A 144,179-nucleotide genomic window follows, 5' to 3' on the forward strand; every position below is an offset into this window, starting at 1 on the left:
GAGAAGGAGAGCCACAAGATAGCTGCCCACTGACTTTGGGGTACCTGCTGTACTTTGCAAGCTCTCTCCAAAGCAGTTATCCATTTGTGGATGTCATCCCCACACTTGTAGGGAGGGACAATCTTGCTCAGGTTTCTATTATCATAGTGCCTGTCTCTATCTCTAGGAATGTTGCTGCCACCAGTGGGTTCTAACCCACTTAACTTTTGTTCTCTAGCCAGAGCAAGCTTCTCTTTGGCAAGGGCAAGTTCTTCCCTCTGAATCCTCAGATTAGCCTCCCTCATTCTGGCTGCATGCTCCTTTCTCTCAGGTGAAGTCATTCCCCTGTGAGAGGAAGCATTAGAGGTGTTAGAGACATGGGAGTGGATGGATTCCCTTGAAGGGGATCTGTCCCTCCTGCTTCTCTGTGAATGTCTACTTGTGGGTCTGTATGGGGGGACCCCATGCAAACTCCCATGTAAACTTAAGTTAGCCTGGCTAAGTCTCCTTACTTGGCTCTGGCTGTCTACCTCCCCATCTGAAGGCCCATCTGACTCCTCTGTGGTGGGTAGACCCTCCTCTGCGCCTAGGGCACCTTCCTGTGATGCCCTCTGAGCATCATACTCCTCTAGGAGTTGTCTTAACTGAAGGAGGGTAGGGTTTGCACCCTGTTTTATTCCTCTGGAGGTACACAATTGTCTCATCTCCTGGAATGTTAAGGTATCATACCTAGAGGGGGTCTTCTGCAGACCTGCCCCTCCTGAGAGAGCATCTACTTGATCTCCTCCCAGAGGCATGATCTAGTGAGGGTGTGGTGTGTGCACCTACCTACACTAGTTGTATCTACTAAACCTTTCTAGTAGTTGTAGTCAGGGTGTGTTATTCCCTTCAACCTACAACTACAAAGTCCAGTAGGACTTAAGTATAATAATCTATGTTATATGTACCTAGACAATATCTGTGTGATCTTTCAATTTAGTATCTCAAGATTACAATGGTATTACAACAGCAAGCTCAGATCCCAACCGCTGCTCACCAATGTGAGAAGTTGGCCTGATGTATGATGTCACTAGTTATAGTGTACACCTTATATCAGTCCAAATACCCTTATGGTGATTGGTTGTAAAGTCAACCTTATAGACCAGCTATCCTAGTGGTAGCATGGACAAGAGCAGTCTTAGGCTAAACTCTGAATGGCATGTGAAGCCAGCTGTGATACCATATATAATCCCTTGAATACCAAATGAAAGGACACCACAACAGATATATATATATAAAATAAAGTGTATTTATTCTAAGCAAACCCTCAGCACTCTTTATGAGTTTAGAGGTAAGTACAACACAGTCTTATTAATGCATACAGTAAGTCACACAGGTAAGTAATACAGTTAGGCCCTAGGGGCCACGCAAACCATATACTAAATAAGTGGTATAAGAACCACTGTCGCGGAAATAGAATAGGCCTAGGCCTAGGGAATCGCTGGGGCTACACTACACTAGCGTTAGTTAGGGAGTGGGAGGCCCACGGGATTCGTGTGCAGAGTGGAAACACTCACGCGTAATGCGTAAAAGTCAATAGCAATGTTACAGTTTAGAAATAGATAGATTTAGGACACTTCCGGAGTAGCTAGGAAGTTGAGACTTGAAAACTAGACACTAGGATAGTCACTATCCTGATGAGCACCGGAGTACCCAAGTTACCTAGCCCACAGGCTGCGGGTGCATAGGGGTGAAGATGCGTCGTTTTCGTCGTCGACTCCTATGGATGCCTGAAGAAAGATGCTGACAGGCAGTCAGGGGAGAGTGTCCGGTGGATCCCAAGCCTGGGATCAAGAAGAGAAGAAACCTGCAAGCAGAGGGGACAGAGTCAAGGTCACTAGCCAGTGACCACGTGGAACCAGGAAGGAACCAGGCGATGTCGTGAAGAGTTGCAGGGGAAGGTGAAGCTTGTCGCTGGAGCCAGGAGGACCAGGAAGCGTCGAGGACGACCAGGACCAGGAGGCGAGCTGTCCCACGAAGGCTCTTGCTGTCGGCGGCGTCGAAGTTGGACTAGGACTCACCAAGCCTTGGCAAGCGGAACCCACGAAGAACAAGGGACTTGCTTCTGGTGCAGACCAGGAAGGTCTGGGGTGCTTCTTCTTTGCAGAGAAGCGGGAGCCAGTCTGGAGGAGCCAAACCAGCGCAGAAGATTTTAGGGAGCGTCGTCACAAAGGCCACTAGCCAGCGGGCAAGCAACCGGACAGACGCGGCAAGCAGGAAAATGCTGAAGGGCCCCACGCAGGACTCGTGGAGTGTGGGGGGCTGGTCTTCGGTGCAGATGGTGCTTGGGGTTGGGGCTTCTCAATCCCCGGTGCACAACTTCGAGGGTACCTCAGAAGCTGCGCTGTAAGTTACTAGCCACTTTTCCCAGGTAGCCGGTCCCACGTCGCTCGTCGCCTCCACGGATCTCAGCTCTGCTGCAGATGTGGATGAGGGTCGGAGAAGTCTGGAAATCAAGGCTCTGGTCGGGCTCTGCAGTCGGTTCCTCGTCGAACGTTTCACAAAGCAAAGGGTAGTCACTTGATGGTGCCTGTTTGCACAGGGTAGCCACTCCTTGGCTACAAGGGAGATTCTTCAGTCTTCTTCTTTCGTCGAATGTCGAAGGTCCAGAGTTTCTGTTCAGTTTTGCAGGTTCAGGATAATCTAAAGTCTTGAGGCCCAACTCCCACTCTTATACTAATCTGGGGGGCTGGGATACCTGCTAGGTCACGCCTTATGGGTGGGACCTGGGAGGGGGTGGTTACACCCACTTCCCTTTGTCCAGTTTCGCGCCAGAGCTGGGGCTGGAGTGCCCCAGCGCCGGTTTGAACTGGACTATGCAAGGAACACCTTGTGTGCCCCAGGCATGTCTCATTCCTTTCAGCCCACCCTGCCCCAATACACTAAAGGCTGTCTGGGGAGGTGCTAGCACCTCCCCAAGCAGGAAACCTATTGTCCAGGCCTCCCTGGCTGGGATCCCTCCCAGCAGCAGGAGGTCAGACTTGTGTCGTGGCAGCAGCATCCATTTTGTGATGCTGAGGCTTTGGTCAGAGGCTAACAGTTGAAGTATGATTTTAACATGTCTTTCCCTCTAGAAGGGGGGAATAATATTCTCATGTCCAGAAATGGCATGGGGGTATTATTCCCGAGTGTTAGACACCTTACACGACATGCTTTGATAAAGCCAAACCATAGTTACCATAACCGTCTAAGATTATAAGGCACTTTAAGAGTATATGGTAGGCTATATCATAGAACAGCTATAAGGACATGGTTCCGAAAGCTGCAGACAGGCTCAGCTCATGCTAGAGCACCATCTCACATGTTACCAAGCACTCTGCCTCCAGGATTGTCAAGGCCTGCCATAGGAGTGACTGATAGGTACACATGTGTCTATATGTAAGTTAGGTATAGGAATACTACACCTAAGCAAGGGGTGATTACACGACCTTGCCCCAGCTGAGTGATCAGCCAGTTGTGTCAAAATGGAAGGCCAGGCCAGGGGTGGCACAATACATGCTGCAGCCCCTGGTAGGCCTAGGGTACACCTATGCCCTGGGTACCTAGGGTACACTGTACAGGGGCCAATAAGGTGATCCTATCCAAATGGGTTATGCACCTAAAGTACATAGTAGTAATTTAGAGAGAGAACAGCAGGGCTGTGGGTCTGATTAGCAGGCCCACAGCCACATCTAAGTCGTAAACCAGTAAAGCAAAAGCAAAAAGTGGGGGTGAACATAGAAAGCAGACCCTACTCTCCTACAACCTGGAATAGGCTTTATACTATGGGAAGACACATAAGGGAAAGTCAGTGTGCTTTACTGTTTTCACTGACTGAACACTCCATTATTCTATGAAGATGGGGGACCACGTGAGGTAGTTTAGCTTCCATAGGGCCTACAAAATTCCAGACCAGCACCAAAGTACATTGTAAGTTGTGTGAAAATAAGTATTCTACTGAGTCCAAAGCCATATCTGTACTGCTTAGAGGTCATCCAGAAAGGTCATTCCTCTGACACTGCTCATAACCGGAGCCTGGCTGGGTGTAACCCTGCCAGGCTGGATTAATGACCTTTCTCCCCAAGCTGTAGCATTAGAAGCATAGCCCTTCACTGCAAGCATTCCAAGGGAGAAGGTCTCCTCTCGAAAAGGGAGAGATGGTGGGTGGAGCTGCAGGTTATCCATCAGCAGCTGTCATCTGGTGCCAGGCACCAAGCTGCTCTGGAGAGAAGGCAGCAAGGGGGCTTTTCAGAGACCATGTGGCATGAGACCCCTGGACAACGGCATTTTGAACTATCCCAGAGGCCTGTGCAGAAAGGAGGGAGCAGGGCAGAGAGGTGATGTGGTGCTTCAGGTTAGAGTGCATGAAAATTCTGTTAAAAGGTCTTGCACAGGAAGAGGAGCTCTCTGGGGTGTGGTCTGCTGAGGAAGACTAGGACTTGGGCCTGGCGCCATGGGCAGTTGGAAGGAAGAACCCCCTGACTGTCCCAGGCCCTGGATTGCGCCAGAAGAGGAGTCCAGTACCATTGAGCAGAAGCCTGGGCCACTGTGCAAGAAGAGAAGCCCAGGAGGAAAGCCAGGTGAAAGGGTGGCGCAGAGAGCCAGTGAAGGAAGCTTCCTGCTGGATTCACCCTCCTTGAGACCAGGAGGGCGGCAGAAAGTGCTCCCAGTGGCTGGGACGCACCACCAGAAGCAGGAAGAGGTCAAGGTGGCCCCCTGGGGGCTGAGATATGCCCCCCAGAATGTATTCAACCTTTGACCTCTTGCCTGACCGACGACAAAGCGCGTGGGGCTCCGCTGCCGGTCTTGCATGGGCCCCCGGGGTGAGTCAGGTCCCGGGGGCCCATGCAAGACATTGGAGGAGGGGGGAGTGCAGTCGCCCCCCCCCCCCACACACAGAGTGCTCTGGGGACCCCATTTTCATGCCCTGCCAAAAATAATCCGAGGAGCGTCGTCGCGCTCCCCGTGAAGGCCTGTGGGGCCCAGGACCCCCAACTCCAGGCCCCGGTGACTGTGGTAAGGGGTGGGCTGTCACGCATTTCCCACCCCCTCGCTGCAGAAGACGTGAAGAATGTGTGGGGGCCAGGGACCACAACTCCGGGCCCCAGCGGGATGCAGGGAGGGGGGGCGCTGTGCTCCCCGTAGCAGTGTGAAGGAGGGGGGGCAGGAGCAGACAGACCACAATGGACACGTCAGCTCCCGCGGCTGCACACAAAGAGGAGGGCCGGGAGGAGCGGCCGGGGTGGGCTCCCCAAGCTGCTAGAAGTTTACCTGGGGATGCACAGGGCCCGGGTGAGACCGGGTCCCCAACAATGGACAGATGCGGCATGGTACCACCCGAGATGGCAGCGCGCCTCTCCGTGGAGCAGCGGGAGAGCCGCTGCTCTGATATGCAGGGGTTGTGCATGAAGCGCCCCATAATGCCTTGCAAGGCATGGGGAAAGCTCCTTGTTTTAGTGCCTGGTGGCCCCCGAAGGAGGAAGTCCCCACCATTTGCTGGAGGGGGTTGTAGGGAAGGGTGGCAAGAGCACACAGACTCCCCCCAACTGGAAGTCCCTACCCTATGTCTCCGGGAACTTAACAGATATAACCCCTCAAGGGCTCAGCCATGTTCCACCCGGTGGCTGGAACTTTTGTTCTTCAGCTGGAGGTGTGTTTGAGGACTGCACCATTGTGTGAAGGGCTGAACTGGGGATGTATGGAGAAGGGCATCCCCTAGAGGTGAAGAGGTAATTGCACGAGAGGTTGATTTATTTAATGTTATTTCTTTTGAGGGACTAACTGTCATGTGTAAAGTGAAGATGTAAGCAGAGTGGGGTCAAGTTACTGGACATTCCTGCTAGGGTGTCTGGCTGTATATTATATTGGCTCTATATTGTAGATCATAATTGTGACGCCTTTTAGGGGCTATAATTCTAATGCATCATAATTATCAGCTATGATACGTAGTGTCATTTTAAGGGATGCTTAAACATGTATTCTTGCTGCTGCATTAGGTGAGGAACAACCCAGACTGTTAGCCACTAAGATGAAAAGGTGTATACTGCAGTGGCGGCTGGTGATATTTGAAAGTGGTGAGGCGGAAAGTTATCGTGGTACTGCACTGAGGCGAGCGAGCCCGAAAAACCTACCGGGGTTTAAAAAAAGAAAAAAAAAAAAAGAGTGGATAAATGGAGCATTTTCAAGCAAATTTGAGAAAGCAGGAAGGTTGATAAAGCACTTGCGAAAGTGTTATGAAATCAATAGTAGAGATATAACCTAGGTAGCCAGCCGCTTGTTCAGTATAATCAGAGAACTTCACTTTTCAACCCCCAAAAACAGCACAAAATTTCAAAGTCCAACATTAATCAACCCCCAAAAACACAACGCACTAACTCACTTGTAAGCACTGTATTTTCCTTTACAATTGCCTTCTCAATATTTTGGCAACTGTGTACCTCCTTCACACACAGTTGCACAGAATCAGTCGCAACTTAAATAAGTGACCTTTGCTGTGATTGTTCAGCAGAGAGGCCAGGGGTTGGAAGGCTAAGTTTTCTGAACACCTTTTTGACCCACTGACCGGCACTGTGAGAAATTGACACAACCTTCAGCCTTTGCTCTAAAGCTCTCAATGTTGGCCCATTAAAAATGCCTGAATGCAACTCAGTTCAAAGTATGCACTGTACAAGAAATATGCTACACAACAAAATACAGAAATACAGCATCATGGAAATAGTGGGCACTCTTAAGGAATGCAAGATTAAGTAAAACATGTGAAACAAACAAAAACTATATCACTGACATGGAATACCTTAATGTTTTATGCATTCATTGCTCAGAAATCAGTTATTTCCCAGTTGTGGATTGGTGGTGGAGGCATGCATGCAATGTATTAGAATGTTGTTCCATCTATAACACCATAGGGTGCATGCAGGGGCCACAGGACAACTGACCTCTTTCTAGGGTCACTAATAGCTTCATCATCAGGGCCAGGATATCTCATGAATGTCTCCAAGTTCATCTTTAGAAGCTATCACTTCCAATTGTCACTAAAGTGAACAGTTCCAATGTTTTAAAGAAACACATTTTAAGTGCCTCTCATATTGCATACGGCGTTTGTTGCATAATTTACATGCCAAATACATTGAGGACTTGGCTCGTGTTTTGACTCTTACAGCCAACCCTTACCCTTGGCTCTGTTCTTAATTTGATGGCTTCCCTACCTCTTGTCTAGGGGCCTAAGGTTATTGAATATTTACTGCTCACTGCCTCCTTTGCACTGCACACTCCTGCCTCACTGGGCTGCTCCTACGTGCCCGCCCGTTCAGACCTGCTGTAATATCGGGTTTTCATAAACAGCCGCTGCTGCAATATTCCCAGGCCTGATCAGCAGGTGTAACCGTACACGACCCTCTGCCCCACGGAGCCGCGTTCTCAGCAGTACTCTCGGCCCTCCCCAGGATGTGTCCTATTAGAGCGGTATTTCCTCGACTAGCGCGGTATTCATTTTGGACAATTCCAATTGTGCTCAGCAGTATTTGCACCACCCCCCCCCCCCAAATCCGCCACTTCCCTAATCAGAGCCGGTCACGTCAACAAAATTCAGAGGTCTGGTTACAGGCTTTTCCATAAACCAGTACTTTAATCATATTCATGTTTCAGCCGCACTTCGAGGTCTAGCCAGGTGTCACTGTAAGCGCAACCCAGTGCTGTTAATGGCTGCGGTTATTCGGCACTTCCCAGACAGCATGTCTCCCTCTTCCGTTGGTAACTGGCTCGACTAAAGAAGGACGATGACGCATCTATCTAGTATCTTATTCTGCGGGCCAATTGAGAGAGAAAAGGCTGCCAGTCCAAGCACCCGTTGGAAATTAAATATTAATTTTAAAAAACTGATTCAGTTTACTTAAGTTTAGAAACGCCGAGGGAGCTAAGGGCGGGGGGGGGGGGGCTACGCCCCCAATGGACGCACAGCCACTGGTAAACTGTATGGTCAGCATGAGATGCTCAGTCAGGGTTATGTGTCACCATGGCAGGTGTGCCCATTTTAAATGCTTGAGATAATGAGTTGTCACTGGGATGGTGCCAGTGGGCATGGCCCGTACTCCAGGTTATGTTCAACCCACAGCATTAGGGGGCAAGATAATGTGAATTACATGGGAGTGGTGGTACTAGACCCCACCCCTCCAGCGGGAGCAGTGGAAATGTTATGCAATGTCACGAAGTAAATCCAACAGTCTTATCCAGTGCCAAGTTGCTGTGTCAGTGCAGGGCGTAAAAGTCTCAAACGGATATGAAGGTGTTGAAAATTTACAGAACCCACAACTGCCAAGACACATCTTCATTGCAAATGTGAGGTCTAATGATGAGGACCTACCTCTAGCTCAACCATGCACCACTTAATTAAGCAAACCCTGAACAATTCATACACAGAAACCCAAAAAGAGGAACATTCGATTGCATACCTGTCCTTGCAAGCATCAGGGGGTTGGCGGGGGGAGTGACTCAGGGCATTGCCTATCAACTAGGTGCAATATACAAAAGAAAACCTGAACCAAACGACAACTGCACTTCCACATTCAACTGCACTTCCACATTCAACTGCACTTTCGAAAGTTACATCTATTAATATTGACAGGCTTCCCATTCAGAGAATAATAGTATGAAAAAGATGCATAGGAACGGTTGTAGAACACACGCTACAACTCTACCACTAGGGATTTGGTACACTTGTGTTCACACAACACCACAATGGCTTTCAGCTTAGATGCCCTCCTGATGAAGGCAATTCAGAGAGAAGCAATGCAGACTACAAGCACAGCCTTGTGCAAGAAGAACATGAGCACTCAAGTAATCAACAAGGCAAATGAGTGCCCATTTAACTGCTCGGCTCAAAAGACACAATTTTAAAAGATTAACTTGCACAAAATAAAATTTAAGTTTATTTTAATTAAAGAAACTCATGAGATTTGCCTACATCACATTTAAATGCTTAACAAATATTAGATAGATTTATTTACATTTTATGTATCCTTATAAAGCAATCTAAATGCTCAAAATGCTTTACACAAAAATACAAGAAAATACATATAAAGGACAAGACAGGACTGACGAGAAAAATAAAAGTGGTGATTCACCAAAGGTTACAAGTGTAATCCCGAAACAAAGCAGGAACTTCTCTCCATGGGAGCATTTTAATTAGTTCTTGATCTGATTGGCTGGAAGATTGGATTTGTCCAGGTCATCAAAGTATGGGTGGTTCAGGGCCTCTTTTGCTGCAATTCTCTTTGCAGGATCATAGATCAAGGTTTTCTGTAGAACAAGAGTTAAAATGAGTGATTAATGCATAGTTTAATGCGCCATTTTTTTTATCATATTTAACGAATTGTTCATCTTCAAGTCTTGAGCCATCTGGCAAGAAGCCAAGGCAAAACAAATACACTCCAGTAGGCAGTAAAATTAATACATTTGCTTTTCATCTATGTCGGGAAGATCCCATACTGAAGGAAAGTTACAATCTACAGGTAAATTCAGCTCATTGGCACAAGTTACCTTTCCTACTTACCTGTGAAATCATGCAGGACTTTTTTTTTAATGAAATGTATGTTAGATTTAGGGGATATGAGCAAATTGGATTGATTTGGGTAAATACGTGGGGTGTAACATTGTTAATCCAAATAACCAAATTAAATACTCAGGTTTATAGGATGGCCAGATAGTAAGAACTTACCAAAATTGTAAGAAATAGGAAGGATTGTGGAAACAGTTATACAATACTTGATGTTTCAGATCTGTGGGTACATTAGGCTTGCTGTGGAAAATAGCATGCTGTGAACAGACCGGATTATAACCCTCCTGTGTAGCGCCCTAAAAAGATGTGAGCCTGACATTGTGGTAGCAACTTATCAAAATGGTAAGGAACTTGACTATGTACGGTGAGAGTTTTGGGGTGGAAGTTGCAAATTAACTAGGTTCCCAGCACACCAGGTCAAGAAAGTATCTGAAATAATCAGTAGTATCGTCAATATTCGCCAAAGAGAAAGTCAGCAATGTGTGGTTGAGGCATACCATAAGAATTCTGTAGATTCTCCAGATAACTTGGTGGACTGTATGGTATTGATTGAAAGCCTTATAATTTGAGAAATAATCACATAAGGAATATGTTACTTACCAGTATGCGTCTGTTCTTGGCATGTAGAGCTGCAGACATGCACACTATGCATAGATCGCCACCTGGTGTTGGGCCTGGATGTTTGCACTTGTTTTTGTCTTGGAAAGTCTTTGGAAGTCACTAGGTATACGACTCCTCCTTTGGATCATAGTGCGCATGGCATAGGCTCCATCCTCAGATTGTTATTCGCCAGCAGGGAAATGATGGAGCTTTGTAAGAAACAGGAAGGATGCCCATGAATGGTGTATCTAAGTAAGATAATACTGGAACAGATAATGGTAGCCGGGGAGGCGGGTGGGTATGTGTAGATCTGCAGCTCTACATGCCAAGAACAGATGCATACTGGTAAGTAGCATATTCCGTTCGAGGCATACGAGCTGCAGATTACACACCATGCATAGATTATATAGCAGTATCCCCTCCTAGCGGCGACCACCAGTATCTGTTGCAGTAGTTTGAAATAGTGTTTGGAGTACAGCCTGGCCCATGCTAGCTTGTTGTTTAGTTTGCACATCGACACAATAGTTTTTTGTGAATGTGTGCGGTGTAGACCATGTAGCTGCACTGCAGATATCGTCTAAGGGAATGTTCCCTAAAAATGCCATTGAAGCCCCTATCTTTCGTGTAGAGTGGGCTTTAGGAGGAATAATGTACGTTTTGCTTTGTGGTAACAAATTTGAATGCATTTGACAATCCACCCAGCTATACCAGATTTTGATATGGGGTTGCCCTTGTGTGGGGGGTGAGAAAGACAAATAATTGTTTGGCGTTACGAAAAGGTTGTGTTCTCTCTATGTAGTACAGCAGTGCTCTTGACATCCAAGGTGTGAAGAGCTCTTTCTGCAACTGTTTGTGGCTGCGAGAAGAATACAGGCAGCTCCACAGATTGAGGTGGAAGGGAGAAATGACTTTAGGGAGGAATTTAGGATTAGAGAAGTAATAGCTACTAGGAAAGCAGTTTTCCATGTTAAGAATTGTAGCTCACATTTATGTAAAGGTTCAAATGGCGGCCCCATTAGCCTTGTGAGAACGATGTTTCAATTCCACACAGGTAAAAGTGGTACTCTGGGTGGAATTATTCTTTTGGGTCCTTCCATAAAAGCCTTTATGGCAGGTACTCTGAAAAGTGATAGATGTCTATTTTGTAGATATGCTGCTATGGCAGCAAGATGCAGTCTGATAGACGTGTAGGCTAAGTTGCATCTTTGGAGGTGTAGTAAGTAGCCTATGATGTGTTGGATAGACACATCTAGGGGGATCAGTGTTATTATGGCAGTATATTACAAATCTTTTCCACTTGGCTGCATAGCAGGCTCTAGTGGTAGGCCGTCTAGCTTCTTTGATGACGTTCATACAGTCAGGAGGAAGGTTGTTGTAACCAAATTCTAGGACTTCAGGAGCCAGATCGCTAGGTTGAGCTGGGTCTGGGTGTTGATTCTCTCCATGGTTCTGGGTTAGGAGGTGTGGAGAGGTGTAATTTTTGGTGCGGAACTACGGAGAGTTCCAGCAATGTGGTGTACCATGGTTGTCTGGCCCAAGTTTGAGCAACTAGGATGAGCGTTAAGGAGTGTTGCTGTAGTTTGCGCACCACAAGTGGAATGAGTGGGAGAGGCGGAAAAGCGTACACAAATCTGCTTGACCAGTTCATCCATATCGCATTGCCTTTGGACAATGGGTGAGGATACCTGGCGGCGAAGTTTGGGCATTTGGCGTTTGTGGGTGGCGAAGAGGTCTATCTGTGGTTGCCCCCACATGTGAAAAAATGGTTGAAGAACTTGTGGATGAAGTTCCCACTCGTGGATTTGTTGTGTTTGACGGCTCAACAGATCAGCTATTGTGTTTGTTCTCCTAGCCCAACATGTCCCAGGAGTCAATGTTCTGAGGTATAGCCCACCTCCATATTGCTCTGTGCGAGCTGTGTGTCCCGCCTTGTTTTTGTATATAATACATGGCTGTCATGTTGTCAGTGCGGACTAAGACCGCTTTGCCTGAAATGCGTTTTTGGAATGCTTTCAAGGATAGGAATATGGCTAGTAGCTCCAGGTGGTTGATGTGGAGTAACTTTTGCTGAGGTGTCCACCTGCCCTGCATGGTGTGATGAAGTAGGTGAGCTCCCCAGCCGGAGAGCGATGCGTCCGTTGTCATGACTATTTGAGGAACCGGCTCGAGGAACGGTCGCCCTTTGGAAAGGTTCTTGGTGTTCCATCACTGCAGTGCGATGGGTACGACCGTCTACCAACACCAGATCTGTTAGCGGACCTTGAGCCTGGTTCCACTGGCGTGCTAAGCACTCTTGGAGAGGACGCATCTGGAGTCTTGCATGAGGCACTATGAATATGCAAGAGGCCATCATCCCTATGAGTTGCATGAACACTCGAGCTGGAAGTGTTGCGGTTGGAATCTGGTGAGAACAACATGTATGCTCGCTATCCTGGCGGGACTGGGATAGGCTAGTGCCCTTGAGGTGTCTATTGTGGCACCGAGGTATTGTGTGTGGGACGGTTGCAGCTGTGACTTGGAGTGGTTTATTGTGAATCCCAGGTCGTGAATTTGTTTAATAGTGGCGTGAGTGCGTTGTACACACTGATTGTCTGAGCTGGCTTATGAGCCAGTCGTCTAGATAAGGGAAGACATGGATGTGTTGACTTCTTGGGTGTAATGCCACAACCGCTAGGCACTTGGTAAACACTCTTGGTGCTGTGGTGACTCCGAATGGGAGTACTTTGAATTGATAGTGCTGACCGTCCACTACGAAGCAGAGATATTTTCTGTGAGCGCTGTGAATGGGAATGTGGAAATAGGCGTCCTTGAGGTCTAGAGAAGCTAGGAAGTCGCCCTGGAAAATCAGAGGGAGGACCTGCTGAAGTGTGACCATGTGAAAGTGGTCTGAGTATGTATAAGTTTAGGGGTCGGAGGTCTAAAATATGCCTTCGAGATCAGTCCTTCTTTGGGATGAGAAAATAGAGGGAGTAAACTCACTTGTTTTGTTGGTGCATGGGAACTGGTTCTATTGCACCTTTTTGTAGGAGGGAGATTACCTCCTGCTTTAGCAGTAACAGATGTTTTTGTGACATTGGACGGTGTTTGGGTGGTATGGTTGGGGGGGGGGGGTAGATGCTAGTTCGAGACAGTAGCCCAATTTAATTATTTGGTGCATCCACCTATCTGAAGTGATTTTTGCCCAGGCAGGGAGGAATTGGTGGAGTCTTCACCTGACTGGAGTGGAATGGTCTGGGGGGGAAGTCATGGGGTGAGGGTGGAGGAGGCAGAGCAGGAGTTGTTTTTGCCTCTGCCTTTGCTGTTCCCCCTCTCATCACCCCTTTGGTAACCTCTAGTAAAGGTGGATTGGGTGGGAGCCTTGTAAGAGGTGGAGGGGCTATCAGAGGAGTAGCCTCTATGGGTGCTTCTGAAGGATGAGCGACGAAAGGACCGTCTGGGAGCTCGCAACTGCAAGGCTCACATAGATTTGGCCGTATCTGTATCCTTTTTCATTTTCTCAAGGGATACGTCCACATTGGGGCCAAATAGGTGTTGCTCATCAAAAGGCTGATTGAGTATAGAACTCTGGATTTCGGGTTTAAAACCCGAGCTGCGTAACGAGGCATGCCTGCACAAAAGGACACTAGTGTTAATTGCCCTTGAGGCGGTATCTGCTACATCTAGGGCACACCGGATGGAGGTGTTAGTGATGGTTTTACCCTACTGGATGAGTTCATTGGCACCGTTTTTATATTTGTCAGGGAGGTGCTGCATTATGGACTCAAGCTCATCATAATGTGCCCCGTCATACCTGGCGAGCAGTGCTTGGGTATTAGCAATGTGCCAAATGTTTGCTGCCTGTGACGCTGTGCGTTTGCCAGAGGGGTCTAGGAGTTTTGATTCCGTATCTGGTGGTGGTGCGTCACTTGATATTTGGGAATTTGCTTTCTTCCTTGCATTAGAGACTACCAAGGAGTCTAGTGGTGGGGCCTTCAACGTATACTGGATCAGTAGGAGCAGCCTTATACTTTCCTATTCTCGGGTTGATGACTCGAACACTGACTGGGTCTTTAAAGATCTCTGGTGCATGCTTAATGACCCCCTTAAGCATGGGCAAAACTGAGGTGGACCTTTGTGTGGTATCAAAAGTGTCCATGAGAAAATCTTAGTCTACTGGGTCTGTATGAAAGGCAACCCCGTGGTATTGGGCAGCTCTGTGAAGGAGCTGGTTGAAGCAGATATTGTCCTCTGGAGGGGGAAGGCCTGGAGGGATAACCCTGTGGGGTGTAAGTAACGTCTGGGACACTAATCATCCCAGGGGTCCGAGGAGCCAGTTGGGGTAGGGTCCCCAAGGGGTTGATAGTCCGCACTTGCCCCGGCATCATCTGAGGTGTTATCATCTACTGGGGTAAGTGATTGTGTGGGAGAGCGGTGTGGTGGGGGGAGGAAGAGGAGAAGGGATCCTTAATGGAGAGGTAGCAAAGTCTCTTTTTTGGTGGTGGTGCAGGCATTTTCAGGGGTCTTTTCTTGATGCGAAGCATTAAATGAACAGTCGTAGGATCCTTCACCAGTCTTGAGTAGAATCTGGATGAAACAGTTCCTCTGTGGGTGGAAGATCCTACGGAGACTAGGGCTTCGGTGCCGTAAGCTTTTTCGGCTTCGACCCGGTAGCGGTTCTATGTTTGGAACCGTGTAGTTTTGTAGCGTGTTTGACCGATGGAACCTGTGGTTGTTTTTTCGGTTCCGAATTCTTTGGCTTCAAAGAATCGGGGCCTTTTGGTGGGCGCTTTACTCTGCTCCGAAGGGGTGGTCTGTGCCGAGGAACCAGTGCTAGCCTTCGACGCAGAGTACTTTGATGTCGAAGCAGCGGCCGGCGTGGATGAGGACGTAGTCTTCGGTGCCTGAGTAAGTTTATCGGCACAGAGGGTAGGTTGACTTAAGCCCGAGTCACCTAAAGGCTTAATAGGCTTCTTAACAGGGCCCGAAGGCGGGGCATGGGAAGCAGTGTCTGTGTGCACCTGGGCCCAAAGGTGAAGGTGGTACCGAAGCCTTTTTTGATCGTATGGAGGGGGGGGGGGGGGGGTTTGGGTCGGGGTCGACGTCTGTACTCACAGCCCTTTGAGCTGGAGTGATGTTTGAAGTCTGAATCATCTGCTTTGGAGGCGCTGATTGCTTCTTTGACCCGACCTTGCTCCGGAACAGACGCCCTCTTGGAAGATGTCGTCGGGGATCGAAGATGACTAGCGTGCCATTGTTATTCAAGCTAGTCGGTCCTGGATAGTCTTCTTGGAGCGTAAAGCAGGCGCAAGCTTGACAGCCTCTGGCCTCGTGCTCCGGTGAGAGGCAGTTGTTACACACCTCATTTAGGTCGGTGTGGGTAAACTTCGACCCAAATAGAGGACACTTTCTGAATGGCGTCCTTTCCATGAGCTGGAGATGAGGCCCAGGTAGGCCTGAAGGCCTTCGACGACGACCGGAATCGAAGACTTTGAAGTTGAAGGGTCGCGTGGATTGGGAAAACACGATCGAAACAATACCGTCGAGAAGGGAAGGCTTGTGCGTTGAAAGAGAAAACCGTTAACGGTTCCAAACTGGAACGCAAGAACACACCCGAGCCCGATGGCGGAAAAAAAAAAAAAACAATACGAGGATGGAGCCGATGCCCATGTGCACTATGATCCAAAGGAGGAGTCACATCCCTCGTGACTTCCAAAAAATTTCCAAGACAAAAACAAGTGCAAACATCCGGGCCCAACACCAGATGGCGATCCATGCATAGTGTGTAATCTGCAGATCATATGCCCCGAACATGACCGTTTCAAAGGGAGCCATCAATGTCTACTTGGATATTTAATAACTGCATTGAAATATAGCCGTATATTCATGTATGTGGCTCTACAAATCAATGACTGAAAATGGCAGTTCTGCCATCTGCGGTCAGGCACTTAAATAAACGTTGCGTACTCAGAAAACCACCTCCAACTATTAATTTTAAGCTCGGTCTGGCAACAAGTGGCAGTGTGAATAATAACACCACATCTAGACATACCAAAAAAAGAACAAATTCAGTACCGGACAAATGAGTAATGAATCCAAAAGTTTAGCAAAAGCAAGACAAAAATCGCCCATGTCCTGGCACAAGCCGCCTGAGGGAATCTATTACTAAGGATAGACAGAAAAGAGTTCTGAACAGCATGGGGAAAGTCGTCACGGCAGTAATGAACCTGCCAGAGTGTCATGCTCACTATTTTGAAGAACGCGCACCGGCCAGAGTAATTCCAGGGCTGCTAGTGCTGTACAGAGGATGCAGCTAAATAGAGGCCAAAGGTGCATGTAACGTGCATGCCAGAGAGGCATGGTTCCAGACTCTGAATTAAAGGTGCATCGCCCTGCACCATACATGGAGTGCTTCTTTGAAAAACAATGTCTGAATGGTATTAGTATTTAGTTTTGTAATCTTATAGTGAAAAATTACCCAGAATTGAAAAGCTAAATTTTTAAAGATATTTTCTAATACAGATTTGGAAATCAATATTTGCAAAAAATGAAGGAAATACTACTCCTTAGAAGGCATGAAAATAAGCACATGCTCATGAAAAAAATGTCAGTAGAGAAAATAATGTTTTGTCTGATGTGGTTCACCTAGTGGATGGGCTCTGGGTTGGTCTATAACTTTACTTAGGAATCAAAGCATTAGAAAATCTGTGGTGAAAGGATTAATCCATAACATGCAGTCAGGTGACTGAATACAATCACTTATACGCACTGTCATATGTCAGAATACATTAACAAAATTTAAGTGATGTCTGCCACATTTAAGTACTGTCAAAGAACATTTGTGTTTGAACCAAAGCCAAATGCTGGTTAAAGTTAGAGATTGGACCATTATAGCAATCACAAAAGATTAAAAAGATACAGCAAGCAGTGAATGAAAATAAAGTGTTGTTCGCATACACCTCATTAATACACTACAAATATACATCTAATAAGCATGAATTGGCTGTTAAAGAAAGAAAGCAAGAAGAACATTCTTACGACAGCACAGCAAAAATACGAAAATCACTGACAATAAGATTCCAGTAGTTTCAGAACAATGTACTGAAATGCAGATCAAAGCAGAGAATGCTTTTGGTCTGATAAGATTGGACAAAAATATGCCCCTCAAGAGCCGCTACTTGTCACTTGGGCAGGTTTACCATGGACAAGGAGACCATTCAACAATTAATATCACATCGAACTTACTGCAAGCAAATCAAGTCCATCTTGATTAATGTTTTTAACATGGTTTGCCAAACCTCCAGCTTTCCACTTAGGAAATGTGTTCTTATAATCTTGCAACGATTCCACTTCTGGCCAGATTTCGTTATTTGGAGTCCCTAAAGCTCTGGAGAGAGAAAGTCATCGTAAGACAAAAAGACAAAAACATCACAATTACAAACTTGGTTTGTGATAGATTTGCACAACTCATTTCCTCCATTGAGAAACTGCATGGAATTCTACATGCTAATCTGGAAACAGTATGCAGGATAATTAAATAAATTGAGCCCATTCTAAGTACAACGGAGCACAGAGATTAAAGTCAAAGCACCTACATTCAAACAATACAACCACAACATACAGAAGTACAAGTTCATGGGATACAAGTGGAATAATTGTTGCAGTTGAGCGTTTTACTTCAGGGAGAAAAAGGGGTGATGGGTCCCAATCCCTTAAGGGCTGTATTGAAATGAGCAAAATCAAGCTAGGGTGCTTGTCCTTAACAAGGGTAAACCCCTAACCCCTTAATCACAAGAGTTCCAAAACAGTTGTCAGGTCAAGTCAAAATAGTCTTATTATTCGGAAACAAATCCAGCACGCTGTGTTCATAGTGATGATTTTTTTTATCTAGAAGTGTTTTGACCCATTCCAAGGTTTGAGTCAAATTGCAAAACAATTAAAACAGCCAACACGTGTTTCGCCCCTTCACATGGCCATCCGGCCTGGGGCTTCTTCAGGGCTGTACATTTGAACATTACATTCGGGCAAGTGGGCCCAAAGCAAGAGACCACATCACTATGAACACAGCGTACTGGAATTTTTTTCAGAATACGACTACTTTGACTTGTCCTGAAATCTTTTGGAACTCAGTTGAGCGTTTTACCACGGACCTCAGGGGCCACTACTGCACTATAACCTAGCAAGTAAAGGAATCTATTTGGCTCTCCAGACTAGCAATTGCAGTCAAGGTTTATCTAGGAATTGTTCAAACCAGTGGTTCTTAACCTGTGGTCTGAAGACCAAAAAGGGGGGGGGGGGGGTAGGAGGGGACCATTTAGAAATTTAAATATTACGAGTAATAGAGTACAAGCAGCACAATTGCAAAAATGCAAACTATCTGTAAATGTGAAAGAATATCAAGGCTAAAAGTTTAGTTGGAATCCTAATCTTGATTCATTGGAGCAGCCCGAGTACAGCGAACAACGCATAGACAAAGTGTTGGCTCACATTAAGGGGAGACAAAGAGCATGCATTAACACAAAAGAACAAGTTACTTACCTTCGGTAACGCTTTTTCTGGTGGATACAGTATCTGCCTGTGGATTCCTCACCTTGTGAATATCCCCTGCGCCAGCAACATTCGGAAACTTTTGTAGCAGTCCACGCCGATGTGGTCGAAGACGACGTCACAGAGACACGGCTCCGCTCGCGACTCCGCTGATGTCACCGGCTCCATAAGAAGACCCCATCGGCGTGATGACGTCAGTTCCGCCCCTTTTTTCCGTGCCTTCAAGGCACACGGACGGACTGACAGCAATATGTACATAAACAGTATACACAGTACGCATATCAACACACACAGTGTGGAGAAGAAACACCAAAGCACTAGAAATAACATAATGCCCTTGACAGTCAAACACATTTGAAACCATCAATGAATTACAGTCATAGAACCACTGGTATAGAAGGATGGACAACGGGGAGGCGGGTGGGTCAGTGAGGAATCCACAGGCAGATACTGTATCCACCAGAAAAAGCGTTACCGAAGGTAAGTAACTTGTTCTTCTGATGCGATACATCTGCCAGTGGATTCCTCACCTTGTGAATAGATTCCACAGCAGTCCCCACTCCCAGAGGAGGGTGTCCATCCCCCTATACCAGAAAATCCTGAAGAACGGAACGAGCAAAATGTCCGTCCCTCCTCACCTCGGTGTCCAAACAATAATGTTTTGTGAAGGTGTGGAGGGAGGCCCAAGTTGCCGCCCTACAAATGTCCTCCACAGGAACACCCCTAGATAAAGCAGACGTAGAAGACTTTGCCCTGGTAGAATGAGCCCTCAAACCCTCCGGAGGCTCCTTACCAGCTAGGGAGTAGCTGATCTTGATGCATAGTACAATCCATCTGGAAAGGGTGCGCTTGTGCACCGCACGACCCTTTCTGCAGCCAGCAAAGCCCACAAAGAGCTGGTCATCAATCCTGTAGTCTTTTGTCCTGTCCAGGTAAAAGCTCACCGCCCTCTTAGGGTCCAAGCGGTGAAGTCTCTCTTCCTCCTTGGAAGGGTGTGGGGTGGGGGGGGGGGGGGGGGGGGGGAGGATAAAAGGAAGGGTAATGGATTGCCCCAGATGGAAGGGAGTTACCACTTTAGGCAAAAACGCAGCCCTGGTCCGGAGCACCATCCGTTCAGCATGCACAGTCAAGAATGGGGGCTTTGAACTAAGAGCTTGAAGCTCACTTACCCTCCTTGCCGAGGTGATTGCAATGAGGAAAACCGTTTTAAAAGACAACAACCTCAAGGGACACTTATGTAAGGGCTCGAAGGGAGAACCCATAAGATAAGTCAGTACAAGGTTTAAGTCCCATTGAGGTACAATAAAAGGAGTAGGAGGACATTTATTTGTGAGGCCCTTGAGAAACCTAAGCACAATAGGTGATTTAAACAAGGACGGCTGATCCGGCAGGCATAGGAAAGCCGACAAAGCCGATAAATATCCTTTAACTGTAGCCACAGCAAAGCCTTGCTGAGCACGAGAAAGGGCAAACTGCAAAATGTTAGACAAACGAGCCTTCAAGGGATCAATTGACCTCTCTCCACACCAGAGAACGAATTTAGACCATCTATAGGAGTATATGGATTTGGTGGAGTGTCGCCTGCCCGATAAAATAACATCCACCACATCCGGCGGGAGAGAGAAAGAATTCAGGTTGCCCCGTTCAATCTCCAGGCATGAAGGTGTAAGCTCTGGAGGTGGGGGTGTAGAACCTGCCCCTCCGACTGCGAGAGAAGGTCTGCCCTCAGAGGGAGACGGAGCGGAGGGCACGAGGAGAGGTGGAGAAGATCTGTGTACCACACCCTTCTTGGCCAATCCGGGGCAATCAATATAACTTTGGCCCGGTCTTGGCGAATCTTCCTCAGAACCCAAGGAATCAAGGGTATGGGAGGAAACGCGTAAAGGAGTCGTGAGCCCCAACTCAACTGAAACGCGTCCCCTAACGCTCCCTGCATCAGATACTGGAGACTGCAGAATGACGGGCAGTGAGCTTTCTCGTGAGTGGCGAACAGGTCCACCCGAGGAGTTCCCCACATCTGGAAGACGCGACGAACTACCTCCGGATGAAGCCTCCACTCGTGGTCGGCGGAGAACTGCCGACAGACTGTCCGCACGAACGTTCAGAACTCCGGCCAGATGATTTGCCATCAGACAAATCGGATGATCCTGAGCCCAGGACCATAGACGCAGGGCCTCTCTGCAGAGACAAAGAGACCCCACTCCTCCCCGTTTGTTTATATACCACATCGCGGTAGTGTTGTCTGTCAGGACTTGAATCGACTGACCGCGAAGGGAAGGGAGGAAGGCCTTGAGCGCCAAACGTATCGCCCGTAATTCCAGAAGGTTGGTCTCCGGAAGAAAGGTTGCTGCACATCAAAGGCCCTTTGTTGGAAATACTCCACTCCCACACCGGGAAGGGTTGGTGGTAACGGGGTCTTTCCAGAACATACAGTGGTAGCTTGGCTCGAGTGGTCAGGAATCAGGCACCGTGCTAAGCATACGTCATACCCATACAATAACCATGCGTGCATCCGTTCCAAAAACGACTCTACACCGTAAAAATTATGAAAATATTTCTCTTTATCTTCTTTTTCTCTTAGTTGCTGATTAGATAAATAATAACACAATCACAATATACAAGGCTTTTTAAATAGTGCAGGTCAAATAAATACTGTCTTAATGATTCAATAAATAGGGGTGATCATAAATAAGGAAGGCATAAATATACGTGCAATTCATACAGGCAATTAAATATTCTGAGGCAATAAATACTGCAAACCAATAAATATTGTGCGACAATAAATACTGTGGAACAATAAATACAGTGAAGCAATAAATAGGTTAAATACAATAAATACAGTGCCCTCAATAAATAATTAAAAGCTGACAGTGACACTTATAGAATCAGATCACATTTGAGATTACTATGGGCGGATTTGGCCCAGGCACAGCTTGTGGTGATGTGGAAGGCTTGAGGGTGTCTACTCCCTGGCTTGGACAAGGCTGAGGCCTAAACTGAGGTAGATAAAGGGGGAAATACTAGAGACCTGGCTCTCACTCTACACAACCCCTCTGGATTAGTCTCAGCTCACCCCTGGCACAGTCCAGCTGGTTCCAGCACCTCTCTAACCCCTAGAGTAGTCTCTTAGGATTCCACAGGGCCTTTGGCGCCCTCTATTCCACTTACTGCCCTTTTTCTGAAGCTCAGACGCCGCTGGAGTCGTGTCGACGCCGTGAGGCGGTTCCGGTTCGATGTCGGCGGCCTCGGCACAATGTGAGTTCTTGACGACGCCGGTAGGCGGTTCCGGTTCGATGTCGGCGGCCTCGGTTCGATCTCGACCTCCGATTCGATGGCGTCGGGCAGTCTTGACTCGATGTCGACTTCGGGCGGCTCCGGTCCGATGGCGACCTCAGGTTTGATGACGTCGGCCGGCCTGGACTCTATGTCGACTTCCGGCGGCTCCGGAGTGCGACCTCACTCCCGACCTCCGGCACGATTCTCTCAGGTTCCGGCGACTCCGGAGTGAGATCTCTACTCCCGACCTCCGGCACGCTTCACCTCTGTCTCCGGAGGGCAGACTTCACTCCCCCGTCGACGCCGCTCACTCGACCTCGGGTGACTTCCTCCTCGACCTCTGGTACTCTCTACGACCTCCGTCGGCGCCCTCTCTCGACCTCTGGCGGCTCCGGGTACGACGTCTGCTTTTCCAGTCAGCGCCGCTTCTCCACCTCGGGCTCCGGGTCTCAGGCTTCTCGACGTCTGACTCCAGGGAAACCAGTATCCAGGTCAGGATCTTGCTGTTCTTGGATTCTAAGGCCTGTTCCTGCTGTCCAGGTCCTTCAGATGGTTTTTCTTGCTTCTTCCCACACAGGGCTCCAGGCTGGGCTCAGTCAGTAGGGACTAGTATCAAGGGTGGGTTTATGGACCCCACTCCAGGAACAAGTTTCCACCCCTGCTGCCTCACTCCTTCCTCCTTCAGGTTTCTGCTGCTCTCCCTTCACCAGTCAGGTGCCAACTGCCAGCTCCAACTGCCAACTCTCTTTCTTAGCTTCCCAACATTCTAAACCGCCTCCAACTGTCACAGGGTTCTGGAATGTTCTGGCAGGTGCTAGTAAGTTCCAGTGGGTGCTGGTGATGTCACAGGTGGCCACCATTTTGTGCTCCAGGCCCTCAGACAGAAGTTCCAGGGGTAGCTAAAATGGCTCCCTGAATCGGCAGCAACACTAAAAAGTCTGGTGGTTCCCAAAAAGGAAAAATTCTAACAGGGTTTGAGGCAAAAGTGGGACAAAATAAATAATAAGGAGGGACCACCCAAAGGGCTGACAGGTCTAACACCCTTGATCTCCAGATACCCCAGATGAGCACCCCACCCTAGAGTGGATGCATCCGTAATCACTGTGGTCACCGATGGAGGTAGATGAAAAGGCTTTCCCTGAGACAGATTGCCCTCCACGCTCCACCAAGACAGATCCGCTGCAGCTTCTCTGGAGATCCTCACAGACTCCCTGAGATCTCCCTTGTGCTGATACCACTGCTTGCGGAGGCACCACTGGTGCGCCCTCATGTGCCAGCGTGCATGGTTGACCAACAGAATGCAGGAGGCGAACAGACCGAGCAGGCGAAGGACCTTCAGAACTGGAACGACCGCTCCGTTGAAAAATAAAGGAATCATCTCCTGAATGTCGAGAATCCTTTGAGGAGGAGGGAATGCCCGACACACAGTGTCCAGTACCGCACCTATGAACAGGTTGCGCTGAGAGGGCACCAGGTGAGATTTGGGCACATTGATCGAAAAACCCAATTTGTACAACAGCCGAGTTGTATCCTGCAGATGGAACAGCACCTTCTCCGACGACTCCGCCTTGATCAGCCAGTCGTCTAAATAAGGGAAAACCGAAATCCCCGACCTTCTGAGATGGGCTGCCACCACCGCCATCACCTTTGTGAAGACTCGAGGTGCCGAAGTAAGACCAAACGGGAGGACCGCAAACTGATAATGTTGCGACCCTACCGTAAACCGGAGATACTTCCTGTGCGACTTCAGAATGGGGATGTGAAAATACGCATCCTGCAAGTCGAGCGACACCATCCAGTCCTCCTTATTCAGCGCCTAAAGAACCTGCGCAAGGGTGAGCATCTTGAACTTTTCCTGTTTCAGGTAAAAGTTCAGGATTCTGAGGTCCAATATCGGACGCAATCTGCCGTCCTTTTTCGGAATCAGAAAATACCGGGAGTAGCATCCCTGACCCCTCTCCTGCTCCGGAACCACCTCCATCGCACCTTTCTGAAACAACTTCAGGACTTCCTCCTGCAGGAGAAGACGGTGGTCCTCCGAGCAAGCCCCTTGGCAAGGAGGATAATTGGGAGGGAATTCCCGAAAGGGAAGGGCGTACCCATTTTCTACAAGATCCAGAACACAGAGATCTGTAGTTACAGATTCCCAATCTTGTAGAAAATGGGTAAGCCGGCCCCCCACAGGACCAGCATGATCCGGAATGTCGAATCTAGGGCTGTTTTGCTGTGGTGGGAGGGGCTGAGGAAGAGTTGACGGCCACGTGAGCGACCTCTAAGTCTTCCTCTATATCCCTTGGACAGAGAGCCTTGCTGCTGCTGGGTTGGTCTGTAGGAACGAAAACTCGCCCTTCCAAAGCCTCTGTATCTTTTGAAAGTACCTCGCGGCTGGGATTGAAGGCCCAACGACCTAGCCGTAGCCTTACTCTTTGAAGCGCTCGAGAGCCGCATCAGCCTTCTTGCCAAACAACCCAGACCCATCAAAAGGTAAGTCCAATAAAGTTGACTGTACATCAGAAGAGAATTCGGAGGACTTAAGCCATGCACCCCTCCTGGTGGCAACTGAAGACCCCATGACCCTGGCAACTGAGTCTGCTGTATCCAGGCCACTCTGAATAACCTGGCGAGCAGCCGCCTGGGCATCCGATAGAACTTCATTGAAGCCCCCTCTATCCTCCTCAGACGCCAACTTTTTAGCCGAGTCCATAAGCGCATGAATATAGCGCCCCAACAGACAAGTCGCATTTGAAGACTTTAACGCCATACTGGCTGATGAGAAGACCTTTTTGGCAGATTGGTCCACCTTTTTGGCCTCCCTGTCTCCTGGAACTTGAGGAAATGCCCCTTTCGATCGTCCCGAACAAGCCGCCTGAACTACTAGGCTTTCAGGTGAAGGGTGTGATGATAAAAACTCAGGATCCCCTGGAGCCACCCTATACCTTCTTGCGACTACCTTGGAGACTGCAGGAGCTGTGAAAGGCTTGCGCCATACATCCAGCACAGGTTCCAAAATTGCTTCGTTGAAAGGCAACAGAGGCTCTGAGACCGCAGTCGGGGAATGCAACACTTCAGTTAAAATATTGGACTTGAATTCGGTGGATGGCAATTGAAGGTCCAACAACTCAGCTGCTTTTCTAATTACCGCATGATAGGGTGCTGCGTCTTTAGAGGGTTCGTCTGATGGCGGAGTGATCTCCCACTGGAGACAAATCTAGTCCACTTGCCTCCTTCAACTCGAACACCTCATCGGATTCGACTAATTCCCCCTCTTCAGCCTCTTCCATCAGAAAGCGTCTCTCCTCTAGCACTCTCTGCGCTTCCCTTCTCGAACGGATCCGCACCTGCGGCGACGGCGTGTTCGAATCAGACGGCAGCGGCGTCGAAAACGGATCAGCTGGAGCAGCCAGCGAACGAAGTCGAGTCGGCGCCGGAGAAGAGGGAAGCGGCGGCGATGTTCTCGGCACCGGCAGCTGCCAAGACGGCGTCGCTGGGAAGAACGGCATAAACGGTGCTTGAGGGTAAACCTGCGGCACTCCCAAATTGAAAGCCATCGGACCCAAAGGTGCACCCGAGGTATACATGGCCCGTGAAAACACCCCATACAATGCATTGAGATAATGCGAGGGGTCCTGACCTGGAGTAGGGAAAGCCGCATACTGGTCAGGTAACACCGCACTCGGGCCTGCCGGCGCCGACGGTGGAACTTGCGGCGTCACAGACTCACCCGGAGCCTGACGATCCTCATCCTGGCCCGGGGTCGGAGACGGAGCCAGAGGACTAGCTGGAGCCGGAGATGGAACCGGCGTCGGAGATGACACTGGCACCGGAGAACCAGCCGGAGAAGTCACCGGAGAAGAAGGCACCAGAGGCGAAGTCGGGACTGGAGAAGGAGACACTGACTCCCTACGACGTCGACAAGGCGACCTAGTCTTCGAAGTCGCTCCTTTATCGGAATGGTGATGTGAAGAGTGCCTCTTTTTCTTATGCTTCTTGCTCTTTGAAGCATGACCCGAAGTCGACTTGGAAGCAGACCTCGACCTGGAAACAGACCTTCTTCCTCTTTTCTCCTTTTTCTTCATCCGGGCGATAAAGAGCTTTGCTTCTCTTTCTTTAAGAGCCTTCGAGCTCATCTTCCTGCAACACGAACAACCTTCTACATCGTGGTCCGAGGACAAACACCAAACATAATCGTCGTGCGGGTCGGTGATACACATATGTTTGCCACATTCACGGCAAGGCTTAAAACCAGACTTCCTTGTCGACATTTTCGAAGAAAAACAGAATTCTCAGAATAAACACAAAGTAACAGGTAAAGCTACTAGTAACGATTTCCGAAATCCGTTGGCGTCATCGGCGCGGAAAAAAGGGAACTGACGTCATCACGCCGATGGGGTCTTCTTATGGAGCCGGTGACGTCAGCGGAGTCGCGAGCGGAGCAGTGTCTGACGTAGTCTTCGACCACATCGGCGTGGACTGCTACAAAAGTTTCCGAATGTTGCTGGCGTAGGGGATATTCACAAGGTGAGGAATCCACTGGCAGATGTATCCATCAGAAAAGTGGGATATTGTAAAGTTAAGCACATTGGTATTTAAGAATTAAAAAAACATGTTTAGAAAAGCTCAAATCTACCTATGAAAATTTAGCTTTTTCTAGATTTGATCGGTAGTCAGGTATTTCACATATACTGGTTTATGTATTTGTGTACCATTTTACAGTTCAAAATCGTAGAAATTGCACCAGAGATTACTGAAGAACTGTAAGGGCACCAAGGGGTACGCACTGCATTGATTTTTAAATAGGGCAGGAAAGAGAAGTCCCTCCATGTTTAAAAATCATTACAGATTAAACTTTAATCTGCAGTGTTTTTTTATTTTATTAAAAACAGACCGCTCCCTCTTGCAGCCGGTCTAAAAATCACTGCACAACAGTGCATGTCCCTCGGTGCCCTTACATACTCTGCAGTAATTACTGTAGAGTATGTAAGGGCACTGAGCACTACACACTGCGGAATGATATGCAGTGGTTTTTAAAGTTTAGAAACCTCAGTATACCACTCTGAAGATGCACCCTTACATACTCTGCAGTTTTCATTGCCAAGTATGTAAGGGCGCCGAGTGGTGCTTGGCTGCGCTATTTTTAGCGCAAAATGAATCCTACCATCCATTTTTGGACAAGAGTGAATTTTGCACTAAGACAATAGTGCCAAATGCCAATTCCACCCAGTCACGGAAACTTGCAGGAATTTCATGTTATTCTGTGAAATCAAACTTAACCTATTCCGCCTACCCCTGTTCGGCACTAGAACTTGATGTCCCAGACAAGCTGGTGCTAGATAAGGGAGAAAGGGGATACCAGACACCTCAGCAACGTGGAAGTCTCTAAAAACATCGCCTTTAAAAGTGAACACTAGATATAAATAATGTACCTCAAACGCCAACTCTTCAGTACACATCTAGACATGTGGAATACTCTTAAGGACTGCTGCACTGCAAGAAGGACTGCCACTCTACTGGGCCGCCCTCTTGCCTGGCTGAGAAACACTGGACCTGCATCTGCATCTTGAGCCTAGGACCACCAGAGTAACTGCAAAGACTAGTTGGCTGGCCTTCTGATCAGAGACAGAACAAGCTTCAACATTGAACCCCGCTCCTCGACTCTGCCAGTTGAGAGTTCTGCACTAAATTGCTGGCAACTCAGTCCTGGACCCCTGGAAGTGGGCCTGAAGGTGGTCTGCTAGCCCAGCTCATGTCCCAGTGAAACAGACACATTGCTTCCAAAAGCTCTGCACTTGTGGCAGCGTACAAGGCATGTTTAATGCAGGTCTTGCATCACAAAGTCCCACGACGACATCCAACAGGTAGACGCGGCATCAGAACGAGCAGATGCACAACACATCCTCAATTAAAGCCTTCGCCACACAAGTCCCTGGTAAACTGCATCCTCTACACCAGACTCTACGTTGCAAGCCTCGCAGCTCCTTTGGAACCAGCTACTGTGAGACGCATCTTTGACACAGGACTCCCCAACAAGGATTTAACGTACTCTTGTTCAGCAGGCCTAACTGGTCCCCTACAGCCGGCCAGCTCTCCATCTCAGTCAACCTGAACTTGTCACTTTGCTCCAGTACAGCACTACCACATAACCACAGTTGGCACAGACTGGATCTGGAAATTTTTCGCAAGCAGTATCCCCTATGCACTGGTAGGTGGACTCATTCACTTTCACGTGGCGTCATCGGTCAGGCAGGAAAGTGACATGCACGGTGCCTGTATAGGCACCACCCCAGCACGCTGACATCAGTTTTTCATGACTTCCACACCAGGAGTGCGGAGCCACAAAGACTACTTGTGGGGGGAAACTAGGGCCCTGAAAGGGAACAGCCCTGTCCCTAGAAATCAGTTCACAGAGCACTGAGAATGAGTGGGGCTGTAAGCAATCTGCAGCTAGACAGTCTCAAACAGAAAATGCGTTAAAGATAAGTTACCAGTTTGTCTGATAGAGACTTCTAGCTGCAGATTCCTTACCTTAGACTAGATACCCAAGCAATACCTGCAGTACTGCAGAGGACAATCAACGTGCCCATCCCAACAGACCTGACTGTGCAGGCATAATGCCTTGTGAATGTGTGTAGAAAAAGCCACATTGCTGCCTGGCAGATATCCAGGACCGGAATTGCGCTTGCTAATACTGTGGTAGCAATCTTAGCTCCGGTGTAATGAGCATGCAAACCCTCAGGGGGTTTCACCTAGGCCAATGCGTAGCAGATCTTAAAGCAGACCATGAGCCATCCAGACGTCCGTTTCTGCACGGTTCTTCACTTCTTCGCACCGAAATACCACATGAAGAGTTGGTCATCCATCCGTAACTCATGTGCGGTCAAGGCAGAACACCGCTCTTTTTGGGTCATTGGTGAAGTCGCTCCTCTTCCTCTTACAAAATGTGTAAAAGATAGGCAGAGTGATGGACTGGCCTACATGAAAAAGTGACAGTTTCGGCTGAAAGGAAGCTCTAGTGTGAAGACCCAGCTTGTCTGGATAGAAGTTCAGGTACAGAGGCTTGAATGACAGAGCCTGAAGCCAACAGACCCTCCAGGAAGAGACTATGGCCACTGGAAAGCAGCCTTGATGGTAAAGAGCCTGATGGAACAGTTGTGCAGTGGCCCAAAGGGAGTGCACATCAAAAACTCAAGTACTAGATGGAGGTCCCAGTGAGGCATGATGAAAGGCGAAGGTCGAAACCAGTGTTGTTAACCTTTCAACAACATTTTTACAGCTGTGGATTTTGAAAAGTGAAGGTCAATCTGGCAACCGCAGAAAGGCTCAGATGGCAGAAAGATAGCCCTTTAAGGTGCCCAAAGCAGAGCCCTACTGGGCAAGAGAAAGGATAAAGGGAAGGACCTGAAAGGGGAGTTGAAAGAGGGTCAACCAGTTTCTCTGCACACCATGCCACAAACTTGCCCTAACCTCAGGCATATACAGTCTTAGTCGAGGGACAACTGGCTGCCAAGAAAACCTTGCATACTTTGGGCAGGGAAGACTGAAAGCTGCCAACTGTCGCTACACATTCTCCAAGAATGAAGGCGGTGTGTGGACAAGTTGGGGTCGAGAATTCTCCCCTGCTGCTGCAACAGAAGATCCTCCCGAAGGGGCAGCCTGATCGAAGGACCGATGGCCTTTCTCAACGGATCGGGATACCAAACCTTCAGAGCCCAGTCCAGAGCCACAAGGATGAATTAGACCAGGCTGTTTCGGTTCTTGAGAACTCTGGGCAGAAGCGGTATGGGCAGAAAGGTGTGGAGGAGGCCTGACCGCTACTTTGGGAAAAGAGTCTTCGAGCAAGAGCAGCCTTGGAAACTCCAGCACGCAATACCATAGACATGGAGCGTTCTCGGCGGTGGCAAACAGATCTAACCAAGGCCCTCCCTACTACTGAAAGAGACCTTGCAACCCTGACTGATGGAGACTCCACTTGTGATCCGCTAGGCATCTTTGGCAGAGTTAGTCTGCCATGGTGTTGAAGGGGCCCGCAAGGGGATTAACTACTGCATGTTCCAACCATGTCCAGAGACAGAGCCTCTTGACAAAGGGTTAATGACCCCACACTGTTTGTTGCAGTACTACATGGGGGTGGTTGTGTCCGTGAACACCTGCACTAGCCTTCCCTTGATGGAGGCTAGAAAGCTTTAATGCCAGCCTGGAGCTCTAGTAGGTTGATGGAGACCAGAGCTTCTGATCTCCACCTCTGCCAGAGGGCTGTCCTATCCCAGAAGTTATGCATTGGTCACCACTGTCCGATCTGGTTGGAGAGGGTCAGCAGCCAACCCAATCGCAGTTCATTAACCATCACTGCAGATCTTTTCCAGTTCCCAACGAGATCTGGAGCATGGGGGAGGCACTCCTCTGATCCTGTGCCCACTAGAACTTCAGGTCAGTGTACAAGCCTGCAAGTGCCGGCAGGCATGCATCACATGCAGGGAAACACGAGACCAAACTGCCACAAAGTCAGTCTCGCTGAAATCCCAAGATGGAGCCTGAAACATCGGTATGAAAGCATGAATATCCTGGACTCACCGTTCTGGAGGATAGGCCGGAAACCGCACCGTGTCCAGAACAGCTTTGATGAAAGGGAGCGTCCGAGAGGGAGTTAGGTGTGACTTCAGCACATTGATAGTAAACCTGATGCGAATGCATAAGATGGGAGACGACAGCCTGGGAGGCTGCCTTTAATGATAACCAGTCATCAAGGTAAGGGAAGACTGGCATCCCAGATATCCCTAGCTGCAACCACTGTCATAAATTTGGTGAACGGAGGGCCAATGGTAAGGCCCAAAGGGAGCACGCTGAACTGAAAGTGCTCGTGGCCTACCATGAACTGCATGCAACTACTGTGGGCAGGCAGGACAGGAATGTAGAAGTATGCATCCTGAAAGTCCAAAGCTACTATCCAGTATTCTGGATCCAGAGCAAGTAGGACTTTGAGAGAGTGTGAGCCTTTTGAATTTCTCCTTTTTCAGGAAGAAGTGAGAGAGAGAAGGTCTAGGATAGGACAAAGGCTCTTCTCCCTTTTGGGCACCAGAAAGTAGCTGGAATAACAACCACAACCTACAGTTGGAGTCGGCATCCTCTCTATGGTCCCAAAGGGGAGGAAGTAGACCCTGTGGACAATCGTCAAGAACCCAGTGGGATGAGGTTATTGACCTCCATTAGGGCAGGTGATGGCATATCCTGCCTCACACTAGATGCCCATGATGGTAGGAGGGCAAACCAAAGGTGTTTGGAGAGTGTGGCTACCAGGGTAATAGGTGGGTAGACTGGACTGACCTCAGGTTGCCAGACTGACGGGGTTGGAGTACTGCATCCTCTGCCATGAAGAGGTGGGGAAGCTTGCGCACTGTGGTGGCTGGGTGGATGGAGGCAGCTGGAAGCCAATTCCTTGGCCACAAAAGAGACCAGCGGACTGGGGTTGGCAAGGGACTATGGAAAGGACCCAAGGACCTGGATGTAGCTCTGCTATCATTGAAGAGCTCCACCGCTGAGTCTGCCTCTTCACTAAAGTTACAGGACCTATCAAAGGGCATGTCCACAAAAGACTCTGAGTCCACGAATAAGCCAGTCATACTTGGGTAGGCTTGGTGCCGTAAGGCCACTGGCAAAGAAACCGCTCTGCGCCAAGTACAGCCCACATCATTGTGTACTTCACTGCATTTATCCAGTCTGAGATAGCTTAGGAGTATGGCCTGGACCACATGTGCAACAGAATCCCACAGCAAAGTGGATCTTAGCCTGTGGTCCGGGGAAACACAGGGGGTCCACGACTGCTTAGCAAATTTCATCATCTGCATATTTGTGCAATAAATGCTCATTTGTGTATTGTTTTGTGATTCAAATCATTTAAAATGCTTAGGTTGGGATCCCAGTCTTCCAGTGATGACAGTGGGGGTCCCCAGGTTTCAGCAATGATTAAGTGGGCGTCTACAAAGTCAAAAAGTTACGAACCAGTCATAGTACATGGAAGTACTTGCCCAAAATGCATACAACGTAGTGCTAGGCTAGTAGAAGTAAAATGTTTCTTGCCTAAGGTGTCCAGCCTCTTGGATTCCTTATCTGGAGGGGTGGTAGGGAATGCACCAGAATTTATTAGGGAAGTGGAGGCTTGGACCACCAAGCTCTCCGGGGTACGGTGTTGCATTAGGCAGTGGGCAATCTACCTGTGCTCAGGAGCCCCCTACTAACCACAATTCTACATTCGTATTACTAGCAATTCTCTACCACAGGAAGGCAATAGGAGGAAGTGGGGAGTGGAATATGGCCTTCCTGTGGTAGATGATTGCTAGTAATAAGAATATATATTTATGGGTATTAGGTAGCTTGGGCAAAGATTACAGGCATGTGATGAGGCAACAACTCCATCTCCAAGAAGGCATAGTTGTGCATTACAGAGAACAGTAGTGGATATTTCCTCCAACACAAAATTAGAGTGTTACTATAAGAAAGTTGACCCTCCCTCATCGATAGAAAAGGAGTAAATAAATATACAAGTAAGGAGTGAGTCTGGAGGCCGTATATGGGGTGCAGAATCACCTTATTATTATATGGATGCTGCGAGACCCAGTGGTGACCTATAATCATCTAGGAGAGTGGGCCAATATCAGGACTCATTAGGAGTCCATAGCTATATTCACCTATTACGTGTGCAGTGTGACCCTATGCACGGGTGTTTGGTGGAAGGCATAAACAAGAGGAAAGTGGTCTACGTAGATGTATACCAAGAAAAATAGCATAAAGCGGGGTTGTGATTTTCTCTGTTCTACACAGACACCCACCAATGATTTAGTCAGGCCGCGACTTCAGAATAAAGTACACATATGGTATGAATGGAAGTATGACGTGCGAGCAGGGATAATTCCCCACTGGTTTGACCCAGAAAAGATTATGCAATTCAGAGGGATCCTTGAAATGCTGGTCCTGGCAGAAGTCTTTTATGAAGGCATTAACATGTAGACCGCGAAAAAGGATACTAGAGTAATTAGAACCCATATAGTGTTTCTATTGGTTTTTAACACTGCCAAGGTAATATTCTGATAACGTTTTTGGAGGCATGACTTGGGTGGCCTTTTAACCATTTACTGCTAGGATCCCATGAAATATCTAAAAGTGCTCCTTGAAAGATCAGGTTGAAGCCTGCGGTGGAAGTATTCGACTAAATTGTGAACACTGTGACAACGCACAACAACTTCAGGATTTCATGAAGGGTGAGTTTTATGGTAAAAATCACTCATGGGCCGGTACCACCCAGATGGACAGGACTCGCATGAGACTCCTTGTTTTGATTTATATATGGCCATTTTAGGGAAGTTGAAGGAATCCCCACTGATCTCCTCTTCCTCCCTTTGATTATTTATAAAAATATTAAAAGTCACAGGAACAAACTTTGTTAGGACAGCAGTCCTAACGCGCAAGTCAATTATCCGCACATCCATCTAAATCACAATTTCAATCCAAGTAGGGCAAAGCTGAGAAGGGTGGGAGGAGTGACAAATTGTTGGATTATTTCAAGAACCACCCAAGTTTAATAACCATGCTTATTTTGTTTTTAATCAACTCTAAGGAGGCTATACCATAATAAGTCCGGAATTTGCTGAGCGAACCAGATAATGCTCCAGGTGTTTCTACTCTTAAGCAATCAAAGCTCCTCAGTCTTCCAATCCTCTTCCATGAAGGAGTGAGTGGACTTTCCTGTCTAAACACATACTTTGAATTTGTGTGTGACCCTCGGTCATGCAGGTAACTGAAGCTTTGGCGATTCCTGGCATATGGCCCTTTGGAAAAAGGCTCTCTACATGTATAGAGAGATCCCACATTCTCTCTGCCTTCCCCAATTAATCAGGTCATCCAGCAATACTGTGGCCAGACCACCATCCTGTTATACCACAGGTAGTCCCACTAGGTCAGGGGGACCACCTTTTTCTGTAAAAAGAGCTTACAGCTCAATAAAATCATACACAGCTACTAATATTAGTGTGGTAACGGGACACGTCAGAAGAATACACTTGTGGTTATCCCATGCAAAATTACAAGCAGTGATCAACTCACTGCATCAGGCAGGTTCACCAACAGCAACATAAAATAGACTGTCTTTTTGCAAAGCTTCCAAATGGTTAGTCATTTTTATTTTATGTATACTGAATCAGTACACCAGGCACCTTCTGTTAAAGAGTGGTCACACAGGAGAATCTGGGTCCAACTCATCTACAGGCTCTTCCTGAAACTCAGCAGGTTCACATTCTCTCGGAATTTGGCAGCTTATTCCATAGTTCAGCTGCCTTAACCTGAAAGGATTTTACACCCATTTTGATTTTTTTACATTTTGTTACACAGACCAGATTTGCAGAAGAGGATTTAAAGATCTTAGAGGTCTGTATTGGGAACATTTCACTTGTAATAGTCTTGGTCCAATTTCAAATCAAGGCTTTAAGGACAATGTACATTGCCTTAAAGGTGCATCTATCCTCAATAGGCATCCAAAGAAGCTCTTTTTAGGGTGCTTGAAGCAGAATCACATCTTGTTTTATTCAGTGCTAATTTTACAGTGACAGATTAAATACTCCTGGCACCAAGGTAATATCAAAAATTCTCCCCAGCTCTTTACGATTGATGTTTCAAAAATCCACTTTAAATACATTTTGGCAAGCCAACCTATTGTTTCCAGCCATCAGTTTACGTGTTCGGAAAAAGCAGGTATTTGTCTTAAATACTTCCTTTTCAAATGCTGGGATATGCATTTATCCAGTACAGCAAAAATGTCTAATTTAGTAGGTTAAGTTCCACACAGGAAAGCTACTTGGGTAGTTGAGATGTACCAGGAGCTCACAAGCTACTTGTTGGTAAAGCCTGCACTACACAGATCGAAGTTAAAATATGCAATCAAGCATCTCCAGCTATGTCTCCATGTGTACAGGGTGTGAACTTCTCAACTCTGAAAGTTGTACAACCACCGATGGTTACACCATTGGTGTAACCCCTAGGGATTAGCAGGAGCACTCTAGAGTGCTGATCCAGTTGTGTTTTCTGCAGCAACTGTTTAAGACCACTGTCAGCTAGATTCCACTAATGTTGTGGATACGATATTCCCTGGCTTGGCGTTCAGATCAGAAAGCAGAGTTAAAGGAGCAGTCAAGTAATTTTGCAACATTGAGTGGAAAGGGAGGGCAGAGTCCGCTAGGTTCAGGTTTCTGCCTCCCACAGCGAAAGTCTCAGAGTATGGGATAAATTGGGCACCGGTAGACACTGAGCAGTCTCAATCAGTGGCACTCCGGCAGAGAGCTACCATTCGAGTCTGCCCAACTTGGCCCCTCCAACAACTTGATCTTTAAGAATGTGTTTTGCTTCTACAAAGCATGCAAATCACATCCTGGCAGAGGTAACAACTGAAGCCTTTAAAATGGAAAACTTTAAGTGACTAGTAGCCACCAGTTAAAATATGCATAAAGAAATTACTGTTAACTTGTTTATTAGCCCTCCAGTACAAAACTTTTACACTGCACGAAATCATATCACAAAGAAATATTCTACATTTCCCGATGCTTATATTTTCTGAGTAGATACTACCTGAATATTCGGAATAGTTGATCGATTTCACTGTCTCCATGGAAAAGTGGCTTCTTAGTTGCCATTTCAGCAAATATTGTTCCAATGCTCCATACGTCCACAGGAGTGGAGTACCGAAGTGACCCAAGCAGCACTTCTGGAGCTCTGTACCACAGAGTCACAACCTAGACAAAAACAGGAAGTTCAGCCGCAGAGGTTTTGTTAGAAACCTAGTATATCCAATAGGCCATAAAACACAGTTCTAATAATGTCCATAAAAGAACACTGCAAAAACAACAATTGATGAACAGAATGCAGAATACTTACAAATCAAACAAATCTAAAATAATTACAACTACAATTTCAAAACCAAGATAGTAATTTGTTAGATTTAACAATTTACGATACATAACTCTACTGTGAGCAGCTCACTTATCCAACATTGGGACACCTACAGCCTGCCTCATGTTACCAGTAATAAGTTACAGGGTGCAAGAGCTTTGAATACCCATCCCGCCAAGTGGAGTAATCTATATAATTCAGTTTCTCAGGGAGACTAAATAATACAATTGAAAGGGTAAGGAGGTAGACAATAGATGTTTACATTTCCTTGGAAATGAACTGGCCTGCAACAAACTAAACGGATTGGCAAAACATTCGGATTTTTTTTTAGAATATGACCACATTTGAGGCATATGTAGGCCTTTATTAAGTGAATTAAAGGCAGGAGTACCTCCAAATAGAACTCCGTCTCAAAGAACTTTAGTTTGAGTGAAGGTTACTTCAAGATAATAGGTTACTCTCATTTTTTTCAGGAATGGCGATGAAGCTAGATCTTTCCTAGGAGATCAGTTATTAACCTGAAGATCTCCCTTTAAAGAACTTGCTGCAGGTAACCAGATCTCCAGGTGTCTGCTGCGCAGAGGTCAATATTGCGTGAAAAAAAAGCATAGGTAGCAGGCTCACATGATTGTGACCGCTACAAAGTTATAAAAGATCCAGGTAGTACTTTTGTCAATTTGGCAGCAACAAGACTCATTGGTAATCAAAAATTTGAACTTAGTCATGGAGGTCACAATCCATTCCAAAGAACTGGTTGCCTAGATGTATAAAGATGCCACTTTCAGGGACAAACCAATCTAGAACATATTTGCCGAGAAGCACTTGCTTTAAGAACACTGAAGGAATACCTTTGCATATTGTAGCAAATTGCTCAGTGCCGAAGCTATTGTTTTCCCCAGACAAGACAGCCCATGTATACACGGTTATCGTAATGTGGGGGTAAATTATCAGGTGGTAGCAAACTGGTCAGAATCCAAGCCAAAAAATTGAGGCCTCTGAGGAAGTCTGTTTTACAGGAAGAGTTTTGTTTGAGTTCAAACATAAAGGAACTGCGTGCTCTAGAATGGAGCCTTAGTGCGAGGATCGAGATCGATTCGGTTCAGGGTCTGACATCAGTCAGCAGGGGCTCTACCCCCACTGCAGGATGTCATTGAGAAGGAAGCGGAGCAAGTCTTGGTATCAGAGTGGTACCAGAAGTGAGCTTCAGGGGCACAGACAGCGCTGAGGGATGACCCCACCAGCAAGAATTTTACTGGGTTGCCATGCAGGTTCTTGGGGCCCAATCGAGCTGCAGGATTGCCAAAAATACACTGTGTGGCCTCATCAGATTCCTTAATAACCTGGGACATTTCTGGCACAACAGGGCCAGTTGTGGAAAAGGCTCCTTCGATCGGGAGAGGGAGATATTGGCACCTTAACATCCTCCCAACTTCTTTGGACAGAGTGGCAAATTGGACTTTGAAGGAGAAGGCTGCCTGTCGCAAGGGCAAACTCTAGAGGAAGAGCAGGTTTGTGCTCTCTGCTAGGAACAGGACTTACTGCACTAGGTTTGTGACCTTTCAGTATTTGGGGACATACAGCTTTGCTTCACTATCCTGAATAATCTTCGGGTGCAATAGGGCACATTGACATCTTGAACACCAGAGTCAGACCTTCAGGAGAGTCACCAACAACTGTTTGACAGTCCCTGCATGGTTTGAACCCTGTAGGTGTTGTAGAGGACATAGTTCCCTTGCACACTGAAGAACAAAATAAAAGAATCTGATCGGATTCGTCAATCATCCACGCAAAAAACAAGGGAAGCAGAGCTCCAGTTCAAAACTTCCCATTTAAATTCGGACTTTGATTTTTCTATAGATCCACATTTTGGTTAGAGGCTTAAATCGCAGATATACTTATGCAGGGGTCATTTGCTTCCATCAGACAACAGAAGTCAAAGGAGAAGAAGAAAGATCAGGCAATTTTAAGCACACACTATCCAACATAAACAGTTAAACAATCTAATCACCATGGTCACAGGACTGGGGGTAGACAACAGTTAAAAGAAATGAAAAAAAATCTGATTTCTACAGACTTTTGTATGAGAATATATGTAATGAAACTTTGAAGCACACCCTAGAAGTATTAAATGCTGTCTTACGTGAGGTCAGTCTAAGCTGGCATAACAAATTTGAGAACTGTACTTTCATTACTGAAAATGAAGTGGCTGAGGTGATAATGAAACTCTGCAATGCAAAGGCATAAAAAACACTTCTGCAGTTAGAATAACTGACAAGGTGACCAGACAAGAACGCCCCTTGTCTGTCATTTACATGTATTAAGCCCTTTGAAATATTATCGCAGTTCTGAATAAATACCCTCACAAAGAATTTGCTCATCAGATTATGTGAACGATGCAGTACTCATTAAGCTGAATTGACCCATCGATGTGAATTCTAGTATGGATTTTGCCTAATGTGGTCCCCAGCCATTTACCTTCTACATTTTTGGAGAGCAGCTTCACAAACATTTATGGGCAAATTGAAAATTGCAACTCCGCCTGCAGAGACTTAAAATGCCCATTTCAGAATGTGCGATGGGAATCCTTCATCTCAGTTGCATTTAGCTACATTCTTACTTCATTTTTTAAAACTTCATTCATTCAGAAAAACCTTAAGATAATGCACATACGAGATGAATTCTATTGCACTAGAAAATCTTACTAGTTTTATTCCAAGTCTTCATTTTCCTAAACTTATCCAGTTTAAAGGTTAAATAGACTTGGGTAAACATTGCTTGGCATTGAGTTTAAAAAAATATATATTTACATACATATACATACACACAACTATTACAAGACTGCATCTCAGAATTCTTCATTTTCTAGTACAAGTGGCACTCATTTGCTTTTTGTAAAGTGCAGGACTTTTGCCCATTAACTTCTTACATTATCCAATAGTTGAGCAGACTACGAAATCCTGTCTTTGGTTTTCATATTAACCTAGAAGATCTTTCCCAGTCTTCTGTCCTTATATTATACAAATTGTTGCGTACGTTCATAATTCAAGCTCTAGTAAAAGCTAGGTCTGGCAAATTGGCAAAGCTGGCTGCAGGAGCATCACACGAGTCAAGAAGCCCGTATTTTCCATAAATGGAAAGACGGATGTGGGTTTGAAATATTTCAATTGGAATGGCATAATCTACATGGGACCGGCAGGTACATGGCTTCATTTGTTCTAGTCCTGTGGGCAGTGAGCTACTTACTGGCATGAAATCTTGAACTTTCTTCTTCCCTTTACTCTCTCAGAACCAGTGATGATTGGGAATATTGACGAGCTGAATAACATGCATTTGTTAAGATGGTGTTTTTCCACCCCTTTAATGATGTTGAATGGCAGGTCAAAAGAACTGCTTTTGAAATATGACGAAATAAGCTTAGAGTTCTCTGTGGCGTTACGTAAGAAACGTCTTTAAAAAACGCTATAAACGATTGGCAAATGTATGATTGTTATGGACTACTAAATAAAATCGATTGGCTTAGGATCGGTGTTATTGAAAAAAAAAAAAATCATAATTAAACACCCCCCTTGCATCTTAAAATCATACATTTTCTTTAAAGAAAATGTAATTAAATACCAGGAGCTGAAAAGGTACAACTGGGATACAACAACGAGCAGAGTCTGCACGTGGGAATCTTGCATACACTCAGGTCTGACAAGATTCTTGCGGTCCCTTTCCCCATACCAGCCCAACATCCTATATTCAATTTAAAACAGGAGGAGAAAAGACAAAATAACTGTACGTAACAAGCTAAGAAACAAAACTGTTGTCTACATGGCCAGACATTAAATTACACAATATTAAACCAGAGTTTCATTGCAAAACGCAAAAGCCTTCAAATCATTCAAACTACAGGTCTAACACTTGAATGAGATGGGCCTCTGCCAAAACAATAGTAAAAAAAGCATTTAATTCAAATAAGCATGGATAAACAGCATGGGAAATAAAAAAAAGACTCACCTCATGGGTGTAAACTCGCACCGGTATGCCAAAAGCCCGTGCTAAACCAAAATCTGCTAATTTAATTACTCCTTTGTTGTCTATTAACAAATTCTGTGGTTTTAAGTCTCTGTGTAGGACTCTGCGTGTATGACAAAACACAATCCCTTGAAAGATTTGGTATAAGTAACTCTAGGGACAGAAAGGAAAAACAAACATTGTTAATCCAACATTACACCTTAAATAATGAACTAGCAGTATTTAAACTACTATAGAAAAATGTGACACTGGCTCAATTCATAAGAGAACAAACAAAGATTGAAATCTTGAACCTATTAAATTATTTTACACCAATGGCAACATCTGTTTATGAAGGGGTGTCTGTTGGATTAGGCCTGCCAATTCAAAAATGCAATGAATAAACATTTTGGTTCCCTGTCCTAATAGAATTGGGCAAGAAGTGTTGTAAAAAGGCTCCGAATATGAACACAGGCAATTTGACAGAAATCGTGACTACTTTGGAGTAGGAGCTAATTATTTTTGATCTCCCAAATGGCATACCGGTTCCCAAGGTCTCGCACCCAGTCTGCCACAGTCTCCACAGATGGTGGAATAATGCACAGCATAGTGAACCCAACACAGATTCACTCTGCAAAGGTGAAGAGCCGCTGAATGGATCCCTGGAGCAACCAGTGTCTGCGCAGTGGCATGGCCTGGCGGGACTAGCATCTGCAGGGAGTGGAGCCTACTGGAGAGAGGACTGACACTGAAGGAGGAGGGGGGGGGCAGGCTACCCCATATGGCATGGTGCCAAAGGCTTGCTTCCCCAAAAACCACCTGAAGACCGGTGCTGTATGGTGTGTAAATGAATCCAGCTAGAGACTTCACATCTTGAACGTCTAACTCTAATGGTCACAACAGAATGGACGGCAGTCCAAGTTACAAAGCCCTTTGTTGGAAAAACACACCCACTCTGGAAGGGTGGTGGTGGTCTTCCGGACACACTGTGGTAGCTTGGCTTGAGTGGTCAGGAATCAGGCTCCGTGCTAAGCATACGACATACCCAAACAATAACCATGCGTGCATCCGTTCCAAAAACTACTCTACACCGTAAAAATTATGAAAATATCTTTATCTTCTTTTTCTCTTAGTTGCTGATTGGATAAATAAATAACAATCACAATATACAAACTTTTTAAATAGTGCAGGTCAAATAAATACTGGCTTAATGATTCAATAAATAGGGGTGATCATAAATAATGAAGGCATAAATATAAGTGCAATACATACAGGCAATTAAATATTCTGAGGCAATAAATACTGTAAACCAATAAATATTGTGCATCAAATACTGTGGACCAATAAATACAGTGAAGCAATAAATAGGTTAAATACAATGAATACAGTGCCCCTAATAAATACTTAAAAGCTGACAGTGACACTCATAGAATCAGATCACTTTTGAATTCCTAAGGGCTGATTTGGCCCAGGCACAGCTTGTGGGGATGTGGAAGGCTTGAGGGTGTCTACTCCCTGGCTTGGACAAGGCTGAGACCTAAACTGAGGTAGATAAAGGGGGGAAATACCAGAGACCTGGCTCTCTTCCTCCACACAACCTCTCTAGATTAGTCCCAGCTCACCCCTGGCACAGTCAGGTTGGTTCCAGCACCTCCCTAGCCCCTTAGAGCAGTCTCTCAGGTCTCCACAGGGCCTTAGGCGCCCTCTACTCCACTTACTGCCCTTTTTCTGATGCTCCGACGCCGCTGGAGTCGTGTCGACGCCGTGAGGCGGTTCCGGTTCGATGTCGGCGGCCTCGGCACAATGTCAGTTCCTGACGACGCCGGTAGGCGGTTCCGGTTTCGATGTCGGCGGCCTCGGTTCGATCTCGACCTCCGATTCAATGGCGTCGGGCAGTCTTTACTCGATGTCGACTTCGGGCGGCTCCGGTCCGATGGCGACCTCGGCTTCGATGACGTCGGCCGGCCTTGGCTCGATGTCGACTTCCGGCGGCTCCGGAGTGCGACCTCCACTCCCGACCTCCGGCACGATTCTCACAGGTTCCGGCGACTCCGGAGTGCGATCCTCACTCCCGACCTCCGGCACGATTCTCACAGGTTCCGGCGACTCCGGAGTTCGATCCTCACTCCCGACCTCCGTTACACTTCACCTCGGTCTCCGACGACTCCGGAGGGCGGACTTCACTCCTCCGATGACGCCGCTCACTCGACCTCGGGTGACTTCCTCCTCGACCTCTGGTACTCCTCACGACCTCTGACGGCGCCCTCTCTCGACCTCTGGCGGCTCCGGGTACGACGTCTGCTTTTCCAGTCAGCGCCGCTTCTCCACCTCGGGCTCCAGGTCTCAGGCTACTCGACGTCGGACTCCAGGGAAACCAGTTTCCAGGTCAGGATCTTGCTGTTCTCTTGTTTCTAAGGCCTGTTCCTGCTGTCCAGGTCCTTAGGTTGGTTTTTCTGACTTCTTCCCACACAGGGCTCCAGGCTGGGCTCAGTCAGTAGGGACTAGTATCAAGGGTGGGTTTATGGACCCCACTCCAGGCACAAGTTTCCACCCCTGCTGCTTCACTCCTTCCTCCTTCAAGTTTCTGCTGCTCACTCTTCACCAGTCAGGTGCCAACTGCCAGCTCCAACTGCCAACTCTCTGTCTTAGCTTCCCAACATTCTAAACCGCCTCCAACTGTCACAGGGTTCTGGAATGTTCTGGAAGGTGCTAGTAAGTTCCAGTGGATGCTGGTGATGTCACAGGTGGCCACCATTTTGTGCTCCAGGCCCTCAGACAGAAGTTTCAGGGGTAGCTAAAATGGCTCCCTGAATCTGCAGCAACACTAAAAAGTCTGGTGGTTCCCAAAAAGGAAAAATTCAAACAGGGTTTGAGGCAAAAGTGGGACAAAATAAATAATGATGAGGGACCACCCAAAGGGCTGACAGGTCTAACACCCTTTGACTTGCAGAAGCCTGTGGCCCATTTCTTAGCCCACGCAGAAAAATGAAGCTTTATAAGCAAAGTTTCAAAATAGCACTCTTATGGGACGATAGCAGTCCTCCATTTCTAGTCTATTTGATAGGAATTTTATTTTTTGAAGAAAGTAGAGCTCTGGCAGCATCATATTTCACTTAATGTGCTGTAGAAAATCTGTGCCAGGGGAGCCTTACATGGCAGTGTAGGCTGAAGTCCCTGCACTGCTATAAGCGGGTCACAGAATATGGTGAATAGGCTGTGTGGGGTAGAAATTCTAAAATGGTAGGCGCGGTTAAAGTAATTTTAACATTTCCCAACTAGCATTACCAGTGCGGCCATCTTATGCTTGAATTATAGCTCAGATGCTGAAGCCACTACCTAGATCATAAAAGGCCAGCCTAGTACTAACACAAAAACGCTCAACTAGAACATCATGAAAGTTACCTTTCCTGCAGCTCCCAAAACTTTGGTCACGTACTTATCTGCTGCAATTATTCCCATTCAGGCTGGGAAACTTAAGCAGGGCATTACATAGATAGCAAACACCAGGTTAAGCATTGCACATTCTGCTGACTCAACCTCCAATCAATGAGGTGGAGAAGCATTTAGTACTATTCCCCACTCACTCACTTCCAAAATAAAAGCCACCAGATGCTCACGAAAAGTAAAGGAAGGATAAATCGCCTGTGAAACTATGAATGAAGTCCTACAGCAGCCCGACTTAACTTGCACGTAAAGCACTAGTGTTTCATGAAGCTACAGTTTTTCCATGTTGCAGCTTTGAAAAGGACTGAGCAGGATATCCACAAATACTTCAGAACTGTCCAAGCAGCTAGTTGAGCAGGAGGCAACCTTCCCTGAAGGTCTTAAACTTAAGGGAAAGTGTGTAGGCTGCCACTGCCAGCATACTGTGCTTTTCTTCAAGAGTCTGCCCTTTAATAATGTCCTACTGGCAAAACAATAGATCCAATTATGCATATTTTAGTTTAAATCAAATGTCCAGTGTTATGCTGCTTCAGCTGCTCTGGAAAATGGCGAAAAGGTATGTTAAATTATCTATTGCTTTTGGTGTAAAGACCCAGGCAATGTTATTTCGAAATGACCTTGGTTGCAAAATTACCCTGCTGAAACAGACTATAATTTCTGTAAAACATTGCCACTCTCCAAAAAAAGAAACAATAGATGCATTATCAACCAAAGGATTGCAATTAAAGCGTAACCAGGTTCAAAACGGGGTCTCAACAGTGCAAGCTTATTAAACTGATGATTCGTTCTACACAACCCTCTCAAATACTTGATTCTTTGTGACAAAATACACCAACCTCAGATTTTGCAAAACTGCCAACAGGCGATTTACGAGGAGAACGTATCTCAATCTGGAATAATCTAATGGAAAATAAAATTTTATGGCTCAATTGCAAATGAATCAGCTTCATGAACATGCTCACATGCAGAACCCCTTAAACTTCAGAGTATATTTCTTCATGTAGACACTTACCAGTAGTATTCAATGTTTTACAGTTTTCAGTAAAACTGAGCAATTCAAGTTTTTGGACCTCCACAGCCATGTTGTTACTGGAGTACACAACAGATTTTGTTGAATTGAAAGTACATCTGCCAACATGTTCCAGAGTACATTCACCAGACCTTATTCTTCTGATACACTGCATTTACAAGTTGTGCACACCAAGAAATTATAAAACACCCTTACTCTAACCCTTCCCTGACTTGCAGGACACCTCCACCTGATCTGCAAGGTTAGCATTTCATATGGTGAAAATAGTTTGCATTTCAAAGTGTCCCAGCACTGGACCACTTGTTTAACAGCCATTTGTAACACCAACTTGTCCCAGCAAAGGAACTGCAAGTTAAAGTAATACGGTTAATGTCTGAGGGCACAGCCAACTACAGAGCGACTTGAGACGCGCATGAAAATCTTGTGCCTGCTCATTTTGTAATGTAGAACATGTAATTAGCCATGCAAATTCATACCTCTGTATCCCTGTAGCAAGGAAGGTAGCGCCTGAGAGTTACTTCCACACCCCATAATGCCTAGATGTAGGGGATCCCTGAAGGAGAATTCCCACTCAGTGGCGAGGAAGAATAGATTTTTTTGTGAAAGTAACCTCTTACTCTTAAAAAGTGCTGTCTGTGTTCCACCATTCCAATGCCCAGAACATCCGGTGTGTGATCAACCTGGTCCTCCACACAGCCTATGAACTTAAGCCAATGGGCATCTCTCTTCTAGTATGCGGTACATTTCTAGAAAGCTTTGAGGAATGCACAATTCTATACATAGAAGATCCTTGAAATTGCAGAACGTATGCAGAGGTTAGGATTAGGTTTAGTCTCAATATCGGTAATTTTCTCTCTACATAGATATCATTTTATATCTTTTGAAATCTGGACCCCTTAAAGCACTAGTTGCTTCATTTGAAACACATTGAGGGTGAAGTCCAAATTTTGCTTAAGTTGCAGCATAGCATCAGTCATGCTGTTGACTTCTGTTGAAAGTGGGGGTTTAAGCTATCAGAAGTCTAATGTATGGATAAATTCATGTTCCGAATAGCCAGGACTGGTACATCGGAAGCTAGACATTTGTTAAAATTACAGGATACCACCAACTCTACCAGCTCACATTTCTTTCTGTCAACCGGTCCAGAGGAATAAACTTTATCTGGTAGTGTTGCTCGTTGGCCAAGCAGAGGTACTGACAATATTTTGGGTGGTGAGGAATATGCAAGTAAGCACCCTGCATATCTTGAATAAGAACATAGACATTATAAGGGACAACGATCAGACTGCCACTATGAAAACAGAACAGCAGGCCGACAAATAGATATGCCTGCCACTGTCAGTAGCTGGGCATATAGTGCTTGAAAAAAAAAAAAAATTGTAATAGTGCCAAAATACTATACCCATCTCGTTAAATGTAGCTTTTAATTAAAACCCTGCTTAATGCAACTGCCATGAGGACAAACAACCTACCTTAAAATGGGAAATACCCCCCTTACCCATTGACCAGGGAATATTAGCTGCACTAGACTGAGATTTAGTATTTAAGCACACAGGCCCAACACCTACACACTGGCAATTCCCCACGACTGCGTTTAGGCAACGCGTGATCCTGACACTTTGATCTGCGCTGACATCGTGTGACCCACTGAAGACACTGCTAAATGCATGGTATGGACTTGGCACAAACTGCAAAAACGAGTTACCCAACTGCCTTTATGCTCCCAGTATACCCCTCCCATTCGACCAAAGCATTTCAACACACTTGTGACCAACGTGTAGCTAGACAACAAAGACATCCCACTTAAATGCTTAGGGGAACTGTACAAGACCATAGTCAGTATTAATATTTAAACTGGGGGACCCACACTTGCCTGGAAACATTCCTATGCTATAGGATCACGGAGGCCTGCCGAAAACTACACACTAGTCTCTCCCCCCCCCCCGCCCCAACAGCCACTCCTGTTCGCCACATTTGAAAAGGTTTTGGAATCTCCCTCCAACAAATAAGGGGGGGGGGAGGAGAGAAGAGACACTCCCCAATACGGCATCCTTAAGCGGAGCTGAAATGGATGGCTGAGCTTCAAATCCAGATGTGCAATGTACTTCTGCTGCACGCAAACAGGTGAACTATCCACCCCAATTACAAGTGCCATTTAAAACACTATAACTTCCTTATACTACACTAGCTCTGCCAAAGGCTAAACAATATAGAACTCCGTCAGACAGAGCTGAAGAAAAACATGGCAGGTTTCCTTCATCTGGCCTGGCAGTGCCCAGACAAATGCATATTCGAACTCAATAGAGAAAATGACAGCAGACATCATGGCCCGCAACTAAAATTAAACAGGTTAATAGCACTGCGAGATGGGTGAATGATCATAGGAGGACATTAGCCTACAGTTCTTTTCTCAAGTAAAGGCCATTGATATCATGCGGCTATGGCACCATCTTTGAGAGCACGGACAATCTGTTGTAGTACTGTGAAGCTTTACAATGAAAGTGTGTCAATAAACTATAAATAACCAACACCAGATGATTCTAAAGAGAGGGAGAAGACCTTGTGCATCAGTGTGCCACCAATCGTTGCACATTGTAGCCACTGAATCTCCTAAAATTTGTCCATTGGTCTTTTGCTCCTTAACCTCTGTTGAGTCCTTCGATATTGAAGAGTGTACTGCAGGCTCCTTACTCCCAATAGGGTGGGGTGGCCATTTCATTCAATGGTAGCCTTCACTGAATGCCTGATCTAAAGGAATCTCTGCACAGCCAACCGTGGAGTCTCAGACTACTGCATTGGATAGCAGGCTGATGTAGTGGGCAAATCCAGACTATTCAGTTAAGTTTTGTTGGACTTATGTTAGGATTGCCTTGACCCACACCTTTTAGTTTTACAGAAGCTATTCCACAAACACCACAATATAACGCCACAGCTGCGACTAACTTGCCCAAACACAGACAAAACATTGTTGTGCTTACAAGTAACACCCATCTTCTTCATTCCAAAACGTGGGACATTGAAGAGTGGCTTCGATTTTTTTCCCCAATAATTTGGCAACATTGTCAATGGCCATAGATTTGTTCTTTTATGTATTCTAAAACCTACTCCACATTTGCTCTAACTTGTGGATTGGCTCGAATGTTTGTCATGGTTCATTAAAATACTTTTATTTCTCAATAATTGCCGTTGGAAGGGGGGGGGGGGGGGGGGGGGTCTTGGATAATGGCTTCTCTTGGAGGCTGTAGAAATTCCATCTGTCTGGCACAAGCCAACGGGAAGGGAGGAATAAATCTTTCATCTTGTGCTACACAGTCAATTGGTCTACAGTCAATATGTCTCCGACCATATCTTCCTCAATGGTGAGTCATCAAAAACTGATGGGCGCATGAACAGAGTTACAAGGAGCCAAAGTTTTACGGAAGGTGTTCTTGCACAGCTGCAGATCACAGTTTGTTGTGATCTAAACAGTTACAGTCACTGCAATTGCTAGTGAGACTGAAGGTTTGATCCCAGGAGCTGGCTGCAAACAAATCCACTGGAATTTCAACAGCAGCTGGTTCGGTGTTGCAGGAACCAAAACCAACATGTACAATTTAGAGGGGATAGAGAAATTGGAGTGGTTTAGGCGAGTGGTTCTTTATGTAAAGATGGGATACTCCAAGTACGGCCCAGGGACCTCATGTAGCCCGCTGGTGTATGGCAGCATTGGACTGCTTTTTACTTGACTCAGCACTGCCAGAAAAAAATGTTAAAGGGGAAATAATGCATTTAAAGTTTAACTGATGTAACTAGGGTGTCTGGCACTCCATAACTAACACGATTTTTAAAGACCTACTGTAGCAAATTTGTAAAAATTAGTCTATTCAAAAAGTATCTTATTTACACGCAGAACCATTTCATATCAGTACATCAGATTGTAAGTACGTTGAGAATTATTTAGGTGATTGTTTTCAAACATGAACTTGCATTTTTTCCCTCCCATTACAAGAAATTATATAGGTGTCTATCTCCACCTTCTTTGACCTCCATAGAAAAGGTTTCTGAACTCTATAGACATACTAAAACTATGTGGAGATCAACAAGTTCATTTACTAATCCCTATTGCAATTGAGGACATTCAAGGGGCCATTAAAAGCTCCCCAAATAGCAAAGCATGTGGTTGTGATGGATTTTCAGCCACATTTTATAAGGTATTTATGCCCCAACTCGTAGACATTTTAGCACAACTATTCAATGCAATTCTAGAAGGATGTCCAGTGCCCAAGTCCTTTACAGAAGTAGCAATGGTAAGCTTTGTTAAAAAGATAAACCATCTGATAATCCGGGATCATACTGCCCAATAAGTCTACTCAACTTCAAACTCCTTAAGGGAATAAGAAGACATTGCCTACGTTAGTTGTCTCAGACATGGCATTGGGCGCAGACCATTAATGCACTGTATCAACTAGGTTTTAAAAAGTGATTACTACCACTGAAGGTGCGACAGCCATGTCATGCAAATTAAATGTTTTCCAGGGTCACCCTTCCCAAGCAAAGGGATAAACTAGAATCCAACCGCTACATTTTAAAGACCAACTCAGTAACACACAGAGCCGGATTGTTGTCTTAAGATTTTACAGTGAATCAACTAATGCACTAAAGCACAACACTGAAGTTACTCATGATGCCTGGAGATAAAAATGATCAATTTACCTTGACAAGCATTGTATCCATATACTGGCCAGATGGGATGGTATCCAAATATTTCTTCAAATCCATGGAAAGGAACTCAAAAATGAGATAAAGTCTTGAATCTTGCATGAGTACATCCTGAAGACTGTAGACACAGAAATTGTTTAATACATTGGTATTATGAAGTATAGTTAAAGAACTGATAAATCTGCTCTATGCACACCCAAATTGCACTGGAAGAAGTTGCAAGAAACCAGCAACAATAATAAGTTACAGAATTGGCAGTGAATCATTGTTCTTAAAAAAGTTATGCTAAAAAAAAAAAAACTAATAAAAGTTGCAACATTATGGACCTTGCAATTCGTGAATCGCTTGCACAAACATGGATAAATGCCTTGCCAAAGGGTATTCTCATCTCCTGTAAACTACAGAGCGTTGTACCAAAATTGCAACCATCAATAGTAAACAGAGCAGGCCCATAATTGACAGACTGGATCAGCAGCTTTTAACCTATGTGCCTGGGACTCCCAGGGGTCTGCAACTGCTTAGAAAATTATGCACAACTAAAAGCGCATATAAAGTAAAATATAAAATGAAAAGTGTTAAAACGTTTTATATATGTATGCTGAGGGTTCACTAGGTATCAAATTGATTTGCGGGAGCAGTGCAAGTGCATTAAACACAATATAGTATGGACGATGGGTGGCCTCAATTGAATTTAGAAAAGCTACAACCTTTTGCCTAAAAATGTAAATGTTTTTGTTCAGTCCGTAGTGCAGGGTTATGTAAACTATTTACAAAGCCAACTGGGCCCTTTGAACAAACTATTTGTGTGGAGGAGATAGCCTTATTCAAATCCTTGTGTCAGAAGAAAAGGTCAGACTACCTCTAACGATTGGTCTATTGCCTGCATTTGCAGGACATTCCATTGAATTGACAGACTACTGAAAAAGGACAGGGGTCTTTGAATATACAAGTAATTATAATGGGTCCAAATGAACATTTCTAGAGAAGTACCCTATTCGCTTGTGCACTCCACATGATCTTAGACTGCAGACATAAGCCCACCTATAAACCGCCCGCTTACCACCCTGAGCCTCCACTTGCATATTGAAGCAGAAGGAGTAGTTTCTTTTCTGTAACTCCAGTTCTGTAGTAGGGGTATCTCTGTTTTAGTTATAATCTAGTGAATAGTCCCGCCCATGTGCGTGGACCCCGGAGCAATAAAAAATAATCTCTAAAGGTGACAAATCATGCAGACCTGCATACACCTTTAAGAGATAATTTAATTTAAAGACAGATAATGCAGCCTTTACCCACAGGCTACACTGTCCAGTACTTCAACTACAATTCCACCAACATCCACACACAGCACTGCCTGTCTAGTTTTTCTCCACATAGGAAAAAACCCTGCCTCTACCAGCAAAAGCCTCTGGAATGATAGTGAGGAAGGAGGGGACAGACAAGCCCCATAGGCTGCCATTATGTGGCTTAAAACAGGATACTGTGCCTTTAAGAAAACTTTCCAGATTTCCAGAACTTTCCCCAGTATCCCAGAATGCCCAGCAGGTCCCAATTACTTTCAGTTCTTTTTGAAGGCGCAGCACGCCAGACCTGTAGCATTCTTCATATGAAAAAATATTTCTCCACCGGGGAGGAGGGCGGGCGCTTATGACTATAACAGAGATACCCCTACTACAGAACTGGAGTTACAGAAAATAAACTACTCCTTCTGTAGTAGGGGATCTCTGTGTATAGTCATAATCTAGTGAATAGAATGGCAAGCCCATCCCCACACAACAGCAGCGGTGGAGAACAAACAAGACAAACCCACTACTGCGCGAACAAATTTCGCAGCGAAGCCTGCCCAACCTGCGCATCTGCCCTGGCATCCGAGTCCAGACAGTAATGCGCAGCCAAGGTATGGACCGACTACCAAGTGGCCGCCTTGCAAATTTCCGCAATCGGAACATTACGCAGCAAAGCCGTCGTGGCAGCTTTGCCCCTGGTGGAATGAGCCTTAGGTTTACCCCCTAAGGTCTTATTAGCCTTTTGATAACACAATTGTATGCAGGACAATCCACCGAGAAATGGACTGCTTGGAGGTCGCAAGACCCGTCCTGACTGATCCATAATTAACAAACAATTGGTCAGACCTACGAATATCCTTGGTCTTATCCAGATAAAATTTCAACACCCTCCGAACATCCAGGGAATGGAGAGACCTTTCCGCTGGCGAAGAGGGATTCTGAAAGAACGTAGGTAAAGTTATAGTCTGGTTGACATGAAAGTCAGAGATAACCTTAGGAAGAAATTTAGGGTGAGTACGCATCACAACCTTAGCAGCATGAAATACAGTATAAGGTTCTTGACAACACAATGCCTGAAGTTCACTCACCCTGCGGGCCGATGTAATGGCCACTAGGAACGCCGCCTTCCAGGATAGGTGCTGCAACGAAGCCTTGTGGATGGGTTCAAAAGGCTCCTTCATCAGTCTGGACAGCACCACATTCAAGTCCCAGGAAGGCGAGGGAAGTCTGACGGGAGGAAACACTTTCTTCAAGCCTTCCAAAAAATCCTTGACCACAGGAATCTGAAAGAAGGAAGTCTGTGAAGGGCATTTCCTGTAGGCAGCCAGATGAACCTTAATGGAATGGAAATTAAGGCCAGACTGCGCCAAATGTACAAGGTACGGAAGGATGACATCTTCCTTACATGTCGTCGGATCAAAGTTCTTGGACTTACACCAGATACAGAACCTCTTCCACTTGTAAGCATAGGATGTCCTAGTGGAAGGTCGTTTAGACTCCTTCAGTATGTCCATACAATCGTCTGGTAGATTCAGATGGCCATATTGCACTATTTCAGGAGCCATGCCGCCAAACTCAAAGACGAGAGGTTGGGGTGCACCATCCGCCCCCCGAACTTCGTGAGAAGGTCCGGCCTGCACGGCAACCGCATGTGAGGAAGGAGAGACCGGTGAAGCAGGTCCGTGAACCACCACTGTCTGGGCCACTCCGGGGCGATCAGGATCATCCGCGCCCTGGACTGGGACAGCTTGATGAGCACTGCCGGAAACAGGGGAATGGGTGGAAAAGCGTACAGAAAGCTGTTCGACCAATCGATCCATAGCGCATTCCCCAGCGTCCCCCGCTGGTAGTACCTGGATGCGAAGTCTCGGCATTTGCCGTTTTCGGCGGTGGCGAACAGATCTACGTCTGGAGTCCCCCACCTTGCGAAGACTTCTCCTAGTACTTCGTCGTTTATGACCCATTCGTGGTTTTCCTGAATCAGCCTGCTCAAGGCGTCCGCCTGAGCATTCTGCACTCCTGGCAGATGCGTGGCCGTAATAGTCAGTCCTCTGGCCAGCAGCCAGCGCCAGATCGCCTGCGCCTCCTGCGACAGAGTGCGCGATCTCGACCCCCCCTGCTTGTTGAGATAATACATCGTGGTTGTATTGTCCGTCTGTATCAGCAGCGAGTTGGTCTGGAAGGACGGAAGGAAGGCCTTCAGTGCCAGGAAGACAGATCTGAGTTCCAGGAAATTGATGTGGTACGTCGATTCCAAAGCAGACCACTTTCCCTGAAACACCACCACTTCAGAGACTGAAGAGCATGCAGCGACAGACGTATCTTGTCGTCCCAAGAGCCTGTCCTCTGATCCCACTGATCCTCCAAACACTCCTGCAGTGGTCTCATGTGTAGCCGAGCGTGAGGAAGATACAGGAGGCCATCGATCCCAGTAGAGAAGACACCTTCCTCACTGTCGTCGATGGAGCAGTCCTGAGGTCCTGAGCCTTCCGAAGGAGTGATAACCGTCTCTCCTCCGAAGGAGACACGCTTGCTGACCGCGTATCGATGGAGGCCCCCCAGGTACTGTATGCACTGGACCGGAGTCGTGACCGACTTGGACATGTTGACGTGTAACCCCAGCTTGTGCAAGAGCTCGCACGTCCATCGGAAGTGTTCTTGCGCTTCCGCGAAGGATGATGCCTTGATCAGCCAATCGTCCAGATACGGGTAGACAAACACCTTGTTCCTCCGCAGGTGTGCCGCCACCACCGCCATGCACTTCGAAAAGGTCCTGGGTGCAGATTTTAGCCCGAATGGCAGTACTGTGTATAGATAGTGATTGGCGCCGACTTGGAATCGCAGGAACTTCCTGTGCTTCCTCGCTATGGGCACATGGAAGTACGCATCCTGTAGATCTAGGGCACAGAGCCAGTCTCCCCGTTGCAGCTGAGGGTAAATCTGGTGCAACGAAAGCATGCGGAACTTCTCTCTGCGAATCCATTTGTTTGCCTGTAGCAAATCCAGAATGGGCCTGAACTCGTTCTTGTCCTTCTTGCGAACGAGGAAGAACCGAGAGTACAGACCTCTTCCCCTTTGAGACAGAGGTACCTCTTCTACCGCCTTTTTTCTCAACAAGATGTCTGCCTCCGCCTGGAGCTCTCTCAGCTGGAATCGAGAGCTGACCGGCGGAATCGCTGGAGGCGGGCTGGTAAACCGAAGACTATACATTGCAAACAATATTCAGCACCCACTTGTCCTGAGTAATTTTTCTCCACTCTGCCGGAAAAAATTGAATGCTTATCCCCACTGGAGTGGGCAACGGTTGAGGGGGAAGTAGCCGCTCAGGGCCGAGACCCTGCCGGGCCCTTGGTCGTGGTAGTAGCCTGCTGGCCTCCTCTACCCCTCTGGCGCTTCTGGAAGGGCTTGCGGAACTGCTGCTGTTGTTGCTGCTGTCCCGAGCCCTGCCCACGCCCTCTGCCCGAAGACCCGAACCTCCTCTGGAACGGGCGCTTCTTCTTTTCGGCCTTTACCAACCCGACGGCCGTCAGGGTTTCCGCCTCCGCCTTCATGCGGGCCAACTCATCGTCCGCATGCTTCCCGAACAGGGTTTCCCCCGAGAAGGGCAGGTTGGCCACTCGTTGCTGCGCCTCTGGCTTGAGGAACGTCAGGCGCAACCACGAATGACGCCGCTGGTGGACGCCATGACAGTAGGCGTGGGCGGCCAATAAGGACACATCCGCCGCTGCGCTGATCACTTGATTAGAAACCAGCATGCCTTTGCGCACTGTCTCCAAGAAGTCCTCCTTCTTGTCCCGTGGCAGTAGGTCCGCATATTGCTGCAGGGACTCCCACAGGGCCCGGTCGTAACGGCCCAACAAAGCCCCTGCACTCGCCGCCTTCATGGTGGTGGCGGCGGTCCCACACACCTTCCTGCCCGCAGAATCCAGCCAGCGGCTTTCTTTGTCAGGCGGAACCGTGGATGACGGGGCGGTCGCATGTTTTCTTGCCGCCGTCACTATCACCGAATCCGGCTTCGGGTCCACTCTCAAAAAGGAAGGATCCGGGGCCCTATACTTTTTCATGAGCCTGGAGGGAGCGGCCTTCGTCGTCGCGGGAGTGAGGAACAGCTCCAACGCGGGTTCCACCAGTCCTGGTACAAGAGGCAGTAGGGGGCGAGACAGGTGTTTCTTATGAAGCGTCTCGAATATCACAGACATCGTGGGTGTTGGAACCGTCACCGTGATACCCAACTTTGCAGCCCCTCGCAACAGCACCTCTTGGAAAGAGACCAAGTCGTCCACCGGAGACACCCTAGTCCCCGGGGAGTCCGACAGCGTCGGGGAAAGGTCCCTGTCCGAGGAGCGCGTGTGCGACCTGGACCTATACCTCCTACGGCGTCGTCTTGAGTCGGACGAGGACCGTCCACGGCTCCGTGACCTTCTCCTCCTGTGAGAGCGGGAGCGCGACCTTTTCGGCTTCGGCCTGTCCGCCGGCCAGGCGACCGCGGGCATCGTGGCTTCGGGGTCCCCTGCGGCGGAGTCGGGTACCTTGGAAGGGAAACCGACCGCGGGGGAACCGGCGGCGGTACCACAGGAGTGCGTGGAAGCGGCTGAGGTGGGGGCGGAGGAGGCAGCGTCCGCGGCTGAGGTGGCGGCGGTGGAGGTGGAGGTCAGGTCCCTAGACGGCGATCGTAGACGCCGCTTCTCCCCAGAGCCCTGGGGAGACGGCGAACAGACGGTGGTCATCCTCCTCGACGTCGCCGGGGAGCGCTTACTGGTCTTCCTGCCCCTGGGGAGCCCCCCAGGGGCCTCAGTATGGGCCAAATCAGCCCTTCCAGACCCACCTGATGCCTTCAGTCTTCTCTCCTCCAGAACTTGAAGCCTGATTTTCATTCTGTCCCTCAGGGTCCTGGCTGAGAACGAGGGGCAGATGGTACAGCTTTCAGGCACGTGGGACTGGGGAAGGCAACCTATGCACACCTCGTGTGGATCAGTTTTAGCCTTCTTTCGACCACATTCCGGGCACTTGTCGAACAAGCCAGGCATGTTGACAGTACCAGCTACTAACACTAGCAAAAAGTGACAAAAATTGACAAAATCTCCAATAAACCCTTGAAAAGGGGAGAGCTCAATGCTCCAGGGTCCTGCTAGCAGGAGCCGGAAAAAAGAACTGAAAGTAAATGGGACCTGCTGGGCATTCTGGGATACTGGGGAAAGTTCTGGAAATCTGGAACGTTTTCTTAAAGGCACAGTATCCTGTTCTAAGCCACATAATGGCAGCCTATGGGGCTTGTCTGTCCATTCCTTTCTCTCTATCATTCCAGAGGCTTTTGCTGGTAGAGGCAGGGTTTTTTCCTATGTGGAGAAAAACTAGACAGGCAGTGCTGTGTGTGGATGTTGGTGGAATTTTAGTTGAAGTACTGGACAGTGTAGCCTGTGGGTAAAGGCTGCATTATGTAAATGTATGTGTCTTGTAAAGCGCACTGCTGCCCTGAGGCGTCCTGGCGCTGTAGACCGCTGGGGAACCCGTCCTGGCTATCCCTGTGAGATGGTCCCTCCAGGGTATCTCCAAGGTGAAACCAGGCATCCCCGGCGAATGTGGGGGGCCGTTGTGGAGATGAGGCAAGCTAATGCCCAGAGTCGCCGAGTGTGATCCCTGGTTAGAGTAGGCACCGAAGCGAGAATTATCGAGTCCGCTGGCCCTGGTCCACGGCCCTGCCGCGTCGGGGATTGAACCCTGGTCCTGGGCCTGTCCTCTGCTTCTGGGTCTGCTTCCTCTAACCAGTGAGCCACACCCTTAAATTAAATTATCTCTTAAAGGTGTATGCAGGTCTGCATGATTTGTCACCTTTAGAGATTATTTTTTATTGCTCCGGGGTCCACGCACATGGGCGGGACTAATCACTAGATTATGACTATACACAGAGATCCCCTACTACAGAATCTTTACTACACATCCAAAGGTAGTCAGCAGTCACGTCCAACCCCTCCCAAAACATATAGCATCTATGCTTCGGACAATCTAGTCACCTTCTTTACCTTTGATGTTCGGAATCAAACATCTCATAACACATGAGTTGGAAGTGTCAGCAACTTTCAACTTTGACCATAGCAATGCCAACGGACAGGCACACACACCAGTCTCAGACTACAGACATAAAATGATTGTCTCTAGCGCAACTTTTTCTGTTTTGTCAGTGCCTGTCCAGTTGATATAAAGTCTGGAATGATTCCATAGTAGAAAGAAGTGCAGAGGACTAGTGCAAGTAAATTCCTCAATTTGTATTTTCACCACCCACTTTTTGGATATAAAGTCTGGAATGATTCCATAGTAGAAAGAAGTGCAGAGGACTAGTGCAAGTAAATTCCTCAATTTGTATTTTCACCACCCACTTTTTGGACTAATGCTGCTCGTTTTTTGACCGAGTGCACGGGGTCCTGCTAACCAGATGTCGGTGTCCTTACACATTACAAAGTGCATGTCGAATTGGCTAACCTAATTTGCAGGGACTGACTTAGCTAAAGTCCCTAGTATAAGTTACCCCCGGGCATGTAAGGAAGAGTGATCACTCCAAAATGGAAGAGCAGAGTCACACTACTTTCCTTAATATATGTAAATCTCCCCTAACATAGGTCTATAAAGCCCTATTGCAAGGAACTGCATATTGTTAATTAGGACATATATATTTATATAGGTTTCAAAAGCAAAACTACCAAATTGTCATTTTGCTGGAGGAAAGGTAGTAGCCCCAATTGGCTAACATGATTACGGGCTGGCATTGCAGCCTGCTAACTACTGAATAGGATGAACTAACTGGGTACTGTAAGGTATCAAATTAATCATGGCATTAAAAACAGACATGACGCCCAGGTCGGATTTATTGTCACTTAAGGTAGACAACTTCTAGAAAGTTGCCACTCTGTCCCAATGGTCCAATAGCCTCACATGGGCTGGGACCCACAGACCGCTTTCTGCCTGTCTGTGGAGTGGTATTTACAACTCCCAGCAAAGGACTAAACACTGCCTGACACTAGGAGAGGGGTCACTTCCCCTTCGCAGGAAGCCACTCAGGGCGGCGTTATCCCAAAATGCGAGCTGCAAAAGGAGGAAGCCCCATTTGGAAGGGCAAGTGGTGGTAACATTATGGCTGCCCAGTGTGTAGGTAGACAAGCTGGAGACAGGGACAAAGAGGAAGACAAGTGCCCATACCAGCTGCTTCTGACCTTCGACCTCTTGAAAGAGGACTTTGTGGAACCCCCTGACCTCTGTGGCCAAAGTCCCACACATCAACCATGGACCAACAGATCACCACAAAAGCACCCCCTTCGACAGCATGACAACCGGAGCATCATTAAGCATCTGTTCACCCGGCATCCCCAGCATCAGGAACACTCCATTTTAGTCTATGGCGGTCATGCTGTAAAGACTGGAAATCCACAGAGAAACGCTCTAGTTGCCAGATTTGGTCACCCAACCTGGGCCAGAGTAGTTGTATTAACGTTACCAAACTTTTGAAAGGTTTACAAACTTTATTGACCAATGTTGGTTTGCGGTTAGAATTAAGTGATGAAATCTTTTTGGAACCCTCAAGTCGATTTTGCACATCTTGCACTCTAAAAATCCATAAAAATACTCTTATTTTTATGAACTGGTACGCTTCATGTTATGTGGCTCTTATTCTGTTTGATACTATTAAAGGCTTTACACTAAGTTCCTTTGTTCAAGCTTTGCAGTTTTAAGCCATAGCTACCCCAGGGTTGAGCTTAAGGCTGCTCTAATGAGTCGGACTGGACCCAATCAAGGTTTAGCGAGTGTAAAGCCACAGAGCCTGCACAAGTTCATTTTCACTTGAGCTAGCATTTAAGTCAAGACGCCAGAGGCCAAAAGAGGGACCTAAACAGGCTAACTTAAGCTGGGAAAACTGCAGTCATTATAAAATTAAAAATTGAAATCTAGAGTAAGTGCATCCAACTTACTTGATCTAGCTAAGTAACAATATATGCTTTAATGAACCTCCTCTGAAGTAGAAATTTGTTAACTGTTCAGGTCCTTAATAAGTTTAAAGATAGTGCATGTATAATAGACTTGAAGTACTTTGAGTGATTAGATCTGGCCGTAAGTTATCAAGAAACCGCTCCCTGGTATTGAAATGCTTAATTCTGATATGGTGCAAGCATGTCCCACATCTGTCTGCCAGAGGCGATCTGTGCCCATCTTGGGAAAATCCAGTGCACTTGCATCCCAAAACCACTGCAACATCACAGCTGCATGATAAAGAACAAATAGTCTCCTCTGCTCTCGACCTATCAGCTAAAACCCTTAAAGCTTGGGTCTATTGACGTAGAGTAGAAATTTGCTATTTTCCACACAGCTTTTCATATTGTGTCAACACTGCTGAACAATTTTGATGGAAATACACTAGTACACTTTCTTACAAATGAAGTCTTGTTTGCTGGATTGTTTATCCAGCATACAGAGGTTGCAGACACTGTTCACAGGATGGTTCCTGCAACAGGGCTAGCAGACTAAACGTCTCGTTTTCTCACTACCATAAGCGAAAAGCTGAAGCTGCAGCTTTTGGAGAAAAAAAAGGGAGTACTGCTTTTACAAGCTTAAAAAAAAACCAAGCTCCCTTTATCTTGTCTTCTGTGTATTACTCCCAAACAAACAAAATCAGGAAACATCCACTTTACAGAATACATGGTATTTGAGCTAGCCCGGTATTCTTAGACTTCTGCCTGCTAACAGTTTAAAAATAGTGTGCTAAATACAAAAATTGTAGGCAACTATACTTAAAGTCTATAGGCCTGTAACATAGAAATCAAGTACAGAACCTTAAATTGACATGGTGAAGATGCCATGATTGCGCATGAAGGCATTAATATTGAAACGCTCTTTTTTTCCCCCCCCCTACTTTAAACAACTGTTTGTCAAGTTGCTTTCCTTTTGCTGAAGACATTGTAATTTCGGAAGCTGTTTAATAAAACTAATGTTTATTCATTAACTAGACGACTCATAGGAAAGTTCACACCACAAAAGATGTAGACAGGGAGGATGATTCATGGGCAGCCGCTTTCAAAAGCAAGAATGGATGTACTGCAAAATCCAAGGACACGGGGTTAAAATGCAATTTTACTCTAGTGAGAAGATAGATGGGGAGTAGACTCAATTCCAGAAGCGGCTGCCACTAGAGGGCGCCGCCCACAGTTTCCCACAAATTATTTGGCTGGTAATCGCAAGGGGCAATTGCGATCCACCTTTGAATTTTTAGGTCTCGCCTGGCGAGATTTAATGAGTTAGGGTTGATTTCTCCAGTGGGCTTTAAGCCTCCGCCCCTCTTTTCCATTGGCTGGCGTCAAAGTTTATGCTAAACGGCGGCCAGCCATTGGAAAAGAGTGTCTAGTGACGTACAATTCTCTTTTAGAACCGTCCCAGTTGGAGTGGCTCAGTTGCTTTACGTTTGTAGTAAAGGATTTTCTTATCTTTATGGGGCCATGCGTTTCAAACATATGGCCCCATAAAGACAAGAGATCGGCTGCAGCACAGTCCTCTTTCACTTTCGGGACCGCGTTGCTCTGCCTTTCACGTTAGTTTTTTGGAAGCGGTGGTAAATAAAGCCTCCCTCCCCGATTGGGCCCCGCCTTGTCATGTGACCAGTATTATCGTCTGCATGCCTCACCTCTCACGGCGGTGCTGAACCTCAGCCCGGCTCCCTCACCAGCTTGTTGGCGCAGCTGGCGTAGTCCTAATTTTTAATAATAAAAATACATCGGGCAGGTGGGAGCAGAGCTCTGTTCGTTGTGGTGTTTTTCGTGGTGCCTGGCGTGTTGTTAGAATGAAGTTCTAGATGCAGTTGCCTGGAGGGGTGGGGTTTACCGACAGCCACTGAAAGCATGTGCTGCAACGGTAGCCTGCAACATGGCGGGGAGCTGCGCCTGGCTGCTGGTGCTCAGCTCAGTCTCTCTGCAACCTCATTAAAATCCTGCTCCTCTGTTCCTCTATAGTAAGCAACACCGGATGGGGGCGCTAGTATGCTGAAAGACGCATATGGTTCCAGGGACTGGGTTATTTTGTGCGGAAGCAAACGTGGTTTCAGCTGGGTATTATGATCATGCCTCTTCTGCCAGTCCTTTGTATGATGGAAACACAAAGTGCAAGCGCTGCACCCCTCGATTTCCTTTTCTCACAGCCATTCAGAGTGATCTTCCGAAATATATATATATTTTTTTTAATTCACCCATGTTTCAAGGGATTATCTCCGTGCAGCGTAAAACCAGGCTACACAAAGGGCTGGTGGTGCAACAGAGTAATTATCAGGCAGGTTACCACAGCACTATAAACATGTATTTTCAGTCCATTAAAGAGCATTTAGTGTTATGTGATGTACGTTTCTTATTTGCACATCGCAAACTGAGTGGGGAAATAAATGTAACACGTGGTAGGTTTCCTTTTGTTTTGACACAGTCGATGTTCTGTAAATTTACCATAAAATGGCGCCCCACTTTTCCCAGATTTTAAATTTACTTTTGCCATTAAGCGAACCAACTTTTGTTTGAATGTAGCCTTTGTATAGTGATGTACCCGCGTGTGTACGATACATCATTTATCTGCGATTATAATTTTAACTATAGTTGGAAATACTGGTAAACAAGTAATAGGCAAACTGCCGTCCTTCTGGTTAGTAACAAACATATACAGAAATATACACATTACGAGCAGACGCCCGCTTTCCTAATTGTCCCGATTGGGTGGTAAGGTATATATCCCTGTGTTGCAAAGCGGTACGGGAGCGTTGTGGCTCTGAAAGAGGGCCTTAATCATATCTTCCCCGGAACACGATGCACTAGGTGTTTTTAAAGAAGTGCGTGCATTGATAAATTGCCAACATCACGGCGTATAAGAACTTTGACCATGGTTGCAACTGAAAATTTGAATTTTAATATACTACGTACCCATCCTTCATTAGGACCATATATATATATATATATATATATATATATATATATATATATTAGCCAAATATGCGGATATGTAAATATATTGTTTTGTGCTATTTGAGTTTGGTCTTCTGATCCAATGGCAGCCATGTGGTAGTGTAAATTTAAGGTCATTCGTTTACGGAAACCTAAAATGTCTTTAATTTCCTATCCAGGATTAAGAAGTGCTCGAAAATTAGGTAAGTTATTCATTTGAGAGCAACTCCATACTCAGCAAAGAGTGGGAGTAATAATGAGCATTAATCTACCAAAGTGCTCTTTCACTTGCCTTCTCTTTGCCTTTTTGTTTACTTATTAAAGTTGCAGCAATCTGTTGCAGACAGCAGCATTTCAGACACTTCCTAGTTGTAGCATGTGACATACAAGTTGCAGACCCCCAGTTGTCCAGCGTAAGTGCTATGACGCTGCTTTGCTGTGTTAACATATTGGATTATAGTGTCCCAGTGCAGCAATTCAATGCATATTTAAGGGACAGCACATTGTTTTAAGAGGTCATATACTTTTTAAAGGTCTATGTCTTTGGAGCAAAGTGATAAGTCGTATTGCAGATGAGAAATCTATAGAAGTTTAACACAGGGGGAGACGGTATTAGATTTACATCAGGCTTGATATTAGATTCTTGTACGTGACCTCACCAGTGCTGAGGGAGTAGAATGTTATAGTGGACTGTAGTGTTTTAACATACAGTTAATATTAACATTGTATAATCCCCACAATCTTTGAAGACTGACCCGTGTAACCCATGACACTGCAGGAGGCGAGGCTGAATTTGCCTTGGTCTCCCTGTACACTTGACCCTCTATTTGTATCAGGGTGAGTGGTGACCCCTCTGACCAGTGGTTAGTCAGCAGAGGAAGCAGACATGGCTGTCCTCTTTCGTCCCTTGTTTTGTACAAGCAAGCAAGCCTTTTGCCCTGTTGCATAGAGAAATGGAGCCTTGGGTGACCCGGGTGGGCTGTTCCATCCATATCGTTTCATTGTATGCAGTGACGCACTAGTTTATGTATGATCCCCTGGGTAGTCGGTCACTTGTTGCGGCTGTTAGCTTTTGGTGGGGTTACCTACCTTAAAGTTGATGCTCGCAAATCACTTGTTCCCTTTGGGAGGGATGATTGGAAAATACCCTGATCAACTGCCGTTGGTCATTCTCCGTTGTGACCTCATAAGTATTTAGTTATGCAGCACAATATCCTTGGTGCAACAACATTAACTGTTGCATGGTTAACACTTACAAGGTCCCAAAGGCGAGACCTATTGGCTATGCCAATGCTTGTTTATATTATAAAACAAGGGCTTTAAGCCCCTGGGGTGCTGCTTAAGTGGCTGGCTGTCTCTCGATTAGTCAGACAGCCAGGCACTTTCGAGTGGGACACATGCTCTAGTGAGCTTGTGTCCCTCAGCATTTCTGTTATATCCCAAGTATTACACTTGTATGTAATCAGTCTAGGTCCTCCTAGCTGCTCAGCCAGAGTGACAGAATGTTGGTGTGACTGATGCGTGGAATGCCTGGGTGCCTGAGTGGATGACAGTTGGAGATGGGCTGAGCAGCTAGGCAGGCTGCTCCTGGTGGGGCTGGTGTAGGCGATGTAGGAGCTGGTACCACACTAGGCTGGCTGGAGTTAAGACTGATGTATCTGGGACTGAAACTGAATAAAGAAGACTTAAATATACATCCTGGCGTCTACCTTCATAGGACAACATTTTCCTTTTATAAAAATCCCTTTGCAGGCTAAGGACTGGCCTAGTGCCAGCCCTGGCCTGCAATATTTGGGGGTCTGAAGAGACCCGCCATTCATGACACCAGCAGCGTCATTTACAAGCAGTCCCGGGCATCTAGGGCATACACCTGTATTCCCATGACTGCCTGTCAATCACTTTCACAGGAGTCAGGCCCTTAACTCATCACCTGTGACATGTTAGTAAAGGGTGTTTACAGACAGTGAAGAATTGCAGGCATGTGACTCGAGGTCGCAGAGTTACAAGACTGAAGTCAGGCCACATGAATGCTTTTGCATCGGAGGCAGAGAGGGCACGCATGGCACTCTCAAGCCTCCCATCCTGGACTGTAGCAGTATCAGCACACCCTGTTGCAGACCGCCGTGTTCAAGAGCAGGAATTTGCCAGGTAAGTAGGCCAGAAGGGGAGGGGGAGGGGGGGCCTTCCATTATGCTTGCCAGCCGTGGTTCATTTTTACAGTTTGTTTTTTTCTTTCAAACGAAAACAATCCGCAGGCTGGTAGAGCACACATCCGGAACTCGTGTATTTAAAAAAAAGTGTTCCCATGCAGGGCGTTTTACTTCAGTTCATCAGGTTAAATCACTATATTGAAAGGCATATATTAAAACTGTTAATAAATGCTTCTCAATTTAGTAATAACTGATGCACTACAGTGAAACGCTCCATTACGTTAAAAGCATGCAAGAGACTAGGGCACTTTTGAATATGTGACTTCAGGATATGTGCATCCTAAAGTGACATGTTTAAAAGTGCGCTAGTCTCTTGCATGCTTTTAAAGTGCAGGAGCGTTTTACTTTAGTACATCAGTTTATATCACTATACTGCAGGGAAATCTTTGAGGTCGTCGCAGATCTTAGTTCTAGGTCTGGAGGGGGGGGGGGGAGAAGGGGGGGGTGTAGCAGGTGGGGCCAATAGGCACCTCACCTGGGGTTACTGCACCCTCTATTATGCTACCCTCCTAAGGGAGGGGGGCATTGACCTAGCCCTGATTGGAGGATCTCCCCCATCTTATGCTTTACCTCGCCTCCCCGACCTTAGAGTTGGAGTTGGCAGAGGTTGGCACACCTATTTTTTAATTTTCCCGCCCAAAGTGGGGGTGCAAACAAGAGGCTGCCATCTGCAGCTAGCAGCAGAGGCTGGGGGTCACCTTACAAAGGCGGCAGGCCTTTGAAGCTTCCCTCTAGCACTGGCCCATTCTGGGGGATAAGGCATGACCCCCCCTCGGTCCAGGATGTGCGTTGTTTCAGGTCCCAGAGAGCATGAACTCTACGCAGCGGTCCAGAAACATATCTAGTGGTGGCTGGCAGCCTACAGCTGGTCAGTTGGCACACCAGGGTTTGTAGGTTTTTAGGGGCACCTCTGAGGTGCCGAGTACATGGTACGATAAATTCCACACTGGAATCAGTGTGGATTTATTTTAATTAGTAGTTTGGTATCAAACACTCCTGTGTTCAGTGAAGCCATCATGGTGCTGTGGAACTCGGGTGGTCGAGTTTCCAGCCCATGTACACTCTTTATGGCTTCCATGGCACTTATAATATCAGGAAACTGGATGCCAATATTGTAGGGGCATATCTGTTCATGAAGATATGCCATCAACTATGGTATGGTGCACCCTGCAAAAGGGGTAACTGACCCATACCTACAGGCAGTGCTGGTTGGCATGGCATGGTCCCAGGGACTCTTCAGCTCTCAGGCCCTAGGTACCAAGGATATATTTACTAGGGACTTACAGTACCAATCTGGTTTTAGAGAAGAAGCACTGGCACAACGCAATCTTATAAGTCTATAGCTGTGTCCACTTGGCCTATGGGCAATTAGGGGCCTAGAAGTTTTTCACCATAGGGTTTTCCAAATCTAAAACTTCAAGCAAGGGGGTCAGAAGTGATAGCCATAAATGGCACAATGCAGAAATTTAAAGGACCAAACATTAACATTTTAAAAAGTTCAAGTGTAGCAGTGAATCACTCGCTGCGGACGATCCGCCCGTACAATTGTCATTAGGGGTCTGTATATCAGAAACTAGGAGAGCCAGTTAAAATTTTCAAGTGGCTATGGTATAAATGGACAAAGGATTGATTTGTTCGGTTTACAAAAGTGAATTTTAAATTTACAGGCCACCACATCCTAAAAAGATAATATCTTCAGCACAAGAAGAGCCAGGGAACCCGGAAGACACAAATGGTATTGAAACAAGAACAGTTAACTCCACCTAACAAAACCAGACTGAGTTCTGAATATGCAGGTTATTGGGACAGAGAGACAGACTTTAACAAGCATTTACAATGCAATGGTCTCGGCAATATTATAGTTAGAGCAATTGGTATTGCTCATTTTTTTAAATCATTTTTGTATCCCTAAATAAATGGCATTGTCATTTCTATTGTTATTAGCTTTTTTTTTGCATATGTGATACCTATTGCATTAGCAGAGAGAGAGAGAGAGGTAGTGAGATAGAGAGAGTGAGGTAGTGAGATAGAGTGAGGTAGTGAGGGAGAGGGAGAGGGATGTTGTGAGGTAGTGATATATAAGCATAGAGTGATGTTGTGATGTAGTGAGATAGAGAGAGAGGTAGTGAAAGAGAGAGTGAAAGTGAGTTAGTGAGATAGAAAGAGTGAGGTAGTGAGATAGCCAGCCCGGCAACAACAAACGGCCCGTGGATGCGACGCTCGCAGACGTAAGACAGTGCAGCAGCCGAACCATGGAACCAAGAGCAGGGGGAGAGGACGCCATGAACACCGCCACCTTTCTCCGAGGCGAAGAAGAAATGCCTCGGAGAAACGCAGCGGCGGTTTCGGATTCGGGGGCGTGTTTCTTTTTCTCTCCTCTTGCCATTGGCTGGAGGAGAGAAACACACGCTAAAAAGTGGTAAGAACAGCACGGAACACGCCCCCGAATCTGAAAAAGACGTAGCCTATTTGGAGGGACGGCTCTCTCCTCCAATGGGTGGCCTCCGTTTAGGAAGCCAGCCAATGGAGGAGAGCCAAAAAGAGAGGCGGGCTAAATAGCCACTCTAAGAAACATAAGATCTCCGGACTTCCGGTTCTGCCTTCGGCAGACCGGATGGTCCCTCGACCTAAAAAGGTACAAGGCACTCTCGTTAGCAATGCAGCAGAAAAACCTCTGCAGATTTAGGACCCCAACAATGTTTGTTTAATTGTTCTCCAAGTGCATTTGAGCTGCAAAACATTTGTAGCTCCATGGCAGTGTTTATTCCTAGAGTACTCACCCAAGTAGACCCTCAGTTAACTGGGCCTTGTGGAGCTACTTCAGCAGTCTAGTAGCAGCAGAGGGCAGTCCAGCTTTTTATTCAAGGGATCATAGGACAAAGATTCAGGAACATGGGGGCGTTACCCTCATAACTTCATGGAGAGAAAACAAGAGCCAAGGTTTGGCTGGTGGAAAGGAGTCAACCCAATATTCTTGCACAGGGTGTCTTCAATCTCAAGACTACATACAAATTCTCTGCCAACAGCCCACCTTTCTATGACAATGAGAGGAAATCAGAATCAAAGTAAGCCTTTCAAATTGGAAAGGAGTGCATCTTCCTTCATGTCCAATGTTCACGGGTCACCGGGGCAGAGAGGTCAGTTTAGTCTAAAAGAACTAGTCCAAGTGATCATATGTAATGAATACACAAAAAGGTAAAAGCTTGACACTTTACCAAAACTCAGGTGAGCAAGGCCACTAACTCACAGGTGTTGGATATAGGTTGTGCAAAACAAAGTGACGGCAGGTGCTGTCTACATCTTCCAGCAGTAGGCCTGGACTTTGCACGCATTAGAGAAAAAGTGGACATGGATTCTTCCTTTCATGATTAGCCCTCATTAATACTTCAAGCATTAGACTCCAAAGACCTGAGCACCAGAAAACAAAATGTACAAGAATTGTTCAAGGGCAATACAGATTTATAGGGCACCCATTTGCATATACACAATACAAAACTATGCATGGATGTTCCAAAGCTCCTTTATTCTATCCGCAGAAAACAAGCGCTGCCCATCAGATGGGATACATCAAATACACAATAAGTTTTTTGAAAGTTAAAAATCAAAACAATTTTATTAATCTACAATTTGTAACGTTAAACAAAATCACAGGCTAGATAACTCACCGAACTACATTAGGGTGTTGTAATTCTTTTAAGAGAGAAATTTCTCGGATGGCTGTACTTGGAACACCTTCCTCTTCATTTTCCAACCTAATTTTCTTCATGGCTACAACCTGGCCAGTGGACTTATGACGACCTTTATATACCACTCCATAGGTACCTGGTAAATGATAGAAAATTATGCTTTAAAATGTGAGAAGAAAAACAAAAAGTTCAAAGTATTTTATCTTAGACAAGGGAGAGGGCATTAAAGTGCCATGCAAAAAATTCTGCATAAAATTGCATAGAGCAAAAAAAAGTACAAAATCAACTTGCAATCCTAGTTCTCCCTTATGGACATTTGAACTCGAATATTTCTACACTCCTGCAGTATCTTAAACACAAATATAGGGGTGTCTGCTTATATATTAAGGATCAATTGATGCAAAGGAGTCTCATTGCAGCAAATGCATATTCCACAGAGTCAAGGGTGAACACCTCACCGTGCCATGAGTAGCTGGGCTTTATAAACCGATTAATTGAAGTTGCTCAAATGGAGGGCACATCAAGAAAGCAAGAACCAAGTTAAGATTCCATTGAGGCATAACAAAGGAAGGTGGGAGAAACATTGTGCTGCAGACCTTTAAAGGAACCTATTTACAATACAGGACTTTTAAGAGAGATGGTTGATCTGGCAGCCGCAGAACAGCAGAGATGGCAGAGATGGCAGATAACTAACCCTTCAAGGTGCCCAATACAGAGCCCTGCAGGGCTACAGTAACGATAAACAAAATATTTTGGGAAAGGGAAGCAGGTAGAGGGGTCAATCTTTCTCAGCACACAATGCCCTAAATGTATCTCAACAGCTGGTGTATATCGTCTTGGTGGATGGACACTGAGCTGCCAAGAGAATATCACAGACTCCGGGCGGAAGGTCGAATGCTTTCAACGGTCATAGCTGAATCTCCATGCATGAAGACAAAGGATTGATAAGTTCGGGTGGAGAACCCTCCCTTGCTGCTTGACAGAAGATCCTCCCTAAGAGGCATCCTCATCGGAGGATCGACTGACATGCTCAATAGCTTGGGATACCAGTCTGAAGCCACAAGGATGACTTGGTCTGGTCTTTCTTGATCTTCTTGAGAACAGTGGGCAGAATTGGTATTGCCGAAAAGGCGTACAGGAGGACTGAGCTCAACTCAAAACAAAGCAGCTGATCAAGAGCCACCCTGCAAACTCCAATGCACAAAACTGCTGACATTGTGCATGCTCAGCGGTGGAGAACAGATCTAACCACGACTTTTCCACTGCTGAAAGATCTTACACGACATCCAGGTGGAGACACCATCCATGATCAGATAGGCATTTTTAGCAGAGTTCATCTGCCCTGGAGTTGAGAGAGAGAGACGGGAGTTTGCCCTGACATTCCAGCCATGTCAATAGGCTTAGGGACCTCTGACAAAAGTTCCACAACCCCACCTTGCTCGGCAGCACCAAATGGTAGTGGTGTTATCCATCAACACGCAGTAGCCTTCCCTTGATGGAGGGTAGAAAGGCTTTCATTGACAGCCCAGTCACTTCGAGCTCCAACAAGATGTGGAGTCCAGATTCCACCGGAGACCAGAGTCCTCTGATTTGCACCTCTCCCAGATGGCCACCCCCAGCCCAGGAGTGATGCAGGCAATGGAGTCTGCCTCTATCCCAATTGCGGTTCGTCAACACCACTGCAGATCTTTTGCAGTACCTCCAAGATGTAGACCATGTTGGAGATTCCTCCGATGCTGCCCTCACTAGAACTTCAGGTCTCACTGCAGAGCCCAAATATGCCAGCGGGCATATGTCACAAGCAGGATGCAGGAGGCCATGAGGCCCAGAAGCCTCAGAGGCATTCTCAATAGAACACAGAATTAGAAGCAGAAACATCGGTATCATAGCTTGACTATCCCAGACTCCGCGTTCAGGAGGATAAGCCTTAACTGTGGAGAACCAAATGACAACAAACATCCTCTCCGATGCGGACAACACGCAATTCATACTCTGCTTCTTGGAAAAGCACCCCTACCCAAGTTGCTAACTGGATGAACAACAACTGTATCAAGCTTAACACAGAAATGATCTTCGACAAGAGCACCTCATAGTAGGACTCCAATTGTGGGCGGGCCAAACTTGGACACACATTCAGCACCCATGCCAGGAACCTTGGAATAAGGATAGATAGCAAACTGGACATTACCTCACAAGTAAACAGCGTCATGGCATCCTGCTTTCATACCCTATGCAAAAGAATATCTTCAAATGTCTCCCAAGCAATGGTAGAACGGTCAGTCATGCCTTAGTCATCAGCACGTTAGACTGCAGAACACCCTTTACGCCAGGTTCTCCCCCCACAACTCACTAGAACATTAGAAGACATTCAGAATTTGGCATCCTGACTAATCCTCAACATCCTGTACAGAACTCCCATCACATTTGAGGGAGCTCCACTGACTTCCAATAAACAAATTCAGTCATTTCAACTCACACACATTTAAGGTACTACACAACTTAAGACACCTTAACACATGCATCTCCTTCCACCAACCATCCAGACCCCTCTGATCCGGAGGATTGCTACTAGCACAGATCCCACCCATACACAGAACCAGATCAGGAAAGGCATTCTCTTGTTTATCAGTCAACAAAATACAGTTTGTGAAAGGAGTGGCCCAAACTTTAGGTGGCCAACTTTCAAGTCACACATTGGGAAATTTCTCACCACTTAAGAGAACAACTTTGGATTTATTCAGATGGGATTCTTTCTTTTTGGTACAAGGTGGCAATGCAGGATACTATACAATTTTTTTGTAAACTATGCACCTCACGTTTTTCAACACAGATTTGCTTCCATAAACCTTTAGATAGAGCAATATATTAAAAATATATCGGAGCGGGGTTTGATGGTGGTGGGGGGGGGGGGGGGGGGATAATTAGCATGCAGTGTTTATATATGCAACACATGACATGTCCAGGTACGTTAAAGTCTCATGGAACAATGTAAACTGTACACTTAATTGAAGAGCCATTACTATATTCATGCACTTGAAATAAAATGTAATTAAGCAAGTAGTTGCAGAAGGGAACGCCATCAAACTTAGTCACTATGTTAAAGCAAAATAAGTAATTAATGCTCAAGTTACTTACCCTCGCCAATTTTCTCTATCTTGGCATAGTCATCCATTGTTACAGTAGACTATAAACCTGAAAAAAGAAATAAAAATCCAATATAACTGAGCCATAACATAGAGGTAGTCTCCGGTGAACATATTAAATCAGATAACAATTAACATTTCAAGCTTCAAGTAGATGTAATACAAGTTGAAACTCCTAGTGTCTCACAATTTGAGTGAAAATCAAAATGGCAACTTCACTGATGCTTGCGCCCCTAACCCCACGAAGAGCCAAGTCAGTAAAAATAAGAGTAAGTTCTGTGGCATTACAATTTTGCCATGTTGGTACCCATCAGAGGACTATGTCCACCATCATGGCAGTGTACATTGACACAAGGAAAATTGACTCTAGGAGATGTGGAATCGAAAACCTCCCCGCACCAAGGACTGCCTGGCTACACAGTTTCACTCTGCCTGGAAATTAATTTTATGCACAAGTGTAGAAAAGTAGGATCTGCTTTCATGGTCACCCCCACTTTTTGGCTGACTGGGATCTTGCTGATCAGTACCACAGTCCTCCCTAAATTGGACAGTGGGTACTTCGGTACACTCCAGATTGGATACTAATGTACCCTTGTAACTCCCAAGTATATGGCACTAAGGAACCCAGGGTATAGGTACCCCAGGGGTCTCACATGGGCTGAAGCATGTATTATGCCACCCATGAGAGACCACTCAAATTGCGACTACCGGACTCCAATCGCTGCTGGTGTATGCTGGTGCTACCACCACTTATGACCGATATCAGTTACCATATACCGGAGGTCACTGCACTTGAAACCTACAAGTCAACCCTTAGGCAGGCCTTTCAATCCTGATGGCAGAGTGCTCGCTTTAAGTGTGAAGGGATTTCCTGCATGAGCAGGACACCCCTACAATCCTCAGATCCCATTCGCCCAGGTTATAAGTGAATCAGCCTTTACGATATGTAGTGGCCATGCGTAATTACGCAATGGCCATCTCTAAACTGGCTGTAACAAACCCTGTAGTGTTTGGTATCAAACATGTTGGAAGCATACCCCCACACCATAAACCGTGGGAAGTATGATTTAATGCACTGTAAAGCTCCTCCGGGAGGTCCTCTGGGCTCCCGGGCCAGTCTCCTATACCCAGACAGCAAGCTCTGGGTGCTGCCGACCAGGGACACAATTCTGCCCTCATGCTGCAGAGCCAAGCTCGAGCAGGGGAAGGCAGGACAATAGGTTTCCTATCACAGGGAGGTGCTACCACCTCCCAGGCAGGACTTGGTGTATTGAGACAGGGTGGGGGTGCTTGCCAGCGCCACTCAGACTGCTTGAAGGGCACATCCTTGCATACTCCAGTTCAAAGCAGTTAAGGGAAACATTGGCTCCCGCTCTGGCTCTAAACTGGACAAAGGACATGGGAGTATCCTCCCCACTGTCCAGCCCCACCCCTGGGAGGGACCCCTGAATCTTTCCAACCCTTTCCTTAGGGTACCTAAGGACTCACCTGTGGGTGGGTCCCTAGATTAGTTGTGGGACAGGATTCAGATCCGAAACTACTTAATCTTTGACCGTCTGGGCACTCTGGACTTCGAAACTGCAACTGGGAAGACTCCTGCTGCTCCTAGTCCAATCATCCTGCCAGCCTTTCAGCATAGTCTGTGCTCCATACAGGTTCCTCACAAGGCCTGTGGGCATCCAAGACACCTGAAGGAATCTCTTGAAGTGAAGTAGTCCCTTCCCTGCATCTACAGGCACCCCCAACCCAGCTGACTGGTCTTCTGTTCCCAAGCTCCTATGGACTCGGAAAGGTTCAGCAACATAGGTGGTGGATCTACACTGTCTTCCTAGCAAGTTGGAGGCCAGTATTCTTCGTCTGAACCACTGGAGCAGCACCCCTGCGCACCGCGTTGAATTGCCGTTGGCAAAGCTTGTTGACTTCACCAGAGATCTTCGGGCTCCAAGATGCTCCAGCCTCAAACATCTCCTGCAACCATGATCTTCATCTGCGCCGCATCCTTTGCACATTGGGCCTTCAACCTTTGGTGAGCTGCTAGAGGTCCTCTTGCGGCTCCTGTGCCTCCATTCTTGTGGATCTTCTTTGGCTCCCGTGGGCTCCCCGGCTTGCTCGCGCCTGCTTTGACTTGCCTACTCTTGCAGGCCCCGACACTACACCTTTCTTGAACTACATGGTTTGCCGCTGCCAAGGCTTGTTGGTGCCTCTGCCGGACATCAACCCCCTGGTTTTTGACATCAGACATGGGACAGCTCCTGCACGGCTCCCGCTCTATGTCAGCAACGCCTGGTCAGTACAGCTGTAACTCGAAGGGCAACATCAATTCTCCTGCTTTCAGTGGGCATTCGTATTGTAGTGCCTCCTGGTCACTCGAGGTGCATAGACTCGGCCCCCTCGGCTTGCAGGTACTTCTCATATCGAATCCACCTTTGGGCTCCTCTGGACACTTTCACCTTCTGCACCAGTGGCATCTTCCTCAAGTCCTACATTGGGGAAGACTGATGTTTCCGACACAACTTTACACCTATGAACCCAGCTTCCCTGGTGTAGGCATCCTGGTTCGTAGGTATCCATGGGTGGGGTGGCTCTCCAACATTCAGTCTTCCACAGGGTTTCTGATGGGTCCTTCTTTAAAATTGCAAGAGCAACTTACCCATAGACTTCCACTGAGTACGCGGTGTTCCCACTCTGCCCACGGCCTCTGTGGGGTTCCTGTTTACTCACCTTGGGTGGTTCCGTGGGTCCCAGACTCTTCTAAGTCTTCTGGGTACACTCTTGACTTAAGTTGTGGTTCACATTCCACTACTTTAGTATATGGTTTGGTCTCACCCAGGAGACCACTGGGTATTCCGTGCTACTTAAGTATTCTATCGACAAAGTATTGTGCACATATCTCCGGGTAGGATATACTGTTAATGAATACATATATTTTTTATAACTACACTGTGGTTCTTTTTCACTAAACAATACCATAAGATAGTGTTTTGGTGAAACACGCTGATTTACACTCCTCCTGGACTAAGCCCGAAGGTTGCTCTCTACAACTACCACAGAGCGCTTTCTAAGGTTGGCTAAGACCACTAAAATCACCATAAGGGTGGCCTGAATTAGTGCAGGATGCTACACTTACATAAGCGAGCACCAGATACCAAGCCAGCCTCCTACAATATGCATGGTACAAATGTTATAGAACTAGTCAAATCTTTTACCCACTGCTTTGAATTCTGCGTCAGGACTGGAGATGAGGCTCATGGGTGTGGAATTTATTTAAATATCTACTTGTCCATGGGGCAGGTTGCTTCATAAACCCACTTGTCCTGTAACAAAATCCACTTGTCCCTTTTGCGCCATGTAGTGCGGCAACAAATTATGGCAGCAATCTCATAATAGAAGTGCTCTGATATAGCCTCTCTGATTATGCCAGGGCTCATACCATAGAAGTTTTTGAATACTTGCAATCCCCTTATGTTACCACGTTTCCACAGATCTACATACTGGGTCTGAAGGAAGTGGTAAGCAGTAGTTCCAGGGTTAGCATGCCCTTTTGAGTCGGTGCAAACCTACTAACTTGCATGGTAAAGGGTTTTCAACAACTCTTCTCTAATCTTTACCCATACTGAGAAATGTTGGAAATTTACTCCCGACAATGGCAGACGCAAACTTTCTTCCAAATTTGGGGAAAAAAGTGGTTGGAGGGAAAGTGAACTTGCAAACACAGATTTTCACATGAGCAAATTACACATGCTTATTTGCTCATGCTAAAACACAGTTCACAAATATTTTATAGTACTATTTCTTTTCCTACTTATGTAAATTCTTGGAACTTTACGAAAGCTGTATAGCTGCACTTAATGCAAGGACATATACCATGGGTGCACTTGAGACTAATAATTGGGCCCCTAATTTGGTCAGGCATGGACTGTGACCGTTTGTGTTTATTATAATTCTCTCTCCGTGTATCTGATGGCTTTACTGTGAGTGACAGCATTCTGCTCTTTCACAAGGAACATATCGGCACACAAAGTAATTTTGTTCAGTGCCAGTAACTACTGGGGAAGTGTGTGCTTTGAGACCAAAACCAATTTTTGCTTTTGCCAATGTTTGTTATAAAGGTGAGGGCAGCAAGTGTGGTATTTATACAATTGCATACAGGATTGATTTCCAAAGTAGTTTGTCCGATATGCATCCCACGTACTATTTAAGTATCTATTTTCGGGGGCACTCCCTGTTCATTAGAATTCAAATGACTTAATACAAGCGTCAGTGGGTGTTGGCATTAAAGAGAAATTATTGGACCGGTGATGTTTTATGAATTAATACCAATTACATGGTTTCTGTAATTAAACAAGCATTTGCAATGCAATAGGTCTCGCATTTGTTGCAGTTGGAGCTACTGGCATTGTAAATGGCAGTGTTTATCAGTGTTTGTTTGCAGTGGAGTGATTTAAAAATTACACTACCATAATATAAGCTATTCTAGCAACTGTACAGTAAAGCTATGGCTATTTTAACGTAAAGGTGTGAATGGATGAATAAAAATACAAAAAACAGGATCTAAAAATTTACGATTGAATGTATAGCAGGGGACAGGGACTACCGATCACAACAAATGTACTTGGATTGGGGCATCATATGCAATTAAAAAAAAAATGAATACAAAAAAAATCTGTAGTACGGGGTGTCAGCGACGCTTGTGCAAATGTTGTTCAGCTGGTGAAGGGGTCAGCTCTGTTTGCAGGCACAAAGGGATGAATGGTAAAGTGGTCCCTCTTCAGCGGTGAACATGCTCTTTACTGTTGCTCATGGGCATTAAGAGACTCTGCCAGGTCTAAGGCATTCCAGAGAACTTATATGATGGCTGGGGTTTGTAAATGAACCTACATTAAACACCACTAAGAGATGAAGCGATTTCTGCAACATCACATGATTTTTCTCCAAAATGTGTTTTTTTAGTTTTACTTTTTGGATTCCTGGGATGCTCTGGCATAAGATTCCCGGTTCCACAATGATTCATTTGGTACAGTAAATAAACACAACCAAAAATACTCTCAAACTGCAGTTTAACGGAGACGTGGTTTTCTGTGTAACAAACGCCTGACCATGGTCCCAGCAGGGGCACGTGCCACCTAATCTAGAGACACTTCACAGGAGTTGTGCCAACTCACCTACAGCCAAAGCTATGGGTCACAGGAAAATGGGATGGAGAGTAAGGGGGGTACAGGGAGAGAGAGAAAGGGGGCACAGGGAGAGAGAAATGGGGGCATGGAGAGAAATGGCAGACCGAGAGAGAACGGGGGAAGAGAGGCTGGAAGGGTGAAAATGAAAGGGAGAGGGAGCACTATTGAGGGGAGTACCGGAAGGAGGTGGACAGGTGATATACATTTTAAAAAGCAGGTCTTTGCAGTAGGTGATGACTGCTGGCAAAGACCAACACCCGGAAAGGAGGTTTGACATCCGACACCCCACTATTATAATGTGAAACTATCATGCAACCACAATATCACAAAAAGGTGCTAGTTTTCCAAAGACACCTGACACGCCTGATGTACACTACAAGATTCTTATAAGTCCCAAGAACAAAGACCAATTCATCTGGCACATTGGAAAAAAATTATACTTTTCAAATAACCCTCCGTATTAAATTTGCTCCATTTCTACGCTCGGTTAACAGATATAACTACTACCCAATCAATGGTATTCAATTGATCCACCTCGGAAGAATGAAGGCTGAAGCAGACTTGCCGGGAGTGTAACCTCTGCCCCTTAAGTGTACGTCTCACTGAGCCCTTCTGCCGGTATTGTGTTGGACAGCTGGTTACAATTCGATCAGTTAAGCCCCTTATGTGTAGCCTTTAAACAGAAACACAGCAAAGCCCGCTTTTGTATTCGCCAGATAACTAGGAAAACCAGCTATACACGAGGCACGAGCAGCAACCGGAGTCACAGAGGTAGAGAGACCAGCCTTGGCTCCACCGGTTATGAATAACTTAACATCCACGTACCTACCAAACATGAATGTGTCCTTCTATAATGGATGTGGAATACATGTAAAGTGCTCCAATACCTACGGATTGAGTTTGCGCTAAATGAAAAAAAATAAAAAATAAATACAAACACCTAACAGATCTGTTGCAGGTCAGGCAGCGGAGTCATAGTTAACCCGACCCTTGTAAAGACAGCAGACGTCCCTGAAAATCAGCAGGGCAAGGGCGAGGATGTGGTCCGTCGGCTAAACTGCCGACTTTGGTGCTGGAAACCAGAGTTTGAGCCCAGAGGTCAAATCAACATCTTGTGATTCTGGGCAAATCACTTAATCTCCCCGTGCCTGAATGTGTAATGTAAATACGGTGCTCGTGTAAAGCGCTCCAATAAACTTCGGGTTGAGTTCGTGAGATATATATATATATATATATATATATATATATATATATATATATATATATATATATATATATATATATATATATATATATATATATATATATGCAAAAAAAAAAAAAAACAAGTGCAAAGGCAAGTAACAGTAAAAGGACATGTCGCCAGCTAGTCACATGCACTCAAACGACACCTACAGGCGACGCAACAGCACAGTGAACCCATCCGCCCAACAACGGACATTTTGCAACTTGCTTTTATATGGTGTACGCATAATTATACATTTGCCACATTTGCCTCATACCATCATCTCCTGCATATTTTTCCTTGTCTCGCATAATTTAGCCAACCCTGCCAGTTATACTATAATAAAGTAAATATACTAAAAAGTTCACAGAACTTACCCCAGTAAAACAAGCGTCTTCAAATAGGTCGTGTCTCCAATGAATGTCGCTGATTCGCCTTCTTTGAAAATGTTCAGTGCTGCATGTTTAAATAGCGGTACAAAAGGGGGTGGTGATGGACGGAGCATCAGAACCAATAAAACACTCGCACCCAGTCAACAGATCCGGGTTTGATCCATCACCGTTCTTTAGCCCACTCTGCCACCCCAGTTCAGACATGGCCATATGCAAATCAGTCTGACCCTGTGCTTCATGGGAACAGTCCAGCCCGAACTGCCAAGCCATGCCTTCCCTGGACCGGAAACAAGCTTCCGAGGACCGGTTTCTGGCATTTCAGCAGTCTTCAGCCAGGCTTGCTTGAATCCAGTGGCAAAGTGAGCAAGGGACTCACGTCTGAGCATACCCTGCCAACTTATGGCGAACAAAGCGGTACAAAGGGGGGGGGGTGATGTACCGAGCATCAGAACCAATCAAACACTCACACCCAGTCAACAGATCTGGGTTTGATCCATCACCGTTCTTTAGCCCACTCTGCCACCCCAGTTCAGACATGGCCATATGCAAATCAGTCTGACCCTGTGCCTCATGGGAACAGTCCAGCCCGAACTGCCAAGCCATGCCTTCCCTGGACCGGAAACAAGCTTCCTAGGACCGGTTTCTGGCATTTCAGCCGTCTTCAGCCAGGCTTGCTTGAATCGGGCTGGACTGTTCCCATGAGGCACAGGGTCAGACTGATTTGCATATGGCCATGTCTGAACTGGGGTGGCAGAGTGGGCTAAAGAACGGTGATGGATTAAACCCAGATCAGTTGACTGGGGGTGAGTGCTTGCAATGTTCAACACTCCGTCCATCATTTGCTTTGGTTTTTGCACGTTTAAATAGAGCATTGGATGCACGAAAGATATCACTAATAGCACCAAGTAAACAAAGTAATTGCTAAAAATGTCCCAATACATGCCGCCCTAATTATCGCTTGCCATGCAGCTTTTATGACTAATGAAAGCATGGCGGTAGTAATACGCCTGCTCCCGATCACAACACAGAAAGTCAGAATTATCACAGCATGAGACCCCACAGTAATTAGCACAGCTTGTCGACAGGCGCCCCAGGCTGCTGGAGCACTCAACTATAATGCGCAGCACGTCTTCCGGAGACAAGCACTCAACTGGAATGAACGCGCACAAGCTGTTCCACTGTGAAGCGCGTTCACAGACCAGAATCGGCTCGTGCCCAGACCAGAATCGGCTCGTGCCCAGGTCTGTCTCCCTTGGGAGTAAACACGGCAACAATAGTCTCATTGGCGGCAGCGCTTCGCGCTGCAACGCCAGCGAGATCTAAAAAGTGTGCACGTTAGGTTTAACACTGAGCTTCTGACGGCAGCGTACTTTTGAAAATATGAATTGTGAACGTTGAAATTGATTTTATAAACGAGAGGTCAAATAAGTTAAGATCATGGTGTAATGGCGTTCTATATTGTCTTTTTTGATGGTCAAAACGCAGTTTATCAATATAGAACATTGGTGATTTAATCATGTATCCACTTCAAGATGGTGCCTGTGGAACAGGGTCCGTCACGTGATTTGGCACATAGTGCGTCAGGAGGAGACACTGTACCGGTTGTTTTAAATAATGAGGACCGCGTTTCGTTGCCAGCGCGAAATGAGACAAAGCTCCCCATGTGAAAATTAAGCGGCAAGACCGTCGCAATCCTGTGACCGGGAAAGAACGGTGTGATTCGGTTAGAATTATTGAGGAGCGAAGAGAGGTGGCGACTTTGAATGGTTGGAGGTTAAGAATTTATGTCATAGTCTCGTTCCGATTGTAACCAGCGAGTTCTGAGTTTTAAAGAAGGACATAGTCACATAGGATTGATATATTGCGCCAATGTGAACATGTTATGTTTGAGATGGAAACATACGGATATAAGATTTTTCGGGTGAAAATTACCTCAGAAGGGAAAAGAAAAGGGACGGAATAAACCATACAGGAGAGCAAAAGGGGAATGTCTGGTTGAAGCGACTAAATTCCCGATGTGTGTGATAGTGATACACATAAGGAGGTGATAAAACTTGTTTTTGCCTTACAGAAGAATGACAACATAAGTGTCCTTTTAAGAAACAGGACTACTCAAGACGGGGTAGTGCCTGGGACGCGGTGTATAGCTGGCACGAGGGGCCTTGGCTATTACAGGATAATTAGATATTTTATGTTGATTTCCAATTAAAGGTATAGAGGTGGAATGCTTTGCATTTTTGTTTTCTGTTCTGGCTTTAAGTGCTCTTATCCAAGAACCTTCCCTTTTGTTTACACAGTCACTGGTTGTTCTTATCAAGGGTCCACTTAAGGTGGACGAAGTCCTCGTGCCCTGAAGAAATTGCCACAATAGACAGGCAATGAAAAATGTCGGCCCAACATAATTTGGTCTGCTAACAGGCAGTATGTTTTTAGTTTGACTAAACCCACGAGTTGTGAATAAAGTGGTTTGCTGTGAGTTTTTTTCAATTTTAACAATACGGGGTTGTAGTGTGTGATGCGGTGACATTTTCACCAAGTTCACTGGTTTTCTGGACACCTTTTTGTTTTACAAGGTAGCGACCTATGATGATAAATGTGGGCATAACTGGTGATATTTAACCAGCAAGCTCACTGGTGGTGCGCACTTGAGGTGCTACCTTGTCCTTGCACTTTTATCACATTTTTGACACATGGTTGTGGTTTATACACCTGTGATTTCATGGGGTATATATTTTTGGGAACCCAGTGACTGTTAACTTTGGTTCTTGTTTTAAAATAAAATACACCGCCATTGTGAGGAGGGACAATTCTCCAAATTCAGCTAAGAGATTGTTGAGGAAGAAAATAGAAAACTTCCATTCCCACTCTCAAAGTAAATTTAAAGAATTGCCGTGTGATCAGATTGGGTCTACTTTGTTATATGGTTTACAAAAACCATGCCAAAACAAGTCACACTGACAAAACTAAAAAGCTGACAACCAATTTCAGACCTACTGGCTCTGCCAATGCTTGTTTATTTTTGTTTCCCATAATCTTATTGAAACTGGTTACACCGATTTTCCAATATGAATATTTTGGGAAATACTAGCATGCATCAACACTTAACTAAATGATGCCCCAAAGAAATGGTTCCTGAAATTTTACAGTCGTATGGCGAAATTGTGTTTTCCTGCTTTTATTCTATTTATGAACATTTGTTTGAAAGCAAAGAATCAATATATTTGCATTAAATCAGAGCGCATTCTGGGAGCAATATACATAGCCTCATATTGCTAAACTTTGAAAACGTGTGGCACATTTTTAAACTGGATCCACTGTCAGTAGTGCAGTCAGCGCTCACCCTAATAAAGGCTTTCAATTAATAAACCGTATATACAGTTTTGAACAGCATTGGACAAAAATATTACCTTAACTGCAGACAGTGCACCTCGGACTTCTAATGAGGGACTGCAAACTGGCAGCCAAAGGGTCTGTGCAGCAGGGGGTTGGGCCTGCTTGTCCCAAGGACAAAATACACATGAAAACTTGTTGCCCTTGACCGCAAACAATGTCCTGGGTGTTGGGCTATAGGAATTCCACATACCCGGAGGATTATGCTGTACTTTGTTCAGTTTATTATCAGCAGCCATGTTAACAAAAGACTTGCAATTTCCCATACAGCATGCAAACAAGTCAACAATAAAAAGTCCAATTAACTGCGACATAGACCCCCACGATAGTCTTTAGTCTGTTGCCTCCTCTTTCTTCACTGCTCCTGCAGCAGAAATTAGTGCTTTCTGCCTCTGGGACACTTTTTATATCACTATTTGATATTTTCTTCACATTTTGTATGCTCAATTGCCAACTGCTTTAGTTACAGACTTTTTCCCTTACAGAACGGTTGTGGAAACGCTCCTCAGCGGCAGTTTTCTCAGCCGATTGCACACTTTGGCGCTGGGGGCCAACGCTGTGTGGGCCTCCGGCCACCAGAAGGCACCGCAGTGTGTATGCGCACATTGTGTCTCACCTTCCGAGTCGGCACGCTAATCCCCAGAGGCACATCAGATGCAGCACAGCTGACCGGGAGCTCCGTAGCATTTGACTGTTACCCCATAAGCCTTAAGCATTACACTCCTGATTTTGGGTCGGTACCCGTTATGCTTCAACTCTTGAAAGGTTTGTGTTGTGATCTATGAAGATAGACACCTGGAGCCAGGAGGTATTATTAGTCTTCTTTATTCAGTCTCCAGTACAGGTCCCATCTGTCTTGACTCCAGCCAGCCTAGTGTGGTACCAGCCCCACCAGGAGCAGCCTGCCTAGCTGCTCAGCCCATCTCTAACTGCCAACACTCATCCACTCAGTTAGAAGCAGCAGGGCTGGAATACATGTTATACAATTGAGTAGGGTATAACAGTTTGTTTCACACTGTACACCAGCCCAGGCATAAAACATTAACCCTTGCAATACATATGGGTGCTAGTGGTGTCTTGTAGGCTCAGACTGGTCACTGGCCCATTGGGGTCGCTTATACTTGGCTGGGAGACCCCCCCACCCGACCACATTACTATGCCCAGAGTCTGCCTAGGAGTTCCAGTACCATACATTACTACTCTTGGTCAACCCCAATACAACACTATTCACAATGAAGGACATAGAAGAGACCATTACAGAAGAGGATGAGGCTACCCACTTACCCATTGACTACCACTTGCGCAAGGTGATTGACGCCTCTATATTAAGGTGGTTATTCAGGTGGTGGTGCCCTCCAAGCAGAAGCCTCTGCAGTATGCTGAGCACTTTTAACCCCTTCCAGGGATGGAAAACAGCCTCTGGCCCTGCTCCCTCTACCTCCGGCGAAACCTCACCAGCCTGCGCTGACCCCCAAGGTGCAAAAGAGAACCCTTCCTAGGCGTCGATCTGGACGCCTCTGAGAGTCCAACCCTTGCAATAAACTCCCCCACCTACAGCCGGGACCCTCTGGGCTACAACCAGTCTGCGCAGTCCCCTTTACATGCCAATCCAGCCCCCAGTCCTAGCACCCCCCCCCCCCGCCCCCCAAGCCTCCAGGACAGATACACCCTCAGGCTCCAATGTGGAGCAGTAGTCAAGGTCCCACCAGGGGGTCTCCTCTTCCACCTTACCTAGCGACGATACCCAAGGGACCTCAAGATGCGTTTGCCCCTGATCAACGCCTCCACCCCACCCCAGATCGATGGAATGGGTGCAAGCAGCCAAGCTCGCGGTCTGTCATTGCAAGGCACCTCAAGCCTCTAGATAGGGGAGGTCTGCAACTACCTTTGGCCGGAATGCCCCCGCCCATCTCTGGGTCATAAGGTAGCACGGACCCCAGACAGACAACCACATGGCCACCTTCCTGGGGAAATACATTTGTAACCAAAGAGGTCTATTGCTAGGTCCTGGCGGGCTTGCCAGGACAAGTTTCTTCATCTTACTGGACAGCTTACCTGCATTTTGGACCTGGCCGAGGACGCATAAGTGGCTGGAACCCTGATCTTGCCAGAGGTACTGTCAGGGTGGGCCCAGAGGGCCATTATCTTGTTGGGTGAACGAAAACTGCCATCTTGACTGAGAAGCACTGCTCGCTCCTCAAAGATGGACCACAAACTGGGGGGTCAATCTTGTCACCTTATAAGCTGGGCTACACCAATAGAATAGGACAGAACCAGGATGGCTTTAAATTCAAAAAAATATATCCCACCAGAGAATACCCGATATCGGGGTTCAAGGGGCAGCTACAGAGGCAGTGGCAACCATGGTTCCGCTCAAGGCAAGTGTTCATCTTTTCCCACCGCAGTGCCAGGGAGCCTGTCGGTATTTATTCGCAACTCGGCAGCTCTCACTTCCAACTCTTGGGTACTCCAAACCATGCAGGGGTTCTATAAAGAATTTTATAGCTCTCCTTCCCAATCGGAACCTCTCCCTCAATGGCCTTCTCCGAAGTAGGCGCCAAGTTGGTAGATGCAGAGGTAGTAGAATTACTCAAAGGTGCCACGGTGCAGGCATCTCATCCTGTAGGTTTCTTCAGTAACCTTTTTCTAGGTAGACAAGAGGGATGGCGGCCAAAAGGCCAGTTATCAACCTGAAGAAATGGATGTTTTTCCACTACTTCAAGATGGAAGGGATCCACCTTCTGAGGGATCTCCTTCAGGTCAACGACTGGATGGTGTGTCTCTACCTCAATGACACTTAGGACCATCCAGATTTTTTCCCTCTCCACTGCAGTTTCCTCCAGTTTCAATGGTGGGGAAGACTGGAGTTCCCCACTCTCCCCTTCGGCCCGTCTTCTCGACCAATGGTGCTTTACCAAGGTCATGTGCCCGGTGGTAGAGTTCCTAAGGACTTGGGGTGCTGGCATCTGTCTACTTACACAACCGTTCTGATAGACCAGTGACACTGGACCCTCTCCAAGCATCTGCAGATGGCAGTCGATCTCTTGGAATCTTGACAACTCATCCTCAACCAACAGAAGTCAGCCCTTACTCCCTCTTAATCTCTGGTGTTTCTGGGCTTTGTAGTAACTTGGTGCGGGCCATCCTCAGTCTTCCCTCCAGGAAAATGAACAAGATCAGGCAAGAGTTGCACCGCATGGCGGACAAACCAGTCATTGGTGGGACCCCAGTCTTCCCAGATTCAGACCAACTTTCCAGGGCCTCTTCACTATTGCGCTCTTCAGCAGCGCAAGGCCTTTCATCTCCAGAGGGGGCTAACCTATTCTCAGGTGGCCCCCTTATCAGAGGAAGCACGGGAGAAAAAACAGTGGTGGCTGGCCAACATGGATCCGTGGAACGAACAAGCGAGATTAAGCTCTCTTCCGGACCTGATCATCAAATCAGACACCAGGGGCAAGGGTTGGTTTGCACAATGTGGGGAATTCTCCACCGGAGCAAGATGGTCCTCTCACAATCTCTGCACATCAAATGCCAAGAACATTTGGCAGGTTCCTACTAAGTCCGGTGGCGGACCAAGCAAACTGTTGTGTCCTCCTCAAAATGGATAATGTAGTAACTGTGCGCTACATAAATCAACTAGGAGGTATGCACTCCTAAACCTTCTCGGACCTGGCCATAAACTGAAGGGATAGCCACGTGAACTACTCTCCAGAACTAGCACAGGGGGTACGCCTACCCCCCCCCTTCATTTTGCCATGATAATGCACCTATAGGCCCAGATACGAAGGCAAAAAAGGCAGAGATAGCATTAGTGACCCTGATTTAGAGATGACAAGACCGATATCCAATTCTTCTGTAACTTTCTTGGGATTTTATAATCTTTCTACCCCTCTTTCCGGACCTCCTTCGGGAACCAGAGAGGAATCACCACCATCTGGTGCTGGAGGGGTCCATATTTCTTATGGCATGGAGGATTACAGGATTGTTAGAAAGTCCTGGGGCTTTTGAGCTATGATGTGTCAACAGTACAGCCAAGCGGTATAAATCGCATGGACTAGATGGTTGGGTTGGTGTCACCAATGACACTGGATCTGGTGGGGGGGGGGGGGGGGGGGGGGGGGGTGGCAGACATTGTCCATATCTTAAATTTCCTCGCTTCCCTGGCCGCTGAGGGTCTGGCCCATAGATCTATCAATAATTTCAGGTTGGAGATAATGGCAGGTTACACACCTGTGGGTGATCACCCGGTGTGGGGTGTAATCATCCTTTAATGAGGAAGGTCCTGTGAAGCGTTCGACTATCCCTTCCGTCAGAGCCTCATTGTTCGGAACTAGGGGACTTAAACAAGGTCCTGAACCTTTTCCTGTCAAAGCAGTCAACAACTACCTTTCGAGGAAAGTGATATCTGCTAAGCTGGTTCTCCTTTTAAGTTTGGTTTTGTGTGAAAGGGTCTCCAATGTGAGAGTACTCAACGTTACCGGTAGAGTATTTATCCTAGACAGGGTTACTTTCCATATCTCCAGACGTATGAAATGCAATTCACCTGTGAACTCTTACACTTCCTTTCCAAATTCACCAAAATTGTGTGGGGTACAGTGTATTAAGAGCTACAAGACCATGACATCAGATATTCGCCAACATTGTTATAGGCAACTTCCGATTGCCCTTTGGAAGCCTAATACGGCAGTCTCCTCCCCTACCATCGCCAGATGGGTTTGAGGAGCTATGCAAGAGATTGGCATTAACACAAATATATGCTGCTCATTCAGTTAGAGGTGCCATGGCCTAGCAGGTGTTCTCTCTGGGGGCTCGCCTGGAGGATATACTCAATGAGGCAACTGTTTTTCGCATTCCACTTTAAAAAGATTTTAATTTATTTTAAGCCAGTCCCCATCATTGCTGGTTGTGGAAAAGTTTTAAACCAGCATAATCCTCACCCCTGTTCCTAACATAGAATGAGAAATTTCCTAGCTATCGTAATGGAAAATGTAAATTTTATTAAAGGACAGAGGCAAGTATTAGCCCACCCAGCTCAATCTTTATTATACCTACCTAGGGATGAAATGATCATAAAGAGGTTGGTATGCTTAGACATTCCCTCGCAGCCCTCGTCCACAACCACGGATTCAACGTAGTCTCCTACGCCAACGGCACCTAGCTGATACTCTCCTTCACCAACAAGCCCAGTCGCCAAGAACAACTTACAAAACAGGAAGAAGGCTGTTGCTACCTGGAGAAGACTGAATTTCTCATCCTGGGCTCTACCTGGTCTGCCTGGGACGACTCCTGGCGGCCCACAGATCTTGCCCCCTCCCCGAACGAAACCTTGTAATCATCCTGGACTCCTTGCTCACCATCAACAGCCAGATCAACGTCATCTCATCACCCTGCTTCCACATGTTACACCTCAAGTAGATCCTACCAAGTCCAGAAAGACAGTAACCCACACACTCATCAGCAGCAGACAACTATGGCAATGCACTCTACGCTGGCATTACCCGGAACACCTCGGCCAGACTCATCCTCAATATCCCCCAACGCAGTCACATCACCAGTTACCTGAGACACCTTCACTGGCTCCCAGTCAAAAAAAATAATCACTTTCAAGCTCCTCACACACAAAGCCATACATGACATGGGACGTGCTTATCTCATCCACCGCCTCTCATTCCACGCACCCACCAGAGACCTCAGCTCTGTCAATCTTACCTTGGCCACTGTTCCACATATCTGCAAGACAACGGCTGGAGGAAGATCCTTCTCCTACCTCGCAGCAAAGACCTGGCCTCAATTCAGGAAGGACCTAAAGACCTGGCTCTTCGACTGAACCATATTGCCTTCGGCAGATCAGCATCCCATCTCAAGCCTCGAGAGCCTTACCGGTGAGTAGTTAAGTTTTAAAAGTTACCTGATTGAATGATTCCCTCTGCTAGCATTAGTGTTCCTCCATAGACTGATTAAGTTACCATTTAAATTTGCGCCAAGCTTTGTGTACTGTTTGAGATTATCAGTACGGTTTTTTCATTACATACGTTTATACCCCTTAGGATTCGGATGGGTCAAAGCAAGACTGAATGTTTCTCGTGTTCGGTCACAGGAAAAGAGAGAGGAGGCAGCAACAGATACAAAGGACTTTCGTGAGGTCTGACAGTTGATTGGATACTATTTTTTTGTTGACTTCTTACCAGGTTATGGGAAATAAAGTATTTTGTGATTAACATGGCTGCTAATATTAAAAAGTGAAGCACAGCATCAAGCTTGCCTCTGTCATTAATAGAAACTTTACATAAGTAATGGGAGAGACTACTCGAACAGATTCCCAAGATTGGCTTGTCCCACTAGTACTTCATAAAGGCAAGGCACAAATGCCACAGTGAGGTCTTGGACTACTCAAGAGGCACTATGACAAAATCAATCATTTTTACATTACTGCTGGCAACCCTCCCAATGCAGTAAGCTGATCGCTCCTGGTAATCTTGGGCATGGTGCTTACGAATGTAATCTTGTCTGATGGGAGTCACATTCACAACTCTTAAGATACTGGCAGAATGCGATGATTTTTGTTTAACATAAGAATCTCTTATTGAAAACAACTCCCTTCTCATATGGGAACACTAGGAATTCCTTTTTACCCTCATAAGCTGTAATCCCTGATTGAGAAGGAGATCTATCATAGGTCAGGCCACTGGAAATGTAATGATAAATCCGCTTTACGGGTAAAGAGGACTTTCACAATCCTTTAGAAAGATTCTTTATGCAACAGGGCAACCCAATCTTCCTCCAAAGTGGGCAACACAATGTACAAATAGTGTTCCCGGGGGAATTTATACTTACACCTATATATTGGTCAATACAATGATCATCAGAAAAATCTCACATATCCCATGAACTGCAAACTGTTGTAAACACATTTATCACGTTACAATACATACATTTAAAAAAAAAATAAAAAAAAAAAAACACGCAGTACAAGATAAGCAAGCACAAAGGGCAATTCAGCAACACTGGAGCCTCCCACACAATCGCTACAACCTTGGCAATATACATCCAATCCTATGAACTGGGAAGCGCAAAGTCCTCTTGACTGTTCAGGTTTATACATCCAGTCCCATGTATCAATCATTGAGATGGAATGGTGCACCTTATGATGTAATGAATGATGTTAAACAGGACTAACAGACAGTCAACGTTTCAGTCTCAGGTGGCCAAAACGTTCCAATTAGCCCTTCAGGACGTGTAAGCAAGGAACAAAGCATACAAATACTGATAAACCACAAAACAGAGTCACCAAGAAAGAAAACAATACACCAAACTACTGTGTGCATCGCTCGCCCACAATATACTACAACACTCAAAAGTGTAGCCCCCAAGACATGCCATCAATAATCCAAAAGAGGCGTGTTCAGACCAACACCCAACTAGCGGGAATCCAATCAAGAGAACTGAAGAACAAGTTACTTACCTTCGGTAACGATGCATCTGTAAGAAACATTAGTTAGATTCTTCACCTTAGAATATCCCCAAGCGTCAGGCTGGATCCGGAAAGATTTTTGTAGCAACACCCCTTGCGCGCCAGTAGGCGTAGTCTGCGGCACCGCGTCAGTCGTCGGCATGACGGAGTACTTAGACGCCGCCCTCGCGCGTTGACGTCAGTTCTTATACATAGCTTTCCCCGCCAGGGACGCTGAGCCATGCAAGAGACCGACACTGGTGCGACTCGTGAACACCCGAGGGGCACCGGTGAGGCCGAAGGAGAGCACGGTGAACTGAAAGTGCTCCTGACCCACCGTGAACCGCAGGTAACACCGGTGGGCCGGCAGGACCGGGATGTGGAAATAAGCGTCCTGCAAGTCCAACGCTACCATCCAGTCTCTAGGGCAGCCAGAACCTGAGCTAAAGTGAGCATCTTGAACCGGTCCTTCCGGAGGAAGGAGTTCACGCTCCTGAGGTCCAAGATCGGGCGTAGGCCCCCTTTGCCCTTTTTGGGAACCAGAAAGTAGTGGGAATAACAACCACGACCTACTTCTGGACCAGGAACGCGCTCGGCCTCTTTGGCCAAGAGGGCCGAAACTTCCTCTCGTAGAAGATGCAAATGATCCCCCGACATACGGTGGTTCAGCGGTGGCATGGCTGGAGGGGTCGTCTCGAAGGGGAGGGAGTAGCCCCCTTCGGACGATTTGCAGCACCCACCTGTCTGACGTGATGGAGCGCCAGTGGAGCAGGTGATGGCAAACTGCCGCCCTTTGCGGTTGAATGGGCCTGAAAGCTCGGACTAGGAGGGCTTTGAGGCGGATGCTGCCGGGGTGGATGTGGACTGACCGGCACATTGACCTCCAGTACCGCCTCGGTGGAATCCACGTCCGCGTGCAGGTTGGTTCTGCGGCCGGGCGGACATGAGGAGGCGCCCCTTCCTTGGCCACGAAAGGCGGAAGTTTGCGGCCGCGGGGCCGAAAGACCCAAAGACTTGGCCGTGGCCCGGGAGTCATTGAACGGAGCCAGCGCACTGTCCGCCTTCTCACCAAAAAGGCAAATGCCATCAAAGGGCATGTCCATGATGGAACTCTGGACATCCCCGGAAAATGACGTGGACCTCAGCCAGGCGTGACGCCGAAGCGCCACCGTGGTGGAAATTGCCCGACCCAGCGAGTCCGTGGTGTCAAGTCCACACCGTATGGCGTGCCGTGCTGCATCTCGACCGTCAGCAAGTGCTTGAGTGACTCGTGCCCGGACCTCCACCGGGCACAAGGGCAGCACATCCTCCACCGTATCCCACAGAGAGTGGGAACAACGGTCCAAAAGGCAAGCGGTATTTAAAGACCGCAGCAACAAACTCAGGGACGAGAACAGTTTCTTGCCAAACTGTTCCAACCTCTTGGATTCCCGATCCGGAGGAGCGGACGGGAAGTAGGATTGGGAGGTTGAGGCCTGGATAACCAGACTCTCAGGGGTGGGGTGTTGGGAGAGGAAACTGGGGTCGCCGGAGCAGGGCGCTGGCGCAGGGCAACGTTCCGGTCCACAGGAGGAACTGTGGAGGGCTTGGACCAAGTGCCCTACAGAACGTCTATGAGGGCTTCTTTAAAACTGCAGCAGAGGCTCAGTGGAGCTTGCTGTCGGTTGAAGGACCTCTGTGAGGACGTTAGTCCTCACGGCCACAGCAGGCAACTGCAGCCCTAGGGCTTCGGCCGCCTTGCGCAGCACCACTGAAAAAGCTGCACCCTCCTCAGAGGCCAGAGTCAGAGGAGAGATGAAGCCAGCGTCCGGCGAAGTGTCCAGACCACTGGAATCCCCCAGTTCGTCTGCCCAGTCCAGTGCAAGTTGACCCTGAAGGGCCATAGGGTCCTCAGACCCCTCCCAGTCGCCCCCGTCATCCGATTCCTGATAAACAGGAGGAACGATCGGAGCCGGACGGTAGATGAAATGGTCATCATCGACATCGGGTGCGGCGCCAGACAGCGCCGTACCGGCGTCGGGTCCAGACAGGGGCTGAACTGGGGAATGGCGTCGTCCGGAGACGGCGCCGGAGGTGGAACCGGTGTCGGCAACAGAGGAGTCGTGAGGTCAACCAGCGCGAACCGAGATCCAGGCTTGGATCCCTCGGGGACCTGCGGCGTCGGGCCCAGAGCCGTCAACGGCGCCGGAACGCAAGGTCGCCCAGTCGAACCTGCGGGGCCCGAAGGCGCGCCTACAGGCGTCAACGGCGGAGCCAGGCCCCTCATTGCAGAGAGGAAGACACTGACCTCCGCTGGAGTCGCGTCAGTCCCAGGGACCGGCGGGTATGGGGACGGACGCGGATGGTCCCACTCCCGATGGAGCCGTGGGGGTGGGACCACCCGGACCCTCAGCCGAGTCACGCGACCGGCGAGGGGAGTCCCAAGAGCGATGTCGTCTCTTGGACTTCAGGTGCTTCGACTTACCCGAAGACCGAGATGACGACGACTGCGGCTCCGCGATCGGTCCTTGGACCTCCTGGACCGGGACCGAGAGCGGCGCGGAGCCGAGTGCCGAAGCTTACGGGACCGCTCCCGCCTAGCTTTCGACGTCAAGGCCTGGCAATCGAGGCACGACTCCGCGTCTTGTTCGGCCCCCAGGCAATAAAGGCACCTGCGATGGTGATCCGTCACCGACATCAGGCGTCACAGGCCTTGAAAACAGGCATCCTATCGGCACCAGAGTCGAGTCGATAGAACAAAAGAAGTCAAAAAAGTTAGTCAAAAAATGGACCAGGGGTAAGCTCTTCCAGGATCGGCACTTACTGGCGCGGAAAAAAGAAGAACTGACGTCAGCGCGAGGGCGGCGTCTAGTACTCGGACTACATCATTCCGGCGCACGACGCCGATGACGGACGCGGAGCCGCAGACGACGCCTACCGACGCGCAAGGGTTATTGATACAAAAGTCTTTCCGGATCCAGCCTGACGCCTGGGGATATTCCAAGGTGAGGAATCTAACTAACGCGTTTCTTTCAGATTCAATCATACACAGTAGAAGTGCCATAAACATGCACTAACTGAAAAGGTGGGTGGTACGCAGAGATCCAATAATACCTCCTGGGCGTGGAAAACTAGAAAGGATGAAGTTACCTTGGAAAAAAGGGGGGTCAGGTTACTTGCACTTGGTTCCAACTCCCATATTAAGCCTGTATGTAAAACACCTGGCAGCCTCAGAACAACCAATATCTTACCACACAAAGCTAATGTAAGGAGATAACCAATAACGCTCCCATTTGCAGATTGAGTTTTAGTCTAAAATCTGTAAGAGTCTACTACCACATATCTTCAAACAGCCTGCATGTAGCACAGATCAGTGATACTCACTATTGCACCACAGTCGAGGCGCCCATGTACCCCGTTAGCATGTACGAGACTCAGCTGTTAGACGGCACACTAAGAGTGCACACATAATTGAAACACACCCCTTACTGGTCACATGATATAATCAAACAAGCAGGTGTCATCTTGAAATGGATCCAATACCATATAAAAATAGGAGTTTAAAGTGCAGAGCAGTAAGCGTATTCAACAGCATCCAATGTACAAAGTCACCGTAATACAAACAACAACGCCCTCAAACTCGGTCTTATAAAATAAAGGTGGGTGGTTAAAGAGTCATCATGTATGATAGTCAAGCCACTTATTGATCACGAGGTTTGCTCAACTACACAGGGGCCATTTTAGAACGGATCACACATCCTACTGAGAGGGTATTTCTTACCGCCTGTGCGGCTTTATATCATTTTTAACCACTTACTTTGACCACTGTTGTGTAGGGAAGGGAACAGTCAACCTTGGCCTCACCCCATCCTCTATCCAGTGGACTATGTTAGCTGGTCTATTAATATTTCATTTACTCACTCTGTGCTTTAACCTCCTCCTCTCCACTGCCCTGCTCTGGCCGCTCCCCGGTCCCCTACAGCTGTTGTGCCGTTTGTTGTGTACAGAGCTGGACTGTTAGTCTGCCCTTACTTCCTGTGTGCATCTGGACCGCCGCCATTTTGAGCAGGACAGCGGTCTAGGTTCACGCTTCATCTGCACACAGACCTTTAAAAACAGCTGCAGGGAGAGGACGTGCGCAGCCGGCACACCAAAGGCAAGCCTGTCAGCACCCGTCCTCTCCAGGACCCCGGCCTATTTTTCTCCAACCCTCTTTCAACCTGGTCTTAGGGTTATCTGCATTTAAATATTACACATTTAGATGGGCAGCACCAAACTCTCCCTGAAGCTGCAACCAAAGTTTTCCACTCCATGTGGGTCTCGTTTCATGCACTGTAAATCATCCTGCTTCGCCCCTGCAGTTTTGCCAAGACTTGAGGAAACGCCCCCTCTAACAGCTTCCCCTTTAGCCTGCTTAGCACACCTTCCAATCAGACCAACTACCTTGGTTTTCACTCTTGTTGACAATTCTATGAAATTGCTTCTTTACGGAAACCTGGCTTTGTGCTTCTGCCATCCCCTGCATCTCACTAGCCATAGCACTATTCCCTGGTCAGATCCGATAGGACAGAAGGACAGAACGTCATTGCCATCGCCTTACAAATCCCTTAAGGTTGAGCTCATCGACACTATGTACCGGGCGGCTTGAGATTTGCACCTTATTTCTTGGCCTCTCAGAAGTTCCTAGGGTGACTTCAATAACATGGTGAAAAAAGTGATGATCCCAACTTTTAGCGGATCTGGAATCACTCGGACTCAAACAGATGGTGTTCGGCCCTACACAGAAGGCAGGTCACACGTTGGATCTCATTTTTACTACCGTTGAGTAAGTAACATGATTCTCTCCTGCCCATTACCTGGTCAGGTCATTATTTGACTATTTGCCATTTTAACCCTTCACTGTCGTCCTTTGCAGATTGACACTGCACTGTCAATTTATAGTGACTTTTTAACTACCTCCCCAGATTATATTTCACCTCTCAGGAAATCATCCCTTGTCTCTTTTAAAAGTTCTGCCCAATGGTATTCAGACACCCTGCGCCAAGATAAATCAACATGCAAAAGTCTTGAACGCAGCTGGCGCTCCACTAAATCCCTCAAGGACAAAAGCAGAAACCAGACCAGGCTTGGAGTTTATCAAAATTTGATTAGTTCAGCCTGGAAAGCTTTCCTAGCAGTTTCAATTGAGAAAGCAGAGAACTACAATTAAGCTTTATAAAGCATTAAAAAAACCTTTGTGAAAACTTGTGCTTGTGTCTCCACCATCACGGCCTCCCAGGATTTATGTAATAATTTAGCTGACTTTTTTTAAAGACAAATTTGAGTCAATACACAAGAATCTGTCAGCTATCCCTGATTGCTCTCAGAGGAATTTCAATTTAAAACCACCCTCATTCTACAATCACGGGCAGCCTGAGCGAATTCAAACACTGCTCTGGTGTTGGATATGCAATCCCACGCCAAGTCTGGCTCACCTCTGGACCCCAGCCCTCCCAGAATACCAGCTAGTTTAACAACCTGTCCAGCACCTGCAGTTGAAGATCTCTCGGACTATAGCCAAAGCACCCCAGGAATAGAAGCACACATTACTATCTCTGCTGCTTAAAACAAATATACAGCAATTCCCAATGTTTGCCCAAACTATCGACCGATTTTGCTGTTACCTTTAATAGCTAAATCTCTGGAAAGTTGTGTCAATAAACAACTTGTTGCTTTTCATGAGGAAAACCACATCCTAGACTCTTTGCAATCTGGCTTCAGAGAGCTCCACAGTACAGAGTACACTGTTGGATGTGGTCGATATCAGGCTCTCTCTAGATGTAGGTACCCTAATTATGCTCGTGATGCTGGATCTGTCAGCAGCATTTGATACTGTCTCACATTCCATTCACAAAGCTAGGCCGCATGGTAAGGCGCTACACTGGCTCTGCAAATTCCTTACAAATCAAACGCAACAAGTCTGCTTGGACTCTAAGTCACAGCTAATGCAAATGAACAAGGGAATGCCCCTGGGCTTGTGCCCGAGCCCAGCTCTTTAATATCTACATAGTGCCACTTGCACAGATTGTGAGAGCCTGTGGTGTGGCGATCATGTCGTATGCTGACAATACCCAGCTCCTTATTTCATTTGGCTCCGATCCATACAAAGTGAAAAGCAAAATTTGCATGAGGGAAGTCGCCGCTTGGATGGCTAGCAATTCTCTCCAATTAAACAGTGACAAGACAGATTATGCTTTTTGGCAAAGCGACTTAGCACTGGTCTGCCAACTGGTGACCTTCTGAACTTGGCCCTGCCCCTTCACCTAAGCAGTCACGGAAAAATCTTGGAGTGAAGTCATATCCATTACTTTCCTTGAAAGAAAGTTAATGCCACTTGCGTTATAAAGCTCCTTTAAAAAGGCCCTCCCATGGCTTCAAGAGTGTGCTAGGAAAACTTGTCCAGTCTCATTTATGGCCGTCTGGACTATGGGAATGTTCTGATGACATCAGTTAACGATACCCTGCTATCCAAGTTGCAGATAGTTCAGAACACTGGTGCTCGGCTAATCTGCAATCTTCCTTCTCGCTCACACTCCTCTACTTCGAAAGCTTCATTGGCAGCCGATTCGGAAACTGAAGTTTTTACATATCTAGGAGTAACCCTTGAAAGTAAATTTAAATGGATACCCCAGGTTAACAAGATGTCCCTTAAACATGCCCAACTGGCAGGCGCCCTTGTGAAGGAGCAGAGATGGTCCTATACAAAACCAGTGGCTCCTGTACTGAAGATTTACAATTCTAAAATTAGTACCGCTGTACTTTATGGGGCTTTTCAGATTTAACACCCCTGATTGTAGCCCAGAATATGTTAGTCAGAACCCTACTTTCCCTACCTCCAGACGCCCCTGTTGCCTCTCTATCTTGATCTGGGTTGCAACCAGTTAGAGGATATCGCTCGTTTCAGACCTGTGGCACTTTGAAGATGATTATGGGCTACCCGAGCTGTCTCTGTATGCCTGTGCACTGCTTGAAATCAGGCAGGCCAACACCTCCTGTAAGATCTCCTGGTTGAGAAAGATTAAAACCACCTTGAGCGACATGGCGATGAATGGTATATGGGAAAACCCCGAAGGTAACCCTCTTCCTTCAAGGAAAGAGTTCAAGATAGCCTACTGGAATATGGTTAGGAAGAAACTTGTTCATCCATCATGAGTCCCAACCTTGACGAGGAATTTCCTGGAGAACAAACAAGAGTACCATTACGAACCTTATTGGGATTACATTACGGTATCACTCGACAGGAAACTGTATCATCAATACAGAGTGGGCTCACTTCCAATTAAGACTCACCTGCAAATGGCACCAGCTAAATGACGATAAATGCAACATGTCCACTGGAGAGGGGAAACCAGAGCACATGTTTTCTTTGTCTGTCCAGCCTATAAAGCCCCTCGATACAGATGGCTCAAACCAATCTGTCTAAACCTTGGTACTAGGGAGGGCACAGAGGCACTAAGGATTCTAAAGACCGACACAAGTGAGCCCATAATTGCCCTAGCGAAATTCTTGGGCATGATGTGGGCATTCGCTGCAAAATTACTAAAGCTCGGAATGCAGCTAATATGTAAAGGGTTAATCCTCTCACAATCAAGCCATTGTAGTTATATTTAAATATATGTTAGTCCCAAGATGATATTAAAAATGTTCTTATGTAACTGATTTTATAAATTTTCACCTTTTTTAAATGGAAATATGAATGTATAGCAGGAAGGACTAATTTATGGTTTTATGAGATTTATATTGTTTTTATTAATCTAAAACATTTGTATGGTTAAGCTGCTTGAACCTTTAGTTTATGGTGGAAATTAACGGTCCGCAATATGAACTTATTGCTGTACTGTTGTCTTTAATGATTTGAAAATCGAAATAAAGACTAAAACTGTAAACGGCATTTCACAGCCTAAATATCGAAAGATTAAATCCATAGGAAATATGCCTACATATCCTAAACAAATCCACAGTAACAGCATTTTGATACTCAATGTAAAGGACTACAAGTATTTTCAATAAAAACCCTTAGGAATACACAGCTAAGAGGTGAATAACACCTAAGAGAGCATCATGGAAGTGTCCTGCGTCAGCTGTCAACCAGAATAGGAGAACAAGTCAAAAACCTCCCCTCTCTAGGAACACTTTGCATCAAGGGAGTCCCCTGTACTTGCTTATCTTGTGCTGCATTTTTTTTATTTATGTATTGTAACTTGATATATTTCAAATAAAAATCTGTGCTGACATCATTATGCCATTTATAGAATGTGTGTTTTTCACAGCTGTATGATTGTATTTAACAATGGGTTGTTAAATAGATTAACAGTAATTCCAGACTTTGAGCATTCCCCCTAGACAGCCACATACAAAGGGAGCTTAGGTGTGACTGATCGGCCATCCTCAACCTTATGGGCCATCCTGGGCAAGATGGAAGGGAGGAGCTGAAACTAACACCTGAATAGTCTGAAGCCAGAGCTAGGAGGGAGGACCTCTGTGTACTTTAAAGGCACAATTGGGTACAAGTACTGGGTCTCAGACCCCACCAAATCAGACACTTCAGGACCTATGAATAACTTTGCCAGGAGGCAGGACTGCTGTGCTCCTACAAGGACTGTCACTCTGCTGGACTGCTGCTTTGAAAGAACGTCTTTACTGCTGTTCTGCCTGCTACCATCTACCCTGCTGAGGAAGGACTGGGCCCATCCAACTTGAACCCAGAGTGACTTTAAGGGCATGCTAGCTTGCCCCCCTGTTCTAACTCTCAAGGACATCGAAGACTTATCAATCTGCAACAGCACATGGACTTTGCTGCAAGTCGTGTCCTGCCAAATGATGCCAATCCAGTCCTGGGCCCTTGGAGTTGGGTATAAAGTGCTGCAACTGCTAAAATTCCATGCATCAACATTGCACAGAACGGAACCGGCGCATCCCCTTTGACACTTTACCACTGCTGCATGGACCACAAGCCTCACGTCATGACTGTGCAGCGCATTGCCTCCAGTTCAACACATTGCCTACACGCTGCTGTTTGGCAACAAACCTTCAATTTGTGTGGCTCGGCAACAACGCATTGCCTTTGATCCAGCAGTTTGACGCAGATGCATCGCTGCTTTGCTTCTCGACAATGTATCCCAGGTACTTTCCCAGCAGGCCAAGGTCGGTTCCTGTATCTGACCAGTGCTTTGTCATGATTGGCCTGAACTTTTGGATTTACCCCTAGTGACTAGATATTCCCGGTTGGCGCTTCAGCACTACATTTCCATGTATTCTTTAAAAAATTCATAACTCTAGGTATACTTATTGGCTGTCATTTTGGTCTCCTTGGGTTCATAAAAATAAGCAATTTTTTTTAAACCACTCGCACCAAAACAGTTAGCTGGGGTGACCGACGCTTTTTGGTGGCGGCCCCCAGACTCTGGAACACCTTACCCCTTAACATCAGACAAAGTGTTACACTGCTTCAATTCCGCAAACTCTTGAAAACCTGGTTGTTCGTTCAGTAACCTCTCCTTTTTCTCTCACATCTGTTCATTTATCTGGTTGTACCCTCTCGCATTTCCTGGTCATTATTGGTTTTTAGCGCCAAGACGCCTACGGGTAAATGCAGCGCTTTACAAATATTAAAAATAAATAAATTAAATATCTGTGGTGTTTTCACAGTTTGAAGTGTTGCGCAAATACTTCACACATTGCCTCTTAAGTAATAAGCCTGCCTGTTCTGTACCAAGCTAACATAGGGAAAGCACAGGATAATGCATGGTGTGTATCTGACTTTGCCAGAATAGGATTGTGGTACCAACCAGAAAAACAAATTTCGAACAATGCGATTCGGACCTCACGTTGCCAAAAGAATCAAGGAAGAAACTTTCTTTTTAAAGCAAAAAAGGTAAATACTGCACCCTTTGGCACAGCACCATCACTATAGCCCAAATTGGAAATCGCAGACTGCATGGACGCACCAATTTTGGACATCCTTAGAAGTCTGTGGGAAAGGCTGATCATAATCTCCACAGTGACAATTAGTCCTTTTAGAGGGCCCTCAAACGGACACAGGACATACATGATGTAACAGGGAGATTCCAAGTGCTATACCAAGGAGGCAGGATAAGAGATGAGCCCCCCCCCCCTCCAAATGGACCCATGAAAAGATCAGAAAAAGCTCTGCCCCCCACAACCCCAAACACACAATTGCCATTATGTGCACAGCAAAAGGTAGAGAAGATCAGCTATTACTGATGGCCAACCTACTCAAAGGGTTTACAAAGATGCAAATAAAGATGGACATCGGCAGAACATATACAATCCTTAAAAGCTGACATTCAGAGGGCTGTAGCAGACAAGAGAAGTTTGATTATTGGGCAATAAAATTGGCTCCAATTAAGATGCTAGATAGTAGCTGAAAATGGAAATGCAGGAGACCCACACACTAGCAAGGTCGGCCGCAGAGGAGATGGAAGACATGGAAATTAACTTAAGAATGTGAAAAGCACTTAAAACGTTCTGGAATAAAAGAGCTTTGTAACCAACGAACAAGTTACTTACCTTCGGTAACACATCATCTGGTAGAGACTATTTAGCTGCAGATCCCTTGCCTTTGAATTTCCTAGGCGTCGGGCTGGATCTGGAAACTTTTGCTGAGCAATACCTCTTGTACACAGCGCTGGGTGGCAGCGTCGGTAATGTCGCCGCGGTGCTTATATAGGCACCACCCAGGCGTGCGGACGTCAGTACTTTTCATACCTACCACGCCAGAAGCGCAGAGCCACCAAGTAACTGACGTAGTAGTGTGCAAAACAAGGGCCATCAAAAAGGGGACAACCCTAGCCCTACAATATCAGTCTGCAAAGCAGGGACGCATGGGTGGGGCTGTAAGTAACCTGCAGCTAGATAGTCTCTACCAGTTAATGTGTTATCGAAGGTAAGTAACCTGTTCATCTAATCTACTTCTAGCTGCAGATACCTTACCTTTGAATCAGATACCAGAGCCATGCCATCCCGACTGTGGGTTGCGGACTCATATCCTAGACTAAGAAGTCTGGCAGGACTGAACGGGCAAAATGTCCATCCCTGCGCACCTGACCATCAAGGCAGCAATATTTTGCGAACGTGTGCTAAGAAGCCCACATCGCTGCCTGACAGATGTCTTGGACTGGGACACCCCGGGACAAGGCTGTAGTTGCATCCTTTCTCCTGGTGGAATGGACCTTAATCCCTCGGGGGGTTGCTTCTTTGCTAGGGAATTGCAGATCTTAATGCAGAAAACAACCCGGCGAGAGATGGTCCTTTTCTCCACTGTCCTTCCATTCTTTGCTCCCACGTACCCCAAAAAGAGTTGGTTGTCCACCCGGAACTCTTGTGCGGTCAAGACAGAACAACAACGCTCTTTGGGGTCCAGACGGTGGACACGCTCCTCCTCCTTATAGGGATGTGGGGCAGCATAGAAGGTGGGCAAAGTGATGGACTGACCCAGATGGAATGGGGTCACGGCCTTTGGTTAAAAGGAAGCCTGTGTGCGAAGCACCATTTTGTCTGGAAAAGACATAAGATAGGGAGGCGTGCAAGATAACGCCTGCAACTCCCTCACCCTCCAGGCAGATGTAATTTCCACTAAGAAGGCTGTTTTAATGTCAACAGCCGGAGGGGACAGTTATGTAACGGCTCAAAGGGAGGACATATCAGATAGGTGAGGACTAAATTAAGGTCTCACTGTGGGATAACAAAGGGCGTGGGTGGAAACAAGTGAGCCAGCCATTTCAGAAACCTATGTACAATCAGGGACTTAAAGATGGAGGGTTGGCATGGGAGCCGCAGAAAAGCAGACAGAGCAAAAGGGTAACCCTTGAGAGGTCCCAAAGCAGAGCCCTGCTGGGTAAGGGTCAGATTATATAAAACAGTGGAAAGAGAAACAGAAAGAGGATCAATAGACCTTGCTGTACAGTATAATAGCAAAACACACAAGATGGACGGAATGTTGCACATTGGGGGTGAATGTTTTGCCAGTCACAGATCTGGGTTTAATCCATTGTTATTTTGCTCACCATGCTACCCCAGTTCAGACATGGCCATATGCAAATCAGTCTAGACCCTGTGCCTCATGGGAACAGTCCAGCCCTAACTGCCAAGCCATGTCTTTCCTGGACCAGAGTCAAGCATCCTAGTCAAGCTATACTGGCTGAAGAGGGGTGAAACTCCGAAACCGGTCCTAGGATGCTTGTCAGCCGCAGTATATCCCACAAGTTTCCAGATCCAGCCTGACGTCTGGGAAACTCAAAAGGTAACAAATCTGCAGCTATAAGTCTCTAATATTTACTAGCAAGAGATGCAAGGCTGATGACTCGCAGACAATAAATACCCTATACAGTTTTTTGCAACCTTGGAGACCAAAACAAATGGGGTTATGCTGGCAGTGGGAAAACCTTTCCCCCAGAGGTGGAAGATTGTATAGTTTATCCGAAAGCAGTAAGACAGATAGTAGTAGGCAACTTAATGGGCAGGGATATCACCCTTGGGGTAGAAGACACCCCCAACAGAGGTCAGGAAGAACATATGAAAAAGATTATGGAAATCCTTCAAGAAAAGACAAAAGGGAGGGTAAAACTACTCTGGGTGGGAGACTTGGAGTCTACAATTCTGAAATTGAAATCCCCAACGTGTAAATCCCTGGAGGCACATTAACCAACACTGAGTTAGAGAAGACAGGTTTTGAAAGTCAAGCCTTATAGCAGACTGCAGTCAGTGCCTGGGGACATAGAGAGCTTTCTACTACAGGTGCAGCTACCACAAGTACCACAGGATATGCAAGACTAATGTAATAACTTTAGCCAGCTCTTCACAAGTTATTTCTGTATCGAAGACTTGCCATTACATGAATTCGCAGGTCTGGTCTAACATTTTTAATTAGCGATTAGCCCCTAAATTGATACCCAGGCAGATGGAGTTACTTAATTCTACAAAGGGGAGGGATGGGGTGACAGGCACAATGTCTAAAGCAAATACTACAATTCACAAAACCTAAATAAAGATCAGTGTGCTGCAAATAAGCCCATCTCTGTATTGAATTTCTGGGGCTCCAGAATACACCCACTTAACAGGAACTATGAAAATTAAACTGCCCCGCTATTTAAGGACGTTAGGGATAACCTTACGAAATAGGGACAATTGTTCATCAAATAGATAGGAAGGATGAATGCTTTGAAGATGAACATTCTTGCTAGAGTGCTATACTTTTTTCAGGCACTACCTAAAGAATCTTGAAATCGGATATACAACGCTTCCAATTAGCAAGAGAAATTTATTTAGCAAAACAGTAAACTCAGAGTGGCGCAGAAGGGTGTTGTAGGGCACGAGAGGGGTGGGGCGGAGACAGTTTCCCCAAACTTAAATACCCATTAAATAGCAACACAAATACAAATATTATTGGAGACAATAAAACTGTGTTCAGTGATGAAGATTCGATGGAGAGAACCTTGTGGGATATACTGCAGCTGCCAAAGCAATATATACCTAGGGTAGCCTGTGTATCTAACATAAGACCAATGATAAAGGTGTAGGACTTGGTGTCCAGATCACACTTTATAACGACATTTCTAGCCCCTATACACAGATATTCAACAACCCCTAGTTAACACCAGCACTGGACACCACGCAATATGTAGCATGGCCCCAGGGAGATTGCACAACATGTCTACAGTCTCTGTTTCCATCACCAAAATTTTGCAGTAAAATAAGGATTCCCTACAAGTAGGTTGTAGAATAACAGGAATTAAATTGTTCTCTTAGGGAGGTGGAGGCCTAAGCATCTCCACCTCATTTGAAGCCTGCAGGTCTATACAGATTTGGATAGACTACATATACTAGGAACATTCCTTTATGTCTTAACGCTACTATGTATATATTCGACGGAATTCCCATTTCAGCTTTGCATTATTTCTCATTGCCTACATCGCAGGAAGTAGAATGGTCAAAACAAACTAGTTCGATTTCTTCTGTAGTATTCTTTCTGGAAGGCACAGCTTTCATATTTCTGTAGATACTCCTAGGAACCAGACTGGGACTTTTTTCAACAATGCTCCCACCTTAACTGTGACTTCAACCCACTCCAGAAGCGACAGGGGTATGCAAGTGCTACTTCTGCACGCTAGTGTCAGTTTCTAAAACTTTCTAAGACTCAGTACTCTGACATGGAGCATTTAGATCACATTGTAGTTGACAATGTGCAAAAAATCTAACTTGAAACATGTCGTTCAGGAAAACACGCCACAGAACAGAGATGTGGGGGAGGCAGTGGCTGTAAAAAGGAGTATGCACTAGAAGGAACATTAACAAAGTTAAGTAACTTGTTCTGAGGAATACTTTGAACTACCGAATCCTAACCTTATGAGGTACCACAGCAGTGCCTCCCAAAGGCAGAGTATGGGTTGTGGACTTAAACTTGCAGGACCGAGTATGCAGTACCTCCCTAAAATGAAAAGCCTGACAAGAGGACTCCAGTTCAAGCCAAACATTTTTTTTTTTTAAACCACACAAAAAAAGGTTACCAGACCTGCCGGTCTAGTGACTTGTATTATGTCCTCGACCCATAAAGTTTGGTATGTTTGCTGTACAAAAAACAGTTTGATTTAATAGACTAGATTATTGCTCACATATAATGAGAAATTAGCTCACATACCGGGTACATGCAACCCCCGACTTACTTCAATAATAGCATAGTCATAAGGGCGATGGCTGGAATGTTTAAAAACTAATTATTAAAATGTAATATAATTAATATATTACTAAAGCATTATGTGGTAGCACACTGCCATTTACAGGCCACATATTTTCCATTGAAGTGGCACCATAGTTTCCCACTGACATAGTTTCACTGATAAAAACGATATAGTGTACAAACAGTGGGGAAACTTGGTTTCAGCAAATATATTTGCACATCACCATGCGGTCTGTTCGATTTGATCCTAATAAAATCGGTTTCCTTAACACTTCAGGGAAGAGGTGTGGCGCCGTGGCCAGGGCGACTGACTCCAGAATCTGGGGATCACGGTTCGATCCCCGGCGGCAGATTAGCCCAGCACCATGTGACTGTGGGCAATAGACTTGCTTAATCTTCCTGACGGCCCCCAGCGCCTAGAGACCCTTACGGGTGATTGTTCGCGCTTTATAAATGTGGATTATTAATAATTACATTCTTTGCTACGTACACATTTTGAAATGTGTGCAGGTCATTCACAAAGTATTTAGATGCGATAGAAAAAAAAACTGACCTGCTACAGCCTCTCATTTCAAACACCCTGTACCCCAGCATAATTGTCAGAGTTCACTTTCCAAATTCTCTAACTTGAGGGTCTGAGAAAGATAGGTAACAAATCTCCAAGAAAACACAAGCAGCGATTTGTAAGCTGACATTTGACCTCTGTCTGAATGCACAGCAATTGGAACTAAGATTTAATGGCCTCTTTATTGCTCATTCACTCTGAATGAACCAAAAACACCTGCTCTTTGCCACCTCAAGCTATTGTATTATAATTGCATTTATATAACGCTTACTACCCCTGATGAGGCTTCAAAGCGCTTTCAGCGAGTAACACGCTACTCCGGAACCCTTAAAAGGATTAGTGTTGCATAAGTATAGTGAAATATGAAAAGTAATTTGAGAGGTGGATAGGTTAGTTATTCGGATTCACAAGGCTAGCGGATGGATAGAAGGGAAAGGTTTGCATTTATATAGCGTTCGTTACCCCCGATGTGGTGTTGAACCGCTTCTTGGGCGAGTAGCACACTACTCCGGAACCCATAAAAGATTACTGTTGAATTAGTATACTGAAATATGAAAGTAATTTGAATGGTGGAGCTATCACCTGAACGGGACAGCAGGCCCTAAAAAGTAGCTTCAGCTGATAAAAAAAAAACAGACTCACCATAGCAAGGGATGAGTAAATTCTGAGACCCGAGATTAGAATTCTTGCAGGATCGAGCAGGCAAAATGGCTGCCAGTCTGACGAGACTGTCGCAACAGTAGTGCCTCATGAATATGTCCATCAACTACCACTTTGAGGCCTGCCAACCAGCACCCACCATGGCAAGACTAACATAGTAGTTTTGGCCCTTAAGGAATGAGCACACGGGCCTTCTAATTGTTCCTTCTTGGTCAGCATGCAGCAGTCTTTAATACAGAGCACTAGCCAACTAGAGAGTCCTCTTTTGCACTGCCTTGCATTTCTTGGTCCCAGTGACCACCTATAACAGCTGACCCTTCACACAATGGTCTCTCAAAAAAACAAAGCTTTTTTGGGTGCCAAGCCTCTTTCAAGGGGCGTGGCAGAGAAAAAGAACACACCTGCCAAGTAATTGATTGACATGCATGGACGGGTGACATCTTCGGCTGGAACACTCAGCATCAATTGGTCTTTGAAACAGTCGTACAGAGGCAAGACAAATGGTTTTGCAGAAACATGCGTCAGGCCCTTCAAACACCACATCACAACTGGTAATGAAGAAAAGGGGTAACACCCCATGTTATGGCGAACAAGCAGTTCTTCCAAAAAGGGTAGCCAAACTAGTCCACGGCAGGAACGGATCAAACTTAAGGTCAATGTGAGACCTTGCGAGGGGACTCACATTGACCTTAGTTTGATCTGTTCAGGTCACAGGCACTAGGCCCAGGCACACAAATGGCACTACATATTTCAGCACAATTGGATAATGCTTGGTAGGAATTTTGTGGATTCCTGCAGATTCTGAAAGTTTCCGTCACAGAAATGTAAGGAAAAATGCATAATTTCAGGCACAGTTTGAGGGGCATTGTGGTTAAGAAAACTGCATCTAACTGGCTAGTTGTCAAATGGGTCTGGTTTGTAGTTTTCTATGGAGGGAGGCCAAGCACAGCCCCAAATCCTGCAGCTGCCACCATCTCTCAACGTAGCACTTTAGGTGGGATTTTCGTCACGGTCTCTTGGCCCAAACACAATTGAGGTACCACTTTTATGGGGAGGGGGCAATGCTGGGTGGTAGGAACATTGTGGCTCAGCAGATTCCAGAAGTTTCTCACAGAAATGTAAGTAAAACGCATGATTTCAAACAAAGTCTGAGGTTTGCAGGGGATTGTGGGATCAACACAAAGCACACCAACCTAGCTCCCCCGGGGTGTCTAGTTTTTTTTTTTTTTTTAGAATTGTCTGGGTCTGGTAGGTTTCCCATATGGCAGCCTACACAAGCCCAAAAAGTGCAGCCATTCCCCATTGCAAGTGGGATGAACTTAAGTGTTAACCACCCTCGCATGGCCCATATTTATAAGCACACAAAAGAATCAAATGTCCTCTTGCTTGCCATGGGATTTTTTTTTAGTCCACATGGGAGCAGAAAGACTGTTGAGACGTTATGTGTGCGGGTGCGGCCTGATGTTAGGATGGGCGAAACTTTTTTTTTCTTTCTTTTTTTAAATATTCCTGCCATACAGTGGGATTTCTGCAAATCCTGCACCGCTCTCCCTCCGACAAATCTCCTATCTGCCTAGGAGGGTGGGGTGGCCAATGCAAGAGTACAACACCCGCACCAATGTTTCTTTGCCCCAAAGGCACAAGCATTTGTGGCAGGTAGACTTTCTACTCATCCTGGGCAGCAGATCCGGTGCATTCTGCCCAATTTGGAAAGTGCATGTCCTAACAGGCTGGACAGATTATGCATGGTATAATGGTCCATACTACTGGGTACATCAAGAATCCACTTTCGCGGGGCGCCACAGACAATATAAACCACACAGGATTGACGAAAGAACTTATTTGCATCCTGGTATAGCTCTGATGTGGTAAATTGGGGTACTATTTTCTCCCTAAGATGCAATGCTAGGCCAGGTTTCATAAATGAATGAGTTTCCATGCACAATAGGACTAACACTACCAACATCCGATATACAAAGTAATCTGACAAACCCAGACAGTCACATGGGCACCTTTAAATTTAATATGGTCTAAGAGCGCCCCTCACTCGGATTCGATATCACTTTCTTCTGTGGAAAATGTTTATAATTGGATTATAGAGGCAGCTAACGCCTGTCTTCCACCTTCTATTAAAAAAACATCGTTCCCCGGCTCCTTGGTTTACTGAGCCATTTAAAATGGAAAAAAGTGCAAGGTCATGGAAAGACAGTGGAGGAAGAATTACTCCCCTGCATCTAAAGGCACTTCTAATATTGCATTAAAAAGATATCGAACTCTATGCAAAACTGCTCGAGCAGAGTATGTTGCCTCTTCCATTTCGAGGGCACAGCATTGCCCTCGTACTTTGTTCTCTATGGTTAAGAAGTTAGCAGGCTCGGACACGCATCCTTGCTCTCCTGTTCAGGATGAATTGCAATGAAACATTCTTCCTAACTTCTTCATAAATAAAGAGGAACAAATCTACCTGACGCTAGAGGGAACTAAGCCTACGTCACTTATTCAGGACATTCCTGTTTCGGGTCCCCTTGTTGAGGACGTTCCCTATATAAATCTAAAAAGATGGGCGCCTCTTAATATAAGCTCTTTTAAAAACATTTTAGCCAATATTAAAATCGGGCTCTCCCTCTGACCCTCTTCCGGCGTCGGTGCTTCTGCAATTCGAACAGCCATCTTTGAACCTTATTATGGAATTACTTAATGCCTCACTTGATGAGGCATTGATGCTAATTTGGAAACATGCAATGGTCCTTCCCTTGCTAAAAAAGGCTAATGCAGATCCTTCCCAGCCTACCAATTTTAGGCCTATTTATCTTCTTCCAGTATTCTCTAAAGTTCTGGAAAAACATGTAAACACCCAACTGTCGCTGATCGTTGAAGCATCGAAATTTTTCATCCCTCTCAGTCTGGTTGTAGAGCAGGGTTCTCAATGGAGACAACACTTCTTGGCGTAACGGAAATGCTGCGTCAACGTCTGGATGCAGGCAATACAGTGACATTGATATTGCTTGAACTAAGTGCCGCATTTGATACGGTCTCCCACACCGTATTAATTAAGTCTTTACGGTCCCTAGGTATCTCGGGATTGGCACTTGGCTGGTTGTCTTCTTTTTTAGACAACGCACTTTTCAAGTATTTTCCTCTAGGGCTGCCTGTAAGATTTATCCCTCGTCCTATGGGGTATCACAAGGCTCAGTCTTAAGCCCGCTTCCTTTCAATATGTACATACAACCCCTGGCAGTGATTGCGGAAGAAGCGGGGCTGTCGCTCTTTTCTTATGCCGATGACACTCAGATATTCTTTTCCTTATCGGCTGAAAAGATTTCTGGACCTTCTACCCTGCAAGCGGGCCTGCGTAATATTGCATCTTGGATGCAATTGAATCTGCTCAAACTCAATGGGGAAAAAACGGAGGTCCTCATTCTGGGGAAAAACACAGATCTCTGGGGCTCGCAACATTGACCTGTTGAAATGGGGCCTCTACCTGTGCCCTCTTCTCAGGTTCGCAATCTTGGCTTCATCATAGATGATAAGTTGTCAATGAGACAACATGCAGTAAAAACTGCAGCCACTTGTTTTACTATTCTCCGATGGCTAAAAAAAAAATAAACCATCTGGATGCTTCCTGCAGGTTCCCAAAAGACGGTGGCCAGGCACTGATAACTTCACGACTGGATTACGGTAACATTCTTTTTTTGGGTATTAACAAGGACGTGATACGCAAACTTCAGTTGGTACAGAATTCTGCAGCTAGACTTCTTTGCGGTACTCCTAGAATGTCTTCTATTTCGAATGCCGTGAGAGATCTGCACTGGCTCAGGGTGGAAAATCGAACAAAGGTCAAGGCCCTGAGCTACATGTTTAAAATCAAGAATGGCACTGCACCCGAATATCTGCAAAATCTGGTACGTCTTTATCAACCCACCCGTGCATTGCGCTCGTCTACTCAGGAAGTCTTCGAGACTCTTGGAATCAGATTGGTAAGAATGGGTGGCCATGCATTCTCCTATCTTGGCCCATGACTGTGGAATTCTCTCCCCCTTTTGATGCGAAAAGAGTCTGTGTATTTAAACTAAAAACTTGGCTATTTAACCAATAACATCTCTTACTCAGTTAGGTTTTCTCTTTAGAGTCTCCTTTTAGCTCTGTGCTGGGAAACCCTTTTTGGGTAGCTGTTCACATTACAAAACCAAATTAACATAACATAACCTTTAGATCTAAAACCACCAAAGTAACCAAGGGAGTACCTCAGTGCTCCGGTTTGAGCCCTACCCTCTTCAACATTTATGTTACTCCCTTGGCTAAACTAATGAGGAACCTAGGGTTCAGTCCCATCTCCTACGCGGTCGACACCCAGCTCCTTCTCACCTTTGATAAATCCAGCCCTGACATACAACTCATCTTTTCAGAGGGCATGAAGACCATTGCCACCTGCATGAGGATCAACTTCCTTCAACTGAACGCCGAGAAATCGGCGATCATGTTTGGAGGTGCAGCCATAAGCTGGACTCCCAGGTGGTGGCCGGAGGAGCTGGGCATGGCCCCCTATCCAAAAGAAGTGGTCAAGAATTTAGGAATCCGTATTGACCAGAATCTTACGCCGCTACCACTGCTGGTACCTGCTTTCACACACTCAGCCTACTCAGAAGAGTATTTCCTCTTACCTTCCTCCACGTGAAAAACACTGATGCAAGCCCTAGTGGTAAGCCATCTGGACTACTGCAATGCACTGTTGGCCTCAGCCAACGAGGCTTCCTTAAACAAGTTATAAGTAGTCCAGAATACGGCAGCCCGACTAGTAGCAAATGCCCCTCCCAGAACGGCCTCCATTCCACTTAAACTTCACTGGCTCCCTGTAAGAAAGCAGGTGAAATTTAAGATCAGCTGCATTGTTTTTAAAGCCCTCAACGGTCTGGGGCCTTCCTACCTGTCTGACAAACTAAGTACACTCCCTCTCTGCCCCTCCGATCAGGATCCAAGCTACCTCTTTGCTCTCCGAGAATTAAAAAGGCTCGCACGGGTGGCAAAGCATTCACTCACCTTGCCCCGACTTTCTGGAACGAGCTCCCCAGCCAGCTTTGCAACTGCCAGAGCCTTCCTCACTTCAGGAAGCTTTTAATAACCTATCTTTTCTGAGGCCCTCTGGTTTGTCTGTAGCGTACCGTCCTAAGCACGGAGAAACCCCCAACGGGGTGACTCAGGTATTATATAAATTAATAAATGTCAAATATCAATCAGGAAAAATGTACTAATTATTATGGCCTATACTATAGGATGAGGGCCCGGCTGACCCCCTCCTGCATAGACTCACAGAATATAAGACCTATAAATGCTGGGTATAAAACGGGCAATGCTCTCTCAGCGCCAAATTGTGGAGATGCAAGAACAAAAATTACATTAAAATCTAAATAACCTTACATAGAATCTTTGTGGTGTCGCAGAAAAGCAGTCTATGGGAGAAAACGGTGTTATAGGTAAGCACTTAGGTTTGGGAGTTGGTATTCTGGGGTTAGAACCAGGGTCGAGGATGCACTCTTAAAGCACCCTCAGCTGCACTAGGGCGGCCGGGTGCAAAGTGCTGAGGCCCAATGTTATCTAATGGAGGATAGGGGGCCTCCGGTTGGTGGCTGACCACGAGCAGGCCACAAGATTGTGGGAGCAAAGCTCCTGGTGTTAGGCTCAGGGTAAAGGGGGAGCTGATTTACAGCACTGGGGCAGCAGGGTGCCGTTTTGGCGTCAGGTGGACTGTTTATTTCAATGGGGATTCTATGGTTGCAACAAACACTGCAGGTTCAGGGACGAAGATATTCTGGACGCAACCACTGGTTGGCAATATAAGTTGGGATATCTTGGGATGCTGGGACACCGTCGGGTGGGCCACCGACTGCCATGGGACATCGGCTGCAGGGGTGTCTTGGCATCTGGTTTTTCTTACCAACTCCGGTCGCGGTCAGGGGGTACCTCCAGAAAGGGCCTGCAGGCATCGGTTAGAGACTTGAAGCAGGTCAGGGATTACCAGATCCCAGGCAAGGATTGCCAGGGAAACCTCCTTGTGGTGTTGGGACACTCGCACTTGGGCCATGGGGTGCAGACTCGCGGATTTTGCCAGAGTCTGTGGGTGAGCAAATCTGGTGCTCACGGGAAACAGTCTGGTTTGGGAAGGCAAGGCAGGTCCTCTGGGTTCTTAGGGGCTGCTGGCTGAAGGACACAGGGATTTTGCTGTAGCAGGTCGAGACAGGCCGGTAGGTCTGGGGCCAAGTATGTTGGTGTCCTCTTCTTCAGCACTGATCTTCGGTCCTTCTAGTTTCTTCTTGTCTGAGGAGGCAAGGTTCAGGGTTGCCCCATAATACTAAATTTAGGGGTGTTACAGGTATGTACAGTTCGGGACCAATGGGTCCCTTCCTTGGGGTGGGTACACCCCCTAATATGCCAGGCAGCATAAGCCTCACTATGGTCGGCTGCGCCCCCCAACCCCCCCCCACAATCTTCAAGATGGCAATGACGGAGTTGTGCTCCACCATGGCCACCCCCCCCCCCCCCGCGGGGATGGGTTGGCAAAGGTGGGCACAACTCTCCTCCTAACTTGGTTTTCCCAGGACTTTTCCCAACCAAAGTGGGAGTCAGAACCGGTGGGTTCCAGTTGCTGGGAGCAGCAAATGGCTGGAATAGCGCACAAAGGCAACAAGCCTTTGAAGCTTCCCCTTAGGGGACCCACCCTATCCTGGTGGGAGGAGGCTTGGCACCTCGTCCCAGGATGTGCTTTATTTCAGGACCCCGAGAGCGACAGACTCTCGACCAACCACTCAGCCAGGACACTAGTTAGGTTATTTTTTCAGGGGGCATCTCCAAAATGCCCTCCGAGTGCATTTTCCATTAAATCCCACACTGGTATCAGTGTGGGTTTAATGGGCTGAGAAGTTTGATACCAAACTTCCCAGTTTTTAGTAAAGCCATTATGGTGCTGTGGAGTTCGTAATGACAAACTCCCAGACCATATACTCTTTATGGCATTACTGCACTTCCAATGTCTAAGAATGGACACTGTAGGGGTACAGAGCTCAAGCACCTGTACCCTCACCACTGGTATAGTGCACCCAGCTAGAGGGGTGAGTTACCTAGGGCAGTGGATTGTACGCAATGCACAGTTATGTGTGCCATGTCAACTCTTCACTTTGTTCTGCACCAAACTACGCATCCTGCGATGGCAAAGTGCGTGTGTAAAGGTTCAGGGCCTTTAAGGGTGGCACAATAAGTGCTGCAGCCCTTAGAGGCCTTGCTTGGTCACAATACCTTTGGTACCTTTTACAAGGGACTAACATGTGGCCAGAGAGTTGCCAATTGGGTTCTGCAACAGTACAGTTTGGGGAAAGCACATAGGCCCTGGGTAGATGGTTGGCAGGAACCCAGGGGACACAAAGTACATCAACATTAGGCAAAAGGTGGGGGGTAACCATGCAAAAAGGGGCACTTTCCTACAGTAAAATATTGTCTCTTAGGGAGCAGTCTTTTTCTTTATCATTACATAAGAGAGCACCTTCAAATATGCATGTTCACTATTTCGCCTGTTCAAAAAAAAAAAAAAAAAAACTATTTACTAGTCTAAATGTTTGCTCCATGTAGAACAAGAATCAAACCCACATAGGGTACATGTGATCACTGGCTTGCCTCTTAGTTGACTAATAGCATTGTCATCAGGGCAGGAGCAGTAATAATTCTCAGTTTATGTTTAAAAAAATAATCACTTTTCATAAATGGATTACTAAAGCATGATGCAGTAAGGCACTGTCCTTAAAGGATAGTTTATTTTCAATTGAAATGTCCACAAAACGTTACCACTAATATGGTTTTACTGATAATAGAGCCTAAACAAGGTTTGGAAATTGGGTTCCAGCAAAAATATTTCAAATCTACACATCACCAAGTAAAGTGTTCCAATTTGTTTTTATCCTATAAAAAAAAAATTCACCACAATTACAAAAATGTGCCTTCATAACTACTGAAATATATTTGAAATGTTTGAACAATTCACTTAGCTATTTCAGTGTTGTGCCAGACATCTTAAAGCCTTTCATTTCACACGCTTTGCACGGTTCAATTGTCACAATTCACTTTACAAAATCCTACCTTCAGTCACAAAGAAAAATAAAAGTAGGAAGACAAACTGACTTGACTGGTCTCTGAAAGCCAGCAAATGTGACAAGATGTAATGGCATTTTTATTGCTCTCACTTATTGAACAAAAAAGATGCCTTTAAATTTTGTTATCTTGTCACATTTGCTGGCTTTCAGAGACCAGTCAGAATTCAGTTTATCTTCCTCCATTTACTTTTTATTCTGTGACTGAAGTTAGAGGATTTTCAGCGTGCCAAAAATGGTGAGTAGTCCCTAAAAATAGCGTGTCCTGATTAAATCTTGCTCGACAATGAGAGTGGATTTTACGAGCCCTGTCATGGTTGGGTGAACAGATTGTTTCATGTCACCAGAAATCCAGCCATGAACTTTTACTTTTGCACCAGAAATCCAGCCATGAACTTTTACTTTTGCACATCATTGACAGGGGAGTGGAATTCCTATCGCCCACCACACATTGTTTGGGGGTCAGGACAGGACATTTTTAGGTTTTGTCTGCACAGTTCTTGTGAAATCTATTTTAAAATGTACATCTTGAAAGGGGCCTCTTGCTTTTCATTGGTTCCTGTTCCTGCCACTTTTCCTCCGTTTCTATTGGCTGTAGCATAGTATTTCCTGTTCTTCCTTGTTAGTTTGCTCGTATCAGTGTCCCATGGCCCAAGTACTGTTCACATACCCATTGGGAAGGGGGGGGGGGGGGGGACACTTTTTTCTTTAATGTTTAGCAGTGTTATGGCTTCCCTGAGATCACGATCGATTACACAGCACAAACCCTACATATCTGGACAGACCACTCGCTTACAGATGTGGGATTGCTGTTCGCAGAAGGGAACTTGCTCTCATTTGCAGAACAGACAACCGATACTGGCCTTCCCAGAGGTCAATTTCTCATGTATAGTTGGCAGATTGTCACCGAGACCAGCACATGACCGACAACAAAACAGCAACACACCCAGGCCCCCATGCTATATGCAAATGGGTCCAGGACACCACATGGTTGTATACAGCGATCCAATAACTGAATGTTATGTTATACATTTATTTTTATAGCGCACGGCTACTCCAAAGGAGTGTCCCGGCGCTTTATCGAGGCAGCTCAGAATAAAAAACATGACACCATACAGCGAACAACTGAAAAAAAAAAAAAAAAAAGAACAGCAGAAATACTAAAGGTTAAAAAGCCAGGTCTTCAGGCTCTTCCTAAAGTGAAGCAGATTAATAGAGGACCGTAGGGCCAAAGGGAGGGTGTTCCACAACTGAGGGGCCCTCAGACTAAAGGCGCGCCCTCCAGAGCGTGCCTTCCTAATTCGAGGAATCACAGCCAAGAACAGAGATTCGGATCGCAAGGATCTGGCAGGGCGGTAGAAGGCGAGCCTGCGTTGGAGGTATTTCGCGCCCACGCCAAAAAGCACTTTATGCGCCAGCGTCAGAACTTTAAACATGATCCGCTTCCGGATGGGCAGCCAATGAAGCAACTGCAGCAACAAACCGGAGGCTCCAACTCGCCTATGGAGGCCAAAGATAGCGCGAGCTGCAGCGTTCTGCACAGCCTGCAGCCGCTGAACAAGATAGTCCGGGAGACCACTGTACAGTCCGGGAGACCACTGTACAGGACATTAGAATAGTCCAATCTGGAACCAACCAAGGCCTGTACAGTGATCTTTCTGTGCTCTTCCGAGAGCAGAGGCAAAAACCTCCGGAGCATCTTGAGTAGCCCGAAGCAAGTGCCCGTTAGACCACGAACATGTGGCACCAGTGTCAGGCTATTATCCATCTTTACACCCAAATTCTTTGCCACCAGCGAAGCCAGGGCAGGGGGACACATATCCGACGGCCACCAGGCCCGCCAATCAGGGTCGAGGGAGCAGCCAAAAAACAACACCTCCGATTTATCTGAATTGGCCTTAAGGCCATTCGACTGGAACCAGCTAAAAACCGACTCCAAGCAGCCCCGGATGTTCTCCCCATCAAAAGCCTGATCCTTCCCACACGCGAAAAGCAGCTGCGTGTCATCGGCGTAGGAAACGATCTGGGCCCCAGAAGACTCCGCCAGAGGTGTCATAAAGATGTTAAAGAGAGTCTGGCTCAACACAGATCCCTGCGGAACACCGACTCCCAATGGCGGCATCTCGGCGGAGCTCAGAGAGGCCCAGACCGTTTGTCGGCGGCCCTCCAGGAAAGATGAAAATCAATCCAACATGCAGTTGCTACTCACCTCTGCAGGCAAAATAGGAGGTTGAGATCCAGAGACCCCCTCCATGACAAAGAATGGGAACAAGAGTTAGAGTACCCTAAAAGTATCTCGGAAGTACTAATTCAAAACTAAACAGCTTTTTATCCTGTATCGCGCATATCTGACACCCAACAAATCTTCAAAGGTATTACCCAAACACCTTATTCTCATGCCCGAGGTGCCAAGAGCCTAGTGCCACATGTTCTGGAGCTGCCCAACACTCCTCGCCTACAGGAATTTAATTCACCCCACACTGCGCGAGGTAAAGGGGCTCACAGACATCGCAACATGGGAAGCCAGTGCATTAGGTATATTAAAACATCGCAAGCAACACAAAGTCGAAATAAAGTTCACATCACTAGCTCTCCTACTGGCCAAACGAAACACTGCCATGTCCTGGAGAACTCCGGCAGGGCACCCTCTGGCAGCCTGGAATGGAGCAGTCGCAAAATGGGGATCATCAGAGGAACATGCACTACGCCATGAGGAACTCCGCGGCATCCGTAAACGCCACATCTCAATGCAGTGGGCAGCACGGTTCCACACTTTCAAACATACAATGGACCACAACGAGTCCCCTCAAGGCTTCTCCAGGAGCTTAAACCAGAACGCGAACAAGATGATCATCCCGCGTACACAATGCACTGGCTATACATGCTCTGCTTGTGCAAGCACCAAACTTACATTCCCCAGACGTACGTCTCCTGGATACCCTCTGATCGTCATGCATGGGACGGGATACAGTAAAATTCTAAGGCATACAGGGACAGCTTTGAGAGTGGTAGTGCCAACACATCTCTAATTTCCAGTAACCGTACTAGCGAAACCCACAAGTGCCTGTAAACATGCAAATAGTTTGTAATATAGATTTAAAATACTTTTTGGCACAAACAAAACACTGCTGTTGGGACTAGTAATTTTTCATTTTGACTTGGTTGCACAACCTCGATGACCAGACATTCATGACTTCTGTTGCTAAAATCACACTGTACTCTATGCCACTCAAATCTACACCACTCCATTCCACGCTTCTCTACACCACTAACTTTTAGCCATGCTGAAAAGCAGCCACGCCACAAAACAGGGATAAAACATTGCATGGTCGGGAAACGCAGGGTTTTTATGACATATTTGGTTATAAATCACTAACTTAATATTGGCCTGCACATTTTTGCTGCAGATCGTGTGGCTGCCCACGTTTCTTGTATGTTGTCCGTTTACCTCCCGCACTTTGCCCGTTCAATCAGTTGTATAGATCCCCTACACTCCGCCCAAATCTCCACATTCAAACCTGCTTTTCATAATTTTATTCAGGGGTCAGTTTTATATAGCATCAACATCACCTGAAGGTACAGGAGCACTTCATTGTACCACAACTTACTACGCAATATATTGATTTCTCAATAAATAAGTAATAACACTTAAACGAAGTTTCTTCACTTATATTGCATAACTGCTCACCAAGCAAATTTTTTTTAAAGATTATGACAAGCAAAACTTAATGCATTCGTCAATGCTTGTTATATGTATTTAGACCACTGGACAAGAAGGCTTGCAGAATGCAGCACAAACCCTTTGGCTGCCAGTTTACATTATCAGACTATGCATCTGTGAAACAGGAGTGTCTGCCAACAAGGTTAGAACTGTATTCGGATGTACAAGTTATTCAAACATATACACGATTCATTAATGCATACAACCTTTACTATTAAGGTGAGTTCTACAAGGAAATGCACTGAGCTGAAGGTTGGTCACCGCCACCAGTTTCAGTATGGAAATGTGTATACAGCCTTGAAAAATTCAACAATTTGAATCCACTCCCAATGCTCCCAGATTTTTTTGCAAATATGGAAAGAACCGTGAAAGCAGGATTGGGAATTGCTTTAAAATAAAACATACCAAAAAACCTGCAATTTTGAAAATGTTTTCCTAAACTGGGGGGCAACTTGAAGCTATTTATCTGAGGCATCATTCAGTAAAAAATGTCTGATGCGTGCCATACTTCTAGATTTAAAAAAGAGAAAGTCATACAAGTACACTTTCCCTTCCATCAGTGCAGATTGAAGAAGACTATGTAATTCACAAGCGTTTGCAGAAGTATGAAAAACGTACTACTGGCAAATGACGGTGATTTCAATTGTCATGAGAAAAAGGCAAGCATGCATATCTGCATGTGAAATTTTGCTGAGCAAGTGCAAACTCACTGTCCCTACACACGCCTTATGTATGAAGAAAAAGGGTGGGTTTCCTCCTTTGTCAGTAGTACATTGCCAACCTTTTCGGGGAGGGCGGGGGTTGGAGGAGTTGTTGAATAACCTTCCTTCCACATGCAAGTTTGATGGCGTATAAACACTCACAGGAGGCCCTGTAATACTGATTCCTGCCTACTAGCATCCCCTGTATCGCCCTCAGATTACAGGTTGCTTGGTACCAATATGGTGGTGAATTCACACCCGTAAAAAATAAAAAAATAAACAGACGTTAGGGTGCAATTAGGAGTCTATACCCGGGAAACCGGGATTAACGGTGCAGACAGCATTCCATTTTCTGTGGGGATTATAGTTAAAGTCTACTCTTATCTTATCTTCTTAGAAAGGCAGGGAAGGTTACTCGTACAGATTAATCGTTACATGCTACCACAGTGCCATGGCGGTGGCGTTTGCTACAAGATGCCCGTTTTTATAAAAATCTTCCAGCTGGATTTTTCATCTGTTAAAATGGGTTCGGTTGTTCTCGCACCTGGTAAACAGCCCGATTATAATAGAAGGGAGTGGAATTCCTCATGAGAATATCGCTCAGGGTATAGGCCTAAAACGATCAAATAAATAAAATAAAAAGTACAGCAAAATCAGAACCATGCTGGAATCCAAATCCTGATACAAAAGGAATCAAGGCATAATCAGATATCTTATATAACGACAACAATGCCAGAACGTGTCACCTCCCTGAATGACACCCAATTAAAAAGTGGATTATTGTTAATAGGGCACCCTCGTGATCCTTTACAATGCGAACCCATCTAAAGTCCTCGGGGGCTTTTGCAAGACTGGCTTTTACTACAGGGGGGGTCGTCAACTCAACGAGCACTTCCGGGGTGGGGTCTATTCAATCTAATACAGCGTGCAGACCACATATTAAAACGGACCTGGGATGTTAGGGACATGCTCCAATTAATGTCTCACGTAACTGGAGGTTATCCGACACCGTACACTAATCCTGCACGTTTATTAGCAAATAAATGCATTATGGGAAGTGTAGTTGAACTTAATTGAACCAGTAGTTTAATAATATTCTATATTACAATGGACTTAATATGGTAATGGGAACGAAATTTTTATAACGCTAAGAAAGTGCAGGGAGAAACCATCTCCAAAGAGTGGCCCGGGACACAAGGCAGCAGCCAAATCTCCTGGGCCATTCGAAAGCGCCTAGGAAGACAGTATACGGGAAGGGCAGACACCACCACAATGAGCGACAACACACAACTGGCTCTTTGAGCAGGCTGAACGGGTGCAGCCAGCTCTCCCCGACCTCCACCAAAGGCCACTACCGGTCTATCCCGGCACTTTCGGCTCTGAAACGCCAAGCGCCCGATCGAGTGCTGGCACGATGCCCTACGGCGCGCATATCATTCTCTAAACCACACCAGACCTTTCGCAACTTTACAGTCCATCATTATCGCACATGCTGAACAATATTACATTAGGTTTTTACCTGAAAAAAAACACAGCTTCCTTCCACACTGCAGATACTGCCAAATGAGCAGCTTTCAAACCAGCCGCGCTAAACTGTACCTAAGCAACCAATCACCGCGAGCAGAGACATTCGAAGCAGCCAATAACAAGCAGTCATATGGACGTCTCCGTCGTAATGACGGGAAAGCGCGAAAAGCAAGCGAAAGGGCGGCTTCAGAAAACGTGCAGGCGGTGGCGAGAACCTAATATTACCAAAGAACAACTCACTGGTTCTAGTCAAGAAAGTCAAGAGTAATCATTCTGACGGAGTTACTAAAAAATATAGATTTCAGATGACCTGCAACAGCATTTTTCGGCATGTTATTTGGTAATGTTGCATACTGCTGATTGAGATCATTTTAATAAAGAACATACCATGAAATAAAGTGCTCCAACTGCGCACTACAAGGGCTTTCCTCAATTCATCTACATTTTTCTTTAGTCACGAAAAAGCTGTTTTATATATGTGTGTGTGTGTATATATGTGTTCAGTTCCAACTCCACCATTGCTGTCGAACACCACAAGAGTGATGGTAAAAATCACAAAATTATATTCAAGCTCACAAAGTTCAACAGAACATTCACAGGGTTATCCACCATATGTTTATTACATGCTGACGTGTTTCAGCGAACATTCACCTTCCTCAATGCTTGCATTTCACATTAATAGGCAGTGTTCTGGAGTTTAAAGGTACGGGACCTCATCCCCATAGGTGGATTCAAACCCTCATCATAGATGAAGGACTGCAATAATTGATGAAAATGAATAAATGAATGACATTTTTTTTTATTGCACAAATCCTTTAAACCATTTGTAATATTTCTTACATCCTGTAAAAAGGAGACATGAATACAATTCTATCCGAGCATCATAATAGAATTATATAAAATATTTTTAAAAAAGAGGTGTTATTTTAGCAGCATTATTTAAAAGTGAATGTCAGATTCCGTGTCCTAAAGCCATCATGCACCAAAATCATATGAATGACAGGAATGGCATCTATACCAGCCACCGTGATGCATACATGCCAATAGACCCAATTCAGGCGGCAGACTACCAATTTTTCAAGCCAAAAATGGCTTTATTTTAGCTGTCTCCCGCCTGAAATTGCATTTTCTACACTAGAAGTCAATGGAGAATTTTCATTCAATCGATTTTTAATTTTACATCGGCCACGTCCCTGTCCTAAAATGTTGGCATGTATGGTGATGTGTGGCAGAAACACAGCAAGCGCTCTGCTGAACATGGGAGCTTGAATATAATTTCTTGATTTCTACTATCACACTTCTGGTAGCACCCGCTGTGAGTTCAACAGCAATGGTGGAGTTGGTGCTGAGTATTTATTCATTTAAAATCTGTCAGAACCGTCCCTGGAAGATGGCTCAGTCGACCAGTGGGCCGTGAACTATACAAGTTCATGGATTACAGAGATTGTCAGGCGAGGGGTAAGGAGATGAGCGCCGTCAATGGACTTTGAAAGGGTAAGAACATTACAAATGGGACTAGACGCTTGGCAAGCCGTGGACGTGAAGACTCTATTTGAGACTTAAGTATTGACGTGAGACCAATGTATGACAATTGGGGTCAGAAGGAATAGTACAACATATACGATCATTATGACCAACACCAACATGGTGGCCAAAATGTGTATGTAATTATTGTGGTGGAGCAGGTAAAATACATTTTTTGTATACCTTCTCTATTTTGCGTGAAAAATACTAATTGCGTAATCAATTTACATATTAACCTGTATTAACTGTTTGCAGTGGTATAACTAACCAACAGTGCACCTTGATAAACACGAATTACACGCAGGACTAAATGCTAATTGCATGGCAGAATAACTTTGATGACTAACTGTGGTACGCATAATAACAATAGAAGGTGTTGTGATAGAAATTGCATGATTTATGTTGCTTTGTAATGGTTTGCGTTCCTGGTTTAGCGGAATGGTGAGTATTATTGCTTTACATGTTGCTACAAACTAGGAAAACACTAATATATAATGGCATTAGTGTGGGATTAAACATTAGAATCTTCATTTTCGTATATTAATTATCCTTTATGTTTGTTTTGCTTAAGTTGGCATTCGGGCCCACTAGGCCATGATATTCAAAATGGAGTTCGGAAGTGGCCACCGACGTGTAAGCGCGATGACTACTGCGCAGACTCGGATGGCTCTGAAGATCTCCAGGCGTCCTCAGATCAGAGCACAGTGTTCCTCGTCAAGGATAGGAACGTGGAGAACTGCCAGAACTCAGCTAGTGTGAATGGCGGAGGAAAACAATAACCACCTATACTTAGAGGTCAACATGTTGATAATTCGGACCTTTTCGCATGAGAACTTTATAAGCTAGAAGAGTGACATAGTTGTTTCCCTGAGAAGCCAGGAACGTGAGAATAGAGGACCATATTGCAAATTCGAGGGGCTTAGCCAATCAGAGTGTTTAGATTTTTTGAAATTGTTGCCGATTACTTTAGAAATTATTATAAAAGAGGAACTGTGGAAGAGGGTATAGACTAGTGCGTTCCAGAGGGATGTCCCGAACTTGCGTGACCGATTTGCTTGCACGATTGCCTGGTCCTTTGGATATCTTTGAGACTGTGTCGTGCAGAGCGAAAAGAACTTTTCCGGACTTATTTGGAGATTAGCCTGCATTCGATGGAGATGATTTCACCCGAAGGGATTTGATCTATGCATAGCTAACAGGGTTTGAGAAAGGGTCCCCGATATTAAGAATTAGGTAAATATAATTGTCATGCTAAATTGTGCTGAATAATCAAATTTGAACTCTGTGTTGACCGAAATGCTAATCATGCAAATGAAAGCAAATTAATTCGATAAACTAAACATTGATTAACAGAAAATGAGTTTGTGCTTCTCTAAGTAAGGTATTGATTAAAGATTCCGAATCTTTAATGTGTTTTAGCTGGTTCTAAATTATCATAAACCAGTCCAACTAATTGGTCAGTCGACCAAGTGGTGGAGTGCCTTGATGTTAAGGTTAGGATTCTAGAGGTGCGGATGTAAATATGTACATATTGTAACAAATTTCATTTCCTATAGGTAATAAGGTACCCCCACATGTCCAGCGATTCTCTTCCTCCTGTGTGCAGATTCAAGTGAGATGTATGAGTGTTGGTGTTATGGGCCCCACCAATGAATGCATGCGTGAATGAGTTTGTGCGATGACGGGTCTGTGACGCAGGGAGGATATGTGAATTTGCTCTTTTCCGCTGGAGCAGTTCTTCTGGTAGCAGAGTTATGGTTTTATTGTATTGGTTTGGTGATTATTGCTTATTGATTGTTGATTTGAGTATTGATTATTGCTGATTAATTATTGATTTATGTACTAACATTCTATGTTGAGTCGCGTCGCGTTCTATGTTGTTTTTTAAGACTTCCGGGATGTAGGAAGTTGGATGACCTGTAGGTACATGGGGAAAACGTGTGGCAAGTGAAGTCGCACGGTGTATTGTCTTGTTGCCCTGCAGGTACAGGGGAAAACGTGTGGCGATTGGAGTCGCACAACACATTGTCTGGGTTCGATTTGATAACATCATCGCGTGTTATCGTTAGGGACATTTATGTGTGAAAGTGTGTGAGTGCAATAGCAACAGGTTCTCTCGTGAAACTCTGGCCTTAATTCTCAGGAGCAGTGTAGTCTCCACATGTGTTTTATCCCCAGAGAAACGGTTAGCCTTTTTGCTTGTTAGAAGGGTAAGGTAGAGGGAAGTGCTACTTTATCGTCGAAACTGAATAATTCTGTGGAAGGGCAGAGGTAAGCGCTGCTCTTGAGAAATACAGGATTCTTGTGTAATTGGACAAAACTATCTCTTTGTTTAGCGGAACAGGCAATGGTGGTATTTTTATGTCGTTACTAACAGATTCCGATTAAAAGAAAACGTAAGAAAGGTTTTCCCATAAATTTTGTAAAGGAGGGGTCAGCAGAAGCAGGAGTAGCGAGAAAGGCTGACGTCAGAAATACCGCGCTGGGATTGGCCAGCCATTAAGAGACGAGATTTTCACGGATTGGTGCGTTGGTGTACACCGTGCTAGGAGTGGAGAATTGCAAGGGTGACGCAGACGCCCCTGATTGGTGCGTTAGGGTGAGTCGCACTGAGATTGGAAAGTTTCAGTGTAACATAGACGCTCCTGTTTGGTGCGTTAGTGTGAGTCGTGCTACGATTGGACAGTCAACAGAATAGTCATAGAGGAGTGATTCAAGAAATCTAGCGATACAGGAGAAGGAAAATGGTGTATTAAGATCCACCAGATAAAGAAAAAAAATCATGGTTTGGGAAAATCAAGAACCTATTTAAAAAGGTTAAGCCAATTGTGACTAGGGAAGGACAGATACTTCCCCCACCGAAATCGCCCGCATCCTTTATGGTGGCGAAATATGGGTACCATACATGTATTTGGCTAGATATTTGGGCAAAGTATACCAAAGAAGATGGAGTCTTAGCATTTCCAGAAAGTGGTTCCTTTAGTTTGGCTGTATTAAGAAATTTAAGAGAAAGGATGATGAGATTAGAACCGAGACCTAGACCTACTCAGTTTGAAGCTTTAATGGAATGGGAAGATGAGATGTATGAAAGAGAGTGACAGCGGAGTGGCGGAAGGTACAAATACATGTTTGGGAGACCATGTGGACAGGAAAGTCATGATGACAGGATGAGGAGATGGCGGAGTGCAAACATGGCCGATGGGATGTTCCCTTTGAGAAACGCTGAAGAGACTAGTAGTAGAAAGTGTACAGAAAAGAGAAACAATACAGGGTCAGAAGGCTACAAGTATGGTGTGAATGAGTCGGAGGATGATGTGCTCGAGGACATGTTTAATAAAAATCCTCCCCCGTATCAACCAAACTCCACGTTGCTGACGCCGAGTGTGCCAGTAAAAGAAGCACCACGAAATAAGACTTTGAGCAAACGCCACTTGATTTAGGGAGAAATGATCCATTTAGAGAATCTGAAACTACACAACCCGTTAGGATGGTAAATGAAAATTCAGCTGAATTGGCTAGAACTACTCTGGAATTAACGGAGAAAATTAGGGAATTGACCAAGAATATGGAAACCGTAACTGTTCCTGTAACAATAGGACCAGTGATGCCTGTCTTTGATAAATAGAACGATAGTGAGCATTGTTTAACGATTCCTTGCAATAGTAATAAACAAATTGAGACGGGAAAAAGAGATTCAGGAGAGAATCCATGGAGAAAATTGGTAGGAACTTCCGGGTTAAGTACTCCTAAAAATATGACAATGAATCAAAGTCCAGCAAGTAAAACGCTGATGACAACAGAATCGGCACCAGAATCCCCAGAAAGAAGTATAAAACGAGCAAGGAACTAAACAATTTCTGTAGGTCCTACTTCTGATGAACTAAGCGATTGGTTATGGAGTTTACAGCGTAAAGATGCAGAACCTCAACCTTTAGATGTGGCAAAATTAAAAATAACTTTGGAAAAATTAATAGTAGGGACTATTCCAACTGAAAAATTAAAAGCATATCAGGATGAAGAGCTAATGTTCCTATGTAAAAGTATAACTTGGAGAGCAAGACGTTTGCATGAAAAATTGGAAGAAGTGGCGAGTGAAATAGGTATTGCTTTTGAAAGAATAAAATCGTTACAGAAACCATATAGAGTAGATTTCTCTGAAAAGGATATTGAGAATTTGAATACAGCAGGAAGATTAACTCGAATTAAAGAACTGATTGCTTTGCTAAGGAAATGGGGTGATGTAGATAGATGGAAGAGCAGGTGGTTTTGGAAAAGAGACGATGCAACAGATAAGACTTTTTCAGCTTTCCCAGTAAGAGAAAAAGAGACAGTGGTAACCAAATGTCCTATGAGGGAGATCCCAGGAGGGGGTTATGTGCATGTTCCTTGGACTAGACAGGACATTTTATCATTTACAAATGATTTTCCCAGACTCCGCGAGAAGCCCGTGGAGTGGTACTGACAAGTGGAAAGATTTGTAAAATTATCAAAAGTACTATGGATAGATTTGAATGGTCTGTTCGATATTATTGTGCCAGCAGATTTATGGGCGGAATGTAAAATCACAGTAGGCTGGTCTACTCAAGAATACCCTAGGGATCCTAAAACAGGTGCCCCTGATCGAGAAGTAATGAGAAAATATGAACAGGTAATTACCTTCTTGAAAAATAAAGTACCTCCAAAAGAAACTGATAGAGTGAAAATTGATAGAACTCACCAGGAAGTAAAAGAATCTGTGCATGCCTATTATGAGAGATTTTTCTTGGCTTTTAAGCAATATAGTGGTGATGAAAAATTGAGTGAGAAAGATTTAAGTAATTTTGTATATCGATTTGTGTATGGGTTAAGACCTGAAGTAAGCGAAATGATAAAACAGCATACTGTGGATTGGCAAAGTAAAAAGATAGATGAAGTATTGAGGCATGCAAAATATTTTAGTGACGAAATTTAAGCCAAGCAACGTAAGCTAAAAGAGAAGGCCATGTGGGCTCAGGTTAAGGTAGTGGAAAGACATGAAGCCCAACTGATTGAACAAGCAAATGGCATGGGCCATGTAAGACAAAAACCTAATATTGGAAAAGCAAAGGGACAGATTAGTTTAGACGAAGCCAATTTGTCAACCACAGCGACAGCAGCAGGTTGTTGCCCAACAGTGTCAGGTGCCAAAGCCACCTTTTCCACAGAGCGTAAACTCTCAGAGCTACAGTAATGAGACAGGATTCTACACCGAGGAACAAGTAACTAAGCTACTGCGCTCTTGTGCTGTTTCACAGTATTGGCTGTAACGCGATGAGAGTGAGTCAGAAGAGAGTTATTGACGATGCAGAGGAGAAGAAGAAGAGTGCGTACTTGGCGCAACTCTAGAAGTAGACCAGACAGGCCCTTTTGTGGACGGAAAGATAAATGATGAAAATATTACTTTCCTAGTAGATACTGGTGCTACTCGTTCAACTGTTAGATCAGCAGACATCAAGAATCTTCCTCTCTTGGATGACACAATCCAAATAGTTGGAGTCTCAAACAGACAGATAAAAACATATCTTACTGAACGATGTTAAAGTTAAAATAGGGACATTTTCTGACATGCACCGCTTTGTCGTGTGCGATACCAGCCCTGTGAATTTGTTAGGGAGGGATTTGTTGTGTAAAATGAATTGTATGATTTTCTGTACTCCTGACGGCATAGCTTTTGAAATTCCTGATGTGGATGTACTATACAGAATGACTATGGTCAATATGGAACCCGAGGTTACTGAGGCATTTGTTGTATTTGACCCAGAAGAATCGCCTCAAGAATTGAAGAAAACGGTGAAACCCGAGGTATGGGATTTCACAGGAGAAGACATGGGATTGATGAGAAACGTAGATCCCGTAAAAATAACTGTAAAAGAAGGAATAAGTTACCCAAATATTCCCCAGTATAAATTGACACCCGAAATAATTGCAGGAGTACTCCTATCGTAGACAAGATGATTGAACAAGAGATAATGAGTAGTATATGTAATTCACCAATCATGGGTCTAAAAAAGCCTAATGGAAATTCCAGAATAGTACAAGACCTGAGAAAAATGAATAAAATTGTTGTACCATTGTACCAAACCCTTCCGTGATCCTATATCAGATTCCTCATGATGCAGAATGGTACACGGTCATTGACCTGTGTCATGCTTTCTTTTCCATCCCATTGCACCCTGACAGCCAACAGATTTTTGCATTCCGGTTCAGCGAACGTACTTTGGCATGGTGCCGAATCCCACAGGGGTATACAGAAAGTCCATCGATATTCAATCAGATTTTGAAGAAGTCCCTGGAAGATTTAAAAATGCCCGAAAGCTCAGTACTAGTCCAATACATCGATGACCTACTGGTGGCATCGAGAACCCGAGAAGCCTGTGTAGTAGATACTGTTGCGTTACTGAATCATTTGGCGGATGGAGGACTTAAGGTATCCCCATCGAAATTACAATTTTGCAAAAAGGAAATACAATATTTAGGCCATAAAATTGAGAAAGGGCTGAGAAAGGTGAAGACAAGATCAGGACAATCAAAGGAATGAGAGCACCAATGACTCAAAGAGAAGTGAGAATGTTTCTTGGAATGGTTGGATACTGCCGTCAGTGGATCAGAAACTTTTCACTGATTGCAAAGCCTTTGGTGCGATTGACGAAGAGTGATGTGAAAGACCCCCTTGAATTGAATAAGGAAGAGTTGAAGCCTTTTAAACAATTAAGAGACAGCTTCTGTGAAGCCCCAGCTCTTGGAATGCCTGACTATGAAAAAGAGTTTGAGCTCTATTGCAGTGAGAGAGATGGATGTGCACTTTCTGTGTTAGTACAGAAACATGGAAAATTGAGACGACCAATTGCATATTTTTCAGCTGTATCAGATCCTGTAGCTGTGGCGTTGCCTGGTTGTTTGAAAGCAGTGGCTGCTACTTGTAAGAGCTTGGAACAGAGTGAAGGAATTGTAATGGGATATCCTGAGAGAGTGTTTGTACCTCATAATGTGGCGATCCTTTTAACTAGGAGTCACACCCAGGTTATGACGCATAGTCGTCTAACTAAGTATGAAAAAGTCATCTTGGGTGCAACAAATGTGAGCCTTGTGAGGTGTTTCAATGTGAACCCATCAACGTTGTTGCCTGATGCTGAAAATGTGGAAGTGAAAGATGACGTGGATCATGATTGTCTGGAAGTGCTTGACTTTTGCACCAAGCCACGCCCTGACATAAAAGATGTGCCTCTGAAAGAAAGTGACTATGTGATGTTTGTGGATGAGTCATGTTTGAGAACAGACGAGGGGATTTTGAGTGCAGCATACTCAGTATGCACTGTAGCGGCTGTATTGGAGGCGTCTTGCCTGAAAGGAGTGAGATCAGCCCAGGTTGCTGAACTGTTTTCCTTAACAAGAGCGTGCAAATTGGGAAAGAATCTGAGAGTCACTGTGATTACCGATAGTCAGTATGGCTTTGGAGTGGTACATGACTTTGGGCAGATATGGTCCCAAAGAGGGTTCTTGACATCGAGTGGAACTCCTATAAGGAATGCTGAAGTGGTTGGGAAATTGCTTGAGGCGATACAGCTGCCTAAGCAATTGGCAGTAGTAAAATGTGCTGCCCACTCGAAAACTGCTGACTGTGTCGGCGGGGAACGAGTTCGCAAACGACATAGCGCAATATTGTGCGCGCAACCAGAATTCGGTCAATCGAGGCAGGGAAAAGGAAATGAATTCATGTTCCTTACTTTTTACTAACACTGTGTATACGTGGGAAGAGGTGAGACAGTTACAGGAAGAGGCAGGAGATGAGGAAAGGAAACAGTGGATAAAATCAGGATGCACACCCCGAGAGACAGACCGAGTTTGGGTTTATCGGGATGGAAGACCAGTCATGCCTGATAGCATGGTCTCTACCATGACACGGATGTATCATGGACAGGCACATGTAGGAAGGGATGCTATGATCAGGCTTTTCAAACAGACATGGTATAATGCCAAGTTTCGGCTTGTAGCTGAGAGCCTGTTCTTATATGTCAGCAATACAATCCAGGAAAAAAACAGTGGTGAGTCTAGGAACGATAGGACGGGAAGGAGTTCCCTTCACCAGAATGCAGATTGATTTCATTGAAATGCCCCCATGTAATCGGCTAAGGTATGTTCTAGTAGTAGTTTGCTTGTTTTCACGTTGGGTGGAAGCGTACTCGACTAGAAGGAGTGATGGAATTACAGTAGCTAAACTCCTATTGAGAGAATTCATTCCCAGATTTGGTTTTCCAGTTACGATCGAGTCAGATAGAGGGAAACATTTTCAGAATGAAATCATGAAATTGATTTGTGAAGCATTGAGTGTACAGCAAAAATTGCATTGTGCCTATTGTCCAGAGACTTCTGGAGTGGTGGAACAAGTAAATGGCACCATTAAAATAGATTGGGAAAAATGTGTTTGGCCACAGGGTTGAAATGGCCTGATGTCTTGCCTCTAGTGCTCATGACTATTAGATCTATCCCTGATAGGAATACTGGACTGAGTCCCCATGAGATTGTTATGGGTAGAGCAATGAGACATGTTTTCATTACTGTCAACAGACTACTGCCTATATCTGATGACTTCGTGTTGGATTATTGCAAAAGGTTGGCTGACTCCATTCATTCTGTGTTTTATCAGGTTGGATCGGATGCAACCACTCTTGAAAAGAAGCCAGCTCATGATTTAAGCCCAGGAGACTGGGTAAGAATCAAAGTGCATAGAAGAAGAAATTGTCTGGTTCCACGGTGGGGAAAACCACGTCAAGTGATTTTGACCACAACGACGGCTGTGAAATGTGCCAGGGTAAAGAATTGGATTCATGCGAGTCATACTCTGCGAATCCCTAGTCCAGTGAATAGACCTGAAGAAGAATATTTGGAAGAATCTGATACCAGTTCCGAGTCGGACGCAGAAGAAACAAGAGCAAGACCAACTCCAAGAAGGGGAGAGTTGGAACCAAGTCAAGTTACAGAACCAGAGAATTTGCCATTAAGAAGGAGATTGGAGATTTCTGATACTAGCTCAGAGTCAGATACTGAACAAGTGAAAGTACAGGAAAAGGTAAAAGAGAATATTGAAGAAACTGTCAAGGAAATTCTCGATACAGAAGCTCCACATGCAAGTACAAGAGAAATTCCACCTGAGGTCACAGAGATAGAAGGTGAGGTGTTAGATTCAGAGAGTGAGGGTAAGATTGTTGCGGAAGAACCCAGAGGAGGTGTAGGGAAACCACACATCCAGGTAGAAGAAGGGACAGTTAGTCAGCAGGAAGATTGCATGGAAGAAGCACGAGGAGGGACAACTATAGATAGAGAAAAGGAAGTTGTGAAAGAAAATTCGACCGAAGGTAGGAATCGCCCTGAGACCGAATCTGAGGATAGTGAATGAGTAATACAAGAGGGACGAGTCTTGAGAAAGAGAGTTTGGAAAGCCGAGAGAGGCGAAAAAGGAAATAAATTGAAAAGGCCAGCAAAGGAGGACATTTGGCCAAACAAAATAAAAAGACTGAGATATCGATTGACACGAGTGAAGTCATCTAAAGCAGAACAAGTAAATGAAGTGTCCAGCCAAGAAAAACCTGAGGACACTAATCATGCACCGGTGAAGAAAGAAAAACGAACCAAGAAGCCCAACCAGAAGTATAAGTCACCAGAATGGACATATGTGGCACTTCCTGAAGTACAAGAGGAAGCAGACAGCCAAGAAAGTCTAGGTGTAGCTATACCGGAAGTGGTTGAGGAAGAAGAAGATTCGGAAATCCTGAGAGTTATCTTGTCGGATATCGGAGAAGAGTCGGATGTTCAGGAAATTCTGAACCAAGATTGTGAAAACAAAGTGAAAGACGATCAAATGGCAGACTGAAGTGACAAGAAGGTGTTACAGAGCGACTGAATTATTGAGTAAGACATATACCCGAAAGGAACCAAGTAGGCGCTCAGAGCCTTGGGTTTAGACAAAAGCTAGTTGTGAGTAGACGAGGCTAAGTCAAAAGACACTGATCATTTCCGAAATGGCAAACACAGAGGGTAGAAAATGTAAGTGTGTGTTACTTCGAAGATGGTGCAAGGTGTGTTGTTGTTGTACAGGATTACTAACACTTCTGTGGAGTGTATTGGCTTTAATAATTTCATTTAAAGTAACGTTCAAAACGGTAGAAGGGCGTATGTAGAACCAGACTAATATAAGAAAGATTCATGATACTCACATAACTAGATTGATAGGCAGAACTGATTTGCATAAGGATAGGTGTATAACAGATTTTTCTAATAATGTGTTTTCGAAATTATTGTATGAGTATGTAAAAACTATGGATGTTAGAGATTGTTATGTTTGTATGCAATTACCTGCATCGGTGTCAGAAGGGGTTACATATCACCACCTTCCGGTGACTTATGGAATAACATGTAGTGTATTAGCTAGTTTATTTTACAAGACAGGAAAATTAGAATACTATTTCTCTGATGTAGATAACATATTCTCACAAGTACCTGTAGTTCCTGAATTGAATAAGATAAAACCTGGTAAAGTTTTAGGTGAATATTTCTTAGAAACTAGAGAATTAACTTTAGAAGCAGTATTTAAAAATAATCTCACTTGTAGTCTCAAGAGGGAAGAAAATACCTTTTTGGACATGGTGGAAGATAGGAGAATTAAGATGCAAAGAAAGATACCTGAGGGAAAAGGAGAGAAGACGGTTTGGGACATAGAAAGAGAAAAACATTTAAAGGGAGAAATCAGTCCGGCAATGGCTTTAGATTGGCCTCAGAGAGGAAAATTGTGTATCAGAAGAAATGAAACTGTGTATGATAACTATTTTATAGGCGCAAATGAATGCCATGATACATATAGAATCATGGGAGTATGGGGATTTAAAGGAGGAAATGATCCGGTATCCCCTGGATTATATTTTATCTGCGAGAACAAAGCTTATTATCGGTTACCGGACCATTGGTATGGCACATGTTACCTAGGCCTGGTCTTCCCAAAGATATTTCATGTGGGAAGGGGAAAAGATGGTGCGCATGAGATAGGTAGACAACTAACACTTAGAAGGAGGGAAAGTTGGTCGGAAATTGTAGGGGATATTTTTGGAGCACTGATACCAGCCGTTGGAATATCTCTGAATGCACATAAAATTAGAAAATTGTCTACAGTAGTGGATCGCTTATCGACAAGCACTGCTGGAGGGTTCTTACTGGTAAACACCAAAATGGTAGCCATGAGAGCCATCATTATGCAAAATCGACTTGCCCTTGATATCATTTTGACAAAAGAGGAAGGAGTCTGTGGAATGCTGAAAGTGCAACATTGTTGTACTTATATTCCTGACAAGAGTCAAAATTTAAAGAAATATATTAAAAATATAACTGACTTGCATGAGGAAATTGTTCCATTGGAGGTTGAAAGTGTTTGGGAGAAGATTGGAAAAGGGTTTTCTACTATCAAAAGCTTCTTAGTAAAATTAGGTAGTTCATTTATAGGTAAGATTCTAATTTCGGTAACATGTGTGGTAATACTAGTATTAATTCTGAGATTAGGGTGTGTATGTATAAAAAGAAGAAAGTTACAAAATAAAATAAAAAGAGAGGTCACTAAGAAAAGAGAGAAAGGAAAGAGAAATGGGAGATATAGAACTAGAAGAATGGAAAGAAAATATGTATAAGAAAACAAGAAAGGATGAGATGGGGGAAACAATGATGTGACGTAACAAGATGTAAGAGAACTGAATTCATTTCCGAGGAATTTTAACTACATTTTAGTGGGATTTGTGGTGATATTAAAAATCACCAAAGGGGGATTGGTGGAGCAGGTAAAACGAAATTTTTGTATACCTTCTCTATTTTGCATGAAAAATACTAATTGCGTAATCAATTTACATATTAACCTGTATTAACTGTTTGCAGTGGTATAACTAACCAACAGTGCACCTTGATAAACAAGAATTACACGCGGGACTAAATGCTACTTGCATGGCAGAATAACTTTGATCACTAACTGTGGTACGCATATTAACAATAGAAGGTGTTGTGATAGAAATTGCATGATTTATGTTGCTTTGTAATGGTTTGCGTTCCTGGCATGGCGGAATGGTGAGTATTATTGCTTTAAATGTTGCTATAAACTAGGAAAACACTAATATATAATGGGCTTAGTGTGGGATTAAACATTAGAATCTTCATTTTCGTATATTAATTATCCTTTATGTTTGTTTTGCTTAAGTTGGCATTCGGGCCTACTAGGCCATGATATTCAAAATAGAGTTCAGAAGTGGCCACCGTCGTGTGAGCGCGATGACTACTGCGCAGACTCGGATGGCTCTGAAGATCTCCAGGCGTCCTCAGATCAGAGCACAGTGTTTCTCGTCAAGGATAGTGATGGAGCAGGTAAAGCAACGTTTTGTATACCTCCGCTATTTTGCATGAAAATACTAATTATATAACCTACTTATCTTATAATTTGACTAACGGTTTGCTGTGTTATACTAAATCAACCATTTGCATACACCGATTACACGTGGGACTTATTGCTATTTGCATGGCAGAATAACTCTAATAACTAAATTATGTACGTATATTAATAGTAGTACATGTGGTAATAGGATATCGCATGATTTATGTTGCTTTTGTGCTGTTTGCGTTCCCGTTATGGATCGTAAGGGTGAGTATGATTGCTTTAAATGTCGCTAAAAGCTAGGAAAATACTAATACATAAAGGGATTAGTAAGGGTTCAACATTGGAATCTTCATTTCTTTGTATTAATTACTCTTTTGTGTTTGTTTCGCTTAAATTGGCATTTGGGCCTAGCAAAATATGGCGTCCAAAATGGAGTTCAGAAGTGGCCACCGTCTTGTGAGCACGATGCCTACTGCGCAGACTCGGATGGCTCCATAGACCTCCAGGCGACCCCAAGTCACAGTGTTCCTGGTCAAGGATAGGAACATGGAGGACTGCCAAACTTCAGTCAGTAAAGTGTGGTCTAAATGAACAATTGGGACATACAAGCAAAACTTCTACAATGTTGCATAAGGGCAACATGGACAGAGGAAGTGAACCAGCAAAATCCATGAGAACCTCACACAATATAAAATCGGACGTTTCCAACTAGCCAATCATCGTCCTTCTTAGCCTAAAAATGTTTCATGTTAACCCGAATTTCATTATAAAAAGGGTAGTAGAATAGGGAGGGGCTGGCATTCTGCGGTTTTCGATGACTGCACACCCCTATCGACCCAACGGGCGATGACAGATGCTTTCACGATTTCTGGTCCTTTGGAGATCTTTGGGACTGTAACGTGCTGAGCAAAGAACTTTCGAACTTTGAGCTTTGGTCTGCTTTATTTGGACAATTTAACGGCTAAATTCGATTATGCAGAGCCAAATGAATTAGGAAAAATCCAAATAGCAAGAATAGGTAAATATAAATGTCATGCGATTTGTGTTTTGATTGACCAAAATGCTAATATTAATTGCAAACAATATTTAGATAAACAAATATTTGATTAACAGAAATTATGAGTTTGTGGTTTTTCAATGAAGAGAGTAGAGGATTCTGAGTCTTAAATGTGTTTTAGCTGGTTCTAAATCACCATCAACCAGTCCAACTAATTGGTCCGTCGACCAAGTGGTGGAGTGCCTTGATGTTTAAGGTTAGGAGTCTATAGGTGGTGATGCTAATGTATATTTCTGTAAAATAATTTTTCTTCCCTATAGGTAATAAGGTACTCCCCACATGTCCAGCGCTTGATTCTATCATCATCCCTCCTGTGTGCAGACTCGTGAGTGGAGACGTGCGAGTGTTGGTGTTATGGGCCCCACCAATGACTGCGTGTGTGAATGAGCTAGTGTGATGTCGGGTCTGCGACGCAGGAAGGATAGTTATAAATGTGCCCTCTTTTTCCCCGGTCTCGCGCTGGATCAGTTTTTCTGGTAGCAGAATGATGGTTTTATTGCATTGGTTTGGTGATTATTGCTTAATGATTTCCTATTTTTTAATATTGGTTATTGATTGCGGATGTTTGGATGAGTATTGAGTTTTGTACTAACATTCTATGTTGAGTCGCGTTGCGTTCTATGTTTTTTTTTAAGACTTCTGGGATGTAGGAAGTTGGATGCCTTGTGGCAAGTGAAGTCACATGGTGAATTTTTGTTGCCCTGTAGGTATACGGGGAAAAACGTGTGACGATTGAAGTTGCACAACGCATTGTCTGGGTTCGATTTGGTAACATTTCTGTATGAAAGTGGTGTATGGGTAGCGAAGGCCACCTGTGAAATATTGGTCTTCAGTAACAGGAGTCCACGTGAACTCTGATTACGCTTATCACTGGAAAGGTAATAGGTGTTCCCTAAGCTCGATAGAAGGGTAAATTGGATGCTACTTTATTAACAAATGTAATAATTCTGTAGTAGGGCAGAGGTAAGCGCTGCTCTCGGGAAAGACAGGATTCTGTGTGAATGAACTACATTTTCCATATGAAAGTGTGTAAATGAAATAGCATTCGACTTAATTGTGAAACTCTGGTCTTATTTCTCAGGAGCAGTGCGTCTCCAACAGGTGTCTTATTTCCAGAGAAACGGTTAGTTAATGCTTGCTAGAAGGGTAAGGTAGAGGGAAGTGCTACTTTATCGTCGGATGTAATGATTCCGTAATAGGGCAGAGGTAAGCGCTGCTCTCTGGAAAGATGGAATTCTTGTGAAAAAGGTCAAGACTATTTCTTTTGTTAGTGAAACAGATAATGGTGGCGTTTTTATGTCATTACTAATAGAATGTGAGTAAAAGAGAACGTAAGAAAAGTTTGCCGACAAATTTTGTAAAGGAGGGGTCAGCAGAAGCAGGAATAGCGAGAAAAGCTGACGTCAGAAAAGACCGCGCTGGCATTGGCCAGTCAGTGAGGGACGTAGACGCTGCGGATTGGTGCGTTAGTGTACGCCGCACTAGGAGTGGAGAATTACAGGGTGACGTAGACGCTCCGGATTGGTGCATTGGTGCGAGTCGCCCTACGATTGGATAAAACAACAGAATAGTCGTAGGAGAAATCTAGCGATACTAAGAAAAGAAAATGATGTATTACGATCCACCAGAAAAAGAGAAAAAGTCCTGGTCCGGAAAGATCAAGAGTTTATTGAAAAAGGACAAACCGATTGTGACTAGAGAAGGGACAGTTGCTTCCTCCACCGAAATCACCCGCATCCTTTATGGCTGCGAAAAATGGATATCATACATGTATTTGGCTAGACAATTGGACACAATATACAAAAGATGATGGAGTTCTAGCATTTCCGGAACATGGTTCATTCAATTTAGCGGTATTGAGGAATTTAAGAGAAAAAATGATGAAATTAGAACCGAGACCTAGACCTACTCAGTTTGAAGCATTGACAGAATGGGAAGATGAGATGTATGACAGAGAACGACAGCGGAGTGGCGGAAGGCACAAATATATGTTTGGTAGACCGTGTGGACAGGAGAATCATGATGATAGAAAGAGGAGATGGCGAAGTGCAAATATGGCTGATGGTATGTTCCCTATAAGTGCTGAAGAGACTAGTAGTAGAAAATGTACAGAGAAGAGAAATAATACAGGATCAGAAGGTTATAAGTATGGTGTGCATGAGTCGGAGGATGATGTTCTTGAGGACATGTTTTATAAAAATCCACCCCCGTACCAACCAAATTCCACAATGTTGACACCAAGTGCCCCAGTAAAAGAATCACCACAAAATATAAAGTTTGAGCCAATATCACCTGAGGTAGGAAGAAATAATCCCTTTAGAGAAACAGAAAATACACAACCTGGTAAAATGACAAATGAAAATTCAGCTGAATTAGCCCGAACTACTGTAGAGTTAACTGAAAAGATTAGGGAATTGACTAAAAACATGGAAGCTGTAACTGTTCCTGTAACAATAGGACCCGTAATGCCTATTTTCGATAAGCAAAAGGATAGTGAGCATTGTCTGACGATTCCTTATAACTGTAATAAACAAACCGAAATGGAAAGAAGAGGTTCAAGAGAGAACCCATGGGGACAAGTGGTAGAACCTTCTGGGCTAAGTACTCCTAAAAATTTAACTGTAAATCAGAGTCTAGCGAATAGAGCAATAATGACGACAGAATCAGTACCAGGGTCACCAAAAAGTTTAGAACAAACACGAAATGAAACAATTCCTGTACGTCCAACTTCTGATGAATTAATTGAATGGTTAAGGAGTTTACAGCAAAAAGAAGCTGAACCTCGACCTTTGGATGTGTCTAAATTAAAAATAGTTTTAGAAGAATTAATAGTAGGAACTATTCCCACAGAAAAATTAAAAGCCTATCAGGATGAAGAACTAATGTTTCTATGCAAAAGTATAACATGGAGAGCGAGAAATTTACATGAAAGATTGGAAGAAGTAGCAAATGAAATGGGTATCGACTTTGAGAAGGTAAAGTCATTACAAAAACCATACAGAGTAGAATTTTCTGAAAAAGACATTGAAAATTTGAATACTGCAGGAAGAATAACTCAGATTAAAGATTTAATTATTTTGCTGAGAAAATGGGGCGATGTAGACAAATGGAAAAGTAGGTGGTTTCGAAAACGAGACAATGCAACAGACAAAATGTTTGCAGCTTTCCTAGTAAGAGACAAAGAAAAAGGGATAACTGAATGTCCCATGAGGGAGATTCCAGGTGGAGGCTATGTGCATGTCCCCTGGACTAGACAAGACATTTTATCATTCACCAATGACTTTCCTCGTTTGCGCGAGAAGCTGGTTGAATGGTACAGGCAGGTAGACAGGTTTGTAAAATTATCAAAAGTACTATGGATTGATTTGAATAGTTTATTTGACATAATTGTGCCAGCAGACCTATGGGCAGAATGTAAAATCACAATAGGTTGGCCTACTCAAGAATACCCTAGAGATTCAAAAACAGGTGCTCCTGATCCAGAAGTAATGAGAAAATATGAACAGGTAGTTACCTTTCTGAAAAATAAAGTGCCTCCTAAAGAAACTCATTGGGTAAAAATTGATAGAACTCATCAAGAAGTAAAATAATCTGTACATGCCTACTATGAGAGATTGTTGTTAGCTTTTAAACAATACAGTGGTGATGACAATTTGAATGAGAAAGATTTGAGTCATTTTGTATATCGATTTGTGTATGGGTTGCATCCTGAAGTAAGTGAAATGATTAAACAGCATACAGTGGATTGGCGAAATAAAAAGATAGATGAAGTATTGAGACATGCAAAATATTTTAGTGATGAGATTGAAACAAAGCAGTGTAAATTAAAAGAAAAGGCCATGTGGGCTCAAGTAAAAGTGGCAGAGAGACAGGAAGCCCAACTGATTGAACAAGCAAATGGTAGGAGTACGAGACAAAAACCCAAAATTGGGAAAGGGAAAGGACAGATTAGTATAGAAGAAGCCAAAAAGAAGTGGCCATGTCATAATTGCGGAAGAATAGGGCATTGGAGAACCGAGTGTAAATTTCCCCCAAGTGCTAACGGCGTTAATGCATCATTGAATCCACAGGTGCAGAATGAGGTGAGTTGTCAACCGCAGCGACAGCAGCAGGTTGTTCCCAACAGTGTCAGGTGCCAAAACCGCCTTTTCCACAGAGCGTAAATCCTCAGAAATACAGTAATGAGACAGGATTCTACAATGAAGAACAGGTAACTAAGCTGCCGCGCGCTAGTGCTGTTTCGCAGTATTGGCTACAACACGATGAGAGTGAGTCAGAAGAAAGTTATTGACGGTACCGAGGGGAGGAAGAAGAGTGCGTACTTGGCGCAACTCTAGAAGTAGACCAGACAGGCCCTTTTGTGGATGGAAAGGTAAATGACGAAAACATTACTTTCCTAGTAGATTCTGGTGCTACTCGTTCAACTGTTAGGTCAGCTGATGTCAAAAATCTTCCTCTCTCGGATGAGACAATCTAAGTAGTTGGAGTATCCAACAGACAGATAAAAACGTATCTCACTGAACCAGTTAAAGTTAAAATAGGGAAATTTTCTGAAATGCACAGTTTTGTCGTGTGCGATTCAAGCCCTGTAAATTTGTTAGGGAGAGACTTGCTGTGCACAATGAACTGCACAATATTCTGTACTCCTGATGGAATAGCGTTTGAAACTCCTGATGAGGATTTACTGTAAAATGACTATAGCTAACATGGAACCTGAGATCACTGAGGCATTTGCTGTATTTGACCCCGAGGAATTGCCTCAAGAATTGAAGAAAACAGTAAAAGCGGAGGTATGGGATTTCACAGGAGAAGATGTGGGATTAATGAAAAATGTAGATCCCGTAAAAATTTCTGTAAAGAAAGGAGTAAGTTACCCAAATATTCCACAGTACATATTGACACCAGAGATAATTGCAGGAGTTACTCCTATAATAGACAGAATGATTGAGCAAGGTATTTTGAGAGAAATAATGAGCAGTCCATGTAATTCACCAATTATGGGTCTGAAAAAGCCTAACGGAACTTTCAGAACAGTGCAAGACCTGAGAAAAATAAATAAAATCGTTGTATCATGTTGTCCCATTGTACCAAATCCATCTGTGATTTTATATCAGATTCATTATGATGCAGAATGGTATACAGTGATTGATTTTTGTCATGCTTTCTTTTCCATTCCATTGCACCCTGACAGCCAACAGATTTTTGCGTTCCGGTTTGGCGAACGTACTTTGGCGTGGTGCTGAATCCCGCAGGGGTATACAGAGAGTCCCTCGATATTCAATCAGATTCTGAAAAAGTCCCTAGAGGATTTAAAAATGCCTGAAAGTTCGGTATTGGTCCAATATATCGATTACCTACTTGTGGCATCGAGAACTTGAGAAGCTTGTGTAGTAGATACCATTGCATTGTTAAATCATTTGGCAGATGGAGGACTTAAAGTATCCCCATCGAAATTGCAATTCTGTCAGAAGGAAGTACAATATTTGGACCATAAAATTGAAAAAGGACTAAGAAAAGTAACTGCAGATAGAATCAGGATAATAAAAGGAATGAGAGCCCCAATGACTCAGAGAGAAGTGAGAATGTTTCTTGGAATGGTTGGATACTGCCGTCAATGGATTAGTAATTTTTCCTTGATTGCAAAACCTCTGGTACGCTTGACAAGGAGTGATGTAAAAGATCCCTTCGAATTAAATAAAGAAGAGTTGAAGGCTTTTAAACAATTGAGAGATGGTTTCTGTGAAGCACCAGCTTTTGGCATACCTGACTATGAGAAAGAATTTGAACTCTATTGCAGCGAAAGAAATGGATGTGCAATTTCTGTGTTAATTCAGAAACACGGGAAATTGAGGAGACCAATTGCTTATTTTTCAGCTATGTAAGACCCTGTAGCTGTAGCATTGCCTGGTTGTTTGAACGCTGTAGCAGCTACTTGTAAGAGTCTGGAACAGAGTGAAGGAATTGTGATGGGTTATCTGAATGTGAACCCTTCAACATTGTTACCTGATGCTGAGAATGTGGAAGTCAGAGATGATGTGGATCATGACTGTTTGGAAGTGCTTGATTTTTGTACCAAGCCACGTCCTGATATAAAAGATGTACCTTTGACAGAAAGTAACTACGTGATGTTCGTGGATGGATCATGCTTGAGAACGGATGAGGAAATTTTGAGTGCAGCATATGCAGTATGTATGGTAGCAGCTGTACTGGAAGCATCTTGTCTGAAAGGAGTAAAATCAGCCCAGGTTGCTGAACTTTTTGCACTAACAAGAGCATGCAAGTTGGGGAAGAATGTGAGAGTGACTGTGATAACCGATAGTCAGTACGGCTTTGGTATGGTGCATGATTTTGGCCAGATCTGGTCCCAGAGAGGGTTTTTGACATCGAGTGGAACTCCTATAAGGAATGCTGAAGTGGTTGGAAGATTGCTTCAGGCGATACAGCTGCCTAAGCAGTTAGCAGTGGTAAAATGTGCTCCGCATTCGAAGTCTGCGGATTACATTTCAGCGGGCAACCAGTTTGCCAATGACATGGCTCACTATTGTGCATGTAATCAGAACTCTGTGAATCGGGGTACAGAAAAATAAATGAATTCATGTCCCTTGCTGTTTACTAACACTGTGAATACATGGGAAGAAGTGAGGCAGTTGCAGGAAGAAGCAGGAGATGAGGAAATGAGACACTGGGTAAATGCAGGATGTGCACCACGGGAAACAGATCATGTGTGGGTTTATCGGGATGGAAGACCAGTCATGCCTGATAGCATGGTTTCTACCATGGCACGGATGTATCATGGACAAGCACCTGTAGGAAGAGATGCTATGATCAGACTTTTCAAACAGACATGGTATAATGCCAAATTCAGACTTGTAGCTGAAAGCCTTTGTCAAAGATGCCTTATATGTCAGCAATATAATCCTGGAAGAAAAACAGTGGTAAGTCTGGGAACAATAGGACGAGAAGGAGGGCCTTTCACAAGAATGCAGATTGACTTCATTGAAATGCCCCCCTGCAACAGTTTGAGGTATGTTCTAGTGATGGTTTGTCTGTTCTCTCGATGGGTGGAAGCATACCCAACTAGAAGAAGTGATGGAATCACAGTAGCCAAGCTACTATTGAGAGAGTTAATTCCTAGATTTGGTTTTCCAGTCACGATCGAGTCAGATAGAGGAAAACATTTCCATAATGAAATCATGAAGTTAATTTGTGAAGCATTGAATGTACAACAGAAACTACATTTGTCAGGAATCTGGCGCAGCGGCGCCTACATTGCGGAATCCCGATTGAAAACTACGACTCCCATGATGCTCTACGAGGGGAGGGAATAAAGACGCTGTGAACGCGCAGGCCAGAGCGTGTAATTTTGACGTTGCTCCCGTTCTCGCTTGGTAGAGGAGTTGCGGGCTGGAGCCGGACGCCTTTACCTGGCCTTGCGGAGATTTAGAGTAGGCTTCTGGGACTGAGGAAGACGTTCCCGAACAGTGAGTTGCCTCGTGAGTTGGCCGCTGCCTTTCACGGGGTTTTTGGATTCTTTAGGATTTCTGCAGAACGGAATATGGCGGGTGGCTGCCACGTATTTCCGAGTAAGGAGAAAGAGTCCCTGTTCTCCATTTATCTTCTTTGCTTTCATTTCCCTTACACAGCAGAGTACGGCGGTGATTTGGAACCGCGTACTACCGTGTGTGTCCTGTGACAATTCGTTGGGACTACTCAGGTACTGCCGAGAAATACAGCGGTGAAGGAACCGTGTACTTCAGCAGTAGTATATAGGATTGGCCATTCATTAAACCCCGGGAAGCATAGCGGAGTACAGCGGTGAAGGAACCGCGTACTTCCGTGTATGTTGGGGGCTCCTGTCTCAAACGGTGTCAGCTATCCAAGACACACTAAAGATGGGTGCATGCTACTTGTGACTAGAACAAGCCCCCCCGCAAATACATTGACCTCTCGAGCAGTGATTCTGGGGCCAATTTCCTTTATTTCAACCCCACAGCTTCAGCGGGAGTAGTGCCTGGGGGTACGTATGTGTATGAGTTCCTGTTGTCGCATGATTGAATGGCTCATGGGAAGTCACGCTAATGCTGTTAGTGTCTCGTTGCAGATTTGGTTTTCCTCGACAGACGTTGGGTACACTCCGTAGGATTGTAGACGGCTTTGTCCCTTCCCAGGTACATCAGACTTCTTTAGCGAGACCGAATGAGAATAGAAGTTACTTGCATAAGTGATTATAACTGTGTCCTATTTATTACAGGTTCTAATTCCCCTGCTGTCCCTTCCCTATCCTTTCCCTCGCCTGATCCCTCGAACACCCTGTCTTATACCCAGGGGTGTTGGTGATATCAGGAGGTGGACCTTTTTCTACTACCGCTGGATCCTGTGGAGCGTATCCTGACAGAATTACGCGCCCACGTATTTAGCTCTGCCCGATCTAGAGGTGGTGGAAAAAATGGCTTCCATGGATGACGTTCTTCAGGCGTTGTTAGTGGTGCAACAGGAATTGGCGGCTTCGAGGGCCGAGACAGCAACCTTGAGGGATAAAGTGGAGAGATTGTCGCAGAACCCTTTTGACGCCTCCACGGTAGATTCCCAGATACAGGTTACGGTGCCTCCGCCTATCCCTTTGGCTAGTCCGGAGAGATATGCGGGGGACCCGTTGAAAATGTAGGTATTTTTGACACAGATAATGCTGCACTTTTCTTGCAAGCCGGCCTCCTTTCCCAACAACCATTCACGAGTCGCTTTTGCGATTTCCTATCTCATAGGGGATGCGGCGAATTGGGCCGTCCCTTTGGTAAGGAATAATGATACGGTCCTTTTGGATTGAGCGGCATTTCGGGCGGAATTCAAGAGGGTTTTCGACCGAAGGGCCACCACCTTTAGCGCAGATAGGGAACTCTTGGATCTGACGCAATGGAAGAACGATCTGGTCACTTATCTGACTACTTTCATTGTTTTATCAGGGTTTAAGGGACGAGTTAAAGGATGTGTTGGCCCAAATAGATCCTCAACCTGCTACATGTACCGAGATGATTAATCTGACCTTACGGTTGGATGGCAGAATGTCCGAGAGAGGGGGCGAAAGGAAGCGGTGGAACAGAGGATCCTTGCAGTCTGATAGACCCCCTCGTCGATCTGTAGATACGTCAGTGCCCGGGTCGGAGCCCATGGAAATAGGGACGATCCGAACCCCATTAACTAGGGAAGAAAGGGAAAATAGACGCGTGCATGGGTTGTGTATGTATTGCGGGAAAGGTGGACACTACGTGAGGGAATGTCCCTCCAAACCAAAGACTTCTGGGGCATGGTCGTGGAATAGGAGTGCGGCTGCGTCTACCTCGCATCCAACCGGATTAGCGTTAGACTCGCAGGGAGAAGGGGCGGCCGGGAAAGTATGGAAGATCCCTTCCTTAGCTACCACGGGCTTACAGGATATTGAGTCTCACATAGTGCTCCCCATGAGTGTCGAGAGTAAACAACAGTGTCATTAAGTGAAGGTGATGATAGACTCCGGGGCTACCGGAAACTTTATTGATGATGGTCTGGTAACGTCCCTTAAATTACAAAGAGTATTGAGAGACGCCAGAAGAGGTACTGGCGGTGGATGGTAAACCTTTGAATTCTGGCCTGATCTCAGAGCAAACGGAATCTGTCTGTTTGGCTCTCCTTGTCAATAATGAAAGACACATTGATGAGTTGTCGTTGAACATTATTGAGGCCCCACAATACGAGGTTATTTTAGGCATGCCTTGGCTGCGTCACCATAATCCCACCATAGACTGGAGAACTAAGACCATCCGGTTTCTTTCAGAGGAATGTAAAGGACATCTGGTGCCCCTCGAGCTCTCCGCGGCTACGGCGTTGTCACACCCACACGTAGTCGCCACCGCAGCAGAGAAGGAGTCCCTGTTACCCCTAGAATATACCCAGTTTAGAGACGTGTTCAGTGAGATCAGAGCGGAACAACTGCCCCCACACAGAGAGTATGACTGCCGCATTGACCTGGTGGAGGGAGCTACGATTCCGGCGTGTAGGGTGTACGCATTGTCTGTGCCAGAGACCACGCATTTAAGGGAATACTTGGATCATTATGTGAGGATAGGCTTTATACGGCCTTCGAGGTCTCCGGCGGCTTCTCCACTATTTTTTATAGCCAAGGCCAATGGTGATTTGAGGGCCTGTGTGGATTATCGCCAATTAAATAAAAACACCGTGAGAAACAGATATCCATTGCCCCTCATTTCAGTTTTACTTGACCAGGTGAGAGAGGCCTCTGTTTACACTAGGCTAGACCTGAGAGGAGTGTACCATTTGGTACGCGTCCGGGAGGGGGACGAATGGAAGACAGCTTTCAAGACCCGTTACGGTTTGTTTGAATATACTGTTATGCCGTTCGGCCTCTGTAACGCCCCGGCGGCATTTCAGTATTTTTTAAACGACGTTTTGAAAGAATTTGTGGACCTGTTTGTTGTCGTGTATATAGATGACATCCTCATCTATTCCACGAAGGTGGAAGAACACGTAAGCCATGTGTGTAGAGTACTGTCCCAACTGCGTGCTCATGGGCTCTTCTGTAAATTGAGCAAATGTGAGTTTGGTGTGGAGAGAGTGGAATTCCTGGGGGTTATGCTGTGCCCTGAGGGTCTACACATGGCAGAGAGGAAAATCAAGGCGGTGCAAGAATGGCCCACTCCCAAGAACATCCGTGATGTGCAATGCTTCCTGGGCTTTGCCAACTACTACTGGAGGTTCATCCTTCATTTTTCTCAACTTGCCGTCCCCATAACTCGACTCCTAAGGAAGGGAGTGTCATTCCACTGGTCCGTCGAAGCGGAAGCAGCCTTCATCATTCTGAAAAAGGCGTTTACTACGGCCCCAGTACTTGCACACCCAAGGTCAGAGCATCCGTTTATAGTGGAGGCGGATGCCTCAGACGACGCAATAGGTGCGGTCTTGTCGCAAAGGAATCAATCTACAGGACAGCTTCACCCAGTGGCCTATCTGTCAAAGAAGCTGAACCCGCCGAGAGAAATTACACCATAGCCGAGAAAGAAATATTGGCTATAAAGAAGGCGTTTCAGGAATGGAGACATTACCTATGGGGGGCTAGTCAAACCACCACAGTATACTCGGACCACTGGAACCTGCAATACATGAAGAACGTGCGGCATTTATCCCAACACCAGATGAGATGGATGCTGTTTTTCGCAGGC

General features: G+C 45.5%; 1 protein-coding gene across 2 annotated transcripts; it reads right to left on the bottom strand.

The window, feature by feature from the left end:
* Window positions 1-8,908: 8,908 nt before the first annotated feature.
* CDK1 (cyclin dependent kinase 1) lies at window positions 8,909-118,120 on the bottom strand. 2 transcript variants are annotated; one of them, XM_085608797.1, is made up of 8 exons: window positions 117,963-118,120; window positions 70,313-70,369; window positions 67,157-67,313; window positions 49,038-49,161; window positions 39,875-40,045; window positions 35,555-35,718; window positions 17,372-17,513; window positions 8,909-9,291 (listed from the first exon to the last, which is right to left on the bottom strand). In XM_085608797.1, exons 2-8 carry the CDS (start codon window positions 70,347-70,349, stop codon window positions 9,178-9,180), a joined length of 909 nt encoding a protein of 302 aa, XP_085464923.1. In that variant the 5' UTR covers window positions 70,350-70,369; window positions 117,963-118,120; the 3' UTR covers window positions 8,909-9,177. The 2 variants fall into 2 exon arrangements, with proteins under 2 accessions (XP_085464923.1, XP_085464924.1); XM_085608798.1 differs by having other exon boundaries at window positions 70,313-70,372; window positions 117,965-118,018.
* Window positions 118,121-144,179: the final 26,059 nt, after the last annotated feature.

The sequence above is a fragment of the Triturus cristatus genome, chromosome 1_2 (assembly GCF_964204655.1).
Source record: "Triturus cristatus chromosome 1_2, aTriCri1.1, whole genome shotgun sequence".
Lineage (NCBI taxonomy): Eukaryota > Metazoa > Chordata > Amphibia > Caudata > Salamandridae > Triturus > Triturus cristatus.

Excerpts from the sequence above, each read along its gene's own strand:
- CDK1 (XM_085608797.1), bottom strand. The coding sequence starts at position 70,349 with ATGGATGACTATGCCAAGATAGAGAAAATTGGCGAGG. Across the intron at positions 67,314-70,312 it reads GATAGAGAAAATTGGCGAGG|GTACCTATGGAGTGGTATAT; the intron begins GTAAGTAACTTG and ends ATCATTTACCAG. Across the intron at positions 17,514-35,554 it reads CAACTATTCCGAATATTCAG|AGCTTTAGGGACTCCAAATA; the intron begins GTAGTATCTACT and ends TTCTCTCTCCAG.